Raw genomic sequence first — 144,179 nt, forward strand, 5'->3', positions numbered from 1 at the left:
ATGTCCTGGTTGACTTAGCCAAGACTTCAAGGTTAGGACCCACAGAAAGGTACAAATAGAACATAGACTTGACAAACATGTTGCTCCATATTAATTCTTTTAATAGATTTTATTTTTAGAGCAGAAAGTACAGAGAGTTCCCACACGTCCCCTTGGCCCCCTGCACAGTTTTGTATCGCACATTCATGTGCTACATTTTTTACAATTGAGGAGTCATATTGACACATTATTATTAATGAAGGTCCATTTTTTTTTTTTTTATAGATTACATGAGGGTTTTCTCTTTGTGTTCTACAGTCCCATGGGCTTTGACAAATGCATGCTGTCACGTGCCCACCATTACAATATCATCCCAAATTGTTTCACTGCCCTAAATCCATATGAATTTTGAAAATGATTTCTGATGGCAAAGTTATCCCTTTTATCTAGATAGTGCCTTAGAGTTTCCAGTTTACACCATCATGTCATTAAGCCAAACCAAACCCATTGCCATCGAGTCAATTCCAACTCATAGTGACCCTACAGGACAGAGTAGAACTGCCCCATAGGGTTTCTAAGCAGTGGCTGGTAGATTTGAACTATCAACCTTTTGGTTAGCAGCCAAGCTCTTAACTGCTGAGCCACCAGAGTTTCCTCTGAGGTTGGTCCAGCTGGTATGATGAGAATAATGTAGCAGAGGCTACCACCCGTCTGTCAGCCTGTCACAGTGTGGTGGTTTGCGAGTTGCTGTGATGCTGAGAGCTATGCCACTGGTGGGACTTCAAATACCAGCAAGATCACCCAGGGTGAAGAAATTTCAGCAGCACTTCCAGACTAAGACCAGAAAGAAAAGCCTGGTGAGCTACATCGGAAAATTAGCCAATGAAAACCTTATATATCACAACAGAGTATTGTCTGGTATAGTGCTGGAAGGTGAACCCCCTAGGCTGGAAGTCACTCAAAATACACAGGGGCCACAACAACGGACTCGAGCATTCCAGCAGTCAGGACGATGATGCAGATCCAGGCAGTGTTTTGTTCTGTTGTGCATGAGGTTACCCTGAGTCAGAGCTGACTCGACAGCAACGAACAACAACAGAGCAGAAGAAAAGGAGGCTGAGAAAGTATGAGCTCCTCCTTTGGAGTCCCACTTGGTAGCCACACACACGGCGTCTCTGAGTTTCCTGTAAGCTTAAACTGGGAGGATGGGTGAATGGATGGTGAGTAGACAAGTATATGGGTGGTGAGTGGGTATGTACTCATAAACAGTACCTAAATGAAGGAATAAGTATGAATCAATGAATCGATTAATGAAAATGAAATACTAATGGCCAAGCTTCAGGCGGGGAGTGAGGCAAGTGGGGAACATAGCTGAGGCAGGATTTCACACAGGTGCCCATAAGTCAGACAAAACAGCCAAACTGGGCCCCTCCTTGGGGGATGCTCCTGAAGGAAAATTAGTTAATGTTCCTAAAGTGCTTTCAAAGAGTCTATTTACTACATAATTGCAACAGTAACAATCGTAATAATTTCTTGTACTTAAGAGCACACTGGCATCAGAGACAGTAACAATTATAATCACAATGTAACTGGCCTAATATAATCACAATGTAACTGACAGAAGACTTTTGCTTGGATGATACTGGACACAGACTTGTTTTTTGCTTCCGCTGTTGTTTCTTGATCCTTGACTTTCTAAAGAGGTCTCCATCACAGTTTTCCCAAGGGCCATATTCAAGAGAGAAGGCCAGGAGTGGATCTATACTTACCATCATGTTTGCACATGGTTGGTGTCTGCTTACGTCTCCTCGTGGCTGGCGTACACGTTCTGGCATGTCTGCTGTTACCTCAGTGGTTGGCATTTCACATTTTCCCTCTTTTCAATGTAAACACCTAGCGTTCCTGTAAGTTTTTACAGTTTGCAAAGCATTGTGCTTTTATATGTCGCCCTGGTGGGTGCAGTAGCTAGGAGCTCAGCTGCTAACCAAAAGGTCGGCAGTTCAAATCCACCAGCTGCTCCTTGGAAACCCCATGGGACAGTTCTACTCTGTTCTCTAGGGTCGCTATGAGTCAGAATCAATTTGACGGCAATGGGTTTGGTTTGGTTGGTCCCTTTATGGATGCTCATGTGATTCTCTCAGCAACTCTGGGAGGTAGTCACATGTAGGAGAGGTTACAGTAAAAGCCTGTAATATGGACTAAATGGGACTCCAAAAATTCAATTGCATAAAACACAGATTGCATTAGTGGGAAGTTAATGCATGTGTAATTGTTTAGTTGGTCTTGCACTTACCTTGTGGAAGAAAAAAAGGATGTTCTCATTTATTAAATGTATAGGAAATATGCTGTTCATTATAAACAATATGCGCTGAACACTGGATTGAAAAAAACCCTCCACCTGCAGAGGACGGGTCCCAAACTCTGGCTGTGTCACACCTAGAGTAACCAGAGAAGTTCTAGCATCATCCCCTTTACTCTCAAAAATGTCCCAGTAAGGATAATGAATTTTATAGTCATTCTAGCTGTAGCTCATTTTGCATTATTACAATTAACTTTGCTGTACCGTTTCCATTTTGCAGATGAGAAAACTGAGGCTCTGAGAAGTTAAATGATGTACCCGAGATGACCGCACTAGTATTTGCTCATGGCTAGAACTAGAAGCCAGCACTAGCTTCTTGCCTGGCCTTATGGATTACCTATCCCCTGGTACGCTGCCTTTCCATCTAGGCTAACTATAATTATTCATCACTCAGTAAACATTTTCTCTCTCCCATAATCAAGTCAGTGTTGCTGTTTGGCTTAATTACCTTCTATTTTTATTTTTACAGGCATTCTAAAATACTTACAGTAATAGCATCAAAAAAAAAAAAAAAAACCTGTTACTGTCGAATTGATTCCAACTCTTAGTGACCCTATAGTACAGAGTAGAACTGTCCCATAGGGTTTCCAAGGAGCGGGTGGTGGATTTGAACTGCTGACCTTTTAGTTAGCAGCTGTAGCTCTTAACCACTGTAACACCAGGGCTCCAGTGATAGCATAGATAGATGTCATAGTCTACATTCTCATACAACATTATACTAAGCTATTTATTTATTTATTTATTTATTTATTATCATTTAGGATTAGGAATGGCCTAAATGTGTTAGAAGCTTCTTCTCTCCCAAATAAGAGAAGTCCAGAGGTAGGCAATTCACACTGTTACAGTGGTTTCACAGTTACCAGGGACCCTTTCTCCTTGGCCATTCTGGAATTTGGCTTCTATCATGAAGGTACCTCGTGATCCAAAGATGGCTGCTGAGCTCAGGTTTCTACACCTGTGATGATGCAAACAGGAAGACGAAAGGAGGGAAAGTCCAAAGAGGAGTTTCTTTCAGTTGAGCAAGTTCCTTTGGATTAGCACTTTATCTCGTTGGCCAGAACTTAGTGACACGGCGTATCTAGCTGCTAAGAAACCTTCAAAATGTATTCTTTGAGTTGAGTTCATTGCTGCCCCAATAAAACTTGGATTTTGCTTTTATGGAATAAGGGGAGAATCAATCAGTTGTTTTCACAACAATGCTGCATAATAAACTACCCCAAAATGTGAGCACGAATTTCTCACTCACGTGTCTTGGGTCAACCACGTTTCACAGGTTGAAGCTGGTTTCAGCTGGGCTTTATTTCAAGCATGGCTTCAATTCAGCTCCACTCCTCTTGACTCTCATTCTTCTGGGACTAGAGGACTACCTGGGGTGGATTCTTCTCAGATGAGTATGCCTACATGCAGAAGTACAACCAAGCAAGCTGGAGTCGCACTAGAATACTTCAAACGTTTAGTTGCTTCATTTCTACTAATATCTCATTGGCCAAAGTCAAGAAGCAGAAATATGTACTTTGTTCACCATAAGACCACACCAAAGGTGTTGATGTATGTTATTTCCCCTTTAGGGGGTTCAGTCTGCATAGTAAGCAATGCATAATTTTCTATTTTACTGCAGTCTTTCTCCCCCTACCCCACTACTCTTGCCAATCTTTTCCCCTCCTATCTACTGGCATCTTAGCCCCCAGATGGAAACTTGCCGAACTGTAGAAACTTATAGGTCCACCCAAAACTTCACCCATAACACGCATGAGAGTATTCTTGGAAAATCTGTCGTGATCCAGATTTGGGGATGGGGGCAGGAGGTCAGATACAGAGTAGTGCCTAACTCTGCTGGGAGAGGTCAGAAGGAAGAAACCTCGCTGAGGAATCCCACCCTGGCAAGGTGAGAAGAGAGCCCGTGGTGGTAGAGTGAACACACTGCTGAGTTTAGTGGGGAAGGAAGTCTGTACATCTCCCATGGTCCTACTAGTTGCCCTGGAATGAAGTCAGCCTGGAGCTGACTTGAAAGCCCAACTGAGGGCTAGCTGAGAAAACAGAACCCCAGAGGTGTACCAAAAGAAGAAAGGAGATGAGGAGAACTCATAAGAGGTTAGTAGAGTATGTCAGTGAATGGGGAGTACAGTACACAGGGCCACTGCATTGCCTAACTCCAGCTATGCCAATCATATCACAGCCCATGGAGGTAGCAGTACGTAACCTAAATGGCCTTATGCATAAGTCTGCAGGGTGTATAGCATTTACATTTCTCTGAAACGTGCACTCTCCCAGGGCAACAAAGACATCTTTCCGTATCTATAGCTATAGACCTAATTATTTCCTTTCATGAGTTGCATAATATCATATATTATTATTTACCAATATTGAATATACCATGGACTTCCAGAAAAATGAACGAATCAGTCTTAGAAGAAACATAGCTGGAATGTTCCTTAGAAGCAAGGATGACCAGACTTTGGTTTGCTTACTTTGGACACATCATCAGGAAAGATCAATTGCTAGAAAAGGATGTCATGTTTGGTAAAGTAGAGATTTGGTGAAAATGAGGGGAACCCTCAATGAGATGGATTGACACAAAAGCCACAATAATGTACTCAAGTGTACCAACAGTCATAAAGGTGGCACAGGACTGGGTACGGTTTCGTTGGGTTATACATAAGGTTGCCCTGAGTCGGAGCCAACTCGACACTAACAACGACATCGTGCAGTGTGGATGTACCACGATGTATTTCATTATTTCCCTAGTGATGGACATTTAGGTTGTTTCCAGTTTTTTGCTGCTACAAACAATATTCCAAGAAGCATTCTTTTACATATACTTTTCCAACCTTATATCTTACATAAAAGAAAATCCTAAATGGATAAAAACAAACAAATAAACCTAAATGTAAAAGGAAATAGAAAGTATAAGAAAAAAAAAGGAAGAGGATTGCTTTAATGCCTTGGGGTATGGATAGCCTTTATAAATGTGATGCAAAGCTATTCCATGGATAGTTTCATTTCATAGAATTTCTATGTGGATAACCATAATACACACTTAAAAGACAAATAACACTTGAAGCTAATATTTGCAATGGGTCTTACAGACTAATGGTCGAAATGAATTTTATTTAAATATCTCCTACAAATTGACTTTTAAAATGAATAATTCAATAGAAAAATGGGCAAAGAATATGAATTGATAATGTGCAAAAGTAGAAATACAAATGGGAAATAAGATACTTGGTCTTCCCCCTATAGCTGGTGCTTACTGAATAAGAAATGAAAGTTAAAGCAATGTTCAAATATAATTTTAATACATTTTCAAGACTTAAAAGTATTGGTAACATTTACAGTTGGTGAGAATTTTTAAACATAAGCACTCCCATACTGGTGGGAGAAGGGGCCTTCATACGATTTATTTTGCAGGATAATTGAGAACTATTTTCGGGTGTGAAGATATTGTTTAACAACCAACAATTTCAGCCCTAGGATTGCATCCTACAGAAATACTCCTCCGTTTGCACAGAAATACACACACACACTCACAGGATGTTTATTAGAGCACTATTTGTAGAAGAAAAAAGAGAAATAAATGGAAGGACTTCAATGTCCTTTAAGAAAACAATATTATGGAATCTTCTGCAGCCATTACAATGAATGGTACCGGCTTCTATGATCTAACGCAGACAAATGTCCATATTTTTATTTTTAGAGGAAAAAAAAAAGATGTAAAATTTATGCTTTTTTTTCAAATTTAAACGCTAGGTCCCTGAGTCGCGCAAATGGTTTCAGCTCAACTACTAAGCTAAAACTGGCAGTTCAAAACAACCCAGTGGTACTGCCAAAGATAAGCCTTGAAACCTGCTTCTGTTAAAATTACAACCGAGAAAGCTCTATGGAGCAGTTCCATTCTATAACCCGTGGGGTCACCGTGAGTCGGAATCAGCTCCAAAACAACAACAGCAAAAATTGGTGCAGTTTGATTCCATTTCTCTAAAAGTAATAATAACAATAATGGTACATGTGTTTGTGTAACTGTAGAAAAATTCTAGAAGGCTCTATTCCAAAGTTGACTTCTGTAAGAGAGGGGATGTTGGATTGGAAGATAGAAGACAGCTGTTCTTTTATATTTCATAATTCTTTTTTTTTAATTTATTGCAACAGCATGTATACGCTTATGCTTTAAAAAGATTTGAAGAAGAGAAATGATTTCTTCTTGTGTCTGACTCCTGCACTCCTGTGTAGAAGGAGACTTTCTTTAGTGATGTGCTGGTGAACCAGTTGGTGGGGGGGAGGGGTGTTATGGATTGAATTGTGTCCCCCAACCATATGTGTGGAAACCCTGGTGGCGTAGTGGCTAAGTGCTACAGCTGCTAACTAAGAGGTCGGCAGTTCTAATCCACCAGGCGCTCCTTGGAAACTCTATGGTGTAGTTCTATTCTGTCCTATAGGGTTGCTATGAGTTGGAATCAACTCCACAGCAGTGGTTTTGGTTTGGTTTGGACCATATGTGTTGGACTCCTAACCCCTATATATGTGGCCGTAATCCCTTTTGGGAATAGGATTTTCTTTGTTTTGTTAACGAGGCCCTATCAGTGTAGGGTGTGTTCTAAACCAATGACTTCTGGGTTATAAAGAGCAGATTAGACACAGAAGTGAACACAGGGCAAAGACAGGCTGCCTGATGATGGAGGCAGATGATTCTACAAGCCAGGAACTCCAAGGATTGCTGGCTAATGGAAAATAAAATAGATAAATGACTTCCCCCTATATCCCATCCATTGCCATTGAGGCCATTCTGATTCATAGAAGCCCTATAGGACAAAGTAGAACTACCCCACAGGGTTTCCAAGACTGTAATCTTCACGGAAGCAGACTGCCACTTCTTTCTCCCTCAGAGCAGCTAGTGGGTTTGAACAACCAACCTTTCAGTTAGCAGCCCTTAGCCATGGCACCACCAGGGCTCTTCACTTAACATAACAGGTGTTCAAAAAATCACTTTTAAAAATCAGGTGTTGAAGAGAACTGAGCTGCCGTGGTCCCGAATAAATAAGTCAGAGATTCCACTCTGGTAGAATGGAAACACCCCTACTGGCTGGGGCGAGCCTCAGCCCAGTTTATTCGAGGCATATCCGTCTGTCCCTGGCTCACTGCCGAGCATTTCACAGTTCAGGGCTTCTCAGGCTGGTGTGGTCGCATCACACTTTGGCAACGTCAATTCACTTCACCAGCTCTCAAAGAGGTGCTTCACCATTTAGAAGTAGGTCAGATGGTGGAAGGTAAGTCTGCCAGAAAGGGTTCCTTGTTCATTTCAAGCCCAGGCAGCCTCCAGGCAACTGGATTCTGCAGCTGGTGCACAGAGGGAGAGAATCTGGGTGAACTTTCAGCCTCTACAGAAACATTTCTCCAGATGGCAAGGTGTGAGAGCCATAGTATCATCCTGCTTTCATGTGCCTTTCTGCACTGCTGCAATGAACAAGGAGCCTGGAAATCTGCCCGGCTAACCCCAAAACCCTCGCCATCAAGTCAATTCTGACTCATGGCAACCCCATGTGTGCAGAGTAGAATTGTGCTCCATAGGGTTTTCAAGGTTGTGGCCTTTCAGAAGCAGATCGCCAGGCCTGCCTTCCAAGGCATCTCTGGATGAGTCTGAACCTCCAACTTTTAAGTTAGCAGTCGAGTGCTTAACCATTCGTACCACCCAATTTGGAAAAAATGCTTGCCCTCAAGTTGTTCACAGTTAGGGCGATATTGTAAGGTAAGCTGATGATGGCCAATCCTACCTCGAACATTTGCAGGGCCAAGGAAACCTGCCCCTTTCTCTTTCCACCCCGGTCTCCATCCTACATGTCACAGGTTCTCATGTACCACAGAAATATGTCCAAACTTTACCCACTATCACCTCTTCCCACAAGCACGTGCCCCTTGCCCATCCTTCAAGACCAGGGGTGCACACCAGCTAAGCCATCACCCTCCATAAAAAGATTCAAGGGAAGAAAGCCCTGCAGGCACTTGGAAGCAGGCTAAGCCTGTCTGGGCTGGGAATTTCAAGGTCCTAGCTTCTCAGAGCATGATCTGCAAGCAGGGGCAGGGTTCCTTGCCCACGGGGAGGAGTGCAGCCCATGAAGGACCTGAGAGGAGTCTTCAAAAGCATAGAATCCACGACAAGGTCTCCAGTTGCTTGAGCAGTATTGATGTTGTGAGGTGCCGTCAAATCTATTTTGACTCACAGTGACCCTATGTGACCAAGTAGAACTGCCCCGTAGGGCTTCAGAGCTATAATCTTTATGGGAGTACATCTCCACGTCTTTCTCCCGTGGAGCCACTTGATGGGTTTGAAACATCAACCTTTTGATTAGCAGCCAAGTGCTTAACCGTTGAGCCACGCAGGCACTCCGTGAAAGAACTTGCAGAGTTGAGAATTGTCACAAAAGCTGAAGCCATATCATTTATGAGAGTCTGTTTCTGTTTGTCTCTCCAAATCAGAGAGATGCTGCCCCTTCGCATCCACAAACCCTAAGAGCAGCTTTAGCAATTCAGTTGAATCTACTCACAGAGGAGTGATTATGAGTTGTCCTAAACGGCTAGATGGAGCCCAAATTCTGCAACAAGTGATGGTGATTCTTCATTTCCATGCTGACCAGTGAGTGGTTTGACAGTAGTCTCATGCCTTGGTCCTAACCCATCCCAAACTCTTTCATCTCCTCCCTCCCCACCCTCCACATTTCACTGCTGTCTCAGGAGACATGCTGGAGACAGAAGATTCTGGAAAAGGAATTAATGCCAAGGTGTTAATTGGGGTAATGAGTTAGCAGATAATCCATTTGCATTTTTATGGAGCTCCTTCAGGCTTTAATTTAACTCGGAAGTGTGATTAAGGAGGGAATTTTTGGTTTCTAAGCCAGGCCCCTTGGGAAGATCTGGGAGGTCTTTCAGGGTTCCCAAGGACAAGCCCTGAACCTACTGGCCATATTTCAAAACTTCTAGGTCAGGGGCTGACAAGCTTTGTATAAGGAATCAGAGAGGAAATATTTCAGGCTTCATGGACCTCGTAGTCTCTGTCACAACTGCCCAGCTCTGCTGTTGTTGCTCAAATCAGCCATGTTGTTGTTGTTAGGTGCTGCTGAGTTGATTTGTACTCATAGCAATGCCAAGTGACAGAGTAGAACTGCCCCATAGGGTTTTCTTGGTTATAATCTTTATGGAAGCAGGTCAATAGGTCTTTCTCCTGTGGAGCCACTGGAGCAGGTTCAAATAGTCAACCTTTTGGTTAGTTAACTGCGCCACCATAGACAATACCTACTTAAATGAGAGAACGAGGGAATGAGCGCGGATTTTTCCTGACAAAACTTTATTTACAAAACCAGGCAGCAGTTGAGATTTGGTGGGCAGGCTACAGGTAGTTTGCTCATGCCTCTTCCAGATTTTAACCTGCTCTTCTTCTCTCTTCCTACTACTTCTAAGAAACACAGCCTGATTCTCAGGTGAAATTTTACAAACATTCCCTGAAATTCTGCCAAGGGGAATCATCATTGACTGACATAGCTGACCTCAGTGAATTCAGTACTTGTGGTCAGATGGGACCTATCAGGTACCTGGATATCTTAGATCCATGTTACACTTTCCTGAGTTTGAAAGGTAATCACATATTACTTCGTACTTAGGTCCTCACTGCTAGCCCTATCACTTGGGGAAGATAGTATAGGATAGTGGTTAGAAAGATCATGCACTTGGGAGTCAGACTACCAAGAGGTTTTGTTAGTTCAGTTAAACCAAACCAAACCCATTGCCTTTGAGTTGATTCTGACTCATAACGACCCTATAAGACAGAGTAGAACTGCCTCATAGGTTTTCCAAGGAGTGGCTGGTGGATTCGAACTGCCAATCTTTCAGTTAGCAGCCAGGCTCTTAATCACTGAGGCACCAGGGCTCTGCTATGTTAGGATAGGCTAATTATACTACGGTAACAAATTAACCTCCTAATCTCAAGGTAACGAAGCTTGATTTCTTATGTTATCATCCAACACTGTCAACAGGGTGGGTGGCTCCGCTCCGCACAGTGATTCAGGGATCCAGACTGATGGAGGCTCTACCATACGGAACATCTCCAGACACTGCAGAAGGAGAAGGAAAGATGTGGAAACTTCACATATACTCTATTGCACTTCAGCCCAAAAGTGACGCACATTACGGTCTGTTGACCATAGGTAGCCACATGACCATGACCGTACCACAAAGGACTCTGGGAGACATCAGAGAGAAGATGGAATATTTGATGTGCACCACACTCCCTGCCAGTCCACTGCCTCTTGCCACTTAGTAGCTTTATGACTGTGGACAAGATTCCCAAGGCAATTTTCTCCATCGTAAAGCAGGAATAATAATAGCCTCTGCCTCAAATATTATGGTCGTAAGGATTGATAATATGATGCTTCTAAATCATAGTACCAGGCACATAGTAAAATCAACCACTATGTTTTTTACTACTTACTAACTTATATGGGATGGAGCCCTCATGGCCCAATGGTTAAGATTCTTGGTCTTCCCCCTATAGTTAGTGCCTAGTGAATAAGGAAATGCAAGTAAAAAGAACAATAAAAAATAACTTTAATAAATTTTCAAAACTTAAAAGTATTGGTAACATTTATGGTTGGTGAGACCTCTGCTGATAACCAAAAGGCTGGCAGTTTGAACCCATCCAGCTCTTTGGGAGGAAGACCTGGCAATCTGCTCCTGTAAAGCTTATAGCCTTGGAAATCCTCTTGGGCAGTTCTACTCCGTCATATCGGGTCACTATGAGTTAGAATTGACTCAACAGCACACAACAACTATTATGGGGGTCCCTAAGTGATGGAAACATTCTCAGCGGCTAACCAAAATGTTGGTGGTCTAAGTCCACCCAGAGGTTCCTTGGAAGACGGACGTGGCCATCTATTCCCAAAAAATCAATCATCGAAGACCCTACGGTGCACAGTTCTACTTTGACGTAATGAGGTTGCCATGAGTTGGAGTCAACTCAATGGCAACTGGTTTGTTATTAGCCTTGTTTTTCAGAGAATGCTGAGGCTGAGGAAGGCAACCAACTTGCATAAAATCAACCAGTTAACTGGTGATGCAGCCAAGACTCACCCACATCTCTAGACTCCCAGTCTCTGGCTCTTTTAACTGATACCCTATTATGCCTCTTTGGCAGAGCTCACTAACACTGCATATTGGGTATTGGCTGCCCAAAATCTCAGAAATAAGAATCCTCTTGCCTTGTATCTCCTGGCCTAGATGGTGCAACTTCTCCAGCTTCCTACAGCCTTCTCTGGGAATGCCAGGTGCCAGACTAGTTGCAGACATGTGTTGCTAACACACCCCACCCCTCCAAAAAAAACCAAGGCAAACCCATTGCCATCGAGTCAATTCCAACTCATAATTGACCCTATAGGACAGAGTAGAACTACTCATACAGTTTCCAAGCAGTGCCTGGTGGACTCAAACTGCTGACCTTTTGGTTAGCAGCTGTAGCTCTTACACACTACGCCACCAGGGTTTCCAACATACCCCCAGGCAACAGCAGTTGAAGGGCCCATAATCCTTTCACCATCATTGCACTCTGATTTCCCTCCTGGCTTACCCATTGTGGTAGGCAGGTGGAAGGAAGGATTGCTCTAAGAACAAATTCATTCTTCTTTTTGGAAATCTGTCATGCTTGAGTGGAGGATATGTCGAAGAAAATAATCAGCTCAGAAAAGTTATAGATTTTGTCATAAGAAGCAGTCACTTTCTGTTCTTGGAACAACTTGTATTCCTTTTGGACCTCTCCATGTGTAAGCACTTGGCCTGGCTTGTACTTATAGGTGTAAGGGCAATTCCATTTTGCTCTTGTGATATGCCAGTTATTTCCTATGAATAAACTTCCTAACCACAAAATGTCTAATTAATAAAGACGTGTTGGTCTCACAGCATGTTACCTCAAGTTCTACAGTATATATTGTTGTTGTTAAGTGCCGTCGAGTCGGTTCCAACTCAGTGACCCCATGTACTTGAATGAAACACTGCCCAGTCCTGCACCACCCTCACAATTGTTGCTATGTTTGAGCCCACTGTTGCAGCCACTGTGTCAATCCATCTCGTCAAGGATCTTCCTCTTTTTCGGTGACCCTACACTTTACCAAGCATGATGTCCTTCTCCAGGGACTGGTCCCTCCTAATAACATGTCCAAAGCACATGAGATGAAGTCTCAGCATCCTTGCTTCTAAGGAGCATTCTGGCTGTACTTCTTCCCAGATAGATTTGTTTGTTCTTCTGTGAGTCCATGGTATATTTAATCTTCTTCCTTAACACCATAATTCAAGGGCATCAATTCTTCTTTGCCCTCTCTTATTCATTGCCCAGCTTTTGAATGCATATGGGGTGACTGAAAACACCATGGCTTGGGTCAGGTGCACCTTAGTCCTCAAAGTAACATCTTTGCTTTTGAACATTTTAAAGAGGTCTTTTGCAGATTTGCCCAGTGCAATAAGTCATTTGATTTCTTGACTGCTGCTTCCATGGGCATTGATTGTGGATCTGAGTGAAATAGAGTCCTTGACAACTTCACTATTTGGAGACGTTTTAGATTTCTATCTCCTTAATTTGCTAGGGGACCAACAAATCTTTTCTTTTTCCTTTCTAATTATAGGTATAATACAGAGTCGGTTGATACGCAACTACTTCCTAAATTAAAAAAAAAAAAAAAACCTCACTGCTGACAATTCTGAGTCATAGCGACCCTATGAAACAGGGCGGAACTGCCCCATAGAGTTTCCAAGGCTGTAAAATCTTCACGGAAGTAGACTGCCACATCTGTCACCTGTGGAGTGGCTGGTGAATTTGAATCGCCGACCTTCCAGTTAGCAGCTGAGGGCTTTAACCACTGTGCAGGAGGTGAAGGAGTTTACACCACTCCTTATGTGGTCGAAACTCATTGCTGTGGAGTTGATTCTGACTCCTAGCAACCCTATAGGCTGGAGTAGAACTGCCCCATGGGGTTCCCAAGGGGTACCTGGTAGATTCAAACTGCCAACCTTTTGGTTAGCAGCCGTAGCTCTTAACCACTATGCCGGTAGTGACAGATAAAGAAATCATACACTTAAAATGGAAGTTCCCCCAATCTCATGCCCTAGAGATAACCCTGCTAACGGTGATAACACAGCATGTGTGTTCAGTTTTGTTTTTTCCACACATATGCTAAGATATTTTATTTTTGTTTTCATCTTTAAAAATAATGGGTGTCATATTATGCATACTGTTTTCCTGTATGTTTTTTCACTTAGCAATGTTTCTTGGCCATCTTTCTACATTGTTATATACAGATTCTCACTCTTTTGAACACTTATGGATATACCATAATACGTTCAATTATTCCCGTATTGAAGGACATTTGGGTTCCTTCTTTTCTGAGTGACAATGCTTCTTTTTGAATGACCATTCTTGTACATATGGCTCACATATTCATAGGAGTATTTCTGGAGGATAAATTCCTCTAAGGGAGAATTTTAAGAAAGGATTTGCTGGTTATACCAGCTTACACTGCCACCAACAGTGTTTGAAGCTGCCTGTTCTTCTCTGCCTGGACCAACATTGGATATTATCTTTTCTTCTTTCATCTTTGTGCTAGGCCTAACTCTTATGATAATTGAGAATAACAATAGATTCTTTCCTTCCTCTACAGGTGGATTGAAAAGGAAACTCCATAAGAGGTAAATAGGAGATTCTGTTTGCCCAGGAGTAATTGACATTTATAATGCTCCTAGTTCTCAGAGCTAATTCAGTGTTAACCAGCTCAAAATTACACACAAACAGAAACCTGACATGGGAGAGAATTCTCCAAGCCCTTCTTTCAGTTCCTGGTAGTTTGTGTTCTGTTGTTCTTGGTTTGGAAATCCTGGTGGTGTAGTAGTTAAGTGCTATGGCTGCTAGCCAAAAGGCGGACAGTTTGAATCCACCAGTCACTCCTTGGAAACCCTGTGGCGCAGTTCTACCCTGTCCTATCGGGTTGCTATGAGTCTTTGACGGCAATGGGTTTGGTTCTGGTGGTTCTTAGTTTAGCTTGGAGACTTAGAACCAGGTGGTCCCACTTAAGACCAATTCCCAAATCTCGGGTGTTAAGAATCAATTGAAGGGGTTTAGTTAAAATGGAGATTTTTCACCCCTTCTGTGATGGTTAAAGGAAACCTGGTGGTACAGTGGTTAATTACTCGGCTGCTAACTGCAGGAGGAAGATGTGGCAGTCTGCTTCTGTAAAAATTGACAGCCTTGGAAACCCTATGGGGCAGTTCTACTCTGTCCTATAGGGTCACTAAGGGTTGCTATGAGTCGGGATCAACTCGAGGGCAGTGGATTTGGTTTTGGGGTGATGGTTAAGGTTATGTGTCAACTTGGCTAGGTCATGATTTTCAGTGGTCTGGCAGATATTATGTAATCATCCTCCATTTTGTGATCTGATATGAGCAGCCGATCACTTGAGAGCCAATTTCCTTGGGGGTATAGGCTACATCCAATATATACGGATACTTGGGAAAAACATCTTCTAGATCCTGCATCTAACTCGTCATCCTCTGACCTCCAGTTCTTGGGACATGAGCCTGCTACCTGACCAGGGATGGCTTACCCAATAAGCAAGGTATGCATGGGCTTACTTCTGAAACTGCACTACAGATTAGAAAGTAAACACAAGTAAGCCTGTACGTGCCTTGCTTAATGTAAGCCTGTGAGTATGTTGCTTACTCGTTAATCTGCCCCTGCACTTGACCTGCAGACTTTGGAATTTGCTGGCTCCTGCAACACTGTGAGCCAGCAACCATCTGCCCGTCCTGCCGATTTTGGGTTCGTCAGCCCCTGCAATCACTTGAGTCAGGAGAAGCCTCCAGCCTGAGGCCTGGCCCACGTATTTGGGACTTGCCAGCCTCCACAACTGTCTGAGCCATTTCCTTGAGATAAATCTCTCTGTGTATTTATATATATTTAAATATATATATATACTTCATTGGTTTTGCTCCTCTGGAGAACCCAGCCTCAGACACATTCTATTTCCCATTTTGATTCAGAAGGTTCTGGGTGGGAATTTTTTTGGGTGTCTTTCGGACTTCAGGTGGGGAAAGTTGAGGTAACCATACTCCCAGATTTAGCAGACTAACATTGTTGCTCCGTGTGAAGCTTTTAATCAGTGATTCCTTTTCCCATTGCCATCTGCAACTACCCCTCCCCCATAAGCACCAAATTAATGCATTGAATATATTTTCCACAATTTTAAGTATCTTTGGAAAATATGTAATATGTTCTGTGTGTAACAAACACACACACATTGTCAAAAAAAAAAAATGCACCAGGCAATGTTAAAACAAAGACAACTTTTATTCAAAAAAGGATTAAGACAAGTTTTACTAAAAGGATTGTAGTAAGAAGGGGGAGGAATAAGAATGGAGGTAAGAGTAGGACCTCATTTTGAGAAACATTGCCCTAAGAGAAGGCACAGCCCCAGAGTTGGAGGACAATTACAAACTTGGACTTGGTCAATTGTTGTTGGCTAAACACGAGTGTTGCTAAAACACTGTCATCTGAGGAATGCTAGAAAAATGAAGATGAAGATCAAAGTCCACAGCCTTCAATATGGATTACACCTCGACATAAAGAAAATAAAAATGTTCACAACTGGACCAGTAAGCAACATTATGATAAATGGAGAAAAGCCTGAAGTTGTCAAGGATTTCATTTTACTGGGATTCACAATCAACACCCGTGGAAGCAGCAGTTGAGAAATCGAACCAGGCATTGCATTGGGCAAATCTGCTGCAAAAGACCTCTTTGAAGTATTAAAAAGCAAGAATGCCACTTTGAGAACTAAGGTGCACCTGACCCAAGCCATGGTATTTTCAATCGCCTCATATGTGTGCAAAACCTGGACTATAATAAGGAAGACTGAAGAAGACACCTTTGAGTTATGGAGTGAGTGGAGAATATTGAATATCCCATGGACTGCCAGAAGAACGAACAAGTCTGTCTTGGAAGAAGTACGGCCAGAGTCTTACTCCTTGGAAGCAAGGATGACGAGACTTGTCTCATATACTTTGGACATATTATCAGGAGGGACCAGTCCCTGGAGAAGGACATGATGCTTGGTAAAGTAGAGGGTCAGCAAAAAAGTGGAAGACCCTCAAGGAGATGGATTGACACAGTGGCTGGAATAATGAGCTCAAGCATAACAACGATTGTGAGGATGGCACAGGACCATGCAGTGTTTCATTTTGTTGTACATACGGTCGTTAAGAGTCGGAACTGACTCAGTGGCACCTAGCAACAACAACAGGAAGGTGCTAAGGAGCCCTGAGGGTGCAATGGTTAAGCACTCAGCTGCTAACCAAAAGATCAGCAGTTTAAACACACCAGCTGCTCTGCAGGAGTAAAGACCCAGTGAACTGCTCTAGGAAAGATTACAGCCTTGAAACCCTATGCGGCAGTTTTACTCTGTCCTATAGGGTCACTATGAGTGGGAAGAGACTCGATGGCAGACAACAACAAGAAAGAAAGCTGGTTAGTCCCAAAACTTATTCTCGATGTTCTTACTAGTTGTCACTTCTTTCCGTTACATCACCCATCACATCTGGTAAAACACAGATGTTTCTTGAAGGAGGTAACCATTTGGACTCAAACTCTAACTTTTCAGTTAGCAGCAGAATGTGTTAACCGTTTGCGCTATCCATGGACTCCCAAATAACATCTTATTTAAGCAAGAGGAGAACTGGTGGCACAGGGTTTACTCAACTGCCAACCAACGGGTTGGTGGTTTGAACCCACCAGTTGCTCTGTGGGAGAAAGATATGACAGTTCGCTTCCGTAAAGATTTACAGCCTTGGGAACCATATGGGGCAGTTCTACTCTGTCCTACATGGTCGCTATGAGTTGAAATTAACTCAACAGTGGTGGGTTTGTTTTGGTTTTTGGTTTTTAAGCAAGAGTAGTCAGCCCCTGCCAGCCGCTGAGAACAGTGAAATGAAATTCTATAGCTGGGCTTCTCTTAGCCCAAAAAACCCATTGTGGTCAAGTCGATTCCAGCTCACATCAGCCCTATAGAACAGAGTCGAACTGTCCCATAGGGTTTCCAAGGAACGGCTGATGGGTTCGAACTGCTGGTCTTTTGGTCAGCAGCCTGAGCTTTTAACCACTGTGCCCCCGGGACTCAGGCTCCAAAGCAAGGTCTATTTTTTGATACAGACTAGAGGATAGTGAGCATGAACACAGTATATCAGCACCTGCCCTGGCTTGTGGGCATGACATGGAGGTCAGGGTGAGGGAGAAGCTGGTATGTGAACACATATGTGAGCACTAGTCCTAAGGACGTTCTTTGTTGTGGTGGCCCTGTAATGTGATAACTCTATAATGAAGAGACCTTGTCCCCTATGGCCAGATACACAATGTGTCACATGCTATAACAGATAGCATCTCAAAGAGCAGAGCAGAGTTACGGGCAGGCATGGTGCACTTCTGCTTTCTCCTTTGCAAGACGGCAGGACTGAACTTCCGGTGTCTGTCTTAGTTATCTAGGGCTGCTATAATAGAAATACCGCAAGTGGGTGGCTTTAACAAACAGAAGTTTGTTTTCTCACAGTTTGGAAGGCTAGAAGCCAGAATTCAGAGTGCTGGCTCTAAAGGAAGGCTTTCTCTCTCTGTGGGTTCTGGCTGGTGAAGGCCCTTGTTCCTCGGTTCCTTGTTGATCTTCTTGTGGCGTGGCATCTCTCTTCCTCCACCTCTGCTTTCTTCCCGCTTGCTTACATCTGCTCTCTCAGATCTCAAAAGAGACTAACTTAAGACACTCTACACTAATCCTGCCTCATTAACATTAACAAAGAAAATCCTATTCCCAAATGGGATTATAACCACAGGTATAAACCAAAAAAACCAAACCCAGTGCCGTCGAGTCGATTCCGACTCATAGCGACCCTATAGGACAGAGTAGAACTGCCCCATAGAGTTTCCAAGGAGCACCTGGCAGATTCGAACTGCTAACCTCTTGGTTAGCAGCTGTAGTGCTTAACCACTACACCACCAGGGTTTCCACCACAGGTATAAAAAAAAAGAAAGTAGGATTTACGACATATATACTGGGGAACGCAATTCAATCCATAACAGAGTCCTCAGACTTATCTTAAGGGTGAGATTTCAGAGGAAAAAAAAAGGGATGGGCTTTTCTGAATCAGCTGAACCAGTTCTGTGGCATTAGATTGGAATATTTAAAGAAATATGACCCATTTATACATTCTCTAAAAATCAAGTGCAAGGATGGTCATAGTAGCACTATTCAAATAACCCCAAACTGAAAAGAGTAGAATAGACAAATGAATGGTGAAATAGTCACACGATGGAATTCTCTACATCAATGTAATGAGCAATCTACAGCTATACGCAGCAATATGGATGAACCTCACAAATACAGTGCTGAGTGAAAGAAATCATACAAAAGAGCACTTGGTATAAGATTTGATTTATATGATATTAAACAACAGGAAAAACTAATCTATGCTGTTAGAAGTCAGTTGTAGTTACTCTTGGCGTGGGGTGCTGAGTGGAGGAGGACTAAGAAGGGCTTTGGGGGCCCTGGTAAATATGTCTTATTTCTTGATTTTGGTGCTGATTAAAAGGATATGCTCAGTTTGTGACACTTCATCAAGATGTACACTTGCCACATGTCCAACTTTCTGGTATGTCAATTATAATTTCAACAAGAGCCTTTTAAGAAAAGTGGTTTTATTCTGCACCCCAAACTGGTAAAGTGAAAACACCTGAAAATTGTTCAAGGCTTTATCAGTCACAGTCCCTGGTCTTTGGGTGAAAACTCACGATGCACCTTCATTACTCTGCCTAACGCAGCTCACTCTCCCGACCTGACCATCTTCTCTTGGAGAAAATATTCCGCTTCCTCACCCCCTCTTCTGGCCTCCTCTGCAATTTTCTGAGAAAAACACTAGAAATCTGTTACGCAAGATGAGCAAGTACGTATGTTGCCACGTCTGTCTGTGGGGAAGGAAGATGCCCTCCGTCCCCAGGATATGACTCTGGGGGTCAGTTGATAGATCTGACAGCAGGTGGTGCCCACCACCCAAACCTTCCCCAGGGGAGATGCAGCCAAGCCTTTGGCCCTGTGCCATCTATATTTAACAGCCTGAGGTTTCACTCCACCCCTCCATTTGCTTGCCTCATCCAGGTCTGGATGCACATTTCATGAAGCCTCTTGTTGCTGTTTATATAAGAAAAGTATCAAACAGAACCCTCCTTTCAGCACGATGGCCCTGTTTTCCATTGGACACTGTATGCTCCTATTGTGTTTGACCCTAGCTCCTGCCTCATGACCAGTCCCTTCCTATGTAGTATCTTAGGCAGACCATTTAGATCACTTAACGCAGTTCCACGTGCCTCTATCCGGCCAGCAACCCCAAATTTGCCCATTTGTTCCCTGCTGGCTAAACCCTTTTTGCGTCAAATCCCTAACACAAAGATTCCAGAACAAGTTGAAAGAGTTCCTTTGAGTGTGTAGGGAAGTATTTCCTTCCCCAGTGAAACAAGGGCCAAAGGCAATGCCCACTGCCTCTGTCGGTGGTGGTGTGTGGACCCTGGAGCATTCTAAAGTGTACCGAGATACAAAGCTTACTATGTCCTACTGAGAAAATCAAACCCTAGTGATTTTCTTTATTCTTTGTATGGCACCTAAATTGCTGCCTTGCTCCCACAAGCCATGTAATATGTGCCCCATACATGAGGAAGAAGGATCAGGGAAAGGAAGGAAGGAAGAGGAATATGAGATGAATTATCTAATCGTAGTCCAGGGGTCTCTTTTACATTCTTCAAATCAGCTTGTTGGGCAAGGTGCTCTGTAAAATAATTATCCAGAGATTAAAAAAAAAAGGAAATTTCCACATACTGTAGACTCTTTTTGGATATTCATAATACATGTGAGTATTCTAAAGGTTCTGAGAAGTCCTGCATCAGAGAAGCGTGATTGGTTTTGGTTTTCTCGGTGCATTCCATTCAATCCTTTCAGACCAGTATCCTCTAGTAACATCCTACAAGACCAGTGTTCTTCAGAGCCTACTTTGGCAAACTCAACCAGACACGATTCAGAGACTGCTAATATGAATTATTCCCACACACGGAGCTTCTGAAACCACTGTTAGCAGCTACATGAACGCCTTTGAGACTAAGATCATCCTGGCTAAAATACTTGCTCGTGTGAACCCAAGAGCATATGCTTCTATTCTACTACACACAATGAGTATTCTAAACTTACTCTGAGCCTGTGTTGGGGAGACTCCTTTGAGCCCCAGTGGCTTACAGCTACAGTAACTCTAGGCAGTATGGCCGTAGTAATTGGGTGTATCATGGTCCATTCTGGGCATCATTACGTACAAGCCAAATGACTGACAGACATGTTTATTTGTGTGTCATTTGAACCTGCCACCCAGTTCCATTCTGTCTCATTAATTTAACACAGTGAAACAAAGTATTGATTACCCTCTGCTAACTGGAGCCCGCCACGTTTAATGAGGGGGAAGCAAATGATTATTGAAACCGGAGACTGCAGATGTCAATCAGCCAATGACAAAAGCAATCTGAGCTTGTCGTGTGTGAAAGTGACAGAGAGTGGGCTGGTCGTGGCTCCTTCCACACCAGTGGGGGGAGGCAGGTAGTGACCACCTCTCACTCCGGCAGATTTTTTAACCACCAGATGGATACCCCACCAGTTCCTGCACTGTGGGCATGCACTGACATCTAGTGGACAACGAAGTGATTGATATCTGGGCCACAAGTGCATTGTAGGTACAGGCAGTCCCTGGGTTAGAACGTTTGCCTCTTGGACAGCTCCTACTGGCTCTTTAATGTTATGTAAATTTACCCTCACTTTGAACAGACCGAACCAACCACTACTTGCACCAATCTCTTCATCACAATCACCTTCACTTGCTGCAGATACAGCTTTTAAATCACTGAAAAGGCTTCAAGGCTTTTCTCGCACTGAAAAACCAAAAACTGGTTATCGTCTGGTCGATTCCCACGGATAGCAACCCTACAGGACAGAGTAGAGCTGCCCCACAGAGTTTCCAAGGAGCAGCTGGTGGATTGGAACTGCCAAGCTTTTGGTTAGCAGCCATAGCTTTTAACCACTGTGCCACCAGGGCCCCACTCTACCGACTTACAAATTCGACGTAGAGGCACAGTTAGGAATGGGTCTGCTTTGTAACCCAGGGGCTGCCTGTATTAGTAAGGTACATAATAACGGAATTCGGTAAAACTCAGTTCATATAAAATTTAAACTATAAATATACATTTTCTCTTTTCTTATACTTGAAACCAGTTAATTAAATTCATGTTTAATATTATATTTTGGAGACATTTCCCCATAAGCGATACCACCACACTGTCTTGCAAAATACTGATCCATAATTAGATGCCTACTAAAATTAACACTTCATATTTAGATAAGGGCAGGTCATCCAAAAGGTGGCACAGAACACTGTCCATTCCATATGTTTATTGGTAAGAAATGTTTTGCTTAAAATCAAGCACACATGAATTAGAGACCCTGGTGACACAGTGGTTAAACATTTGTCTGCTAACCAAAATGTTGCTGGTTCAAACCCACCAGCCGCTGTGTAGGAGAAAGATGTGGCAGTCTGCTTCCGTAAAGATTTACAGCCTTGGAAACCCCATGGGGCAGTTCTAATCTGTCCTATAATGTCAATATGTATATTGACTCAATGGCAACATGTTTTCGTTAAGCTACTAATCTGAGAATTTTGAGAAATTTGGTCAAAAAATTGCAAAGTTGAGCACAATTGTCCCAGATTCCACTCTAAGAGGGGGAAAAGGGCATTTCAAGTCAAAGGAGGAGGTTTGTGTGTCTAGTGGCCCTTGCTTCATTGATTGGGAGAGTCTGTGGTACAGATCTTATTTATCTGGTTGATTGAATGATATGTTGTAGGAAGTAATTTAGTGTTAAGATGTGAGAAGAACAATAGACAACAGCTGTCTCTTCAAGTCTTAAATTGTGAACCAACAGAGGACTAAATCAGATAAAGACGTAAAGTTTTATGCTTCATAAGCAGATGTGAAAACACTCCTCAATCCATGGCCAAAAGAGCTTTCTAATACTGTCTTCTCCTCCTGAATTAAATTTATGCTGATGTAATTACAGTACTGCCATCCAGTTCTTACAGGGTTTCTACTTTTTCCATAATTGTATGGATTACTCACAATTTCCGGCATCTGTCTTTCCCTGACAGCGTTAAGAAAAATTTATCCAAAACTTGGAAGTGAAGGGGGAGTGGAATGTCTTCGTCATACTAAAATTTTGTTTAACAAAGGATTAGTTAATTCTCTAGGACAATAGACTTGTGTTTGACTTGCTATTTAGTATTTGCATAGAGCCCAAACACTGTGGAGTTACATGTTGATGTATAGAGTTCTGTCCAGTAGGAAAGAGAACGCCAAAGGTCAATGTTTTCTTCCCTTGTAGGACATTAACCAATTTTGTATATAGCCTAGAAATACCATGTTCTTCATATGCTCTTAGAATCAGTTTACCATCACACTTGTTTCCTCCTTAGTGAATTTGAAAACCCCAATCAACACCCCTTCCCCCCGGCCTTTGTCTTGCTAATGGCAAGATTGTTTTGAGCAACATTTTTCAGGAAGTCAGGGCAGGTAGTGGCTCCATCCACTGAACTGGCCCAAGCCACACCTTGAAGCATGTGCAGATTGAAGAGATCACGTCCTTCAACCAACCCTGGACCAGACTGTCACTGGAAAGAACGGTATTTCCCAGCCCATGATTTCACCTGATTCCATTTTAGAAGCGAGGGGTCCTACCACATGGACATCTGATGGAAGATGATTTAACATCTGGATGTCCAAATACGGGCATGGGAGGGCTACGGGCGGAGAGTTCCGGGTACCAAACCCAACCCCCAATGCCGTTGAAAACAAAAAGCTCCCCAAACCCCTCAGACGGTGAGTACGTGGTCTTATGATGCTAGACCCTGTGTCGCCCCATGTGTGTGCAGACAATGAACTTGCCACTCTCTGTTTCCCTTAATTAGTGTCTGTCTTATTTCAATTGGCTAATAGGACAGGACAAGAACCCGAGTGGCGTTGGTTACATATTCACTACATTGTTGACATATATTTAGTCTATATTTGAATGGGAATCATATTTTTTGACTTTTAAAAAATAACACGTTGACGGGAGATAAGAGAGATACAGATATTTCTACAGACCAATCTGTTTTCTAAAAGAAATATGCTTTCTGTAAACATCTAAGAGGGAATTCAAATTCTTATTTCGTTAAAAGCTATATTAATGCAGGAAAGAGCATGCTCATTGGATCTATAACCAAAAAAACCAAGCTTGTTGCTGTGGAGTCGATTCCGACTCAGTGATTCCATAGGACAGGGTACAACTGCCCCATTGGGTTTCCAAGGAGTGGATGATGGATTTGAACTGTTGATCTTCGGGTTAGAGGCTGAATGTTTAACCACTGCCCCACCAGGGCTCCCATTGGGTCTATAAGGTGTCTTATATTTATTTTAATATTGTAAGATTGCTATGTCATAAGTTTTTGTTGAAGAGATTTAACAAAATGGTGCTTCCTCTAACCATGGACTATTTGGAATTACATAGCTCTGAATGAACCAATTTGAAATTTATGTCAGTCAGTTTTTGCTGTATAACAACTTGAAAATCCTATTTTTAACAATTTTTTTTTTTTCACTCGAAGGTATGCAGCTCAGCCACCCCAGGGTGGCTCTGCTTTAGATTGGGTAGAGATCACCTTTGGACCAGAGGATGCCTGGAGCATAGGTTTCTCATGGTGAGTATGCAAGAGCAAGAGAACAAGCCCAACCATGCAAACAAACCACAGCACACTTGCTAACATCCTCTTGTCCAAAGCTAATCACCAAGACAAGCCCCAAGTCCGTGGGGGCAGGGAAGTATACTCCGCCTATAGTGGGAAGCAGTGCAAAGTCACATGGCGAAGACTGTGAATGCATATACTTGTAATCGGGAGGGAGTAACCTACACTAATTTACAGCAAAGGTGCACAGCAAGAAAGATTGCCATTGGCCAGTCTTCAGAAGTGCTGGCATTTGGTCACAGACCTGACATGATGACAATGGCAGATGGCAAGTGGAGAGTGTGCTCATTTCCCAGCCTGAAGGGCCTGAGCTGATGTGTATCACAGACCTTTAACATCTTCCATGCTGTTTGGCAGAGTAAAGGTCACAATTTCAGAAGAGGTGCACAGGTAAGTATGAACCAAGCTTTAAGCCTGCTGCAGCCTCTGTAACGCGAATCTCATGGTGTGTCAGAACCATTAGCTATTTGCCCTGTTTTGCTCCAGTTCCCAGGCACTGATTGAGCTGCAAGTTAAGCAAGCCTAACGATCAGAACCTGAGCTCCTGGGATTAGGAGACAATTATATTCTGCATATGCAAAATAATATACCAAATAAAATTTCAGAACATGTTATTATATGACCAAGTTCTGAGTTTGGGATGCTTCTCACTTTCGTAAAACTAATGAAAATGACAGCTGAAGTTCAACATCATTGATACCCCTCTGTATATTCCACAGTTTCAATAATACCCATCTATTAAAATATCAATAGCTCATTGATTGTGATAGATGACTTATTAGGATTAAATTGCATTTTTTATGTGAATAAACTTGACCAAACTTTGAGAATGCTCTTACATAACTGATAAAATCCATATATTTACTATCAAGACGGTTATGATCACCACTTTTTTCCATACAACCTACCAAATATCAGTTTCCAATTACATGGCCAACTGTTAAAAACGTTAGATGGCCTAGTAGAAAAAGAGTGCAGTTCGTTACCCCAGATTGCTTTTTTCACTCAATGTTATGTTTATGGTGCAGTGGTTAAGAGCTCAGCTGCTAACCAAAAGGCTGGCAGTTGGAATTCACCAATGGCTCCTTGGAAACCCTATGGGGCAGTTCTTCTCTGTCCTATAGGGTCGATATGAGTTGGAATCGACTGGACGGCAATGAGTATTATGTTTGTGAGATTTTCCATGTTATGTATAGTTTTAGGTCCCTCATTTTCACTGCTATATTGCATTCTGTTGTAAGTATATTCCATCTCTAAAATTCATTCTTCTATTGATAATTCTCTTTAGATATTTCTTCAGTTTGCTATCCCAAAATATTCTTTTTTTCTTATTTTGTCATTTACCCTTACATGCATTCCAATGTCACTAATACTTACAGCCTAATAGGTCTACCACTTGTCTGTCAGTTTGTTGTACTGTGGTGGCTTGTGTGTTGTTATGATGCTGAAAGCTATGCCACCAGTATTTCAAATACCAGCCAGCAGGGTCACCCATGGTGGACAGATTTCAACAGAGCTTCCAGACTAAGACAGGCTAGGAAGAAAGGCCTGGTGATTTACTTCTGAAAATCAGCCGATAAAAACCCTGTGGGTCACAACAAAACATTTTCTGACTCTTGATTTGGGTACATCATTTGGAGGGATCGGTCACTGGAAGACATCTTGTTTGGCGAAGCAGAGGGCCAGGCCGGACAAGGGAGGCCCTTAGTGAGATGGGTTGGCACAACAGCCACAATAATGAACTTGAACAGGCCAATGATAGTGAGGATGACGCAGGACCAGGCATCATTCTGTTGTACATGAGGTCACCACGAGTTGACTCGACAGCAGCTATCTACCTACCTTTATAAGAGGAAGGCATCATGATTGGAGTTCAGCCCTATATACAGAGAGGGACCTACTAGTAGGTTCTGCTGCCTCTCCATAACATCCCGTTAATGATAGAGGCCAAGACGACTATTCATTCTAGTAGGAAAAACCTTGAAGAAGCTCCAGTCTGGGCCAACCTTGGTGAGTCTCAACTGTCTTCCTTACACATCTGTGTTTAGTTGAGGAGAGCCTACATGGTCTAGGATGGCCTCATTTATATCTCTGGAGGTAGGCTGGCTGTTGGTGGGTTACAGCTGGGACATATATCTCTCACCCTCCAGCAGGCTCCAAAGACAAAGTACCCAGAAAGAAGTTCCCAAGGCCTTCCAAGTGTAGGCCCTGAACTGGCACATCACTTCTTCCATATTCTGTTGGTCAAAGCAAAACACAAAGCCAGCTCAGATCCAAGGGCAGTACTCCAGTTATCAACCTCTACATAACAAACCACCTCAAAACTTAGTAGCTTAAAACAACAATCCTTTATTTTGTTCACAAATCAGCAGTTAGGTCAGAGCTTGATCCATTAGATGCCAGCTGGGGCAACTCCACTAGGGCTAGAAGATCCACTTCCAAGATGGTGTACTCACATGGCTGGCAAATTCCTCTGTGAGACTCTACACGAGGCAGATGAGCTTCCGTACGGCACAGAGGCTGGCTTCCAAGGGCGAAGATCCCAAGAGAGAGGAAATGGCAGCTGCTATCTTTGAAGGCCTGGCCCAGAAATTGGTGTGATGCCCCCTCCCACTGTATTTACTCTTGTCAAACAGTCACAATGCCAATTCAAGGGGAGGGAACATAGGCCTTCTCTCTCAGTGTGTAAAAGAATTAAATCCGTTGCCCCCAACTCGATTCTGACTCATAGAGACCCTATAGGACAGAGTAGAACTGCCCCATAGGGTTTCCAAGGCTTTTACAGAAGCAGGCTGCCATACCTTCTCCTACAGAGCAGCTGGTGGGTTCTAACCACCAAACTTTCAGTTAGTAGCCAAGCGCTTTTATCACTGTGCCATCAGGGCACCTTGTCAAAGAATTCAACCCAGAAAACCATACCCATTGCTGTTGAGTCAATTCCAACTCATAGCAACCCTATAGGTCAGGATAGAACTGCCCCATAGGGTTTCCAAGGAGCTGCTGGTGGAGTCAAACTACTGACCTTTTGGAGCCATACTTTGGGAAACTTTAACAGGTAGGCTCTAGATTCCACTCTTTGAATTAAAATGTCACCTTGTAAAGGGTGTAGGTACTGGGAGGAGTAAAGAGTTACAGCCTGAGGGCTGTGGAGACCATGGTCTTGGGGACCATCTAGCTCAACCGGCAAAACATAGTTTACAAAGAAAATGTTTTACGTTCTGCTTTCGTGAGTAGTGGCTGGGGTCTTAAAAGCCTGTGAGCGGAGCGGCCATCTAAGATACTCCACTGGTCTCAACCCATCTGGAGCAAGAGAGAATGAAGAAAACCAAAGACAAAGGGAACGATTAGTCCAAAGGATGAATGGACCACAACTAATACAGCCTCCACCAGACTGAGCCCAGCACAACTAGATGGTGCCCAGCTACCACCAGCAACTGCTCTGATAGGGATCAAAATAGAGGGTCCCAGACAGAGCTGGAAAAACATGTAGAACAAAATTCTAACTTACAAAAAAAAAAAAAAGAAAAGAAATTAAGACCAGACTTACTGGTCTGACAGTGACTGGAGAAACTCCCAGAGTATGACCCTCAGACACCCTTATAGCTCAGGAATGAAGTCGCTCCTGAGGTTCACCCTTCAACCAACGATTAGACAGGCCCATAAAACAAAATGAGACTAAAGGGGCACACCAGCCCTGGGGCAAGAACCAGAAGGCAGGAGGGGACAGGAAAGCTGGTAATAGGGAACCCAAGGTCAAGAAGAGGAGAGTGTTCACATGTAGTGGGGTTAGCAACCAGTGTCACAAAACAATATGTGTATTAACTGTTTAATGAGAAACTAGTTTGCTCTGTAAACCTTCATTTAAGATATAATTAAAAAAAAAATGAGTTGCAGCCATTTTCACAATCATGAAAGGGAGAGGGAGGGAGTTTTCTGTTCAGTATTGCTTCTGCTGCTTTTAACTAAGCTGGTATTTACTTAGGGAGCCCTGGTGGTGCCGTGGTTAAGTGCTGGGCTTTTAACCGAAAGGTCAGTGGTTCAAACTCTTAGGCCCTCCGTAGGAGAAAGACGTGGCAGTCTGCTTCTGTAAAAGGTTTACAGCCTTGGAAACCCTATGGGGCAGTTCTACTCTGTCCTATAGGGTCTCTGTGAGTCAGAATCAACTCAATGGCAGTGGTTTTTTTTTTTTTTTAATTATTATTGTTATCATTTATATGGGTCAGCCTTATGTTAGCTACAACTTATCAAAGAGTAAGTCTAGAAATGCACTCATTATTTAAATGGCTTAGAGGATTTTATACAGAAAGCCTTTATGAATGCCTCCCTTTGATTTAGAAATACATGTTAGTACTTTAGCTCCCCTTGAAAGACGAGCAATCATGTTTTATTGATGTGACAACTATTATGCAATGACAGTGCAGGCAATCATCTTATTCCACTTGATGGGATGAACATAGCCATTTTTGCCCAGAAAAGACAGTGAAGTACTCAATTACAGCTGTGTGATCAGATAAAATCTGTTATTCACGTGAACTGCAGTCATTGATTAGACATGGGCAGGAAGCTGTAAGCTGTGCCCACCTTGAGTTTTCTTTAGGCTGTGTTCTCTGTGCCTATGGACCACAACTGAAATGACCTAGAGGCCAACCAGACAGAATTACCTGTCCATATTCCCCCAATTCCACTCCTTTGGGGAGGGAATTCAGAACCACATCCCAAGTCCTGGTTTTTCTTTCTCAGGCAGCAACCTGATTTCAGGAAAGGGATGTGATCTCCTGTCAGTCCTAAAAATAAAATATCTACTATAGTATCTACCTGGTATGGTTTGGTAAGCCTATTCTATATTCTCCAAGCAAACACAGCCTCCTAGGGAACATTGAAGTGGTAATAGCTGTGATCCACTGAGCATTTAGTCGGGTAGCCTCTGTGTTATGTGCTTTCCAAATGCTCTCAGTTAGAGCTGTATTTGGCAATAAGTAACAGAAAATCTTACATATAGTAGCTTTTAAGAAGTGAGTGTTTACACTTTTGTTATGCACCAAGAAGCACAAGGATATGGTGGCTCCACTATACAATCAGGAACCTGTGTTTCTTCTTTCTATTTGGATATTCTTATGTTTTTGGTTTTATCTCATGTTTGTCACCATGATATTGCAAGTTGTTTATTCTACATCTGGGTTGAAGTTACTCTGATGATCTTTTTTTTTGTGGGGGGATGGAGGTGGGCAGGGATCTGTTTAGACTGCAGACAACATAAAGGAATCAGAGCCAAGAAGTGGTGACTTTGTTTGATAACACTGATGAAGCCAATCCTGAAGACACACTTAAAATATATCTATCCTTGGCCTTTTAAGTTACATGAGCCAGTAAATTCCCTTTTTGTTAAATAGATTTGAATTGAGTTTCCTGTCTTTTGGAACTGAAAGAGCCTTAAGTGATCCAAATCCCATTTCACAAGTCAGGAAACATGAAGGACTGCAGATCTATCTTTAAAAAAAAAAAAAATGTATCTGGATATACTTGCTTTTTGCAAGAATTCACACAGTGAGAGATTGGAATGTAAGGAACGCCTGTACTGAATTTGTGAAATATTGCAGAATGGAATATAGAAAGAAATATAGCTTTGAATGCTTATAATAGAAACAGAGACTGAAAATTATTTAGTTAATCATCCAGTCAAAAAGAACTTAGAAAGAAAACGACAGAAGGGACCCAAATAAAGGAGGATAATGATGAAGAAAAGAGTAGAAGTTAATGAAACATAAATCAAAATAAAATACAGAGGATTAAAATACCATAATGGAAACGTAAAATACTTAGAACAAATTTATAATGAAAATGCTATCTATCAAAACCTGTGGGATGAAACAAAACAGATACTTGCAAGGAAATGTACAGCCCTAAATGCTTGCATCAGGAGGAAAAGGATGGAAATTAACTGGCTTGCCATCCAGCGTAAGAATTTAGAAAAGAACAGCAAAACAGATACAAAAAAAAAAAAAAAAAGCAAGAGCAGATTTTAAAAAGAGGATCAAAAAGCCAAAACTTGGTTTTTGAAAGGACTATCGGGATGAACAAAAGTCAGTAATACCAAGCAAGAAAAAAGCGGTTGTGGGAGAAAACACAAATAAACAATACTATGAAGAAAAAGAGGGACATATAGACAGATTCAGTAGAAATTAAAAAGAAAATAAAACACTACGAACAATTTTTATGCTAACGAATTGGGCAGCTTATACAAAAAGACAACTTCCTAGAAAAATATAATTGAACAAAACTGATTCAAGAAGAAATAGAGCCTTAAAAGCGCTATAACCATTAAGGAATCTGAGCCGGTAATTAAAAATCCTCCCACAGGCAAGGTCTTCATTCAGGCGAATTTTATGTAAAAAATACATTATTCCAAAATATACAAATTCCTCCAGATAACAGAAGATGCGCTATTATTCTCTCCCCCTTAAGAGCATCGTGTGGTTTCTTTCATTCGCCATTACACTCCTGGAATAACCTGTGTTGTTGCCTGTATCAGTAGCCCATTCCCTTTTGTTGGTGAATAGCGATCTGTTGTATGGATATACCACAGTCTGCTTATCCATTCTCCTATTGATGTGGACACTGGGCTGTTTCTAGTTTGGGGCTATTATGATTAAAAATAAATATTCTTATGTAAGTCTTCGTGTGAGCATATGTTTCATTACTCTAAGGGAAATACCTAGGAGTTAAATTGTTTGACCTAGAGTTAAGAGTATGGGCTTAGTTTTATAAGAAAATGTCAGAGCTTTTTCAATACGGATGTACCATTCTCTCTCATCAATAATTTGTGAGAATTCTGGTTGCCCTTCATCCTTACTAACACTTGTTAAAGTCAGTCATTTTAATTTTAGCCACTCTGGTGGGTGCATAATGGTGTCTCATTGTGTTTTTCATTTGCAACTCCCTGATAGGTAAATATGTTAAGCACTTTTCCATGTGCTTATTGAAGATCCAATATCTTTTTTGTGATGAGTCTCTTCAATAACTAATTGTAGGCATTTTTTATATACTCTGTGTACCAGTCCTTCAGTAGATATCTATTTTGTGAATATTTTCTCCCAGTCTATGGCTAACCTATTTATCTACTTATTGGTGTCTTTCATGATCAAAAATTTTATTGTGATTTTAGTTTTTACATTTTATTCTATGGTCCATTTTGAATTAATTTTTATACCCAGTAGAATTTTTGAGGGACCTCGGCAAACTGAGTATTAAATTTCTATGAAAGCAGATGACTCCACAAAAAGCTGAGACCATTTTAACAATTACATGAAAAGATGGGTGACTTAGCCTACCAGTAAACAAAACATATTACAAAACCATATCATTAGCCATTAAAACAATACCTTACTTGTTCAAGGAGAGAAAATAAATCAAAACATAACAGAAAAGCCAGACACAGAATCACAAACGCGTATGTGGATTTTCGTGTGTGAGTGTGTTCCAAGTATACTAGAAACTTTAATGGAAAAGTTAAAAATCATTAAACTAAGCGTAGAAAGTATATGAAAATATCTCTGAAGCCTTGACGTAGGAAAGGATTTCACATATAAGATCCAAAAAGCATAAACTATCAGGGAAAAATTGACTAATTCGACCATATTGAAATAAAAGAATTCTCTTTAACAAAGGACACAAAGTTGTCAGATAGGTGAGAGGCTGGGAGCAAATATTTGATCTATCCAAAACTTTCATGGGAGTAATATCTAGGAGTACTAAGACATTTCTGAAAATCAGAAGAAAAAAAAAAGGAAACAAAAATGGGCTAAGGATATGAATAGGAATTTCAAAAAATGGGAAACATGAACGGCTTAGAGAAATATGAAGAGATGCTCAATCTCACTATTAATTAGATATACTTTTAAAAAATGATAAGATACAAGTCTGTGCCCACCAAATTGGCAATAATAGAAAAGCTGGATTGTATCAAATGCTTAGAAGTTATGGGAAAAGGTAATACTCTGCTGATAGAAATATAAACTAGTTTGAACAATGCGATCAACAATTTTGCATTGTTAACTAGTGCATATATACCACCGAGAAACTCTTACACAGGCCCGTAAGGAGAGTATGTGCAAGGATGTTGATCGCAACATCGTTTGTGAAAGTATAATTCATTATTAAAAGAACAGAGAAGTAAAATGTGATAAGTGCCTGTGATACAATGCTATCGAAACTATGTAATAGTAGCAACAAACCAGATTGACCATGTATAAACAGTTCTTTGAAACATAACATTGAGTGGAAGAAAAAAAGAAAGAGTATTTGATTTATAGCTCAGTTACTGTCATGTAAATTTAAATAAACACACACACTCTCTCACGCACACAAAACACTGCACATTTTTCCAAGCTATATACCAGTATCTAAATAAACATATTCTAGGTTAGCAGGTTCACTCATTAAATACACGAGAGTGAGTGTCTAAGAAGTGAAACGGCACTAGAAGCAGGGATGAAAGGGAAAATAAAAATGAAATAAGATAAAAATAGAAGAATAACCTTGCGCAGACTGAAGTGGATAGCATCCTACCATCTAAGTGTCTCATCAAACACCTTTCTGGGTGGTGGGGCCTCTCTCTCTCAAACACAGGCGCACGCGTACGCACACACACAGCATCACTCCTTGGGTGCTGTGTTTACCTATAAATCTACTGAACCCTCTAATCTTACAATCTTCATTTTATCATCTTAGCCATAAAGCTATCAGAGGAGGCTGTCAAAGGCTTTGCTGAAATCAAGGAATAACGTGGGACACTTTTGAGCTGTCAAACCACTAACTATAGCCATATGAGGTTACTGTTGTTGCTAGGGGGCACTGAGCTTCTGCTAAGAGGGAGACGGAAAAACGTGGAAATGAAGAGCAGCGATGGCTGAGCAACATGGTGAACGTAATTAGTGTCACTAAATTGTACATGTAAAAAAGGTTGAAACGGCAAATGTTCTACATACAAACATACATATATAACACACATATGTATTTACATATATGTATAACACACACACATATATACTCTAAATGGTTTGTGATCAACTGGTAACCGAAAAGTTGGTGGTTCGAACACACCCAGTGGTGCCATGAAAGAAAAGTCTTGGTGATCAGCTTCCATAAAGATTACAGCCAAGAAAACCCTATGGAGCAGTTCTACTCTGTCACGTGGGGTCGCTATGAGTTGGGACTGACTCGACTGCACGAGACAACGAAAACAAAAGTTATTGTTACTGATATGACTAACTTGTTCTCGGCCATCAAATCAGCTTGACATGAGTTATACAAGGAATTCCTGAATCCACCAAATGACCATATGCTTGCTGAACACTTCTCCGTATCATCTAGGTTTTTAAAAAAGTTTTACATTAAACTTTAGGAACTCTCTATCCAGTGTCTCCCTTTTGAAAATCAGTTCATATTTTTTCCCAGCTGTATCTTTCTTGTGCCTCTGTCATTCTCTAGGAATTCTCACAGATAATAATAAAAATATTCTTAAAATAATAAACATAAGACATGCAAGTTCCTTCAGGACCCCAGATTATAATTCATCTGGGCTTGGATGGTCAAATGCTACTTAGATTAAAAAAATAAAAAAGTTCCTTTAAATAAAGTAGTTGTGTGATTTTCTTTTATTAGCTCATTAATATTTATGTATTTTTATACTTAAAGTATTGATTATTCACTATAGGCCAAGCCTTTGTAAAGGACTTTGGTGATTTAAAACAATGCATAAATTATAAACATAACATGCAGACAGAAGTAGTAGGAGAACATGGAAACTCCTAGTTCAATATTCAGCTGGCTGTGTTTAAAACGAATTTATGTGGGGATGTGATGGATAAGAATCCAAAATGTGAATTCCAGTTCCAAATTATCCACTAATGACTTTCATCTGTAAAATGGCATGTTATTTGTCAGAATCAAATGAGATAATGAATGTGGAATATCCCTGCAAACTGCAGAGTAAGAAAAAAATTGATATTTTAATTTTTATTTCTAAAATTGAATCCAAAAAAATGGAAGGCTATATTAGCATAAATGCTTTTGGTTAGATAGAAGAAGCAACCCAGTTCAGACCTGGCCTAAGTTATGAAAGCAATTTATTAGCTCAGTATCAAAAAAATTAAATAAAACCTAGAGGGAGACTGGATACATGGGCTCAGACAGTGTAGGCAGGACTGACTTTCTCTATTTTCAGTTCCAGTTTCTCAACGGATTATCCACCTTCATGGTCATAAAATGGCTGGCAATAGCATCTAGGGCTACGTGCTTCTTGGAACAAATATGGAAGAAATTAGGTCTGAAACCCTAACGGTTCAAATAAAGTCCCTGAAATTAAGTGTCTCTGGCTCTGATTAGCCAGACTTGGAACACGTTCCCGTCCGTTGACTCATCCCTGTGGCCAAGAACACGGGGACTGGCTTACGCGGATCTTGAATCGTGGCCGATGTGGTTGCCCAAGTGTAGGAGACAGTATTTACGGCTCTCCAAGAAATGGAGGCTAGAGAGCTGATCAGCGCACATGGAGTCTCTGGGAAAAAAGTTATTACATTTATACTTGGTAGTCCTTTGAACTGTTAATAGAGCAGCCAGCCTCAAAAGATCCTAAATTTCACTCATTAATAATTTTCCTTATTCCCAAATCTCCTCCTCCCCGAATTCTTCTATAGTCACTACCACCCCGTCTTGGTTTCTGAACTCAAAAAGTCTTCTACGCTTATGGCTGCTATTTCCTAGGCTCCTTCCCCTCATCAGTCTACTACCCTGAGGCTTTCCTCCAAAATTCTAGCAAAACTTTCCTGGCAAACGTCGCATATTTTTCAGTCCCAATCTCCCATGACCATTTAGTGTGACTTTACTGAATGCTCCCATTTTTCTCTCCCCATTTTGGAGTCTGTGATCCAAATTGTAATTCCCCTCCTCCCCTCTGGCTCATTTCAGACTCCTTTACTGATTCGTCTGCTTTGCCAGATACATGCTGATGTTTCCGGCCTCTCTTCATGCTCCTATTCTGTTACTACTCCAAGCTCTCACTCATTCCTAGGCCTTCAAGTGCCACCTCTGTGCCGATGACTCCCACACATAAACCCACCCCAAGCCCCCTTATAAATCCAAGTTCCTATCAGACATGTCTAAGTCAACATCCATAGATTTACTCAAACACAGAAAACTTTTTTTTTTATTGTTATTATATCCACCTCTGAATAAAAACATCCCCAAACCTGCTGTTATCTGGGTAAATGGTGCCATTAAGCTATGCTACTTCCATAAAGCTACTCTAGATAAAGTAGCTTTGTGATTTTTTTAATTAGCTGATTAATATTTGATGTATTTTAATACTTACGGTATTGATTATTCACGAGAGGCCAAGCCTTTGTAAAGGGCTTCATTGTTTCCAAACAATACATAAAGTTAACATAACACGGAGACAGAAGTAGCAGGGGAAAATGGAAATGAAGACAGAAAGTTTAGTATTGTCCTTAACGTCTCCCTCTCCTCTACCTCCTGCATCAATTAGCGAACTAGTTTTCTCATTAAAATTCTTGCCCACATCTTCTGGTGTGTCCCAGGTGTGAGCCCTAAGTATCCCCCTGGACTAGCGCACTCTTCCCCTAAGTGGCCTCCCTGCTTCCATTTTGTGCACTGTCCGCATAGCTGATGCAGAGGAAACGAAAATATGAAAAATCCAGTCCTATTACTCCCCTACTTAAAACTCTTCTGTGGTTCCCCATTACATATCTGATGAATTCCAAACTTATTCACCTACAAGGGACGCTACTTGATGTAGTAGACGGCATCTTCGACCACTTCCCTTAAATCCATGAGTGTGATAAAGTATTATAGTGGGCTTGATCACGATTCATTTCCTCCCTAAGCTTTGTAGCTGCCTCTCTATGGCAGGTGCTGTCATGTTGTATTCATTATCTCATTTATTGATCACAATAGGTTTCGGAAGTAGGTTCTCACATCATCCCCATTTTGTAGATAATGAAACTGAAGGACAGAGAGGTTCAGTAGCTTGCTGAAGATCACACAAGTAACGGAGCAGGCAAATAAATAATCTATGGTAACCTAACTCAGTCATCCACTTCTTAAACCATCTATCCAAGGGGCTATACTTCTTAATCTGGACTCCATTGTCTGCCCAGGAATAAGCCAAAGACTACATTGAAACTGTTGTATGTATTTTTCTAGGGAGAACCACAGGTTTCATAAGACTGGGAAAGGAATCCATGACACAAATAAGATGGACAAAAAGAAAACAGACAAAACAAAACAAGAGCCTGCTACATGATTAGAATTTCCAGAAGCTGGAAAGTGACTTTGAGAAATTTTTTGTGGGAGGCTTTGAAGGTTGTAGGACTTTGGAGCCTTTTCTGTTACCATCATTAGCTTGTTTAGGAACCCATCACTTCTATGAGTTTTTCCCTGTATTAATTAAACTTCCTCTCAATAGGGCATGGACATGGTACCGCCAAGGCAAGTGTAGCGGTCTGTCCAGAGAGTTGGGAGCATCAAAAGAATGCTTTCGGCACAAAGGTGAGGTGTGCCTTTGGATGTAACGATTGAGGGTCAACTAGCTCACCTTCGACAAAAACAAAAAAACCCATTGCCATAGAGTCGATTCTAATTCATAGCGACTCTATAGGACAGAGTAGAACTGCCCCATAAGGTTTCCAAGGAGTGCCTGGTGGATTCGAACCACCGACCTTTTGGTCTGCAGCCAAATTCTTAACCACTATGCCACCAGGGTTTCCATTTCCTTTGACAAAGCACCCGAATAAATACAAGTCCCAACCATTCAGAAGTCCTTCAGGTAATGCTGTTGCCCAAGTCCAGTAATGCACATGGAAGGCTGAGTCACATACAGATTCTGCCTGGTACAAGCTTCCTCAGTTGAGGTGGGTGTCTTCTCCAGGCCTGGATATTTGCAAAGTGCCTCGCTTGCCTTGATTAATGACTCTCTCTATAAAGCCAGTTTTGGTGATGACATGACAAAACTCCTCTGTCGCCCTGTGTTAACAGTACAGCGGGACCATTAGCTACTGGCATTTATCCCAAAGTTGCTCTGAAGACTTAAGAGGAATTCTGATGAAATGTAAAACATTCATCAAAAAAGGAACACAACAGATTTGTCAAAGCCCATGCCCAGAACTTCCAGGTAACATATACTGTCCCTCACTAGGAAAGATAACATTTTGCATGCTTAGGAACAAAATCCTTTTGGATTATCATTTTTTTTTTTTATCTTTCCTGTGTTTTACAATTTTTAAGTTATGAACATGTACTATTGTAAGAAGGGAAAAGAATTCATAAGCATTTTTCTTTTTGATTTTTCTAAAGTCATGGATTAGTGCGAGTCCCAAAGGTGGTTCATTATCATAATCAACAGGGGAATTTATTAAAATACAGACCAGACCTACTGAATCAGAATCCCTCGTGCCACTGGGTCTGAAATCTGGGGAACTGGCATCCAAAAGTTCAGAAGTTTATGTCAAGACCTCTTACTCATAATGGACACAGTTGATAACCCAACCAGTATATTTCCCATCTTTCTATTCTTAATAGCACTCAGATTTTATTTGGTTAGTCCCTCCTCCCCCATGCAGCGCATATTTTTTTTTCAGAAGTTTAACCTCCCTCTTGCCCCAGTTTGGTCCTTGGTTGGTTTAAGCCAAGCATAGGCTCAATGGTAGACTCATGGCCTGGGCAATTGGGGTTCATCTCAGGACTCCTGCTCAGAACGCTGAAACAGAAACTCTTTGTGTCTCACCAGGATTGCACAAGGAAGCCCACAGTTACAACGATTACGGCAGCCTTCTTAAAACCATGAGGGGAACCGGCCTTGGGAGAAAACAACACCATGGAAACCAGAGTGGAGAGATGGAAAGAAACTGAGCCCTTGATGATACCACCATGCTGCTGGATCAACCAACCATGGAGGCTTTATTGCCTCTTGATGCTCAGGTACACGAAACAATAAATCCTCTTCATTGAAAAGGTCAATTGTAATTAGATTGTCTTGTTTTTGCAACATATAATCTTAACTGATGCACAATCTCTTAAACAGTTCTTCATTCCAGCTGCAACACAGTGTATCAACTGCTTTAATTTAATCTAGCACTTGATTGGAACACCCAGGATCAACTCTAATTACCTTCACAGACATCAAATAACATTTACTTAAAAAAACAAAAACCTGATGCAGTACACTTAATGTCTTTCTCTTCATCAACAGTCATGACCATTGTCCCTCCATAACAACACCTTGGCTTTAGTGTTGTGCACCTTGAAACGGTCTCTTGACTCTATCTCAGCTCCTCTCTCACATCTACTAGTCCTACCTGGTTGTTACTAGTTCTGTCCTGTTGTCTCTGACCTGGACTTTGTCTCCTTCACAACCATTTTGGGTCAATCCTCTATTGAGATAGTCTGTAATTTTTTGGTTCACTTTTACCCCAGACGATGGCTTTCAGATATGTTCATTTTCTCTTCCATCTACCATGAGCTAGTTCCACTTCTCAGATTGCTAGGATGCATGAATCCTGGGGTGCACTCACTACTCTGGTAGGAAGATGGACTGGTCTGGTCTGTAGATGCTGGAACTACAATAAATTATAAGTGTCAGTGTCTATTTATAAATAAAAAGAGATCATTGGGTTGGAGATTACTCAGATCTTTTCCAATTTTAAGATTTAAGAGGCTAGAAGACATAGCCCTTACTCTTTAGGTACTTAAAAGCCCAGTACTGAGAAGGATTCTGGAGATTACAGGACTCAGTAATCAACATTTTCACATAGCACTTTTCTGTTCAACGGTTGAACATTATCAAGCCCACTCAGTGTTCCTTAGAAATAGGACACACATTACTTAGCATTCTCAGCTTTATTTTTCAGAATGTAGGGCACATTCTTTTTGCTGATACAAAAATGGTCTAAGATATAATATCCTATAATATCACTCTCCAAGATAGCTCCATCAGTAGTCCCATCATCAACAGGAGAATTTTTTCCGTGTCATAAAAAGCCACCAGGAATTTATTCATTCCCTGACTCTGCAGTCCCACTACTTGTGTCTGTCCCATATCCTACATTCTGAACTATTCAAACAACAGCAGCTCCTGGATGTCACTATTTTAATTTGCCTTCTTCTTTTCTGTTTTCTCTAACTAGCATACCCTTACCATTGTTCATCCGATGGACAAAAACTGGAAATAATCCAATTGTCCATCAATGATAGAGTGAATAAATAATAATATCAGTAGCAGAATACTACTCATCAATAAAAAGAGCAATCTCTTACTACACAGAATAACATATACGAACCTTACAGACATGATAAAGAGCAAAAGAAGCCAAACATCAAAGAGTAGATACTGTATGCTTGCATTTATATGAAGTTCAAAAACCGGTAAAAATGAATCTATGGGGACAGAAATCAGAATTGTAGTTTCTTCACTTTTCCTAGTCTTCTTTCTACCCTTTGCTTCCATTATCTATCCAGCCAAGCACAACTATATCATAAAAAAAACCCAGTGCTGTCGTCATAGTGGATTTCAAAGTAGTCCCCAAATAATAGAAGTCAAAAAAGGAGGGAAATGTAACACATTTCTTTAAAAATAATTAGTACAGCCACATATTTATTTACATTACACCTCATTTTCAAAAAGAATTCTAGTCAGCTTACAAAAATGCAAGATTAAACAAAAGTTGAGGAAATTGTTGAGGAGGGAAATTGAGGACTGGAAGAATAAGACGATACTAGAGAATGGGTCCCACCATGTGTCTGTCAGTGAGTGTGTCGTACTGTGGTGGCTTGGGTGCTGCTGTGATACTGGAAGCTTTGCCACTGGTATCTCAAATACCAACAGGGTCACCCTTGGTGGACAGGTTTCAGTGCAACTTCCAAACTAAGACAGACTAGGAAGAAGGATCTGGCAGTCTATATCTGAAAAAAAAAAAAATGGCCAGTGAAAACATTATGAATACCAGTGGAATCTTGTCTGATACAGTGCCAAAGATGAGCCCCTGAAGTTGGAAGGCACTCAAAAGGCAACTGGGGAAGAGCTACCTCCTCGAAGTAGAGTTGACCTTAATGATGGGAATGGAACCAAACTTTCAGGACCTTCATTTGCTGATGTGGCATGACTCAAAATGAGAAGAAATACCTGCAAACATCCACTAATAATCAGAATGTGGAATGTACGAAGGTATGAATCTAGGAAAATTGGAATTCATCACAAATGAAGTGGAACACATAAACATAGATATCCTAGATGTTAATAAGCTGAAATGGACTGGTATTGGCCATTTTGAACCAGACAATCATATGGTTCACTATTCTGGGAAGACAAAGTGAAGAGGAATGATGTCACGTTCATCGTCAAAAAGAACATTTCGGGGGCCAAGATGGCGGACTAGGTGGAAGCTACTGCGGATCTCTCTTGCAACAAAGACTCGGAAAAACAAGTGAATCGATCACATACATAACAATCTACGAACCCTGAACAACAAACACAGATTTAGAGACGGAGAACGAACAAATACGGGGAGGAAGCGATTGTTTTCAGAGCCTGGAGCCAGCGTACCAGTCAGGTGACCTTCGGCGCCTGATTTGGGGCAGAGCCCAGGGGGGCAGACGGCAGAAACAAGGGGCCCAGCCCTGGCCCCCGAACTCATTCCGGGAGGGGGCCCAGCCGGTTCACGCAGGCGGCGTGGCGGCGCAGCCGGTGGAAGAAGTCCCCGGGAGGCAGTGACTGGTCTTGGAGCGGGGAGAGCAGTGTCCCAGCCGGGGAACCGTCCCGCCGGGATTTTGTCGGGGCGCGGGCACGGCATAAGCGTGGAGAGCTGCTCCACCGCCCCTGAACTAGCCCCGGCGGGGGGCCCAGCTGGTGCGCAGGTGGCGTGGCGACGCGGCTGGCGGGACGGGGAGTCCCCGGGAGGCAGCGACTGATTTTGGAGTCGGGAGTGCACCGTCCCAGTAGGGGAAACGACGTAGGGTGTGGGGCTGGCAGCGGAGGATCTGACCGTGACTCCAGAGGGCCAGACCCCCCGGGGGCAATCTCCACACAGCCAGCACACATAGGCGACATGCCCCGCGGAAATCTCAGATATAATAGTCATTCCAAGCAAGACAAGCAACTCTGGCTATATTCTGAGGTGCTACTCTCCTATCTCTCTCTTCCCTCCCCCACCCTCCCCAGGCGGCTTCATTAACATCCGAATAGCCTGAGCCAGAGGGAGAACTCTGATAGGGATCTGACTGCATTCTTTTTTTAGCGGATTTTCTGGAAAAACTAGTTTCCCAGTGATGGCTCGGAGACAGCAGTCCATATCAAACCACATAAAGAAGCAGACCATGACAGCTTCTCCAACCCCCCAAACAAAAGAATCAAAATCTTTCCCAAATGAAGATACAATCCTGGAATTATCAGATACAGAATATAAAAAACTAATTTACAGAATGCTTCAAGACATCACAAATGAAATAAGGCAAACTGCAGAAAAAGCCAAGGAACACACCAATAAAACTGTTGAAGAACTCAAAAAGATTATTCAAGAACATAGTGGAAAAATTAATAAGTTGCAAGAATCCATAGAGAGACAGCATGTAGACATCCAAAAGATTAACAACAAAATTACAGAATTAGACAACGCAATAGGAAGTCAGAGGAGCAGACTCGAGCAATTAGAATGCAGACTGGGACATCTGGAGGACCAGGGAATCAACACCAACATAGCTGAAAAAAAATCAGATAAAAGAATTTTAAAAAATGAAGAAACCCTAAGAATCATGTGGGACTCTATCAAGAAGGATAACTTGCGAGTGATTGGAGTCCCAGAACAGGGAGGGGGGACAGAAAACACAGAGAAAATAGTTGAAGACCTCCTGACACAAAACTTTCCTGACATCATGAAAGACGAAAGGATATCTATCCAAGAAGCTCATCGAACCCCATTTAAGATTGATCCAAAAAGAAAAACACCAAGACATATTATCATCAAACTTGCCAAAACCAAAGATAAACAGAAAATTTTAAAAGCAGCCAGGGAGAAAAGAAAGGTTTCCTTCAAGGGAGAATCAATAAGAATAAGTTCAGACTACTCAGCAGAAACCATGCAGGCAAGAAGGGAATGGGACGACATATACAGAGCACTGAAGGAGAAAAACTGCCAGCCAAGGATCATATATCAAGCAAAACTCTCTCTGAAATATGAAGGAGAAATTAAGATATTTACAGATAAACACAAGTTTAGAGAATTTGCAAAAACCAAACCAAAGCTACAAGAAATACTAAAGGATATTGTTTGCTCAGAAAACCAATAATATCAGATACCAGCACAATACAAGGTCACAAAACAGAACGTCCTGATATCAACTCAAATAGGGAAATCACAAAAACAAACAAATTAAGATTAATTAAAAAAAAATAATAATACACATAACAGGGAATCATGGAAGTCAATAGGTAAAAGATCACAATAATCAAAAAGAGGGACTAAATACAGGAGGCATTGAACTGCCAATGGAGAGTGATACAAGGCGATATAGAACAATACAAGTTAGGTTTTTACTTAGAAAAATAGAGGTAAATAATAAGGTAACCACAAAAAGGTATAACAACTCCATAACTCAAGATAAAAGCCAAGAAAAACGTAACGACTCAACTAACATAAAGTCAAACACTATGAAAATGAGGATCTCACAATTTACTAAGAAAAACGCCTCAGCACAAAAAAGTATGTGGGAAAATGAAATTGCCAACAACACACATGAAAAGGCATCAAAATGACAGCACTAAAAACTTATTGATCTATAATTACCCTGAATGTAAATGGACTAAATGCACCAATAAAGAGACAGAGAGTCACGGACTGGATAAAGAAACACGATCCATCTATATGCTGCCTACAAGAGACACACCTTAGACTTAGAGACACAAACAAACTAAAACTCAAAGGATGGAAAAAAATATATCAAGCAAACAATAAGCAAAAAAGAAGAGGAGTAGCAATATTAATTTCTGACAAAATAGACTTTAGACTTAAATCCACCACAAAGGATAAAGAAGGACACTATATAATGAAAAAAGGGACAATTGATCAGGAAGACATAACCATATTAAATATTTATGCACCCAGTGACAGGGCTGCAAGATACATAAATCAAATTTTAACAGAATTGAAAAGTGAGATAGACACCTCCACAATTATAGTAGGAGACTTCAACACACCACTTTCGGAGAAGGACAGGACATCCAGTGAGAAGCTCAGTAGAGACGCGGAAGACCTACTTGCAACAATCAACCAACTTGACCTCATTGACTTATACAGAACTCTCCACCCAACAGCTGCGAAGTATACTTTTTTTTCTAGCTCACATGGAACATTCTCTAGAATAGACCACATATTAGGTCATAAAACAAACCTTTGCAGAGTCCAAAACATCGAAATATTACAAAGCATATTCTCAGACCACAAGGCAATAAAACTAGAAATCAATAACAGAAAAACTAGGGAAAAGAAATCAAATACTTGGAAAATGAACAATACTCTCCTGAAAAAAGACTGGGTTATAGAAGACATCAAGGAGGGAATAAGGAAATTCATAGAATGCAACGAGAATGAAAATACTTCCTATCAAAACCTCTGGGACACAGCAAAAGCAGTGCTCAGAGGCCAATTTATATCGATAAATGCACACATACAAAAAGAAGAAAGAGCCAAAATCAGAGAACTGTCCCTACAACTTGAACAAATAGAAAGTGAGCAACAAAAGAACCCGTCAGGCACCAGAAGAAAACAAATAATAAAAATTAGAGCTGAACTAAATGAATTAGAGAACAGAAAAACAATTGAAAGAATTAACAAAGCCAAAAGCTGGTTCTTCGAAAAAATTAACAAAATTGATAAACCATTGGCTAGACTGACTAAAGAAATACAGGAAAGGAAACAAATAACCCGAATAAGAAATGAGAAGGAACCACATCCCAACAGAACCAAATGAAATTAAAAGAATCATTTCAGATTACTATGAAAAATTGTACTCTAACAAATTTGAAAACCTAGAAGAAATGGATGAATTCTTGGAAAAACACTACCTACCTAAACTAACACATTCAGAAGTAGAACAACTAAATAGACCCATAACAAAAAAAGAGATTGAAACGGTAATCAAAAAACTTCCAACAAAAAAAAGCCCCGGCCTGGACGGCTTCACTGCAGAGTTCTACCAAACTTTCAGAGAAGAGTTAACACCACTACTTCTGAAGGTATTTCAAAGCATAGAAAAGGACGGAATACTACCCAACTCATTCTATGAAGCCACCATCTCCCTGATACCAAAACCAGGTAAAGACATTACAAAAAAAGAAAATTCCAGACCTATATCCCTCATGAACATAGATGCAAAAATCCTCAACAAAATTCTAGCCAATAGAATCCAACAACACATCAAAAAAATAATTCACCCTGATCAAGTGGGATTTATACCAGGTATGCAAGGCTGGTTTAATATCAGAAAAACCATTAATGTAATCCATCACATAAATAAAACAAAAGATAAAAACCACATGATCTTATCAATTGATGCAGAAAAGGCATTTGACAAAGTCCAACACCCATTTATGATAAAAACTCTTACCAGAATAGGAATTGAAGGAAAATTCCTCAACATAATAAAGGGCATCTATGCAAAGCCAACAGCCAATATCACTCTAAATGGAGAGAACCTGAAAGCATTTCCCTTGAGAACGAGAACCAGACAAGGATGCCCTTTATCACCGCTCTTATTCAACATCGTACTTGAAGTCCTAGCCAGGGCAATTAGGCTAGACAAAGAAATAAAGGGTATCCGGATTGGCAAGGAGGAAGTAAAGTTATCACTACTTGCAGATGACATGATCTTATACACAGAAAACCCTAAGGAATCCTCCAGAAAACTACTGAAACTAATAGAAGAGTTTGGCAGAGTCTCAGGTTATAAACTAAACATACAAAAATCACTTGGATTCCTCTACATCAACAAAAAGAACACCGAAGAGGAAATAACCAAATCAATACCATTCACAGTAGCCCCCAAGAAGATAAAATACTTAGGAATAAATCTTACCAAGGATGTAAAAGACCTATACAAAGAAAACTACAAAGCTCTACTACAATAAATTCAAAAGGACATACTTAAGTGCAAAAACATACCTTGCTCATGGATAGGAAGACTTAACATAGTAAAAATGTCTATTCTACCAAAAGCCATCTATATATTTAACGCACTTCCGATCCAAATTCCAATGTCATATTTTAAGGGGATAGAGAAACAAATCACCAATTTCATATGGAAGGGAAAGAAGCCCCGGATAAGCAAAGCATTACTGAAAAAGAAGAAGAAAGTGGGAGGCCTCACTCTACCTGGTTTCAGAACCTATTATACAGCCACAGTAGTCAAAACAGCCTGGTACTGGTACAACAACAGGCACATAGACCCATGGAACAGAATTGAGAACCCAGATATAAATCCATCCACGTATGAGCAGCTGATATTTGACAAAGGACCAGTGTCAGTTAATTGGGGAAAAGATAGTCTTTTTAACAAATGGTGTTGGCATAATCGGATATCCATTTGCAAAAGAATGAAACAGGACCCATACCTCACACCATGCACAAAAACTAACTCCAAGTGGATCAAAGACCTAAACATAAAGACTAAAACGATAAAGATCGTGGAAGAAAAAATAGGGACAACCCTAGGAGCCCTAATACAAGGCATAAACAGAATACAAAACATTACCAAAAATGATGAAGAGAAACCAGATAACTGGGAGCTCCTAAAAATCAAACACCTATGCTCATCTAAAGACTTCACCAAAAGAGTAAAAAGACCACCTACAGACTGGGAAAGAATTTTCAGCTATGACATCTCAGACCAGTGCCTGATCTCTAAAACCTACATGATTCTGTCAAAACTCAACCACAAAAAGACAAACAACCCAATCAAGAAGTGGGCAAAGGATATGAACACACATTTCACTAAAGAAGATATTCAGGCAGCCAACAGATACATGAGAAAATGCTCTCGATCATTAGCCATTAGAGAAATGCAAATTAAAACTACGATGAGATTGTATCTCACACCAACAAGGCTGGCATTAATCCAAAAAACACAAAATAATAAATGTTGGAGAGGCTGCGGAGAGATCGGAACTCTTATACACTGCTGGTGGGAATGTAAAATGGTACAACCACTTTGGAAATCTATCTGGCGTTATCTTAAACAGTTAGAAATAGAACTACCATACAACCCAGAAATCCCACTCCTCGGAATATACCCTAGGGATACAAGAGCCTTCACACAAACAGATATATGCACACCCATGTTTATTGCAGCTATGTTTACAGTAGCAAAAAGCTGGAAGCAACCAAGGTGTCCATCAACAAATGAATGGGTAAATAAATTGTGGTATATTCACACAATGGAATACTACACATCGATAAAGAACAGCGACAAATCTGTGAAACATTTCATAACATGGAGGAACCTGGAAGGCATTATGCTGAGCAAAATTAGTCAGAGGCAAAAGGACAAATACTGTATAAGACCACTATTATAAGATCTTAAGAAATAGTAAAAACTGAGAAGAACACATACTTTTGTGGTTACGAGGAGGGGAGGGAGGGAGGGAGGGAGAGGGTTTTTTATTGATTAATCAGTAGCTAAGAATTGCTTTAGGTGAAGGGAAGGACAACACTCAATACATGGAAGGTCAGCTCAATTGGACTGGACCAAAAGCAAAGAAGTTTCCGGGATAAAATGAATGCTTCAAAGGTCAGCGGAGCAAGGGCGGGGGTCTGGGGAACATGGTTTGAGGGGACTTCTAAGTCAATTGGCAAAATAATTCTATTATGAAATCATTCTGCATCCCAGTTTGAAATGTGGCGTCTGGGGTCTTAAATGCTAACAAGCGGCCATCTAAGATGCATCAATTGGTCTCAACCCACCTGGAGCAAAGGAAAATGAAGAACACCAAGGTCACACGACAACTAAGAGCCCAAGAGACAGAAAGGGCCACATGAACAAGAGACCTACATCATCCTGAGACCAGAAGAACTAGTTGGTGCCCGGTCACAATCGATGACTGCCCTGACAGGGAGCACAACAGAGAACTCCTGAGGGAGCAGGAGATCAGTGGGATACAGACCCCAAATTCTCCTAAGAAGATCATACTTAATGGTCTGACTGAGACTAGAGGAATCCCAGCGGCCATGGTCCCCAGACCTTCTGTTGGCACAGGACAGGAACCATCCCCGAAGACAACTCATCAGACATGAAAGGGACTGGTCAGTGGGTGGGAGAGAGATGCTGATGAAGAGTGAGCTAATTATATCAGGTCGACACTCGAGATTGTGTTGGCATCTCTTGTCTGGAGGGGGGATGGGAGGATAGAGAGAGAGGGAAGCCGGCAAAATTATCACGAAAGGAGAGACTGAAAGGGCTGACTCAATAGGGGGAGAGCAAGTGGGAGTACGGAGTAAGATGTATGTAAACTCATATGTGACAGACTGATTGGATTTGTAAACGTTCACTTGAAGCTTAATAAAAGTTAATAAAAAAAAAAAAGAACATTTCAAGATCTACCTGGAAGTACAACACTGCCAGTGATAGAATAATATCCATACACCTATAAGGACAACCAGTTAATATGACTATTATTCAAATTTATGCACCAACCACCAAGGCCACAGATGAAGAAATTGAAGATTTTCCAACATCCACAGTATGAAATTGATTAAACATAAAGTCGAGATGCATTGATAATTACTGGTGATTGGAATGCAGAAGTTGGGAATAAAGAAGGATAGGTAGTTGAAAATTATGACCTTGGTGATAGAGACGACACTGAAGATTGTATGATAGAATTTTGCAAGACCAATGACTTCTTCATTGCAAATAACTTTTTTCATCAACATAAACGGTGACTATATACATGGACCTTGCCAGACAGAATACACAGGAATCTGATTGACTACATCTGTGGAAAGAGACAATGGAAAAACTCAATATAATCAGTCAAAACAAGGCCAGGGTTTGACTGTGGAACAGACCATCAATTGCTCACATGCAAGTTCAAGTTGAAGTTGAAGAAAATTAGAACAAGTCCACAAGAGCCAAAATACAACCTCGGGTATCTCCCAGCTGAATTTAGAGACCATCTCAAAAACAGATTTGATGCATTAAACATTAATAACTGAAGACCAGACAAGTTTTGGAATGACATCAAGGACATCATATATGAAGAAACCAAGAGGTCATTAAAAAGACAAGAAAGAAAAGACCAAAATGGATGTCAGAAGTGATTCTGAAAGTTGCTCTTGAACTCAGAGTAGCTAAAGTAAATAGAAGACATGACGAAATAAAAGAGCTGAACAGAAGATTTCAAAGGGCAGCTGAAGAAGACAAAGGAAGGTATTATAATGAAATGTGCAAAGACCTGGAGGTAGAAAACCAAAAGGGAAGAACATGCTCAGTGTTTCTCAAGCTGAAAGAACTGAAGAAAAAATTCAAACCTCAAGTTGCAATGCTGAAGGATTCTATAGGGAAAATATTAAACAACATACGAAGCATCAAAAGAAGACGGAAGGAATACACAAAGCCACTGTACCAAAAAGAAATGGTGGACATTCAACCATTTCAGGAGGTAGCATATGGTCAAGAACCAATGGTACTGAAGGAAGAAGTTCAAGCTGCACTGGAGGCATCGATGAAAAACAAGGCTCCAGGAACTGACAGAATACCAACTGAGATGTTTCAACTAACAGATTCAGCGCTGAAACACTCACTTGTATATGCCTAGAAATCTGGAAGACAGCTACCCCACCAGCCAACGACAAGAGATCCATATTTGTACCCATTCCAAAGAAAGATGATCCAACAGAATGTGGAAATTATCGAACAATATCATTAATATCACACACAAATAAAATTTTGCTGGAGATCATCTGAAAGCAGTTGTAGCAGTATGTTGACAGGGAACGATCAGAAATTCAAGCCAGATTCAGAAGGGGATATGGAACCAGGGATATCATTGCTGATGTCAGATGGAATATGACTGAAAGCAGAGAACACGAGAAAGATGTTTACCTGTGTTTTATCGACTATGCAAAGTCATTTGGCTGTGTGGATCATATCAAATTATAGACAACATGGCAAAGAATGGGAATTCTAGAACACTTAATTGTGCTCATGCAAAACCTGTACATAGACCAAGGGGCAGTTGTTCCAACAGAACAAGAGGATATTGCATGGTTTAAAGTTAAGAAAGGTTTGTGTCAGGGTTGTATCCTTTCACCATACTTGTTCAACCTGTATGCTGAGCAAATAATCCAAGAAGCTGGACTCTATGAGGAAGAATGGGTCATCAGGATTGGAGGAAGATTCGTTAACAACCTTCAAAATGCAGATGACACAACCTTGCTTGCTGAAAGTGAAGGGGATTTGAAGCACTTATTGATGAAGATCAAAGACTACAGCCTTCAGTATGGATTACACCTCAACATAAAGAAAACAAAAATCCTCACAACTGGACCAATAAGCAACATCATGATAAACGGAGAAAATACTGCTGTTGTAAAGGATTTCATTTTACTTAAACCCACAATCAACACCCATGGAAGCAGCAGTCAAAAAATCAAAAGACACATTGTATTGGGCAAATCTTCTGCAAAAGAATTCTTTAAAGTGTTAAAAAGCAAAGGTGTCACTTTGAGGACTAAGGTGCACTTAATCCAAGCCATGGTGGTTTCAATCGCCTTGTAGGCATGTAAAAGCCGGGCAATGAATAAGGAAGACCAAAGAAGAATCGATGCCTTTGAATTAGAGTGTTGATGAAGAATATTGAATATACCCTGGACTGCCAAAAGAAGGAACAAATCTGTCTTGGAAGAAATACAAACAGAATGCTCATTAGAAGCAAGGATGGCAAGACTGTGTCTCACTTGCTTTGGATGTGTTATCAGGAAGGACCAGTCCCTGGAAAAGGACATCATGCTTGGGAAAGTGGAGGGTCAGCAAAAAAGAGGAAGACCCTCAAAGAGATGGATTGACACGGTGGCTGCAACCATGGGCTCAGGCATGACAACGATTTTGAGGATGGCGCAGGAACAGGCAGTGTTTTGTTCTGTTGTACACAGGGTCACCATGATTTGGAACCAACTGGACAGCACCTAACAACAACAATAGGGAAGAACAGTGCCTTAGAATGGGGAGATATTTTCATCACTGATGAAACTTTCTAAAACTTTAATATTAGTTTCAAGTTGCTGTTATAACTACCTTCCCAGTGGAAACTCCATTATGGAAGGAAACTGCAAAGGAAGGGATGAATTCGAAGACCTATTCGTTTGACATGAGACAAAGGGAAAGTGGGACCTTCTTATATTTTTATTAGTTGGCCCTGAATATAAACTTAAGAAAGAGGGAACCATATCCCCAATCTAAACAACACAGTAGCTTCCAGGGCACAGTTGACCAACAGACAAAGAGAAAACACGATCTGCTCAGAGACAGAGTGGAAAGCACTCCTCCTCCACACCGGCTCAGAGGCCGTGGTAGATTTTACCACGTCAGTCTTGCTGCCACAGGTTGGGCCTCTTCTGTGTTTATGAACTAATGCACAAAATACAAAATATGCCAAAATTAGCTGGTGGGAAAAAAAATCATTACAAATGTTGACAACACAGGAGCCAGGAAATGCACATTTTAAAAGATCTCATTTTATTGCTTATTCACATACTCACAGCATCCTAGAAACCACCAAGGTACTAAAAGTGTTACTTGCTGCTAGTGCAATATTTAGAGCCATAGAAAACAGAGTGGGATCATTAAGTGGTGTCTATGGTCTTTTTTTATGGTCTACTACTGTTGTCTGAGTAACCTCACGTTGTTGTTGTGTGCCACTGAGTCAATTCTGACTCACAGTGATCCCATAGGACAGAGTTGAATTGCCCCATAGGGTGTCCTAGGCTGTAGTCTTCACGGGGCAGGAGAAAGATGTGGCAGTCTGCTTCCCTAAAGATTTACAGCCTTGGAAAACCTATGGGGCAGTTCTTCTCTGTCCTATAGGGTCACTATAAGTCTGAATCAACTCAATGGCAGTGGGTTGGGTTAAAATCTTTATGGGGGCAGATCTCCAGGTCTTTTCTCCTATGGAGTGGCTGGTGGGTTCGAACCTCTGATCTTTTGGTCAGCAACCAAGTGCTTTAACCATTGTGCCACCAGGGATCCTCAATCTCACATCCAAAACACCAAACCTGTTACTGTCAAATTGATTTCGTCTCACAGCGACCCTACAGGACAGAGTAGACCTGCCCCTTAGGATTTCCGAGGCCGTAATCTTTAGAGAAGCAGTCTGCCACATCTGTCTTCCACGGAGCAGCTGGTGGGTTCAAGCTGCCGACCTTCTGGTTAGCAGCGGAGCTCTTAACCACTGAACCGCCAGAGCTCCTTCAACCTTACATACAAAAAACCCACTGCGGTGGAGTCAGTTCCGACTCACAGTGACCCTAGAGGGCAGAGTGGAACTGCCCCACAGGGTTTCCAAGTAGCAGCTGTGGCTTCAAACTGCCAACCTGTTGATAAGGAGCCCCAGCTCTTAACCACTGCACCACCAGGGCTCCAACCTCACATAGAGCACGTTAGTTTAGTTTAATAAACATTAAGACCTGGGTGTTTTGTTCTTTTTTCATTATAGAAAATAGAGTGGAGAACAAAAACTATGCGAAGATTATGAAAGCCTTGGATCTTACAAATAGTCAAGAATTTGAGAAGTCATTAAAGAATGCATGCATGGCCTGGTTGGGGAGTGAGAGGGTGACAGTGTGAACCACAGAAATCCTTAGAGCTCTTTCCAGCCAGTGGCCACTTCCAGGCAATTACAACTTGCCCATTAGACTATGGCCCAACCTTATAGCTTAGAACATCTGATCTCCGAATTTGAGATTATGCTTGTAAAAGTTTAATTTCCATTACCTCAACGGTTAAAATTTGGTCCTCTATAGACAGTCCCAGCTTCAAAACATACTAATGATGTGATCTTGGGCAAGTTGCTTAAATTCTCTTAGCCTCAATCACCTTGCATGGAAAGGAAACACAACAATACTACCCTCTTCACAGGGTTGTTGTGAGGATTAAGTGATGTAAAGTCACGGCCCTGTTAACATCAACATCATAATCTACATTGTCATGTGGACTTCCACCATCACTAATGAATTATTGGGAAAACACAGAAAGAAAAATCTTCACTTTCTTAGAAACAAAGTATCTCACCTCCAAGGAAACAGACTAGGGCCATTTGTATAAACGATTAGTAAAGCAGTTAAGGCCAATGTTTTGCTGGGACCCAGGACCAGGATGTACCCAAGGAGGACCCAAATATCCATAGATACTTGATGGAGAAGACAGTGTTGAAAAGTCCAGGAATTTCCTGTAAATCGTAAAAGACTCAGACAAAAGGAAGTGGCATGCCAGCAGAGGAGGCTCTGGGCTTTCTGAGGACAGCTGGCAGAACGTGGACAGTATAACAGGAAGGATCTCAGTCAAAACAGAATAAAGGCCACTTTCCTGGCTAACTGTCTCAAAGTCATCATCTCCTCATCAGAGTGAAGGGACTTCAAGTTTCTATCAGAACTTACGACACAGCTTTTGTAGTGTGTTGTTACAGTGCTTTAAAACTTACATATAAGTCAATGTAATATAGTTCTAATTTTAGAGTGTGGACTAGGTCATTCTTAGCTTATCTTTTTATTCTTGTAAGAATATTCCAGGACAAAGAATCTCGCTGAGTATTGTTTCATACATACACAATCTGGACCTGATGAATGAGTGGTCTTTTATAGACCCAGCATAGGGAAAACCAGGTAAACTACCCATTGTTCGTGCTTTCAGACAATACATTACAACATGAAACGCTTTGTCCACCTCTGAAATAAGGTGAATCCTATTGGTGACAATTACAGCCGTTCCTATAACACATACTATTTAAGGCAGCCTTATGCATCGTTTCCTGGAAGCCCCCCAAATGCGTGGAAATCTTCTAGCAAGCAGAAGTCTTATCTATTTAAGCAGCAATGAGATGTACCAACAAATTTTCCAAAAATAACAAAAAAGCAGAATAGCTTCTTCCTGGAGCTACAGAGAATCCTCTTTATCATCTTCACTGAATAATCAACCAAGAGTGGACTTCCTGGAGAAACATTAGCCCTAACTCACAGCTCATAGAAATCAACATCATGCGGAGTTATTATGGTCCACGGAGCAGACAGTCTCTCTACCCTGCGGAGATTAAGGGAAAGAAAACACTTTTTTCCTAAGGGTCCGTAAGCCGCGCACATCCCAGGACTTCTTATTCAAACTCCTCTTACGGCGCTGCTGCAGATAAAAAAAAAAAAAAAAAAATTTCCACTGTTTAAATCAATCCCTCACTAATCAGCTCCTTAAAAGCAAGGAGGGAACAATGATGACAATAATACTAGCTGCCACTCATAAATGCTTATTGTGTGCCAAGCACTATTATAAGCACTTTATTCTACACTGAAACATCTAATTTTTCTGAAACCCTATGAAGTAGCTACTGTTATCATATGCATCTTGGAGACGTGGTAGCCAAGGCATGTTGTTTGCTACCATTGAGTTGGCCCCTGACTTTTGGGGACCCCATGCATGTTGTTGTTAGCTGCCATCAAGTTGGCCCCTGACTTATGGGGACCCCATGCATGTTGTTGTTAGCTACCATCGAGTTGGTCCCTGACTTTTGGGGACCCCATGCATGTTGTTGTTAGCTACCATGCAGTTGGCCCCTGATTTATGGCAATCTCACGCATGACAGAAAGAAATGCTGCCTGTTCCTGTGCTCGACTCGTTTGAGATTGGACCGTTGTGATCCATAGGGTTTTCACTGGCTGATTTTCACAAGTAGATCACCTGTGTTAGCCTGGAAGCTCCACTGAAAACTGTTCAGCATCATAGCAACATGCAAGCCTCCGTTGACAAACAGATGGTGGCTGCATTTCAGGTGCATTGGCCAGGAATTGAACCTGGGTCTCCCATATGGACGGTAAGACTTCTACCACTAAACCACCATTGCACTCATAGCTGAGGCAAAAAAAAAAAATTGCTATCAAGTCGATTCGGACTCATAGCAAGCCTACAGGACAGAGGAGAACTGCCCCATAGGGTTTTCAAGGAGCAGTTGGTGAATTCAAACTGCTGACCTTTTGGTTAGCAGCCAAGCTCTTACCCACTGCAAGAGTTAAATAATAAATCCAAGACCACTCAGCTACTAAGGGACAAAGCGAGGATTTAAAACTGAGCTGTTGGGCTCTAGACCCACGTTCTCAACCAACACTTTTTACTGCCTCTTGAAAAAGTGAGGTGTCCTGCTTGATGTCCGTTTTCCCCAGTGCTCATAGCCCTCTTCGGGTTCTAAACTAGCCCAGCATGAAAAAGAGGGGATGGTAGGAAACAGGACAAAAAAAAAAAAAAGCAGCAGAGAAAAGTAGAATTAACAACCATTCTTTTAGTTTAGTTTCTATACTTTTTTCTAAGAGAACAGAAAAAAATGTTAATGGAAAAGACAAGAGAGCAAGTAAATTGTTGTCTGTAGATCATTGTAGAATTGTAAGGTATTCTTTACGGCATTTGAAGCTGTAAGAAATTCAATGAATGCAATTCTGTAAAGAGACTAATTCACTTGGCCAAGGTGTTAACTCTTCACAGCTTCTTGTAGTCTTCCCGAAGTGAGAGCATTGAACCTTCATTTGCCCCTATTTTTTTTAATTTTTATTGTGCTTTAAGTGAAAGTTTACAAATCAAGTCAGTCTCTCATACAAAATTTTTTTTTATGTACTCCTAGTTGCTCTCCCCCTAATGAGACAGCACATTCTTTCTGTCCACCCTCTATTTCCGTGTCCATTTGGGCAGCTTCTGTCTTCCTCTGCCTTCTCATCTCCTCTCTAGACTCTGCCCATAGAGTCTCATGTGTCTACTAGATCCAAGAAGCTCACTCCTCAACCAGTATCATTTTCTATCTTATTGTCCAGTCGAATCCCTGTCTGAAGAGTTGGCTTTGGGAATGGTCCCTGTCTTGGGGTAACGGAAGGTCTGGGGACTTTCTAGTCTCAGTCAGACCATTAAGTCTAATCTTTTTTCACGAGAATTTGAAGTCTGCATCCTACTGCTCTCCTGCTCCTTTAGAGGTTCTCTATTATGTTCCCTGTCAGTCGCCCCTGTTATTAAGGGTCTACTTGAAAAATGAAGGGAAGAGCAATGGTCCAGAAGGCAGGTGGGGTGAGTGCACTCAGGGTGAAAGAATAACAGTACTTACTTGTTCATTCAGCAAATATTTATGAAGCATTTCCCGTATATACCAGGACCAAGTGCTGAGAACACAAGGAGAACTGAAATAGATACCTTAACCTTAAGCTCAGTCTACGGCAGTAATCAATCAACTTTTCCTGTAAACGGCTGGATAATCAATATTTTGGACTATGTAGGTCATCCAGTCTCTGTCACAACTTTGCAATTGTAGCACAGATGCAGCCATAGACAATATATAAACAACAGGACATAGCCATGTTCCAACAAAAGTTTATTTTAAAAAAAACAAGCAGCTGGATTTGGCCAGCAAGCCATTGTTTGTAACCCTTGTTCTAGTAGACACCTCGAGCAAGGCTTACAGGAAAAACAATTTCTGTGTTGTTTCGTGTTAAGATCTGTTATTCTGTCATCTGTATCCATGAACAACTTTTGTCAGGGTATCAGATCTTTCCATCCCATTTAGCTCCTTGAGGATTTTGTAGGTGCCGCTTGACTGTCTTCCAGCTGTCTTTGCTGAGGAAAAGTCTGTAGCCAGTTGATTTTTCTCCTAAATGGTGAATAGCCAGAGGATTCTTTATCTTCAAAGTTCAGAAAACTTATTTGGACATGTTTCAGTGATCCCAATTAGAAAGGCTTTTTCTTTCAATAGAGATTTTAATTCATTTATAATTGTTGATAGGTTTATCACACTATTTTATATATTGCTTTTTTTCTAGTGTTAAAGCTTTCTTCACCATCTCATCTTTTTGCTTTATGTTGTTTCTTTTCATCTTTTTTTTATTTTTTTTAATTTTATTATGGTAAAAAATACATCTAACAAAGTTTGCCATTTTAAACATTTTTTAAGTGTACAATTTACTGATGTTAATTACATTCAGTTATGTCGAGCTACCATCACCAGTATCTGTTTCCAAAAGTTTTACATCATTCCAAACAAAAATTCAAAACCACTTCAGCAATAACTCCCATTCCCTCCTCCCCCAGCCCCTGGTAATCACAAATATACTTTTGTCTCTATGTATTTGCCTATTCTAGATATTTCATATAAATTGGATTATTGCAATATTTGTGGTGTTTTGTGTCTGACTTATTTCACTCAGGGTAATAATGTTTTCAAGCTTCATCAATGTCATAGCATATGTCAAAATTTCATTTCTATTCATGGCTGAATAATAGTCCATTGTATGCATATACCACAATTTATTTATCTATTCATCTGTTGATGGACACTTGGATTGGTTCTACCTTTGGCCTGTTGGAGCTCTGGTGGCACAGTGGTTAAGAACTCAGATGCTAATTAAAACGTTGGCAGTTAGAATCCATCAGCCATTCCTTGACAACAGGTTTGGGTTTGTGGTGTAAATTATAGTCATAAAAGGACACACTAGGACAAAAGCTGAGCTCTCAACCACCGTTCCGTACAGTGCTCGTTTCTCCTTTACTATAAACAATGATGAATTTAATATACTTTTCCTTCTCCTCCACCCTCACCTCCACCATCCAATTTTAGTCAATTATTTTATTTTACTTTACAGATACCTTTGTAATTTCCATTTATGTAGTGGTTTCATATTTCTTTTCTTTCTTTTTTTTTTTTGCTGAGATCATATTTGATCTCTTCCTGTATTCTTACTATTTTTTTCTCTGAGCTCCTGCATTTCTGCTTTATGCTCTTGTTCCATAAAGGTGATAGTATACTTAAGCTTATTTAATTTACAGTGAAAGAAATTGGTCGTGACTTTTATCTGGTTTGATAGTAATATTTTTTCCTGGTCGGTTGTGTTTCTCTGCCATTATTTTCTGTTGTTTTCCAGAATTTTTTTTTTTTTTTTCTGGAATAGTTTTACATGTTTTGCTGCTTACCAGTGAAGTTGTTGAGTGTTTTCTGTAACAAGTATTTATAGGAAGTTGGTGCTCTGTAGATTTCCTACTGCAGGTGTACTTGAATATTGTCTGCTTGGTTTTTGTACGTTTATTTAGCCTTTCCCTCTTCTCACCTAATGAAGATAGGCACACAACTATAGAGTTTTTTGCAATAGAAAGACCTTTTCCTCCTCCACTGCCACAGAAACAGGCCACTTGTTGCAAATGTAGCTTACCTGTGTGATTCTTTAATTAGCCCCATCTCCTTTATTTCTTGAAATGAATCCAGGTTTGGGGGGGTTCCTGCAACCATTGAGGTTTCAATTTTTCACCTCAGGGTATGCTCTCGCCTTCCAGAAGTGTCTTGTTTCTGGAAGTTTCTGAGATCTTTAGCTGAGGTGTTTCTTTCTGCTTCATGTGCCCTGCTTTGTTGGCACCTCACTTGCTGAAAATGGAATTTTCACCCTCAGTTTTGCTTTTTGGAGAGTTTCTAGGAAGCAAAGATGGGAATGTTGGCTTTACCATGTTCAAAGCAGACATCTGCATGTAAGCATCAATCACTCAGAAATGTGAATATGTATGAAATTGAAAGTGACCTAGGACAGCCAGAGCAGGGACATGAAAACAAGAAAAATAATACCACATCTTCAGGTTAATAACTGCAGAATGCCTGATTGTCTAAGGGTTAGCAACAAGCCACTGGTAAGAGGAACAAATATATAGTAGGTCAGCCAACCTACTGAGAGAAAAGTGATACCAAGCCTGTAGTTGTTTGGCAAAGATGAGGAAGAAAAATGGTGTTATCACAAGTCCAGATGCTATGAAAAACTGGTCAAAACAGGAATTTTCTGTGGAAAAAGATACCCCCCATCATCAGTGTTAGGTATAGGTTCTGATCTCTCTTGTTCGTAGGTATAGTGTTAGGATGAGTTTGCGGAACACACTGGGATTAAAATGGGGTTTTTGTCACTATTTTATTACTTAATTTTGTTATTTCTGATTTCATTTACTTATACACATACCCGGACCCGTGGTGGCACAATGGTTAAGCTCTCGGCTGCTAACCAAAAGGTCAGCAGTTCAAAACCACCAGCTGCTCCTTGGAAACCCTACAGGGCAGTTCTACTCTGTCCTATACGATCTCTATGAGTCAGAATCGACTTGATGGCAACGGTATTTTTTTTTTTATACACATACCTGTTGCTGTCAAGCTGATTCCGACTCATAGCAACCTTATACGACAGCGTAGAATTGCCCTGTAATGTTTCCAAGGCTGTAATCTTTACAGAAGCAGGCTACCACACCTTTCTCCCTCCTGAGTGGCTGGTGAGTTCCAGTCACCAACCCTTTGGTTAGCAGCTGAGCACTTAACCACTGTGCCACCAGAGCTCCTTACTTACATACATACCCACACACATACCTAATGTTGCCTAGATGCAGCCATATAATGGTTTCCTTTACTACAACGCCCATTTTCCCTTTTTCTCAATAGCTTGGGTCCCTCTCTCTCCAAAGTGGCACTTCCCCCCAGCCCTGCCCCCTCCCCCAGGTAACCCATGCTAACGTTTTTTAACTTTCATATTTTTCTCCTTACTTACATAATTGTTTACACTCACACACCCCACTTCTTTTTCATTATTTATTTTATGAAAATAAAATATATTAAACATACTTTTCCTCATCTAGTATTTCTCACTCAACAGTACCTTGCGCTAATTCCTCAAACTCACCTTGAATAGCTCTAATTTGTCTTTTTTATTGTCTGCGTAAGATTTTGTGGTGTAATTATATGCCATAATTTATTCAGCCATCCTCCTATTGGTGGACATTCATTTGTTTCCCAGCTTTTCACTGCCACAAACAATGCTGCAATAAACATTTTACATATGTTTTATGTATCGCTGCTTTTGTTTCAATAGGATGGATTCTGCCAACTTGTAATTGCTAGGTCTGCAGAAATATGTATTTTTTCATTTTAATAAAAACTGCCAAATTGCTTTCGGAAAAGGCAGAAACACCTCATATTTCCACCAGCAAGGAATGAAAATCCCTTTTCCTCTACATGCCCTCAATAAATATTTAAAGCAGTTAGTTCTGATTTATATTATTTTCCTTATCAGTCAGGATAATCTCCTTCTTTTTAGTAAAGCAGTATAATGGAAGACATGGGCGGAAAGAGGCTCCAAAAGTCATGGCGTCAGATGGTCTCCCATAAGGAACCTTGGGAGCATTTACTCAGCAAATACTTTCAGGCACTTAATATACATGCAAAACTCTACAGGCACTGATCAAATTTAAAAATATATAAATATGCGTTTTAACAGCATGGAGTCCAGATAGGAATAAGTAGTAGCATAGTTTCTCTATTCAGAAAGGCCTGGAATCTGCTTTGTTTTAATGTGTGCCTTCTTGAAACCTATTTCCTCATCTGTAAAATGGTTTCGATGGTTCTGCCCACCCTTTGGAATTACTCTGGAAATTATATGAGATGAGGCATGTAAAACTCTTTTCACAGTGCCTGGCACATGGCAAGTACTCGATAAATGGCAGGTGCTACTATTTTTACTAATATTAAATGTTTATGTGCATGAGAGTAGTGGATGATAAGATTAGACAGGTAGGTTGGGCCCAGAATGGGGAGGACTTTGAATACCAGGCTAAGACATTTCATTTTTAGACTGTGATTAAAGATGAAGAAAGAAAGAAAGTGATCTGATTAAAGTCATGTTCTAGGGAGATTTCCCAATCAGTCATTGGTCTTTGCATGAATTAGGGAAGGGAGAAGCTAGCAACAAGGAGACCAAGTGGGAGAACTATCAGTGAGATGTTTCATCTATAAACAAGGGTGGGTGATATTGGAAATGTTTTTTCATTGACACAGCTAAGGGCACTGACCAATAAAAACATAATGAATGTTGACTGGAAAGAGCCTATACTGCTATGCCAGTGCATACAAGCCAAATAGCAGCCCTGTTTCTAAGTGAGGGAGACCCTGGGTGGTGTAAACAGTTAATGCACTTGGCTGCTAATCTAAAGGTTGGAGGTTTGAGTTCACCCAGAGATGCCTTGGAAGAAAGGTCTAGCAATCTACTTCTGAAAAAATCAGCCATGTAAAACCCTATGGAGCACAGTTCTACTCTGACACACACGGGGTCACCAAGAGTTGGGGTCAACTCTACAGCAATTGGTACTGGTCCTAGGTGAGAGAATACCTTCGTGAAAGTGGCTTAAATCATAGGGGTTTATTTACTCACATAACAAAAAAATCTGAAGGAATATGGTTGCAGAGTTGGTTAATTGTGCAACTTAGTAAATGCTACCGGGGCCCACCCATATCCCTCAGAATTCACCCTTTCCGTGCACACTGATCAAAGGCTTCCTACACCCAGCATCTACAACCCTATGCCTTTGTGCTCTCTCTGGCCACGAAACTGTTCTCAGGCTATGTTTAGGGCAGGCTGGAAATGCTGCGGAAGTAACACCTTGGGAGCAGTGCTCAAACAATGCTGATGGGAATTGGTGGATCAAAACCCCACTTCCTCACCCCTTCAGTAGGACAGCTCTGAAGTGTGTGCTGCAAATTCTCCCAGAGGCCCCCAGTTGCCCACAGCAATAACCTGCTCATTATTATACACACTGCTGGCTTCCTTCCTTTTCCTATCATTTCCCCCACTTCCCTGTTAGTGCTTCCTGAGATCGCATTCCAAAGAAAATTCTTGCGCTTAAGTATTTTTCTCAGGGTTGGCTTCTTAGAGAGCCCAACCTAAGACAAAGTATGTATGTTTTCAGCATGCGGTTTGTCTCACAAGATGGAGGCTCTAGACATTCTTCTCATTTTATCAGGAGGAAAATATTCCCCAGAAGGCCCATATCCTTACATATCATTGGCCATATTGGGTTACATGTCCATGCTTAGCCAAAGACCAATCACAAGAGCAATGGGATTACTACAATGCACTTGGCTCCATCATGGCTCATACCCCAGGGCACATTCACAGCAGATACTTGAACAAAACTGGAATTATGTTAGCAAGGAAGAAAGGAGACTGGCTGCTGGGTAGGATCCAACCGTCTTTTCCAGAAAAGGCTTCTGTAATAATTTGGGCATGAAGCAATGAGAACATTACCATACTGTTGGCAGTGAAAATCTTCATCTAAACCCTGGACAAGATTCATTATCCAATGAATTCTGAGTCTTTCATCTTTCTTCAGAAAAAAATGAGAAGTTTTAGCATTCAACTCTGTGATTAACCTACCATGAATCTGATCTGCATATTTCTTACATGAGATGGGCTTAATGCGTCTTAATTGCCCACAATAGGAATAACATTTTTCATAATGATTGGGTGTTCACATTGCCCTTTCCCTCCATTTATCTGAGCTCTCAGACATACATAAGAGTAAGCTGGAAGTAGATGTGCTGCACACAGCCCTTGATTACATGGCTGAACCATCCATCTGTCCATCCACGTTAAGACACCCAACGCAGGCAACACAGGCTGCTCAGCAAACGTTTCTAAATATCCAGACAGTCTGCATGGCCAAGACAGGTAATGATTGATAACTCAGGCCGCCGAGAGTCTTTGGAGCTAGAGAGAGAATCTACAGGATATCCGTATTTTGTATTAATGTCTAATGAAAAGACCAAAGTTTCCTTGTCAGCCCTCTCTTGACAGATAGCAGCCAACACCAGGCAGGCCTCTGACTCAGCATGGGACCTAAGCTGCCATCTTGCTTACTTAACTTTGCCCAAGTTTACTGGGATTATCTCCCAAAGGCAAGACCCCTCTGAGGAGGTCACAATGAGAGAATTCCCCCTGGGCTGAACTTGTCAAACTTATCACTGCTGACAGAACAGGGGAGAAGAGTGTGTGCTTGGTTACAGGCTGTCAGCACATGGAGCCGTGTCACAAAGCATATACCTGGGCCCAGCTGCTAATGCTGCCAGTCGCCTGTGCAAGACATGGGGTGATGGAGTTTGCCTTCAGCCAGTGCTCTTTTATCTTTGTTGACATGGAAATAAATTGGTTTCACTTTTTATTTCCTTCTTTAAATGTTTTCTGAATTCTACCGACTTAAAGGAGTTGACTCCCTTTCCCACCCCTATCCAAGCCCATTAAGGCCCACCTGCATTTGACTGTAACTCTCCGTTCCCCTTTTGAAGCCATGTAATCACTCATGTTCAGCTTGTCCTGTAGGAGGAAAAGCCCAAAGGTGTCTGATACTTTCTGGCTGCAGCAGAGATTGACCGAGAGGATGCCAGCCAATCCAGAGCCCTTTAGAGATTGTCAGCGTGTCAATTTCAGCCCTTCATGCTGTGTCTTTGGGCCGACAGCCAGGAAGATAGGCCATCAGTAGGAAGACAGCCTTTGGCCTTCACTAATGGTTGGAGCTGTTGGACTGCGGAGGGGCGGGGGGTGGATGCTTGGTGAACCCCAATCTTAAAAGCAAATGCCAAAGGCCCTCTTCAGAAAAACAAAAGGCAGCTGAAGCTTCCGGCTTCCATCTCACGGAATCAGGCGTTGCATAGCTAGACCAGGGGAAGATTTGAAGGATTCTGAAGCTTTCTCTCAATGTTGTATTTTTCCTACGTTTGCTTTTTTTTAATCTTCCTGTTTTCACATGGTATTAACAGAAAAGCCTGTTAGGGAGGAAGACTATGGCCCCAAATTAGGGAAAAGGGGGAAGGCAGAGTGCAAGGGCTGGGTTCCCCTCACAGCTGACTTCAGAAGGGAACAGAGACCAAGGAACGGAGCAGTAGTGACAGCTAAAAGGAGAGAGGAAGACCTCCCCCCACCCCCGAGGCTCTGAAGTGCTGCCGGGAAGAAAGGACAAGTTGAAGGAGATGTTCTTGGCCTCAGAAAATTCTATGGAAGTCAGATCAAAGCCAGGACTCTGGGAAGCACCATGTCAACAAGAGCTGCATCTCGTTTTTGGTCAAGACCTTTACTGTCCAATATGGCACCCATTAGCCACATGTGGCCATCAAACACTAGAAATGGGGCTAGTTGGAATTGAGGTGCATTCCAGGTTTTGAAGACTTCATAGAAAAAAAGGATATAAAATGCTTATTTTTTTTTTTACATTCCATGTTGAAATGATAATATTTTCAATATTTGGGGTTCAATAAAACATTAAAATTAATTTTACCTGATTCTTTTTACTAATTTTACCATGTTGTTTTGAGTCAGTTCTGACTCATAGAGACCCTACGTACAACGGAACTAAACACTGCCCAGTCCTGCACCATCCTCACAATTTTACTATGGCTACCTAAAATTTTTAATTACCTTTGTGGCATACATTATCTACCTATTGAAAACCACTGGTCCAGACAAAAAGATATAGAATCTTTAACCTCTGGGTAGATAATTTCACCATATAGAAATTTTGCCCTTCTCTTCAGAACCCCTGAACTCCCTGTGTCCCTGAGAGGCGCTGACATCAGCCTCCACAGAGTAGTGGAGCTCTGCTGGCACAATCATTTAACAGAAAGGTTGGTGGTTCAAACCCACGCAGCAGCTCTGCAGGAGACAGACCTGGCAATCACTGCCTGTAAAGATTACAGCCTAGAAAACCCTATGGGACAGTTCTACTTTGTCACTTGGGGTCGCTTTGAGTCCGAATCGACTCAACAGCACCGAACAGCACAACAACAACTGACAATCAGTCTAGAGAATGAGTATGGCTTCCATTTAACATTAACTCTTTCTCTTGCCTCCATCAAGGAGCCAACTGTGAGGGAAGCTAAGGGCACAAGAAGTAGGAAGCTGGAACCTGAAAACCAAAAAACCTGTTGCCATTGAGTCAATTCTGACTCATAGCAACCTTATAGGCTAGAGCAGAACTGCCCCAGTGGGTTTCCAAGGAGCACCTGGTGGATTTGAACTGCTGACCTCTTGGTTAGCAGGTGTAGCTCTTAACCACTACGCCACCAGGGTTTCCAGGAAGCTGGAAAGAGGTGTTAATTCCCTTTTCTGGCCCAATGATTGTTTTGCTTTAATTTTAGCTCTGCTTTGTCTTTTTTTTTTTTTTGTCATAGGCATTTGCATCTTCTTCTCTGGACCCTGACACAGACCAGGCAGTTGCTTTAAATAAGCATGCCATCCGATGACGCCTAGTGGCCTCCCTTTTTGTGTCCCAGGCACCAAGCTCAGAATCCCTTTATGACTCATTGTCAGGAGGCAATCTGAATGTTCTGGAAACCAACTATGTTATATTTGCTCAAGTGCTGAGGCTCTTCTTTATACTACTGACTTGTTATTGAACTTGCGGTACTTTTTGTGAATTCTAGTTGATTGGTAGGTTTGCTTTTCAAAAAACCTTTTTTTTGTTTTGTTTTGAGTTTTTCTTTTTTAAGGAAATCCGATTATCCGGTTAACAAAGACGAATGAATCATACAGTGTACAGGCACTTTGTCAGGTACTCTGACCTCCATGAACTCCCAGACTAGTTGAGGGAAACAAATGTGTAAACAAAAATATCAAAGATTTACCAACATAACACAATGCAAATCTGTATGGAATACAGAGGCGTGTGGAGGTGGAACTCATCAATTTTCCCTTTGGAAAGATCAGGAAAGGCTCTAGATGATTGCAGCTTTCAGACTGTCTCCTCCACTCCCACACCGACTCTGAGCTCCAAGCTAGCAGGTTCAGATGCCTCTTGGACATCCTCACTTAGATGTCTCAGAGATATCGCAAACCTGTTGTCGTTGTTAGTTCCTTGTTGGAACTGAGATATATACCAGGTTTTGAAGCCTTTATAAAATACATGTGCTTCTCAAATACATGTGCTCCGACTCATGGCAAGCCCAGTACAAAAAGAATGAAATCTTGCCTGGCCCTGCATCATCTTTACCATCATGGTATGTGCTAGAATATTTTTGCAGCCTTTGTGTATTTTGAGTGCCTTCCAACCCAGGGAGTTCATCTTCCAGCACTATGTCAAACAATATTCTGTTGTGATCCATAGTGTTTTCATTGGTTAATTTTCAGAAATAGATCACCAGGCCTTTCTTCCCAGTGTCTTAGTCTGGAAGCTCTGCTGGAACCTGTCCACTATGGGTGACCCTGCTGGTATTTGAAATACCGGTGGCATAGCTTCCAACATCACAGCAACATGCAAGCTACCAGGGTACGAAAAACAGAGAGGGTGTGGTGAATCTCAAACCTAACACATACAAAATACAACTCTTGCTTTAAAAAAACCAACCAAAAAACCATGCTCTTTCCCTATCACCCTGATTTGCCCTCGGTTCCCACATCTCAGTAAGTGGCTTCAACACCCACTCAGTTCTCAGCTAAAGCCTGAAGGTCACCCTTGGTTCCTCCCTTTTCCTCCACGTCACCCCCTAATCCACCTGTGAATCTTGTCAATTCTCTGCCCCGTCACTTCTTACCTTGATCAACACAGCTGGCCCCTTATGCAGACTCACTTCCTCTTCCAACCCCTCTTCCACTTTCAGGTAGGTGAAAATATGAATATTTAAAAACGTAAACCAGATCATGCCCCCTTCCTGCCCATCCTTTTCAATGGATCCTCATTGCACATAAAATAAAAAAATGAATACTGTTCGAAGTCTGCTTAGGGTTTACCCTTGGCAGGGTAGGGCCACAGTGAAGGGGAACAAGGGGAGCTTCTGAGACGCTGGCTGTGCTACTTCCTGATTGTCCTGTTAGCTACACAGGTATGTTCAGTGTGAGAAAATTTATTCAAGTATATATATGGTTGAGGAGTCCTGCTGGCACAACAATTGAGCGCTGAGCTGCAAACCAAAAGGTCAACGGTTTGAACACATCCAGTGACTTCGTGGGAGAAAGACCTGGCAATGTGCTCTGGTAAAGAGTTGTTAGGTGCCACTGAGTCAGTTCCAACTCATAGCTACCCCATGTACAACACAATGAAGCACTGCCCGTTCCTGCCTGCGCCATCCTCACAATCCTTGTTATGCTTGATCCCATTTTTGCAGCTACTATGTCAATCCACCTGATTGAGGGTCTTTCTCTTTTTCAATGACCCTCGAGCTTACTGTGCATGATGTCCTTCTCCAGGGACTGGTCTCTCCTATAACATGTCCAAAGCACGTAAGATGTAGTCTATCTTTGCTTCTGAAAAGCATTCTGGTTGTACTTCTTCCAAGACAAGTTTGTTCCTCCTTTTGACAGTCCATAGGGTATTCAATATTCTTTGCCAAGGCCACAATTCAAAGGAGTCAATTCTTTGGTCTTCCTTATTCATCATGCAGCTTTCACATGCGTATGAGGCTATTGAAAACACTATGGCTTGGATCAGGTGCACCTTAGTCTTCAGGGTGACATCTTTGCTTTTCAACAACTTAAAGAGGTCTTTTGCAGAAGATTTGCAATGCGTTGTTTGATTTCTTGACTGTTGCTTCCAAGGGTGAAGAGTACAGCCTAGCAAACCTTATGGGGCATTTCTATTCTGTCCTATAGGATGGTACCTAACAACAACATACATGTGGTTTGTGTACTTTTTTGTATGTATCTTAAACTTCAATAAAAGTTTAAAAAACAAAAAACTCTCAACCAAGGCTTCTAAGGCCCTGCCCTCTCTTTAACCTCACAGTGAACTACGTTTCCCCTGGCCTTCCCTACTCCAGCCCAGTGCCTTCTAAGCTTTTCAGATTTACCCAGCTTATTGCCCTCTGAGGACTCTTGCTTATTTTGCAGGATTTTGAACTGTTCATTCTGGTTTGAGCCACTGCTGATAATTTGCATTTTTAACAAGTTCCCGGGAAGATATATGTAAGAGTCACCGGGAAATCTTGTTTAAATGTGGATTCTAATTCATTATGTCTGGGGTGGAATGAACTGGTTCAAAGCCCTGTTATTTTGTTCCCTCATCCTGAATACTCTCTCCTCCACTCTTCACTTGGCAGTTCCAATTTTCCTTTAGGCCTAAGCTTAGATGTCTCCCTCCTTGGCTAAGACATACAGGTTCCATCTGTTCTTCTCTACCTGAAGCCCTTGTTTGCTTCCTTCATAGCACTTATCGCAGCTTGAATTATTTTATTTGTCTGTGTAATTTTGGGAGGTGGTCTTTCTGGTTAGAATGTAGTTTCACGGGGGTGGAGACTGTCTGCTTTGTTGACCATAGTATCTCAGAACCCACGTGACTCTGTTTGCCAGGGACCATCCAAGTTTTGGAGCCCTGGTGGTGCAGTGGTTAAGAGCTCAGCTGCTAACCAAAAGGTTGACAGTTTGTATCCACCAGCCACTCCTTATAAACCCTATGGGGCAGTTCTACTCTGTCCTATAGGATCATTATGAGTTGGAATCGATTCCAACTCAATGGCAATGGGTTTGGTTTTCTGGTCCCAATTTAAAAAACAAAAGATCCATGTCCTGGGACACTCCTCGGTCCTGGGCAAACCAAGATGGTTGGTCACCCTAATCAGAACACGGCCCGCTGCCACTACATAGTAAACACTCAATAAATGTTGAATAAAAAAGAAGTGTTGTCAAGGTAGCCTCAAAAGAGGGGGGGGGACAGAAATATAACGTTTACTTTCCAGAACTTACATAGAAAGAGAAGAAAAGGTGTTAAGATCAGGGGCCATTGGCCCCAGCAGGGCTCTTGTAATGCATTTACTATATTTGATAACACATTTTGTGATTTTGTGAGGTATCTCAGAGTTTCAAAGTTGCTTTTGAGATTGCTTGGTAACTCTTCCCCCAAGCTTTATTGTATTTCTTGGAAAGGAACCTGCTGAAAAATGAAGTAATAGGCACTGCCTGAAAACACGCTCGTCAAAACATCTCATTTAAATGATTGGATTACATCGTAGTCCTGGCCAATGAAACCCTGTTGGGTAAGATTATGTCCCGCTAAAAAATTTCCAGAGTTTTGTATTGGCAAATCAGAGACTCAATAAAGAGGCCACAGGCATACAGAGAGAGAGACAGAGAGAGAGAGAGGAGAGAGAAGGAGAAGAAAACAGGTAAAATCAAGGTCAAAATAGTCCGGAAAAAGCACATCACCCAAGGTCAGGGAAATATGTGATGAACACAGTTTTTCCATGAAGTAATGACGACTCGTGATGATATAATGGCAAAGAATTTGAGCTCACCGCTGACCAGTGTGGTAAGGGAAATGGGAGGTGGAGAAAACCTCTGTTCTCACTTCAGTCAGTGTTATCCCTATTCCCTGTAGGTGCCAGCCTCCCTGGGTCTGATTGCTGGAGAAAGTAAAGCTATAAATTGTGTGTACTTTTCTTATGTTACTTCTGTATTTATTGAAGACTGTAAAATTCAACTCGGAAAGTCACAACTTCTAAATAGATATGTTATGGATTGAATTGTGTACTCCCAAAATATGTGTTGTAAATCCTAACCTTTATGCTCCTGGTTAAAATTCCATTTGGGAATGGGTTGTCTTTATTATGTAAATGGGGCAGAATTAGTGTAGGGTGTATCTTGAGGCAATCTCTTTTGAGATACAAAAGAGATTAAACAAAAGCCAGCAAGCAGCGATGGGGGAAGAGAGATGCCAAGCCACATGAAGATTGCCCAGGAGGATGGGGGAAGAGAGATGCCAAGCCACATGAAGATTGCCCAGGAGCAGAAGCTCAAAGAGACAAGGACCTTCCTCCAAAACTGACAGAGAGAGAAAGCCTTCCCCTAGAGCCAGCACTCTGAATTTGGGGTTCTAGCCTCCTAAACTGTGAGAAAATAAATTTGTTTGTTAAAGCCACCCATTTATGGTATTTCTATTATAGCAGTCCTTGATAACTTAGATACCAGTAGAACAGGGTCAATTGATTCCAACATGTTTGCTTGGTAAATCTTTAAACATTTCAAACAAACAACCCAAGAAAGACAATATGAAAAAATATTTTTTGTATACTTGCTTAGTATTTCCATTAGTGAGACTGAATCACCAAATTAGCTCATGATTTAACGGGGTTTTGATGCATCTATTTTTGTGAAATCATGGGGAGGACAACTTAAGCACTATATAGAATAGAACTAAGTGTATAATCAGCCTAGAGAATTGTCCAACTTGCTTGGGAAGCGTGAACAATCCCATGGACCAGCTGTGCTCCCAAGCTAGAAACCACATTTGATACTGCCACCTCTAGCTTCATGCCCAAAGGACGCATTTGAATTTGCATGGCTATTTCTGATTCCATGCTAAAAGGCACTATCCATCTCGCAGTAGCACACTGAGGCCACCTAGGACACCATGATGGTCAGCTGAGAGACAATGCCACACTAAACATCTCCACACAAAGAGACTGCAATTGTGTCTTTTAATTCTATAAGCCATGCCAAGGGGAAGAGATCTGGCAGTGCTTTGGCAGCGAGTTTGAGTCGCAAACAGTCTGGAGAAAGAGAAAGCAAGGTTTAAATTAAACAGAATAGAACTGAACAGAGAAAAGGGGAAGGCAGAGCTTTTAACTGTAATAAATCCTGCCAATTCAAAGCTGGGAAATGATGGATAGGAGAACAGGATGGGAAAATAACAAAACTCCAACTGAATCCACCATGCTTATCTGGTAGAAAACAGTGTTAGGCACAACACAAAGAGCGTCTAAGGGTCCTGTTGTTGTTGTTGTTAGGTGCCATTCAGTCATTTCCAACTTATAGTGACCCTATGTGCAACAGAACAAAACACTGCCCGACCCTGCGTCATTCTCACAATCACTGTTATGCTTGAGCCCATTGTTGTAGCCACTGTGTCAATCCATCTTATCGAAGGTCTGCCTCCTTTTTGCTGACGCTCTATTTTACCAAGCATAATGTTCTTCTCTAGGGACTGGGACCTCCTGAGAACATGTCCAAAGAATGTGAGATGAAGTCTTGGCATCCTCGCTTCCACGGAGCACTCTGGCTGCGTTTCTTCTAAGAGACATTTTCATTCTTCTGGAAGTCCATGGTATAGTCAATATTCTTCGCCAACACCGTAATTCAAAGGCATCAATTCTTCTTTGGTCTTCCTTAATCCTAAGGGTCCTAGAGTCACTTATCTCTCTACTCTCATTGCCTCGGGCAGTAAGGCTTTTAGGTAAAGCAAGGGCCACATGAATTACCCCATATTACAAAAACAATGTGGACCTCTTATGGAGAGAGTTGAGTTAATCACATTCTTTTGTCCGTGAGAAATTATCATTATTGGTTTGTACAAGGCCCTTTTCCTGTTTTATTTCTTTATTCACTTATTCCCTTTTATTGTCTTTCTTGCTCGTGCATCAGCAACCATTTTAATGCATTTAAAGTCCATGTACTGTTGTTTGTTCTGCAAGTATTTTTATTATATATACAGAGATTATGTTTATATAGTTCATTCTATTTCTTCCCATTTCTACTTAGCACTAGCCACAGGCTATGTGCACCTCAAGTCCATTTCTTCTAACTAATTCATGTGTGCAAACCGTATTTTGCCTCTGTATCCCCCTGGTGGTAGAATTACTTTCAGTTCCCCACACCAAGGACATTGCTGAGATAACCATACCTCTATGCAGCCCCTTCTGTGAGAATTCCTGCACTCATGTGAGAATAGCCATATACTCAGGAGTAGAACTGCTGGGACACAGAGTCTGCATAGACTTCATATGGCCAAGAACACCAGATTACTCTCCAGAATGGCTGTACCAGTCCACATTCCCACCAACAGTGCATGAGCTCTCCCTGCCTCCCCTTGTCCAGATATCTTGCCAGTCTCACAGCTGTCAAACGATAACTCATTATCATTTTACTTTCTTTGGTTACTAATGAGCTAAGGTATTCTTCATATGCTTCTTTAGCCTTTTGGCTTTCCCTTTTGTATAAATTGCCTGCTCATATCTTTCGCTTATTTTTCTATTAGAGTGTTGATTTTTTTTCTCATTGACTTGTAATCCTTACATATTCTAGAAATAAGCCCCTATCAGTTTAGACTTTGCAAATATTTTCTTTCAATATGATAAATATATAATTAGCTGTTTGTTAATTTTGTACATGATATCCTTAAAAAACAAAAATACTGAATTCATAAATTCAATGTAAGCACGTGGAGACTGTAAGGCGAGATTGGGAAAGTGGGGTGTTACCTGTTCAGATACTTTTATCAATAAGTAACAGAAGGTGTCTCAAACTAGCATAAGCACCACCCCTCCCCCCCCCAAAAAAAAGGAGGAGGAAGAGAATGGGATATATTAGGAGTTGAAAAAATTCAAGAATCATGGGGCCAGGAGGGCTGGAACCAAGAACTAGAGAGCAATCAGGAACTGAGACACCCCCTCCCCGGTCTCTCTCTCTCAATGGCATTATCCTTCCTTTCCACCTTCCTCTGCATCTGCCTCACCCATCTTTCCACACTTGCTTTCTTCTCTTCTCCATGCATATCACTGTATCATTGTCCTACCACTTCTGAGCTTCCTAGTCCTTAGTAAGTAACTACGCATCTCAAATTCCCAAACTCTGGGAAAGGGATTGATAGGTCGCCCTGTCTAATCAACAATGGCCAGAAAGGTGGGGTCAGGTCAACAGAGACAGGGCTTCTAGAGCACATTAACTTGGTGGCAGCTCTCAAAGAAAGAGAATCAGGGCTGTGCCAGGCTGAGGAGAGACACAAAAAACTACAAATGAGTGGATGTGAGATTTATGTGGGGTTTGTCTCTTCTCCTGAGACCACTCCATGCCTTGTTCTCTCTGCTGAAACCAGGGGATGCCCTGGACTTCAGTTCTTATTCCTGGACCAGCCATGGGTTCTTGCTCTGCCAAGAGTCACCTTCCGTCCTGTTGGTGCCCCTGAGAGTTGATGAATGGTCCTAATATGTCTCATTAGGATGTCCTAATATGTCCCATGTCCTGATGAATGGTTTCTGCATCCTGATTCCAGAGAACATGGTCAAAACCCTTGGTTTCTGGTTCTTCATAAAGCCTAAACAGGAAATGGATTCAGTTTTTCCCATGAAAAGGATCCTCTCTAGGGAATTCTCTGGTTGCTAGGGCTCAACTTTGACTACGTTTGCCCCCTCCCCAAAAAAGACTCAGTCCCCAAACCCACACTCTTCTTTTATAAATCAAATCTCACATCAGAAGACTGTATGTTAGGTAGCTTATGTGATAGTACAAATATTTTACTTTCTTTGACATATAAAATCAGAAAAACAACCCTGTTCCATTGAGTCTATTCTGACTCACGGCAACCCCACACATAGCAGAGTGGAACTGCTCTATGGGGTTTTCAATAGCTGTAGTCTTACGGAAGTAGACTGCCAGGTCTTTTTTCTGTGGTGTGCCGGATGAACTCAAACCCCCAACCTTTCAGTCACCAGCCAAGCACATCAACCACCTGTGCCACTGGGGTAGGTGCTCAACTACCAACTAAAGAGTTGGCAGTTCAAATCCACCATAGGCACCTCAGAAGATAGGCCTGGCAATCTGTATCCAAAGGGTCACAGCAATGAAAACCCTACAGTGTACAGTTCTACTCTGCACATATGGGGTCACCAGAAGTCATAATCAACACAAAGGCCATTGGTTTTTGGTTAGTAATCGAGCACAAACCATTTGCACCACCTAGAAACTCTTACATACTCATACACTTAAAAAAAAAAAAAAAACAGCTAATATTGTTGAGCTCTCTTTATGAGTCAGGCACTGTGCTAAGTGCTTAACATTTATGATTGCCACTCAACATTTATAATCCTCCCACCTAATATCTACAATCCCCACAGCAACCCTATGAGAGATTATTATCCTCCCCATTTTTTAGATGAGAAACCAGAGGGGTAGATGATTAAGTAACTTTCCCAGAGTTACGAAGTAATAGATGTTAAGTTCACATCCAAGTACCTACGTTGCCTAGTCTTCGGTGATAATCACAACACAGCAGTCCATCCTTACATATGTGTATGTTTGTTTTGTGTTTGTTATCCAGGGTTCCACTGAGATTATTATCTACTTCAGAATACAAGGGCTCAAAAGGCAGTAACTACTTCACTTTACATTGTACTCATGTCTCAGTTTAGATATAAACCTGTAAAAAGAGTAATAAATCCAGTAGGTAACGTTAACCAGGAGCATATGATGCCTGAGCTGAACCCTGAAGGAAATTGTGTGGATAGAGGCAGTCCCCAGATTACGAACAAGCTCTGTTTTAAGTCTGTGTTTAAGTCAAATTTGTATATAAGTTGGAGAAGTTAGGTACGGTTCATATCTAACGTCAGTTAGTTAAATGTTTGTCTTAGAATATAGTACATAGTGTACCTTTCTATGCATAAAAAACATTAAAGAAACACTTCCAGATACACTGAAACATCTTTAACATAATAATACAGTAATAATAACAACGTTTTGATGCACATCACAAAGTAGCGGCCGTCTGTTATTAGGAATCATCGTATGTACCTTGAGTTTTTAATACAAAAGGCTTTACGGGGGTGTCGGGTTGTATATAACTCGGATGTTTGTAACCTGGGGACTGCCTGTACAACAAGTGAGGAGGTTTAACTGCAGCACCGGCGGAAATGTAGCACACGTGAAACCACTCAAAGGTTTCTGCAGTTGCCTGCAGAGTCTTCTGAAGAACAGAGCAGCACAAGAGAAGGAGAATCCCAGCTCTCATGGAGGCCAAGGGGCCACGGCTATTGAAAATTCCTGGTGGCAGAGAATCTTTCATGATTTCTTCTGGCTGGTATTGTGGCAGAGTTGAGAGGGCACAAGCTCTGGATCCAGAAAGACCCATGTTTGACCCCTCCTTTGTCTCTCTCTTGGCCTATCGTTAGTTCTTTGACCTTGGAAGTGTTACCTTACCTCCCCGAGCTTTTGTCTCATCATCTGTAAAGTAAGGCAATAACCTTTCCTTTGCAGGGCTGTTGCTAGAATTAGAAGTGATTGATCACCCTCCGGACGGTACCCAGCAGGCCTTTGGTAATTACCACCACCATCATCATCATCATGTTGGAAGGAAGAGGGTGAACATTAAGGACCTCATTTCTCCCCAGTAATATTCCGGGGCTATGGACACACAGCTGGGACTTCTGGGTTCTTGTGAGTCTGCTCAGAGGTGACCGATGGCCAATAAATCTCTATCCCTTCTCTTTTCCCTTTAACCACAAACAGAAAGAAGGGAAAGGAAAGAGTTCCCCTGGCTCCATGGCTCTGTTTGGATATTTTTCAGATAAAAATGACAGAAAATCCAATTTAAACTGGCTTAAGCAAGAAGGGGCCTTTGTTGGCCCACATAACTGGAAAGGCCACAAAAATGCTGTTTTAGGAACAGCTGGATTAGAGGCTTAACTTCAGACCTCAGGGGTCTTGCTCCTTCCCTTGACTCTTCTTCCCATCGTCCGGGCTGGCTCTCCAGTGTGGATACAACTTTAAAAGACAAAAAAAAAAAAAAGGAAAAGAAGGACTGCCTGTAACTTCAGCATCACATGCCTTGTTCTCAGCCACCCAAAGAAAACATTCCCTCCCTGCTCACTCCAGGAAAAGTCAGGGGATTTTTGATGCTTGGGCCAACATGGCTCATATGCCCATCCTTGGACCAATCCCTGTGACCAAAGCTAGGAAATGATATTGGTGGGTCTCAGTGTGTGTTCCACATCTAGGAGCTGGAGTGGATTCGGCCCCACCTAAACCATACAGAGAGTGAGGTGGAGAAATTTCTCCAAGAAAAATGAAGGTGCTTTTATTAGCGTAAGAAGGAAGGAATAGATACTGGCAGACAAAAGCCATAGATATGTAGTATAGGTCCTAAATAAATAGCATCAGTGAAAGCAAGAGTAACCAATGTTCACTCAATGTTTAACGTGTTCTGGGATAAGCACTGTTCATTAATTATCTCATTTAATCTTCACAATAATGATCCAACATAAATATTACTATTATTCTCATTTAACAGATGATGAAACGGAGGCACAGACAGGTTAACTTGTCTGAGGTCATGCCACTAGTAAATAGCAGGGTTGAGTATGAATGCAAACCAGAGTCCACACCTACTGTGGTAAGCAGAATAATGCCTCTCAAAGATATCTGGGTCCTAATCCCTTTAACCTTTTAATGTTACCTTATGTCAAAAGAGACTTCACATGTGTGGTTAAGTTACGGATCTAGAGATGGGGAGTTTATCCTGGATGATCTACGTGGGCCCAATGCAATCACAAACTCCTCTCTACAAGCCAGAGAGAATTTTGACTATGGAGAGCAGAAGGTAATATGATCATGGAAGCAAAGATTGGAGTGATGCCCTTTGAAGATGGAGCAAAAGACCATGAGCCAAAGAATACAGGCAGCCCCTTGACACTGAAAAAGGCAAAGAAAAAGACTGTCCTCTCAGAGTCTCTGGAAGGAACCAGACCTGCTGATAGCTTGACGTTAGCCCAGTGAAACTTACTTCAGTTTTCTTGCCTCCAGAATTGTAAAGGAATATATTTGTGTTGTTTTAAGACATACGTTTGCTCTGGGGCCCTGGTGGCACAATGGTTAAGAGATGGGCTGCTAACCAAAAGGTTGAACCCACCAGCTGCTCCTTGGAAACCCTATGGGGCCAGTTCTACTCTGTCCTATATTTTCACCATAGGGTCACTATGAGTCAGAATCAACTCAGCGGCAACGGGTTTGGTCTGAAGTTCGTTATAATTTGTCAGTGTATACTATGAGTTTATACTCTGCCTTGCATTATGCCAATTTTCTCTTGCCTATCTGGTGAGCTCACGAAAGGCACAGAGGCAGCATGGTGCATTAAACAAACACTAACCTATGGGACACAAAGACCTGGATGCAAGTCCCTGTATTCCACTTACTTGCTTGGTGTGTGAGCTTGGGCATGTCACTCTGCCTCTCACTCTCCTCATCTGTGAAATGGGAATAACATACTGTCTTAGTCATCTAGTGCTGCTATAACAGAAATACCACAAGTGGATGGCTTTAACAAAGAGAAGTTTATTTTCTCACAGTAAAGTAGGCTAAAAGTCCAAATTCAGGGTGTCAGCTCCAGGGGAAGGCTTTTTCTCTCTCTCTGCCAGCCTTCTCATCAACTTCATCAACCTTCCCTTACTGCACAGGGACCCCAGGTCCAAAGGATGTGCGCTGCTCCTGGCACTGCTTTCTTGGTGGTATGAGGCCCCCCTATCTCTCTGCTTCCCTTTCCTTTTATCTCTTGAGAGGTAAAAGGTGATGCAGGCCACACCCCAGGGAAACTTCCTTTACATTGGATCAGGGAGGTGACCTGAGTAAGGGCGGTGTTAAAATCCCACCCTAATCCTCTCAATATAAAATTACAATCACAAAATGGAAGACAACCACAGAACACTGGGAACCATGGCCTAACCAAGTTAATACACACATTTTGGGGGGATATAATTCAATCCATGACACATGCCTAACATGCAAGGTTGCTGTAAGAATTCAATGAGGTGAAATAGATAAGACCCTCTGTGGGTCCTCAATAACTATCAATTCCCTTCCATCATCTTTTATCCATTTTCTATCTCCACCTTAGCAGGTAGCACAACAGTATGAGTTCATTGCTACATCAAACCAAACAAAAAAATCCACACACTGGTTTCCTGATTGATGGAAAGAAGCACGGCAGCCAATGCCATGGAAATAACCCAATTATCGTGGGTGGCAATGGTGTCAGCAGAAGAGAGAACCTGGAACACATCACCTGGATGTAAGTGATCCAGGAGTGCAATAATGAGTAGCATCATAATAGCACCTAGCATGAATTGAAAGCACCCTGTACAGTGTACCAGGTGCTGTATTGAGGGCCCCCTTGATGTATCTCATTTAACACTTAACAAAGACCTTGCATAACTACCATCGTTACCCCATTTTATACATAAGGAATATAGAGGCCCATAGGAACGAAGTGACTTACTCCAGCTAGACAATGGCAGAGTCAGAATCCAACCCTGGTCTATATGGACTCCAAAGTCCAAAGGTTTTACCCACTGTGCTTCACATTGCCATGAACGTGGCATCCCTCTCTGGGAAACAGGTTTCCAGCTTCTGGAAACACTTGTGGTGCCCATGGAGCCTGAAACTGAATGATAAGATATAATCCCTTTCATTGACTGATGGGCTCTTTTCAAATCTTTAAATTTCCTAGAATTTCTTATCACAGGGCAATAAAAATATCCAAGAAAGGGATAATGGGCATATGTCTGCCAAACCGAAAGTAGCTATTCAAAAGAGAGCCCAAAGCAACTCCATTTCCTTGCCTAGAGGAGCACTCCTTCCCATGAAGTCTTCCAAACAATTTCTGCTGGATTTTCAGTTATTCAGAAAATCAAGACAAACTGAGAAGACTATTGTTTTCTCTCCTTAGAAGCCAAGAGTTTAATTTTTTTTAGCAGGACTGAGACCTCGCCTGTGGTTAAAAATTCCCTGCACTGCTTGGGGTATCAGAGAAATCCCCGTGACACCCTCGACAAACATTATTGCTCTTGGAAACCGGACATCCGTATCTTTATTCTGCACCCAGACAGGAGGCAGGGGCCTGGACTCTCCACCATTTGAGTTTTACAGGTCAGGCGAGCCAGCACAGGCTGTTACAAATAACCCAGGGCTCTTTGTGATAGTTTTAATAACCTTGCCTGTTCCCCACTTAAGAGTCAGCCATTATTGCTCCAGCCTTTTCAAGGCCACTGGAAATTCACCTTGGCAAGGATTCTATCCTTGTTGGACACTTCCCCCTAGCTTTTCAAACTCAGTAAAATGAATTGAGACCCAATGGGAAATGCCCGCCTGTCATGGTGCTCCTTCTAGGCTCTGTGAGAGATCTCCCACAGGGCTGTCCTGGCACTGGCTTAATTGGGCTGTTTTATTATACAACAGTATCAGGAAAAACGAAGGCTGATTCTTTACGCTGGCCTCCAGGCCCCAGTCCTCAGAGTTTGCAAGCATCTGTGGAAACCAGAGAACAACAGCTGAGGCCCAAAATAGTATTTGCTTACATAGCTGCCTGGGGTGTACTTTGGAACTTTACTTCAAACTTAAATAAAGTGCTTTGTATTCATAATATATATTGACAAGTAGAAAAAAAAATACGAATGACAAAAAAACTACGGAAAGTTATACACCTCCTTCATCTTCTTTCCTTGTCTAGTGGCAAACTCTTACTCAACGTTCAAACCTTAAAATGTCACCCCTCCTCCAGGAAGCCTTCACTGAACCAGACTTAGCAACGATACTAATCACTGCATTGGATTATTAGAGTTTATGCGTGGGTCAGCAGCCCTCAGTAACCCAGCCTTCTTCCTGTGGACACCTCCTTTAACATCAACTCATTATTACCGGTGCCAAGTGAATGGGAGACTGAGTGCCAAACGAATGAATATTTCCAACCTGCATAGTTTTTCAAGATGTGGGAGAGCCCTCCAACTAGCCCTACCTTGTGAAAAAGAGGTCTTCAAATTTACCTTCCCAAATAAATATATTTTTAAGCAACCTATAACATCTTGGGTTATAACATCACTCGCAGGCTCCTGGCTAAGAAAGTGGCCCTTACACAGATCCTTAACTACGAGAAAGGAGTAAAGGGTTGCTTCTAAAGCTAAAACACAATTATTCAAGGAAATAACATTAGTTCCTGAAAACTGGTCTTTTTTTCTACTTTTCTCCTCCAGCAACTCAGCTAGTAGAAAGACTATGAGCACTGGAAACAGACAGACAAGGATTCAAATCCCACTCCTGCTACTTGCTGGCTATTCACTTCATGTATCTAAGCCTCACTTTCTGGATTTGTAAAATACAAATAATACATCTGACCTTGATACATTCTCAGTGATCCCGGAGATGATACAGCACAGACTGTGAAAGTCCCTCTGTAAAGAGAAGCTTTAATCCCGCCCCCAAACACAGGCTCTTAATCATGGGAGGAACTGTTTGCCCACAGAAGCCTAAGTGCTTCAAACGTAGTAACCAAACCAACCCAAACCCAGTGCCGTCAAGTCGGTTCCGACTCATAGCCACCCTATAGGACAGAGTAGAACCCCATAGGATAGAGTTTCCAAGGAGCGCCTGGAGGATTCAAACTGCCCTCCCTTTGGTTAGCAGCGTGATACTTAACCACTACACCACCAGGGTTTCCGATTCAAACATACCAAAAAACCCAATGCAGTCAAGTCAATTCCAACTCGTAGTGACCCTACAGGACAGAGTAGAACTGCCCCATAGAGTTTCCAAGAAGCGCCTGGTGGATTTGAACTGCCGACCTTTAGGTTAGCAGTCATAGCACTTAACCACTATGCCACCAGGGTTTCCGATTCAAACATAGTAGGCACTTAATAAGTATCTGTTGAATAAATAAGATGGAAGGGTGTTCAAACTGTCAAAGAAAAAAAAGAATCAGATCCTGAAACTTGTCTTGGCATTCCCAGAACTTTAAGTCATGACATTAGTCCTAATTCTCAAGGACTCAGCAAGAAACTAGGACAGTTTAGTCTAAAAATCTTGTCCATCTTTCAGCTTCTCCCAACTTGGTTAAGGAGTCCATTACCTGCAGCCAATTGTGAGTGGCAACATGGCCCGTTAGGCGTTAGATTGAAGGCACCCAAAGTAATCAAAATGACTCTCTTTTCCTGGGCACAGGAGCAGACCTTCAGGGAAGGAAGGTTCGAGGGAGCCACCCTCAAAGCCATTTGGCCGGAATTTAGAAATGCATTTCATTCAAATCAAGGCCACTCACTCCACCTGGATTTTCTGTTGGGCCCCAATCCTTCCTGTCAAGAGAATGACGTATGAGATGCCATCCAGAAATTAGATAAGAACAGAAAGAAGGAGAGACAGGCAGAGATTGAGGGGCCTGAGAGGAACCCCCATGCTGGGGTTTGCAAAGCTACACAGGAGCTCAGATGCAACACTTAGCGGGAGAGATAGAGTTGTCTGCCACACATCAAGCCTAGTTTGCAAAACTGCCAATCACCACGGTGAACTAGAAAGTTACCCCGTGAACTGGCCAGGCCCCAGGAGGATTTCCACAAAGTGAAAATCCAGTTAAAGACACACCAGCGGGCTAGGAGAACCTTGGAATTCTTCATAGCCCTGAGGTCCAGGACTCCAGAGACGCAGCATGTCCCCTGTCTCCTCGTCTCTCCTCTTCTCCTCCCCGTCTCTTCCTCCTCGATCCTCTTGGCTCCCCCTCCTTTTTCTTCTCTTCTTGTCTCCTTCCCTCAGCGTTGCCAGACTTGGAGGACTGAAGGAGCGAAGGAAAGTCGTACAGAACAGAAGCTCATGGGAGAGAGCTTCTATTTATCTGGCATCTAAAATCCCACAAAACTCACATACATGAACTTATTTCTCTTTTTTTTGAGGAAAGGACTAACAATTAGCTGATGTGGTAGATTTAATTTCAAAAACAGACGAATTTCAGGAGAAGATACAAGGTCAATATAAATTTAACATCACCTACCTCCCTACCTACCTCCCTCCCTACCTACCGGTTGCCGTGGAGTCGGTTCTGACTCCTGGTGACTCCACAGGGGCCAGAGTAGAACTGTGCTCCACATGGCTTTTAATGGATGGTTTTTTGAAAGCAGATCACCAGGCCTTTCTCCAAGGCACCTCTGAGTGGACTTGAACCACCATTTTGGTTACCATCTAAATGTATTTATAGTTACCTTATCCATATTATAGTTTTGTATGATTGAATAAAAACTTCTAAAACACAGATCACAGACGACACCTTTCTCACCTCTCTGCCACAGATTAGTCTCATAACAAATTCTTGTTCTCCAGCCTCCACTCAGCTTTCAAGGCTGCCCGGAGCCTTTCTACACTTATCTGGTCGGCACCCACTCCCATTCTCCATACTGGCAGATTTAAGTCTTCATACTCATCAAAACTTCTACCTTATCACCACCCTCCTGACTCAGAAAAGCTCTTCATCTCCTCCTTCACGAAGACAATAGAAGCCATCAGGCAAGGACAGCCCAACCATCTACTTCCAGACTCACCTGTGGGATCACCACTCGAGAGAGTGAGAATAGAACACACCGGATCCCATCCCATCCGATGCCACCTTCTGAAGAGACCAGTCCTGTAGATCAACCCTTCTCTCCCCACATCTTCAGCTTCTTTCTTTCTACTGGTTCCTTCTAGGTTAATATTTAAACATGCTTGAGGCTATTCCATCTTAAACAAACAGACACGCAAAGCCTCTCTTCTCCAAGGACTGGCCCTTCCAGCTCTGTCTTCCTTTTCCGTCCCCATCATACCCCAGCTTGTGAAAGCAGGGCCAGCATTCATTGTCCTCGCTCTCTCTTCTCCAATAAGGTTAGCAGTTTTGGATTAAGGCAGACTGGAGTCAGACCTGTTCTTCCCCTAAACGACTTGTGTGACTGTGGACACAGCATTTAATTTCTCTACTCCTCAACTCTCTCAAGTAAAATGGGTTAATATTAGTTCTACCCATCGGGTTGTTGAGAATACAAAACATGGCAATATTTGTAAAGAACGTAGGACAATGTCTGGTACCTACCAAGCTCTCAAAAGTGTAGCTGCTATTATCATATTATTACTATTATTATTATATCCTTAAAATTTTGTAATCTGGCTTTTTTCCCTTGTAATTCCACTGACATTATTCTTCCCTAGCAACCCTATTGCTGAATCCAAACAATGATGAATTTTTAGAATTACCTTCTTGTCACAGTTGACAACTCTTTTCTTCACAAAACAAGTTCTCAGTCTGCTTCTTCTTAGTCTCTTTCCTCTAACCGTCCAATACATGTAGATGTTCCTCAGAGCTTCATCCTCATCCCTGCTTGGTTTTCACTGTTTTCACACTCCCTGAGTGTTCTCATGCACTCCTATAGCTTCTACAGGCTCAGAAGGCTTCAATCCATGTCGGCAGAACTTTCTCCTGAGCTCCCGGCTCAGAAATCCCACTGCCCATAAGACCTCTCTTCTAAGACGGTCCACAGGCAATTCAAGTTGTCCAAGAGGATATAATCATCTTCCCTCTGTCTTCCTATGTGGGTCATTATTCACCCAGGTGATGCTTCTAGAAACCTTAATGACATCATGTCCTTCTCTGCCCTCTACATCCATTCACGAAGCCATCCCATTCTACCTCCTCATACCCTTCAGTTCATTTCTGTATCTCCATCCCTACTGGGGGCACTGCCAGAGTTAGTGCACCATCATCTCCTGTCTAGATCACAGTCACAAATTTCCAACTGATATACCCATTGCATCCCCTCTAGTCCATTATCTACCCTATACCCAGAGTGAGATTTATTTATCTTTTTACTTCCCGGAATTAATACACAGTGGTGTTTCTAACATAAAAATCTTACCACATTATTCATCTGTAAAACATTCAATGGCTCCTCCTTGCCCTTAGGATCAAGTTCAAATTCAGTTGCAAGGTTGACATGACTCTCCATGATTTCCAGCCTCTTCGCACCCATGTCCCCCCACTCAGCAATCTGAAATCCAGAGCATATCAAACATTTTTTGTTCCTCCCAAAATGCCCAGCTCCAGGCTGTTCCACCTGTGAGGAGGAGGGCATTGGAGGGATGAGAAACTGCCTGAAGTAAGCAACAGAGGCGGAAATACATGCTGGAAGGCAGCTGGCAGTCAGCCCACAGACGTGATGTTCAGAGCAATACTTCAGATGGTGGAAGTGACAGCATCACAGAATCTTGGAATTGCTCAGAAATGTATTTAAACCCAGCCTTCCCCGCCATCCACCCCTAAACTTACTCATCATGCCTTCAAAGAACTTATATTTGAAAAGTAGTGAAACACATGTACTATAGGTTTTGCGTATTATGGCTTTTTAATTACATACTCAGTGGAGAGTATGTAATACAGAGAGACAGGTGGTTAATGCTCTATGGCTCCTGGAGGGCAGAAATCTTTCCCCTGATGTCTGTCCCCGAGGGTAGAGGTGATCGTTGAATGGGAAGGAAAAGAAGGTCAGTAACTTCATTTTTCATGAAGACAAAGGAAGCATCCAAAGGTTTCTGTCAATTCTTTTGTTTTATGGAGATAGTTAAATGGGAAACCAAGAAGGAAGAGAAATCTTTCCACTTCTTCTGACAGGCCTCACAAATTGTCTGATATTAAAAGAACACTGGTACTCCTTTTCTACCCAGTTACAGTGGTGCCGCAGTGGTTAACGCTCGGCTCCTAACCTAAAGGTCGGAGGTTTGAACCCACCAGCTTCTCCATGGGAGAAAGATGTGACAGCCTGCTTTTGTAAATATTACAACATTGGAAATCCTGCGGAACAGTTCTACTCTGTCCTATACAGTCGTTATGAGTTGGGATCAACTAGATGCAGTGGGGTTGTTTATTTGTTTGTTTGATTGTACCCAGTCACAGAAAATAGCACAGCCCTTGGAAACCAGAATTCTCTTATTTTAGCCTGTACTGAAGTCATCCTTCAAATACACCTACATCATTAAATGCCTGACACCGTTTGGCTTGGTAGGAAAATTAGTGAAGTAGCGGTATATCACGCAAGTACAAAACCAGAGTTATTTATGTAAATAGACAGTGTGGAGAAAAATGGATTGTTCAAATAAGCCGCCTAATCCACAGGGTTGTAATGGAAATTGCTCCAATTTCTAGGGGTGATTTAGGATGAAAGCTTTGTTATTTTGTCTTCAGGATGCAATGGTTGTTAACTGACCATTCTTCTGCTTCTACAGTGATCTTTTAAAATATGAGAAGAAAACCAAAGGGACTCGTTGCTGATATTTTATAAAATAGTAATGGAAAGAAAAAGAAAGAAAAGCTGTGGGTGAACCCTGCATATATTGTCTAGGGACTTTTTGTTTAGAGATTTATTTTTCCTCATTACTTAGGAGAACCTACCCCCCACCCACTCCATGGAGTAAATTTATTCTGGAACATAGCTGACGTTCCAGTAAAGGGAGATATTTTCAGGTTTGCCATTTAGATTATGTAAAAAGTACACTGTCCTTTAGAACAGGTGTTTTTGGAAAAATTAAATTTGTGTAAAGATGGATATTTTCATTTGTAATGGGATATTAACATAGACAGCTGAAATGAGAGCTCTAAACAGACTTTCAACTTATTATTTAGAACTTTATGTTATTATGCACACACCTCAAAACTTTCAACTTGCCAAGCTCCAAACCAAAAAAACAAAACAAAACCTGTTCTCGAGTCGATTCCAACTCACAGCAAACCTCTAGGACACAGTAGAACTGCCCTATAGGGTTTCCAGGGAGTGGCAGGTGGATTCCAACTGCCAACCTTTTGGTTAGCAGCCAAGCTCTTAACCACTGTGCCACCAGGGCTCTGAGCAAATGTGCTCAAAGTTATCAGGAATGCCTAAGTGATACTTTGAACTGCGTGGTAAGGTTACTTGAAGATTGATGATGCAAATTACAAGGGAAAACATTTTGGAAAACTCAGACCTCTGCATGATATAAAATCCATCCAGCGAGGGCATGTGTGTGAGCATGTACACACACACACACACACACATATGCACGTACACGCGTGCACACACACAGAGGGATATTTCATGAGCACGGTAAAGGAGCCAGGGCATTGTGACCTTGTGCTTCTCTAGACAAACATCACCCATGGGAAAGGCTCAAGTCGGTCCCTTAGAGATGATCATTTTAATAAATATAGTGGCCACTATTTATTTAGTGCTAACTATGGGCCGAAGCCCTGGTGGTGCAGTGGTTAAGAACTTGGCTAGCCAAAATTTTGACAGTTCAAATCCACCAGCTGCTGTTTTGAAACCTTAGTGGGCAGTTCTACTCTGTCCTATAAGGTCGCTATGAGTTGAAATCGACTCAACGGCAATGAGTTTGGTTGTTTTTTGTTTGTTTTGGGAACTATGGGCCAGGTGCCACGGCTAGTCTTTTATAATCATCTCATTTTACCCTCCCAATAACCGCACTTAGTAAATTATAATACCCCCATTTTACAGATAAGAAAACAGAGGTGTGTTTCACCACCAAACCACCATAAAAAAAACCAACCCAGTGCCACCATATGACCTTGGAAAAAGCAGCAAGGTCACTCATTTCCAAGCTGTACTTGTTTCATGAGGAGTAGAAGTAAAATTTTGTTTTTTGCTAAGTCTTTTAGTTAATTTCAAGGAATTTATAATTGAGATACAGAGAAGAGCAGGCTTCTCATTTAACCTTCATAACCAAACCAAAAACCAAACCCACTGCCATCAAGTCAATTCCAATTCACAGCAACCCCACAGGGTTTCCAAAGCTGTAAATCTCTATGCAAGCAGACTGCCACATTTTTCTCCTGCAGAGCCCATGGTGGTTTTGAGTGGCTGACCTTTCAGTTTGCAGTCAATTGCTTTAACACCACCAGGTCTTCTTTCCTTCATAACAGCATGCTTTATGTTAAAGGCTAAGGATAAATATTGTCTAGTATTTGCATAAAACTATTTGAGTAAGATGTACACATAAAACAAGTTTTGAAGAAATACAAATGTTTCCGTACAATTCAGCACCTTTCTCTCAAATGATCATCAGTCCAACAATTCAATCTGACTGACAAATGTTATTCTAGCACCTGTTACATGCCAGACACAGTAAATAAATAACAAGTCAGCAGACACCACCCCTGGCCTCACAGAACCTTCCATGTTGTCGGAGACAGATGATTACGTAAGTGATTTTACTGCAGTGTTTTAGGTGCTATAAAAACAAACAAACAAAAAAGTTGTCGTCGATTCCAACTCACAGCGATCCTATAGACCACAGTAGAACTGCCCCATAGGGTTTCCAAGGAGTGGCTGGTGCATTCCAACCGCCGACGTTTTGGTTAGCAGCCGAGCTCTTAACCACTGCGTCACCAGATTAGATAGGAACCTTAGAGGGCAGTGAGTTTATGTGAGTGGGGAAGGAACAACTCAGACAAGGAGGGTGAGAATGGCTGCACAACTCAAAGGATATAATCAGTGTCACTGAACTGTACATGTAGAATCTATTGAACTGGTCTATAGCTTGCTGTGTATACTCTCAACAATAGCAGCGAAATAAAAAAAAAATAAATAAATACATAAGGAGCTCTTCTGGTCCATGCAGAAGGACATCATGTTTGGGAAAGCAGGTCATCAAAAACGAGGGGAACCCTCAACGAGATGAATGGACACGATAGCTGAAAAAATCTGCTCAAATATGCCAACGATTGTGAGGATGGCACAGGACCAGGCAATATTTCTTTCTGTTATACGTAAGCTTGCCCTGAGTCAGAGCAAAGTCAAGGGCAACTAACAACCACAACAAAGTACATGCAGAAGGAGAAGGAAAAGACGATTATCACTCAGCCCCGGTAACATGAACCCATATGATGAACACGCCTCTATAATGCTTTTCTCCCCTCAGGCACCCCTATTTACATTTGGCAAAAGCCAGATGATGAATAAGAAAAATCGCTGAAGAATTGATACCTTTGAATTGTGGTGTTGGTGAAGAATATTGAGTATACCATGGTCTGCCAAAGAACAAACGAATCTGTCTTGGAAGAAGTACAACCAGAATGCTCGTTAGAAGCAAGGATGGCGAGACCAAGTTTCACATACTTTGGACATGTTGTCAGGAGGGCTCAGTCCCTGGAGAAGGACATCATGCTTGGTAAAGTAGAGGGTCAGCGAAAGAGAGGAAGACCCTCAATGAGATGGACTGACACGGTGGCTGCAACAATGGGCTCAAGCATAACAACGACTGTGAGGATGGAGCAGGACTGGGTAGCATTTTGTTCTGTTGTCGCTACGAGTCGGAGCCTACTTGGCAGAACCTAACAACAACATTTTTCCTTTGAAACCCGAGCTTTTACAGAACTTGGAGTTATTAAATGGGATGTTCCCTTGGCAGGCATGACTAAAATACTGGGGTAAATTCAAAACTCTTCCCTTTTTAAAAGTTTAAATTTGCAAATACATTGTGCTGGACACAACCTTTAAAGCACACTTAAAGAAGTCATTTAAAAAAAAAAAAAAAAAACTTATATATTAAGTGTGTTCCCCGGGAGTTTTTTCTCCTTCTGGACAAAGAGAAAGTTTCCAGTGAGGAACTAGAAAATGCTTTCGGTATAAGACAATCCAAAACAAGCAAACAAACAAATGCACACACGTGCACACACACACACACACACATTTCTGGGTTTGATAATGGAGAAAGAATTGTTTGAAAGGGGCAGTGGAATGCCTAAACAAATACTATTCCAAGTATTTCAAGTACCACCCAGGGGGCGACTTCCCTTGCAGATGCCGTAATTGGCCACAGGCAGATGAGAACCTGTATTTCAGAACATAAGCCTACCCGCCGGCGCCCCCCCATAAAGAATTCTACAAGCAATAGCAAGCCCCGGCTAGAGTAGCGATTCATGACTTGTGGCTGAAAACATTCTGCCACTTGACAGATGACTTTCTTCTGGGGTTTAAGACAGGCAGGCACCAGGCAGTATCTTGACAACAATGAATACTGACCCAAGGAGAAGAAAGGCAGAGGTCCAGGGTTCAGCAGCCCAGAGAGATGGCGTACCTTCTGGGAAGAATGCCTGTAGTAAGTCCCCCCCAGCCCCCAACAGGGTAACCACTGACGGGCCAGCAATTGCTTCCTTACAGAAGCACGTCAGGAATTCATCAAACAAGAAAGTGGAATTCCATGACTTCTTTTTATTACGCTGAGTGATTTAGATTTCATTTGTCTGCTTGCTCCCAGAGACTAAATCTTCTCACCTTACATTTAGATTCTAACTCGAGGTTTATCCCTCTGGCATATCTCAGCCCCAGTTCTTTGTTTTCCCAATGCAGATCCCCATACCGGGTAGAACATAAGCCATGGCCGTTACCTGATAATGACCTTGATCTTGTGACTAGCCTTACCCACCCACCCAGACAGGCCTGGCTTAGAGCGAAAGCGGGACTTCCTCCATCCCATCCTTCCCCAACCCCAGACCCGTCCAAAACCGAGCCCCTTGTCCTCCCTCCAAAACCCAACTCTCCTCCTAGCTCACCAAACTGGCAAGTGGCTCCACCATCCAACCTCCAATGGCTGATCCAGAAACCAAAAAGCCACCTTTGCCTCTTCCCTCAGGTCAATAACCAAACCCTGTCACTTCGACAATCCAACCCTCTCTCTAATCTGTTTCTCTTAGTCTCACTGCCATCATCCAGGTCCAGCTCACCGGCCATTTCAGCCCTGAATTATACAACCTGCAGCCAAAGTGGTCTTGCCCGACCCAGCTTATACAGACTTTCTCTTGCTTAGAGCCTTTGCAGCAGCTCTCCATGGCTTTTAGCATACAATCCAAAGTCCTTCACGTGGCTTAAGGAGTCCTTCAGTTTCTTGCCCTTGCTTTTATCTGGATCACCATCCCTTACCATGCCCCACCACTCTCCTGAATTCTGTGTGGGCCCCCCAAAGCCCTGGGCTCTCTCTTGTCACCCAGCCTTTGCATACACTGCTGTTCCCTTTGCCTGAAACAGGCATCCTCACCCAAATCCTATTTGTCTTTCTGGTCTCCGCTCAGCTCTTTCTGCCAACAGGAAGGCTCCCCTGCTCTCCCTACATGCTCCATAACCCTCTTTCATGTCACTGCACTTATCACATCACTTTGGGGTCTCGATTGCACCCAGACAGCATTGTACCCCAAGATTTAGATACAGAACCTGGTATATATTAGGCACTTAAATTTTTGTTGAATGAATGAATGAACACTTCTAGAGTTATTGAGCGACCTACTGAATTAACAAATTCATTAATTAATTACACTCTTGATTATTTTAGCAATTGAAAGCATATCCTTTGCCTCCTACCACACTCATTCCCCTCCTTAATGACTTTTGTACTGATCCACTCCTTCTGTGGTTCCTAACCTACCTAGTCCCTTCTCTGATTCTCTGGGCTTGGTGTATATCATTGATATCCTTGCTGTCTGACTCTTGGCTTTCCCACGGCAGCTCTGGTTTGGATTGCCCTCTTGCTCCCCATCCTTCTTTGGGTAGGTTGAGCCTCATGGATTCTAACTTTTGGTCCCAGTCATTCAGTTGCTCAGTTGTTCCATGCAGGGGCTGGCCACCCCTGCCCCTCACCCCATCCTACCCACTAAGTGAGGAGTAAGGCATTTTAATACAAGTCCACGCTACCTAGAGTTCTTCCTCAAGACTCAAGCAAAATGCCACCACCTCTATCTCCTTAAACTGTGGCTTGAATATTTGGGCAGGACATACACAGCTTTGTGGGCAGATGTGAACTGTGTCAAGGAAAGAAGTAATGAAGCTCAATGCAGAGGTACTCACTCTCCCTATCACCACAAGTGCCTCCAAGCACCACTGACACAGCACCATCAGCCCATTCCTTGATCTTCCTGTTGAAGATTCATGCAGATTTATCACAGAGCTGTAGTTGTCCATGGGCTCAAGGATCTTGGGTGTGTTCTCTTATAAACCACCTGTTGGGGAACAATGCAAAAAAGAGTCATTCTATCCCTACAGAAAAACTGTCAAGTTCTCTGCTACTCTGCAGGGTATGCTCAAAGTCCCATCCACCAGCCTGTCTGTGGTCAGGATTTACAGGTTAAGTGAAAAAGGAAGACTGCTCGGATTTGGCCAAGTTCAAGTGAATCCTGGATGTGTTACCCACCTCTAAGTCCATGCCATTCAGGGCCACCTGTCAGTATTGTGTACCAGGCTGTGACCCCAAAGTCTGGTTGAACATGTGACTCAGCCTGACTCCACCTGCAATGGGCTCACCAGTCTAGGGGATTCTGTCATGTGAAAAATCTCCCTCATCTAGCTGAGTTTTTAAAGGATCTTCCTAAAGCAATAGGGCTCTGTACCAGCCAGTGCCAAGCTTCCCTTCCCATTCTCTCTCCTCTAGGTAGAAGTCCCTGCTCGTACCACTGCTTTTCATAGCTGCCCACCACCATCTTTCAGCCCTAACTAGACAAAATATGTGCTGCTTTTTCCTAGTCTCTTCTAAATATCTGCACAATTCCTGGCTGCTGACTTTAGGAGAGCCGGCTGGAATGCGAGGAAGTGATGTTTTTGCAGAGATATCCATCAACCCTCTCTGATTTATACTGAAAAATTCATCATTCACAAAGAGTAGTTTAGCTATTTTTGGCCACAAATTACCTATACTTGCCACATATCTCACAACTGATAGCCATACATGACTCTGTTAGTGTGCTGCAGCTAAGCACCACCGGCCTAGAATGTTCTTACCCCACCTGTAAACTCTGAGTCCGAACACCAGCTTCCTGAGACCTCTCCCACCCCACCTCTCCAGGCACCTTCCTTGGCCACTTCCCTGTTCACAGGTGCAGACTGAGACCCAAGTCTAGTGTCGGGGGTCTGCTGGTTTGTAACTGATTGATACAATGGATGCTCAAAAATATTCTCTGTCCCATTTGTGACACCTTCAGATAACCTGCCATCCTTCTTTAAGGCATTTTTAATCTCCAAAGCGCAAAATTCAAATGCCTCTTAAAATATACAAGGTTGAACTGAAGATAGCACAGCAGGCAGCACAGAAGCGTGGGTCGGCCTTTAAGTAGGAAGTTGGGACCTTGATCTCAAACGCTATTAAAAGCCATTCTTCTTCCAATCCCTTCACCTGCCCACCTGATTGTTTTTAAATGAAGATGCAAGATCTCAAGGAGGAGAGGGTGCAGAAATAGAATGCCTTTTTTTTTCTTTCTCTCGGCTATCTCACAGATAATGCTGTGGAAGCATCTGATCGCTGGTATAGACAACCAGTGCAAATTAAAAGCTTCACTGAAAGCGTATAAAAGACCATCTCCACTCCCTCGTCTACTCCTGTTCTCACACAACGTGCAACACAACTCAGGAGGAGGCCAGGAAAAGATGATCTCTAGAAAACTCAATTGCTATACCAATTATTCAGTGAAATATCCTTTGTTAAGCCTCGAGCCTTTGATTAGCGAGTTTAATTTAAAAGGACTCCTCCCATTTAAAGCTCAGCTTCATCAAGTGCTGCCTTTGTTTGGCGTGGTGATATGGGCGACTGACAGGCCAAAAGGGGTCTTGGATGTGAGATGGTGTTGCTGTTAAATCAGATCTGCTTTGGAAGAGACTAGGAGGCAACCAGAATGGCTGTCTGTGGTTAGTTTAAGGCACCACCTGGAAGTCCTTCCTCCCCAAATCACCCTGATATCAGTGACGCTGTCCCATCTGGCTGGGACAAAACCAACTCAGTTGCCATTGAGTCAATTCGGATTCATGGCAGCCCCCTGTGTTGTAGAGTTTTCTTGGCTCTGAACTTTCAGAAGCAGAGTGCCAAGCCTTTCTCCCAAGGCAACTCTGGGTGGGTTCGAATAGCCAACCTTTCAGTTAGAAGTTGAACACCTAATTGACTGCACCACCCAGGTGTTTCTTCTGGCTGGGACAAGGAGGTCTTAAGCAGAAAATGTGTATCGCCTTCCTTCCATGCCTTCAGGAAGTGGACAGCTAAAGCCAACTCAGTCTGCAGTCTAAGTGGAACAAATGAACTTGAAATGTAAAATAGACTTAAGAAGTTTTCTAAATGATCTTAGAGACCATAGTTCCACCCCAGTACTGTCCAGTCATCATTAGCTTCTGGGGAAATCTAAACCACAAAATCCATAATTCAAGGCCAAATATTCCGAAGATTTACTCACTGTATTAAAAACTTGACAAAAAATACAAGCATATAAAAATCAGTCCACAATATCAGACCCTTTTTCAGGTTAGGAGTAACTGGAGGAAAACATCCATATCATAATGTCATTAGAGTTGCTGCTCTGTCCCAATTAATGCCTACAGCACTGCTAAGGAGACAGGCATCCATGGGACCTTTTCCCCACCCAGTGACAGACATCTGATTAAAGGGAGGCACTCAGAGTCTGCCTCACAGAAAGGTGAACTTGAACACCAACATTCTAGTTATTTAGCCACAAGTGCAGACCTTAGAAGGTCATGTAAACAAACTAAGGTGCTGACTTCATTTTGGAATGGATGCAGTAACACCAGGTGTGTGTGTGTGTATGTGTGTGTGTGTGTGTGCACCCATGTGTGTGTCTACGAGAAAGAGACCGAGAAAGAGAGAAACTTCTCTTTCTCTTGGAAGTACCTAAAGCTTTCCTGCTGCAACAGGAAAAGTATCATTAGAGTTCTCTGAAATAAACCCCTTTTCCCCTGAGTTTTCTTAAAGGGTTTCTGTTGCTTGCCACTAAGAGATGTCTGTCCAAGTGGTCTATTCTCCATGTGTCCTTTTATTGGAACCACCACGCCTTTGGTATCATGAGATAAAGGGCTAGAAATCACACTCCCAGTTTGCAAGAGGTTGTAACAAAACAGAGCTGAAGTCCAACCTCTCTAAAAAAAAAAAAAAAATAGCAGAAAAGACCTCTTATGAACCCATGGGGAAAATGAAATGGATGTCAAAGGCCCCTCACCACTATTCTTTAAACCCTCTCCCACACACCTTTCTCAAGCTTCTGGACTCTCTGATGATTTTGTTTTGTTTTGCCAGCCAAATGGGAAGTTATGAAGCTTTTGCTGGATGTTGCAGATAGGAAATAGCAATCAACTGGAATCTTTGACGCCAAAACAATAAAATTGTGAAGAACTCACTTCCCTTCGCCTCTTTCCTCTGGAAATGAAAACAGTACACAATTAAGTACATCAATTGCAGAGGACAAATAACAATGACCAGAATAAGCAAATGTAGCAGGGATTATTCTTTACCATGCTTAGTTCTCTGTGTTTTTTAAAAAAAAAAAAAAAATCCAATAGAACCCTTATTAGAACTCAGTAAAAGTATAGGGCTCTTCTTTGTTAGGATAGTTGCTGAAACAAGACATTTTCTTGTATGATATTTAACTGTTGTGGTCTGGAAGCCCTTTTTCAGGTACTTACCACACACACTTACTCAAGTGGAACAATGCTGGCCATGTCAGCTGCTGAACGTTCAGCATGGTGTGATCCCCTTGTACTTACTTTGCCATAGGAAGGGGGCCCTTAAAACTGTAACAGGGTGTTAAGTAGTACTTTTACTAGGGCTGCTAGACAAAATACAGAATGCCCAGTTAACATCAATTTCCTATAAACAATGAATATTGCACAATACATACATACATACGTACATACATATATATATATATATGTTTCATTTGCTAAGCCTGGTAACCTTAATATCTTCTCTTGTCTCAAAATTTCAGTTGAAGTCCCAAAGCTGAAAACACTGGGTTACAAACACCCAAAAGGAGTCCCTGAGTAGTCCAAATGGCTAATGTGATAGGCTGCTAACCAAAAGTTGAAATTTGACATCAAGGACATAAAAGGTTAGAGGTTCGAGTCCACCCAGAGGGGCCTCAGAAGAAAAGCCTGGAGATCTCTTTCCAAAAACTCAGACATTGAAAACCCTGTGGAGAACGATGGTTCTACTCTGACACACATGGGGTTGCCATGAGTCAGAATCAACTCGACAGCAACTGGTTTAACACCAAACACACTTGTTAGACGCTGCCTTGACTTTAGTTTGGATTCTGGCTCAGGCTTTGTGCATGGAGCTCCTTCACTCTCCATCTGTTCTGTGTAGCCTTACCACGCTAGTCTTTCTAAGACTCCAATACCATGACATCCGTCATCTGCTATCACCTAAAATCTCTTTCAGGGTGGAGCCATGTGTTACTCATCCCTGTTTCTGCAGAACCGAAGAACACACAGAAGATGTTCAACAAATGTTCACTGAAATAAAATCATCGCCCTTGGCCTTTCCCATCAATTCCATTCTTCGCTTCCTGGCTTTTGAGAGCCTTCATATTCTAGCCTCAGATGGATCACCTTATTTTTCATATCCTCTCAACATTTATTCCTCTTCTCATTTATGAAGCTTTGTTCTTGCTTGTTTCCCACATGTGCTTTATTCCTCTCCTGCCTCTCTGCTCGTGTTAATGTAGACACCCATCTCAGCTCCCTGAAATTGTACTCAGACTTTACTTAAGACCCAGTCCGAGTCCCATGTCCTTCAAGAAGACTTCTTTGATTATGTCAGCTAATGCCATCTCTGTTCCATGAAACTTCAGTTTTAGAAGTTAGAGCTTAACACAAAACGCCATTCTCAATGGTTTGCTGTCAAATCTGTTAGTTCAGTCATCCCAGCTCTGAGGTCCTTAAAAGCAAGGACTGTGTCATAAATGTCTCTCATCTGCTCCTCTAGCACAATGCTTGCCCAGGGGACAGACACCCACAGAAAGGCATTAGACGTTACTTCCCACCCCTTTAGGACCTCCTATCAAATCACTACTGTCCAATTCATGGCTGAAAACCTCCAAGAGCAATTAAAGAACAAGGTAGTGAAGGCTTTCATTGCTCAACTTGTCAATTCCTATCCGTTCCAAGACTCAAATGCTCTAATTAGCACAGGCTACTAGGAGTCGGGGACTTGGGTTGGCTTAGCTGATGGTTTTCCAGAGGCTGAACCCTATGGCAAAAAAGAAATTTAAAAAACTCCACCTTAGATTAAAAAACAAAGCTTAGACGATCGGTTTAGGGAAAGGATTAGGATCGAGGGGATTTAATCGTGGTCCTTCCACTAATTTTCATCAGTCCAGTAATTTTTTTAATTACATCTCATTTTGATGTGTGCTCCTCTGACTACTTTGATGTGTATTTCTCTGACTACAACAGGTTGGACATCTTTGTGTTTATTAGACATTTGCATTTCTTCTCTCAATGATCAGTTCATATATAGTACATTTAGCTGCTGTAACAACAGCATGGAGGCAGCATCTGACCTCCTTTAACTTCTCAAGGGGGAGGGAGAATCAAGACCAACAGCCCAAGGCTGATTCCCATGAGACTGAGGTCAGACATGCCTCCTCTCTCTGCCATCTTTACGAGTTCTGACACCAATTGACCTTCCATGGCACTCTCTTACTTCTCCGCTGGGTTTGGTAATTCATCGCAATGACCACACAGGACTCACAGACCATACTCACAATTATAGGGTTTATTAGGGAAGTTAACAGGTTACAATTCAGGCTCAGGAACACTCAAGGATATAGCTCTTCCATCAGGACAGCCTCTTCTCAGCCATGCTCGAAGGCATGCCTCTTCCTGGCCCTAGGCCTCTGCCCAAAGGCACATAGCTTTCTCACTCCTTGGGCCAGGAAGCCTACAATGCCATCTCCTGCTGCCAGGTCTCTCTTGCCACAGCTTCTCGCCATCTTCAGGGTTACCGCTTTCACTCTCTTTCTTGGTCTCCTGCTTCCAGGAGCTTCTCAGAGCTGGGATCCTGGGTCCAAAGGACATGCCAGTTCCTGGCTGTTCTTCCTTGGTGGTGATGGGATTCTCTCTTTCCCACCTCTGGGGTCACTCATTTCAAGCCCAGCGGGATGGCAAAACTGTCTAATCCCTTTGGTGGGCTACGAATACCCTATCTGCATAGTCCTGCCTAATCACCTGGGTGAGAGTTGTAAGACCATGGCTAGACAGGCCACACAAACGTGATCTGTCACACTGCAACTGTGTATTCTGGTTTGGGTTCATTTTAAAATATGATCTGGACATAAAGTTTTGTGAGTAAATAGCCTAGGGGTGGTCACTGAAGTAACGGTTTTGGATAAGGCAGGCCGGGAAGTGTGACAAGTAAAGCTACCCAACTGGGGATGTCAAAAAATACAGATATCTCAAGGGAATTTTCCAGAATTTTCCAGAATTATCCATTTAACAATGACCAAGTGAACCTGAAATGAGCAATTTAAAACCTAATCCTAAGCCCTCTGCTCACATTTGATGTTAAAGGATTTTGTGGGGATAAACTTAATCATGTTTCCAAGAATCAAACATACTGGTAAGAGGGAAATCTCCAGAAGGCAGTGTCAATAAAGCTGTGTCTGCCATCCAATTCCAATTTGACATTGTGAGATAGAGACCTATCTGGCAAGGGATAGTGGCTATATTGGGTTCTGGGTAGAGCTGATATCAGTCCAAAATAAGGAAATCCTAGCATCTGCTCTGACTGGGTACATATTGTTTAGAGCAAATTTGCTGGCTACTGGGTAAAACTCAGCATTATCCATTGCAGACTAGAGAGCCAAAAATGCTGACATAGAGTTCAATATTAGGGAAAACAAGCCACGTTGTTGGAAGTCAAACAGCCATCATATTAGCTGTGTAAGGAAATAATTTTTAGAGATGCCAGGGTAGACCACTTGCCACTCTTCTACAGCGGAATATACCAAGGACATTAGTAGAGGCAGGCGTGCTTCACTGACACAGGCAGACACCACCACCACCGTCGGCTGCCATTGAGTTGACTCAGACTTACGGCAACCCCATGTCTGTCAGAGTAAAACTGTACTCCACATGGTTTTCAGTGGCTGATTTCTCAGAATTACCAGTCCTTTCTTCTGAGGTGCCTCTGGGTGGACTCAAACCCCCAACCTATTGGTTAGCACTACCCTTGGCCTCCACAGGAGTTCCTAACGTAACTAAGAGCTGCTGAGCACTCAGAACTGATAATGCTTCATCTGCCTCTGGTTTGGGGATTGTGAGAGCCTTGTTTATTCCTCCACATATCAAGAGAAAGATCAGTGAACAATAATAAAACTCCATCATTGTGAGATTTCATTCCAGCTCCAACATCCTGGAACCAAAATAAGTAGGGAGACTATGAGGCTACCCAGTGACGCTTTCCTAACTGTCCAACTTTGATTGTCAAAATAATAATGGTAACAATGACAACAACAACAGAAGTTAACAATTAACAAGTTCCTTCTCTATGCCAAGTACTGTTTTTTATTTAATCCTCAAGGGAACCCTAGGAGGTAGGGTGGATCTTTTAGGAAGTAACTCATGGTTTGTCCTAATTTTCCCAGAGATCTTTCTTATCTCCAGAACTTCCTCAGGATGCAGGTTAAAGGCAGCCTTATATGCGATATACAGTGTTCATTCTTTGGTTTCATTTTGTCTTTATTATTTCTTCTTCTCTGGTCCTGGTTGTATATCTGTGTAGCTAAGTAAGAGAGTAGATTAACACCATGAGTCAACTCACTAAGTGTCCAACAGGAACACTTCCAAACTCAGTGTTCTTGCCAGATTTAAGGAGGGAAGGTTGTGGCAGAAGAAACCGACTTGTTCCTTTCGATGTCTGGTAAGAAAATCTGGCCTATTACCTAGGGACCACTCTAACATCGTGGAAGGACACTGAAGAATCCTTGTTTGTATTGTACTGTTCTCAAATAGTTATTTTTATGATTAACTTCTATTCTGAGTGACAAATGGGAAAAGAAATCCTTGAACTTCAATATCAAACAATTGCCAAGTTTTCTTTCACTGTAGTGACTCAGAGAATTACAGTTATATAGTCCTGACCTCAGAAGTCTTCATTCTTGTTTTGAAAAGTAAACAAACTAAGGCAATTTTTTTTTGCCCTTCTCCACTAAAGAGCAGTCAGTATTCTGTTCTGGGACTTGGTCAATCCCTTTTGCATGGTAATTACTTTCTTCACCATTTTTCTTGTCTATACTGTTAACTTTAAGTCTGAGGTCTTTAAAACAAACAAACAAACCCGTTGCCATCGAGTTGATTCCAACTCACAGAGACCCTAAAGAACAGAGCAGACCTGCCCCATAGGGTTTCCAAGGAGCATCTGCTGGATTCAAACTGCTGACAGCAACCCCAGTGAATAGGTAGTTGTTAAAAGATCCACTCTACTTCATCAGGTTGTGCTGAGGATTAACTAAAGCACACTACTTGGCACAGAGAATCAAAATCAAACCAAACCTGTTGCCATGGAGTTGATTCCAAATCATAGCCACTCTATTGGACAGAGTAGAACTGCCCCATAGGGTTTCCAAGGAGCAGCTGATGGATTCGAACTGCTGACCTTTTGGTTAGCAGCCTGAGCTCTCAACCACTTCACCACCAGGTCCCCGCTGGCATAGAGAAGGCACTTATTAACTTATTGGCAAGTTGTGCTCCTCTTTCTTCCCTCTTCATGATCTGGGTTTGTTGCTTAGTCATGGAATAAAGTTAAAATAATAGTGATAATAAAATAATAGCTGTGAAAATGACTTGTAACAGGAATGTCAGAGAGACTTCAGTAGAAAGTGGATGCCAGGAAAACATCTGATGCATTTGGGAAGCTTTTAGTGATGCCACGTGCAGGCACGGTGAAGCACAGCCCTTAAGACGGAGAAAGTGGAGGTTAGCTGGAGGCAGCATCATATGGAGAGAATTGGGCTTTGAAGGCAGGCCTGCCTGGGAAGTAGCTGAAAGCTGCCTTTACCACCAGCTACTGACTTGGATCCTCTCTGGACCATAGAGGTTATCCACTTTGTTTTTTAAAGTTTATATTTTGAGATAATCGTAAATTCATCTATGTTAGGTGCCGCTGAGTCGTTTCCAACTCTTAGTAACCCACATACCACACAACGTAACGCTGCTCAGTGCTGTGCCATTCTCACAATAGTAGGTACGTTTGAGCCCATTGCTGCAGCCATTGTGTCAACCCATCTCATTGAGGGTTTTCCTTTTTTTTTTTTTTTGAGACAAAGTCTAGCCATCCTCGCTTCTAAGGAGCATTCTTGCTGTACGTCTTCCAAGAACGATCTGTTCATTCTTCTGGCAGTTCATGACCAATATTCTTGGCCAACACCATAATTCAAATGCGTCAATTCTTCTCTGGTCTTCCTTATTCATTGTCCAGATTTTGCATGCATATGAGGCAACTGAAAAGGCCATGGCTTGGTTCAGGCGCACCTTAGTCCTTAAAGTAACATCTGTGTTTTTCAACACTTCAAAGAGGTCTTTTGCAGCAGATTTGCCCAATGCAATACATCGTTTCATTTCTGACTGCTGCTTCCATGGATGTTGATTGTGGATGCAAGTAAAATGAAATCCTTGACAACTTCATTATTTTCTCCACTTATCATAATGTTGCTCAGTGGTCCAGTTGAGAGGATTTTTATTTTCTTTATACTGAGGTGTAACCCATACTGAAGGCTGTAGTCTTTTATTTAGTAACTGCTTCAAGTCCTCTTCCAATTGGCAAGCAAGGTTGTGTCATTTGCAGGTTTTTAATGAGTCTCCCTCCAATGCTGATGCCCTGTTCTTAGTACAGTTTCTTGGATTATTTGCTCAGCATACAGATTGAATAAAAAAAAAGAAAACCAAACCCAGTGCCGATGAGTCAATTCCGACTCATAGCGACCCTAAAGGCCAGAGTAGAACTGCCCCGTAGAGTTTCCAAGGAGCACCTGGCAGATTTGAACTGCCAACCCTTTGGTTAGCAGCTGTAGCACCTAACCACTACGCCACCAGAGTTTCCACAGATTGGATAAGTATAATGAAAGGATACAACCCTTACGCACACCTTTCCTGATTTTAAACCACAGGGTATCCCCTTGTTCTGTTCAAACAACTGCTTCTTGGTCTACTGACAGATTCCACATTAGCACAATTAAGTGTTCTGGAATTCCTGTTCTTCACAATGTTATCCATAATTTGTTATGATTTGCACAGTCAATAAAACACAGGTAAACATTTTTTTTTTATATATTCTCTGCTTTTAGCCAAGATTCATCTGACAGTAGCAATGATATCCCTCATTCCACATTTTTCTTCTGACTTCAGCTTGTATTTCTGGCAGTTCTCTGTTAATGTATGGCTGCAGTCATTTTTTAATTATCTTCAGCAAAATATTTGCCTGCATGTGCTATTAATGAAATTGATAATTTCCTCAATCCCTTAACACAGTTTTTACCCAATGGTAACATCTTGAGTAACTATCAATCTCATATCATACAATATCATAACCAAGAAATTGGTAATGATACAATCCACCGTTACTCCAGTTTCACCAGTTTCACACATCCTCGTGCGTGTGTGTGTGTATGTGCACGCACATGTGTGTATTTGGTTCTATGAAATTTTATCACATACGTAGATTTATGTGGCCACTACCAGTCAAAATATTTAGCAGGTCTATTTTGGGGTTATCACAAGGATCCCTCATGCTACCCTTTTATAGCCACAGCCAACTATCTCCCTGTCTAACCCCTGTTGTTGTTGTTAGGTGCCATCTAGTCAGTTCTGACTCATAGCAACCCTATGCACAACAGAACGAAACACTGCCCGGTCCTGCGCCATCCTTGCAATCATTGTTATGCTTGAGCTCATTGTTGCAGCCACTGTGTCAATCCACCTCATTGAGGGTCTTCCTCTTTTCCGCTGACCCTGTACTCTGACAAGCATGATGTCCTTCCCCAGGGACTGATCCCTCCTGACAATACGTCCAAAGTACACAAGACGCAGTCTCACCATCCTTGCTTCTAAGGAGCATTCTGGCTGTACTTCTTCCAAGACAGATCTGTTCGTTCTTTTGGCAGTCCGTGGTATGTTCAATGTTCTTCACCGACACCACAATTCAAAGGCTCTAACCCCTGGCAATCACTAATCAATTCTCTATCTCTATGAGTTTTTCATTTCAACAATGCTATATAAATAGAATGCTATATAAAAAGAATCACACAGTATGTAGCCTTTCGAGGTTGGCATTTTTTTCAGAATAATTACCTTGAGATCCATCCAAGTTGTTGCATGTATCAATAGTTCCTTCATTTTTATTGCTGAGTAGTATTCCATGCTGTGAATGTACCACAATTCGTTTAACCATTCAATTCACTCCTTGAAGCACATCTGGGTGATTTCCAGTTTGGGACTATTACAAGTAAAGCTGCTGTGAACATTTGCGTACAGGGTTTTTGTGAACATAAGTTTTCACTTCTATGGAATAGATGCCCAAAAGTGTGATTGCTGGGTTGTATGGTAAGTACATATTCAGTCTTATGAGAAACTGTCAAACTATTGTCTAGAGCAATTGTATCATTTTATATTCCCCAAGCAATAAATGAGTGATCCAGCTTCTCATCATCCTTGCCAGCATTTGGTGATATTATTTTTTTTTGGCCATTTTGCATAAATATGTAGTTGTATCTCATTATGAGTTAGTTTGCATTTCCCTGGTGGCAACTGGTGTTACACATCTTTTTTCATGCTTATTTTCCATCTGTATATCCTCTTCAGTGAAATGTCTTTTCATGTATTTTGCCATTTTTCAATTGGATTTTTTTGTTTTTTTACTCTTGAATTTTGAGCACTTTTAATATATTTTAAATACAAGCCCTTTGTCAAAGATGTGGTTGGCAGATATTTCCTCCCAGACTGTAGCTTATCTTTCCATCCTCCTGACAGAGTCTTTTGCAAAGCAAAAGTTTAAAAAAAGTTGCTAATATCCTTTTTTCTTTCTTTTTTAATGAAGCATGCTTTTGGTGTCAACTCTAAGAACTTTTTGCCAGCCCTAGGTCCTATTTATTTTCTTCTCTGATTTTTTTGTTTGTCTGTTTCATAATTTTACATTTAAGTCTGTGATCCATTGTGAGCTAATCTTCATAAAAGTTGTGAGCTTTAGGTTATTTTTTTTTTTTTCCTATGAATATCCAACTGCTCCAACACCATTTGTTGAAAGGCTATGTCATGGATTGAGTTGTGTCCTCCAAAAAAATCTGCCAGCTTGGGTAGGTCATGATTCCCAGTATTGTATGATTGTCTAACATTTTGTCATCTGATGTGATTTCCATATGTGTCGTAAATTCTATCATGATGTAATGAGATGGATTAGTGGCAGTTAAATTGATGAGATCTACAAGATTAGGTAGTGTCTTAAGCCAATCTCTTTTGAGGTATAAAAGAGAGAAGCAGTGGAAAGACATGGGGACCTCATAACACCAGGAAAACAGTGCTGGGAGCAGAGTGTGCCCTTTGGACCTGAGGTTCCTGCTCAGAGAAGCTCCTAGACCAACGGAAGACTGATGACCAGACCTTCCTCCAGAGCTGACAGAGAAAGCCTTCTCCTGGAGCTGGTGCCCTGAATTTGGACTTCTAGCCTACTAGACTGAGAGAAAATAAATTTCTCTTTGTTAAAGCCATCCACTTGTGGTATTTCTGTTATAGCAGAACCAGATAACTAAGACAGGCTGCCTTTCCCCCACTGAATTGCTTTTTCACCTTTGTCAAAAATCCGTTAGGCCTTTCTGTGTCGGTCTATTTCCGGGTTCTCTATTCTGTTTCATTGATCTCCCCCTCTCCCACCAACACCACGCTTTCTTGATTACTATAGTATAGCTATATAGTAAACCTTAACATTAGTAAACCTTAACATTACTATAGCTATATAGTAAACCATAACTCCTACTTTATTCTTCTTTTCCAAAATTATTTTAGCTATTTAGGCCATGCATCTTTCCACATAAATTTTAGAATAAACTTTTCTATGTCTATACAAAATTTGGTAGGTGTTTTGATAAGAACTGCATTAGATATTTAGATCAACTTAGGGAGAGCGGACATCTTCACTATGTTGAATCTTCCAGTGCAGGAAAACTGTCAAAATCAAGTGCCCCCTGAAGAGTGCTTTGCCTCAGCTGCTGGTTGCTTTGCCCAAGGGTCCTCACCTGCTGAACCCACACTTGAGTTTGTCACAGCCTTTGGACACAGAACTGCTTTCATTGGGGTTGGTCTGTGACTGCAACCCTCTATGATCATAGCTTTGCTACTACCTATAGCATTATGGAAAAATCCAGAACTTGGGTTTGAATCCCATTACCCAGCAGGTATTAGCTGAGTCAACTGGAGCCTCGATTTTCTCATCTGTGCAATGGGATAATAACGTCTTCTTTGTAACATGGGGCCTATTATTGTTACAGCACAGACTTCTCTATCTCGGAGTGCAGTCGGATTTGAGTTTCTAAAATGCTGAGCTGCACTCATCCTTATTTGTAATATTTTACCAATTTTAATCCATCATTCCCATTTACTGTAATTGTTCTGAACCCTGATCAATCTACATATTTATCCCAGACATTGAAAAACAGTAACAAACAAGGCAAAGATCTACAGACAAAGTGTGATGTGCTACTAGAGAGGTCTGTTCTCATCAAGGTCTTTTGGTTGCAGTAAACAGAACACATTCTTGGGAAGTTAGGCAAAGTATGTCGTCTTAGGCTGGGCTCTCTAGAGAAGCAAAACCAGCAAAGCATATAAATATATACAGAGAGAGATTTATGTCAAGGAAATGTCTTACGTGATTGTAGAGGCTGAAATGGCTCAAGTCCATGGGTCAGGACAGAGGCTTCTCCTGATTCACAAAGCCACAGGGGCCGGCAAACCCAAGATCAGCAGGTCAGAGAGCAGGGCTCTTGTCACAGGCTGCTAAGGCTGATAGGCAAGACAGCAGGTAAGCTGTTCGCTCAAGTCCCAAGAACCAGAGGTCAGACAAATAGGAGCCAGCTGCAGGATCCAGAGCCAGCAAAAACCCACAAGCCTTGCCAGAATGTCCACTCATACTTGATGCGGGCCACACACCCAAGGAAACTCCTTTGCAACTGATTGGCTACTCACAGCAGACCCCATCATGGAGGTGATCTCATTACATCAAATCTCATCATAGGAGTGATCACATCATCATACGACTGCCAAACTACACCATAACTGCTAAACTACTGAGAATCATGGCCCAGCCAAGTTGACACACAACCTTAATGATCACAGATATGAATTAAAAGAAGGCCAAAGAACCATGCCTAGGACAGAGAGAATCAGGACAAACTCAGGTACATGACAGTCTTGCCTAGGAGGTTGGTTCTGGAATGAATAAGCACTAACCATTCACTCCATTCAAGATGTGAAGACCCAGAAAAAGGTCCTCCTGGCTGGCTCCTAGCTATACTGGGGCAGTAAAAGCTACAGAAGGACTCCACCTGTATTTCCCACTCACCAAACGCCCCATAGTGGAGGACAAGCAATGCCCCTGAAGGAAGTCAGGGTGTTGTCAGGAAGGGAAGACGAATACTTGGCTGCCAGAAATGGCAAAAGACCATTCACCTAATAAGCACTTTCTGGGGATGACCATTCATCCAGAAACTGATCCACCTAGTTGTCCAGGAACATGGATCCAAGGAGGCATTGACAGGTGGATAAAAAATCTTGCTAAAAATACAATTATGTGAAGCCTATGGCATTTACTAAATCTACTGGAATCTAGCACAACTTCCATACTGGCATTTAAGCTGCCACTTGGTCACGTAGTGATCCTGGATTCCTCACTTAACCTCAGTACTCAAGTTTGGTCATTGACAAAAGGGAGGTAATGGCACTAATCTCACAAATTCGTAGGGTTTTTAAATTATAAAATACTACGTACCTTACTTAGTATCTATGTGCTGGTTATGATCCCAATTGCCTTCTTATAAGTATAGAGATTGTTAAGTGGGAATGCCCCCATTCTGTTTAGCTTTTGATAGGCTTAGGTGTTACAAAGGAGTCCCTAGGGGACAAAAATGGTTAAGAGTTCAACTACTAGCTGAAAGGTTGGCAGTTCAAATCCACCCTAAGGCACTTCAGAAGACAAGCCTGGTGATTGGCTTCTGAAAGGTCACAGCCTTGAAAACCCTCTGCACACATGGGGTCACCATGAGTGGGAATCAACCCAACAAATAACAAAAACAACAACAGATGTTGCAAACTAGGGAGAAGAAATCTGGGGAGGGCATTGAAGAAAGAGAAATGGAAGACCTTGGGCATCTGGAGAAACCTGAGAGGGAGGGTGAGTAGCAGGGCTGGGAGAGAGGGAGAAGAGGCCAGGAGACAGCAAAGACTTTACATTATACAACGAGGCTCCTTGAGATGGCCCCTTGGGAAACCTTCCCCCAAAGAGGCAGTTTTATATTAGAATGGACCTGTTAAAGACAAAGTCAGATTCAAGGCAGTCGAACCCAAGTAGCAGAGAAAGTCAATAGGACACAAGTGCCCACCCCACTCACATCCCTACCTTAGAAAGCAGCAGAAATCTTAGATCTAAGGCTCCCCATGGACCATGGAATTTGGGGGCTCACATCAAATTTTCCTAGGTCTCAAGGGGCAAGTAAGCCTCTAGCTGCCTTTTGGATTATATTCTGCATTCATAGATGAGAAACAATGTTGAAATCTCTAGCCCTTGGGTGAATTTTCTCAAACAGAAAAAGTGAAAAAAAAAAATGGGGGGGTTCTTTGTTCTGTTATTCCAACTTTGATCTTTTATTCATTCCCGAAGGGCATAAAATGATTGTGTATTCATATTTCCATGAGTTCAATCACTCTTAAGTGTTTTTTCTTTGTTGTTATTTTTTCCTCCTGTGGGTTTTTGCACAGAAGCCTTTCCTTTTGAACCAAAAGTATCAACAATCAGCATCCTGTAACTGCCATGTGCTATACATGCCATGGCTTGGTTTGTGTGCTCTTTTGCACTTGGAGTACACAGTGAATTACAAACCTGAGTTGTGTGATTGCTGCGTAGGAGAAATTGAGGTGAGATTGGCTGGTGCCCATCATTCCCCCAAATGTTCCCTACTCACAGCCCCTGTACAGCACGCAGCCCCGGAGGATGCGTTTTATACCGCCTGACCCTGCCATTCTGGCCACAGCCAGGGTACAAATCTAAGGCAACAGCAGCCAAGCCACAGTCTGTCGGCGGCCTCTAGGGTGGCCACAGATGGAAGGTCAAGCTACACGCATCAGATTCTCTTTCTCAAGTATTTGAAATAGGAACTGGGAGAGAGACAATGATGAAGAACGTTAGAAAGATCCAGAGGCATCAGGAGTCCTGAGCCAGCCAGAATTTGGAGGAAGCAAGAGAAGCATGAGGGAGGAGTGTTCTCGGTTTCTTGTTATTGTTTTCCGCTATGGAGTCCATTTTGATTCAGAGAGGCCCCATAGGACACGTTAGAACCGCACCGGCTCTTGGGGAAGGCCTCTCTCTCTGTCAGCTCTGGAGGAAAACCTCTGTCTCTTTCAACAACTGTTCCTTGGTTCCTTGGTGTTCTTCATGTAGCTTCTATCCTCCCCCATTGGTCCTCGCTTGTCTCAGTGTCTAATCTGTGCTTTTTTTATATCTCAAAAGTGTTTGGCTTAAAACATACCCTATACTGATATGGTCTCATTAACATAACAAAGAGAACCCTATTTCCAAATGGGATTACATCCACAGGCACGTAGGGGTTAGGACTGTGGTGGACACAATCCAGTCCATAGCAAGGAGTGTGAAGCAGACATAAGAAACTTGGTTGCATCATACCAGCCTCAACCTGTTCTGCCCCAGGTATGAGCAAGTGCAAGCCACTGCCTTTCCTTTGCTTCTCAAATGCCTTCTTCTTCCTCTTTTTATCTCCTTCCAGTTAGAGCAGACCAGTTAGAGCTGATGGAAACAAGCCATTCCAGCTCCCTGGTGTTTCCAAATCCAAGTTCAGGTTTACAAAGGGCACATTCTTCACGTCATCAGATTCAGACAGAATGACACCAAGGTCTTTGTCTTCTCAAAATGTCCAGATAATGTCTGTGAATTTAAGGCTTCCGCACCACAACCCTCTTCTTTCTTGTTGGACCTAATTGCAGTTCTGGAAAAAGAGAGATTGGCTCTTGCAAACCTCTCGGTGACATGTCGACTGTAACACACTATTAGCTAAATAAGAAATGGCCAGATCAGCATGGTTCGGGGAAGTGACGATGTTATCTTTTTATGTGGAAGTCGTATCACTACAGGCCACGATATATAGGTGTGCGGGGGAAAATACAGTCGAACATATTTTCAGGATGTGGCAAGTAGATGTGGTTCAGCCAGAGGAATTTATAGCTGCCACTGGCATCCCTAGCACAATAAAACTGTGCGCGGAAGTTACTTTTAGGCTTTGAAGATCAAATAGCTAGATTCAAAACATAGATAACAGAATAACAACCGCTGCTTAACAGGGAGCAGGAGATAAAAATAATTTGCTATACTTCGCTGGATTCCTATCCCTCTTACACAGCAATCCTGAGCAGCTAATTTATTAGAGTATGTTTGGTTGCCACAGATGAGGGAAAACGCTATCAGTGATGGAAGAGCCGGGAGACAGAAGATCCTTAGCCAGCAGTTAAAAAAGAGTAAGATTTCAGAAGCTGAAGAAGGTACAGTAGCAAGGAACTTAGTGCGAAAGAATTCCTAGCGAAAGGAGATATCTTTGTGCTAGATAAGTGAAAAGAATCTGCTTAAAGGAACCCACAGTTAATTAAAAAAAAAGAAAAAAGAACTATTTCGAACGAGGCCATTGTTTTAATTTTTAAAATTGAATGAATTTTCTGAAATTACGATATTTTATGCAAATAACACGAGCCTTTTACTTTTGCCAATCGCTCCCTCCACCCTACGAGGTATTTTCTTAACTGAGCTATGCTAGTTTTTTTATAGCACCATGTAAAAAATTAGCATAGCAGCACTTACAAAAATGGGGGCAAGGGGAGAGGAGGAATTGGCAAACAGATGTAGAAGGCGCTCATTATTTGCGTAAAAATACAAAGCCCTGTTTTCTATCTTTGGCATCAGCCATGACTATCACAGACCAAGAATCACACCTAAGCACACTCCCTCATCCAAACAATCTCTTTAACAAAACAGCAGCTCCCTCCAGCAATGCTTACAAAGAGTTCGAGAGCTATAAAATCATGAGGATGAGATTTCAGAGCTGGCGGGAGACAAGCTGGCCGAAGATGACATTTCTAAGTATCTCTCCTTGTCAACTCAGAAGAAGGCTGGATGTAGGAGACAAATTTGTTGAGAGGCTCATAGACAGGTATATGTGGCGCCTTAGTGAAGAAATAAAAGAGGATTTGGATTTTCCATGTACGTTCTCCCACTACCATCACTTCCTACATTTCCTATTCTTGCTCCCCACTCACACAGGAGCACAGCAGCCAGGGACAAACAGGGTGAGAACGCAGAAGATAGATGATAAAAGCTCCTGCTCTCAAGAGCCACTGGGACCTTTTGATCCAAAGTCCTAATACTGTTTCAAGCCCAAGCAAAACAATAATAACAATGTCAACAACAATAATTTAAAATACCCTCTCCTTTTCTCCTAAACGCTGGTGGTGCAGTGGTTAAGAGCTACAGCTGCTAACCAAAAGGTTGGCAGTTCAAATCCACCAGGTACTCCTTGGAGGCCCTATGGGGTAGTTCTATTCTGTCCTATAGGGTTGCTATGAGTCAGAATTGACTCGACGGCAACAGGTTTGGTTTCTCCTAAAATATTCTTCCTTATTCAGGCAAGTAACACTGAACTAAAATTTTCATCCATGTGTCCAAATACGATATTCAAAATAGCATTTTATATGAGATAGCCCCAGGGAACTTTCTGGAAGAAAAAGGCAGCCCTAAAATTGGATGCACAAACTCCTTAAGGTTTTAAGATTTGGCAAAGTACACTGGGCCTTCACTGCACACCAAGCCAGAAATGAAGAAGAGTTCAGCTTTCCAGGCACTGCAAAATGACTTTCCTCATATTTCAATAGGTTTACAAGAACGCAGCAAGCAGGAGGAGCAGTGCCCCCAACACCAAGTGAGCCAGGCCCCTCTGCTTCTAGCTGGCAGGTTGCCCAGCAGAGAAAATAGGATGCTATTGAATTTGTGCACATCTCAGTCAGTGATGGGGGTGGAGGGATTTGCTAAAGAATAACAGGAGGAAGAAGGGTTGGGAAAGCAGGGATGGAGGAGCAGGTGGATTCTGGGAGTGGAAAATTATTTCTCCAGCATAGAAAAACAACTTGAAAAAAGCTAACTTTTTGTTAGCTGCCATCAGGTCAGCTGGGACTCATGGCGACCCACAGAACAAAATGCTGCCCAGTCCTGCACCATTCCCATGATCAATTTCGGTTCAGGCTGGTGTGAACCATGGGGTTTTCATTGGATGATTTTCCTAGGTAGATTGCCAGGCCTTTCTTCCTGAAAAAACATGACTGGGGAATTAATGCATAAAAAGTATCTTCAGCAGGAGGAGGTATAAAGGGTCTTAGTCTTTACATGGGTCATGAATTACACTCTGTGCCCCACACTTCCTGACTACTAAGGCCATGGTTAAGTAAACACAAAGCTCCAATCAGACAGAGGGATGGCAGTCTCCAGGTATCCAGCCACTTCACTGCATATTTACACTCCAGTCCCAGGCCGAGATTTATAATAAGAGTAAACATGTACATAAACATACACATATATGCAAATATACACACACCATATTCCTCCCTCACTCACATCACTCTGAGAGACAGACCGTCCCAAGGTCTGAGCACAGGAGGCATGGCAAACCCATTCCCAAGGACTTTTTAATTGCTTTGTGCTTGTTTTTCATCTTATCATCCATTTCTTCTGATGGTGATTATGATTGTATTTTGAAATCATGATCCACCGCTGCAGCACTGTAATTACATAAAGATGGCATTATAAATGAAGGTTAGTACCAGAAATAGCAAACCAGAGAGGGCTGCAATTTGTCTTTGTGCATGCATGTGTGTGTGTATATATTTATAAATATCTCCCATTTACATGGATTATGGAAATCCTCTGCTAATCCAAGCAATGGGGTTTTAGGAAATAGAACAAGATCCTCAGTCCCGTTTTCAACTGAGGAAGATGAACGTGAGAAAAAGGCAGGTTCTTCTGATGGTGATGAATGGGGATAAGAGGGTAAAAGCAGGGCTTCAAACAGGTTCATTCCAGTTCAAACCCCTGCTATGAATTTGCATTTCTAACAGTTTCCCAGGTGACACCAATGCTGCTGGTTAGGAACCAATTCTGAGAGCCACTGGTAGAGCAGTGGTTCTCAAAGTTTTATACATAAAAATCACCTGGTGAATCTTGTTTAAAATCTAGATTCTGAGTCAGTATATGCAAATTCTCAGCTGGGGTTTGAACCAAAGTGCACCAGTTTGAAGCCTGGGGTAGGAGCTAGGCTTAAACTGAGCTCAGATACCTCAACTGGCCTGCAGTTGAGTGGGCACTAATGGCCCTGTTGTGGGCAGGAAAAGTCCAGCCTGAGGCAGCACAATTTGTCATCTGTGCTCTTTAGCACCTTCTAGAACCTCAGGGAGTATCTCTCAAGCAACATTCAGGACAGAAGAACCACCTCCCTCCCCTCATTGACTCATTCTTGTCTCTGGATGCCACCCAGAATTCTCAACCAATAATGATGGGAGTCAGTTGATAAATAACTCAGCTTCTTCCACTCTCCAGAAAAAGAAAAGTTCTGAAGTGTATTCCACAAGTGTCACACACGGTATGTGGCTGGCTATTTTCTAAAATGTCAACAAATTCTTTGAAATTCTCCCTTCAAAAGGTGGAGCTGAATGCCCCTCCCCTCATATATGGTCTGTACTAAATGACTCCCTTCTAATGGCTAGAAACCCTGGTGGTGTAGTGGTTAAGTGCTACGGCTGCTAACCAAAGGGTCGGCAGTTCGAACCTGCCAGGTGCTCCTTGGAAACTCTATGGGGCAGTTCTACTCTGTCCTATAGGGTTGCTATGAGTCGGAATTGACTAGCCAGCACTGGGTTTGGGTTTTTTTTTTGGTTTTCTAATGGCTAGAATTCAAGGAAAGTGATACTCTGTAACTCCCACGCCTAGCTCATATAAAGGCTGTTTCTCTTTTGAATAGCTTACTCTTGGAAATGCCCGCTGCCATGTCATGAGAACAGTCAGGCAGCCTGTGGAAAGGTCACACAGCAAGGAAGTGAGGTCTCCTATTGTTACAGATTAAATTGTGTCCCTCAAAATTGTGCGTCAACTTGGGTAGGCCATGATTCCCAGTATTGTATGGTTGTCCTCCATTTCGTGATCTGATATATTTTCCTATGTGTTGTCAATCCTAATCTCTGCCTGTGGTTAATGAGGCAAGATTGGGTTATGTTAATGAAGATTAGGGTGGGATGCAACACCCTTACTCAGGCCCCAGCCCTGATCCAAGGGGAGTTTCCTGGGGGTTGGCCTGCATCACCCTCTATCTTACAAGAGTTAAAAGAAGAGAAAGAGAGCAGAAAGAGGAGGACCTCATGCCACTAAGAAAGGATAGCCTTTGGACCCAGGGTCCCTGCACTGAGAAGCTTCTAGACCAGGGGAAGATTGATGACAAGTACCTTCCCCCAGAACCGACAGAGAAAGAAAGCCTTCCCCAGGAGCTGGCACCCTGAATTGGGACTTCTAGCCTCCTGGACTGTGAAAGAATAAATTTCTGTTTGTTAAAGCCATCTGCTTGTGGCATTTCTGTTATAGCAGCACTAGATAACTTAAGATACCTATCAACAACCCACCAGCCATATGGCTGAGTCACCTGGGAAATAGGTTCTCCATCCCCACTCAAACCCTCAGATGACTGCGGCCCCAACCAACAAGTTGGCTATAATTTTATGAGGGACCCTGGGCCAGAACTACCCAGGTAAGCCTCTTCTGAATTCTTCATCTACAGAAAATGTAAGTATAATAAATATGTATTGTTGTTCTAAGTCACTAAATTTTGGGGCAATTTGTCATACAGCAGTAGATAATACAGAGGTCCAGTAGGATTGAGTCCCGTTGTCCATAGCTGTAGCCTGCTCATCTAAAATAAACGACTTGCACTCAAAATTCTTGTCCCAGGGTTTGCTTTTGGGGGCTAAGACATGCCATATAAGGTGAATATTATTTTTATCCTCATTTTAGGAGTGAGAAAAATGAGACACACAGGTTAGCATTACCCAGAAAACAATGACAGAGCCAGGTTTCCTGGATCTTCACCCACTACATTCTCCTACAACACAGCTGGATCTTCCCCACCCTCCCTCATCCTCTGCAATTTTAAGCAGCCTCCCTTCTCTCACCAGAAAAAACAAATCAGGTAATTTGCTCATTCACTGTAGACCTAGACACTTACCATAATCACAAATTTTAAAAACCCATCTAAGCAAATTCAATAACAAGAGCAGGAGCTTTGAGTCACTTAAATCTAAGTGTAATTTGTTTTGCCTAATGATACCTGAACACAGCAGGGAGGAATAATTAGCAAATTCATAGATTATTCTTTTGTTTGTATTAATGCAAAGCCTAGATGTGACTCTACCTTGTTTTATGTCTAGACTACAGGTGCTGGTCTGGAACTGCTGACCAGCATCGCTGGTGATTTATTGACATTAGGAACAAATGACCATGATGCGTGGGCAAGAAATGATGGAGATGAAGCCTGTATGTGCTGTGCTTTCTGTTCTGATCAAATAAAATGTACAGCCAACTTCATCTGTCAGATATTTAATCATCATCATTATTGTGCTACATGGTAATTAGGCATAAATGAGACATAAATGACTCCTCCTGGCATCACTTTATATTTCAAACATCAATTTTTGTGCTTTTCTTCTCCCTTTGATAATTTGCCAGTATGTATATATGCTCAAAGTTACTATGCTTAATTTCCCTTGAGCAGAAGAGAAAGAATATGGGTTCTGGAACCCAACAAAACAGTCAAGCCATATGATCTTGATCAAGTCACTTTACATCTCTGTGCCTTTTGTATAAAATAGAAGCAGTGCGGCTCCAGCAGGATTGCTAAGAGAATCAAATAAGTGCAATAGCTAGCGCTGTGGTTGTATACAATAAGTGCTCAATAAAGACTCCTTTCTGTTTTATAATTTAGTCACCTTCAACATTACTCACACACATTAAATGTCAGAGGTTCTTGATCATCTTCCCACCAGTTATCAGTCCTTGTCCCGGATCCCATTTTCAAAAGCACTTCCACGAGCATTCTCCAAATCGCACTGCTCCACACACTACACTCCCAGACCTCTGCGTACTTTTATAAAGATATTTCCTATCAGATCACAATTGGTCCTGGACAGAGCTGGAGAAAAATGTAGAACAAAATTCTAACTCACAAAAAAGAAGACCAGACTTACTGCTGTGATAAAGACTGGAGAAACCTCAAGAGTATGGCCCCTGGACATCCTTTTAGCTCAGTACTGAAGTCACTCCTGAGGTTCACCCCTCAGCCAAAGATTAGACAGGCCCATAAAAGAAAACAAGACTAAAGGGATACACCAGCCCGGGGGCAAGGACGAGAAGGCAGGAGGGGACATGAAAGCCGGTAACAGGGAACCCAAGGTCGATAAGTGGAGAGTGTTGACATGTCATGGGGTTGGCAACCAATGTCACAAAACAATATGTATATTAATTGTTAAGAGAAACTAGTTTGCTGCATAAACCTTCATCTAAAGTACAACAAAAAAGATATTTCCTATCAAATGAAGAAAATTTACACTAACCATTTGTTTTTAATATAACAAGACAAATGACTTTTTTGAGTCCACCAGTAGAAATAAGCTGTTTTAAATGCAACTGCGTGTAAGAGCGTTGACACCTTAGCACGAATGATTTCTGGTCGTGGGGCCCATGATGATGGCAATTTCATGTTGTTTTATGTGGATGTGATGGCTAATGTTGGTCCACTTAGCTAGGCTATGATTCTCAGTGGTTTGGCAGACACTGGACTGGGTGCTCTTCCATAACGTAGTCACCTTCCATGATGCGATCTGATGTCATCAGCCAATCAGTTGAAAGGGGAGTTTCCTTAGGGGTGTGACCTGCCTCGAGTATATAAATGGATGTAATGACAAAGCTTAACTCTCTCCTGACCCTGCACTATTCTTGTTGCCTGGCCTCTGGTTCTTGGGATGTAAGCCAGTAGACATCTCCTGTCTGCCACCTGACCTGCAGATTTTGGGTTTGCACCCCCTACAGCCCCATGAGCCAACAGAGGTCTCCAGCCTGCTCTTGGACCCACAGATATGGGACTTGCCAGTGCCCACGACTGCATGAGCCATTTCCTTGAGTTAAATCCCTCCCTCGATATTTATCTATCTGTACGTGTGTGTGTGTGTGTATATGTATATATATATATCACTGGTTTTTCTCCTCTAGAAACCCCAGACTCAGACAGGGGATATGGCTCTTTTAGAAAACTGGAAGGTACCGGTAATCAGGAAGTTCTAGAGGAAGAAAACATTTCTATAATTTCCAGTCAGGGTCATCCAGTGGAAGGCCGGCCATATTTGGAATAACTTGGCATACCTATTCAGATAGAAAGGGTGCGTAAAAATATTTCACATCCTACATGGCAGTGTACTCACCTGGGCCTTGACAGACACTGTGAGGGTGAAGAATTTGCCACTCTGATGTGGATTTGTGAAAGCTGTGTACTGGGTCCTTTCTGATAAACGCAGCAGCTCGTAACAACAATAGCAGCAGTAATAACTACCACTTCTTTGGGGCTAAGCATTTATTTGCATGCCAAGGTTAACAAATCACTTTTGTTCTCTTATGTCATTTGATCCTCCTGTGGCCTTGAGTGATGGCTATTATTATTAACTCCATTTTACAGATAAGCAAACTGAGATCCAGTGAGATTAGAAGCCATGCCCCAGCAGGCCCTTAAATGGTAGGTACAAGAACCAGGTCTGGAATCTCAATCCCACAGTATTTTCTCTTATCAGGCTTCCCTTAGTAATAAATAGCTTATTTGTTTAGAGGATAAATGGAAGCTAATTTATAAATTCTCCAGTTAGCCTTTCTTGCCCTGTGGTGGTTTTTAGTCCCACAAAGCCACACATCCACACCATACAGAGTGTTGTGGAAATAATTTTTAAAATAATTGTTTAGTGCTCTTTGAGAAGAATTTTTTGCCATGTACAGACAGTCCATTTCCTTGGGTCCAGGGTCATTGTAAGTATCTGTGTTAAGTCCACAGTGGAAGGTCCAGTGATAAAAGGCTCATTCTTTTGTGCAGCTGTACCAGCAAACTTCTTCAATTGGAGCCTGTAACATCTGCAGAAGAAGGCATTCAGATCTTGCCACAAAAGAGCAGAACCTTTACTGGGTCAGCTGTGAAGTAAACTGACAGGCAGCAGGTTTTTGTGTTTTTTTTTTTTTTTTTACTTCTCCACCACAACATGGAAACTTTTGGCCACAGATGTCAGATTTATCTATGAAACTCTCAAGCTTAGCAGACAAGAATCACTTTCAAAATAAGAAAATGAGACATGGAGTGGACACATACAAATTAAGGCAAACACTATACCAGCACTGGGGTCCCTGCCCTGGAGGAACACACAGAGCAGCTGCCCTCAACTCTGGCTGTTCATTAGAGCCTCCTGGAAGCTTTATAAAATCCCAACACCCAGCTCTCACCCTAGACCAATTAAATCAGAAATGCTGGGGGTAGGACCAGGCACTGGTATATTTTAAAATCTCTCCAGGTGATTCCATTGTGCCGCCAGAGAAACACTGGTATAGTGGAAATCCAGAGTTTTCTATACTTGCTTGATTTTGAGAATCACTTGAAGTCCTCATTAAAAATACAGATTCACAGGCCCTGATCATTATCTCCTGAATCAGGATTTCCAGGGGGAAAACTGGGAATATATATTTGAACAAGAACTCAAAAATTCTTACGATTAAGGAAGTTGGGCAAAACCTGGTACTATCGAAAGCTTTAACAGCTTCCTCCTTACCACTGGTCTTTCTCACAACCCTAGAGAGCAAAGAACTCAGGATGTCTCAGGTCTCTCTTTGGAAAAAACAAAAAACAACAGCACTTCCCCAAAAAGGTCAGCTATTAAAAAAAATTTTTTTTTTTATTAACAATAACAACAACAAAACAAACCTGTTGCCATGGAGTCAATTCCAACTCATGGCACGCAACCCTATATGATGGAGTAGAACTGCCCCCACAAGGTTTCTAAGGAGCAGCTGGTGGATTCGAACTGCCAACCTTTGGTTAGCAGCCGTAGCACTTAACCACTGTGCCAGCAGGGCTCCAGGTCAGATATTAGCTGAATATAAATGTGGACAAGTTGGGACAGGCAGATTGCTTGCTTAAGAGAGGAGTGAGGGTTTTATAGGTATGTGGGATGCTGTGGTTAATTTTATACGTCAACTTGGCTAGACTCTCATTCCCAGTGGTTTGGCCAAACACTAGTCTTCTTGCTCTTCCACAATGTCATTGAATGTAATGTGATCATTTTCCACGATGTAATCATGTTATCAATCAGTCGAAAAGGGGGTTTCCTTGAGGTGTCTTCTGCCTCAGACTATAAATAGAGGATCTTGGGACATAAGTCTACAGAAGTCTCGAGCCTGTCCACCTGACCTACAGATTTTGGACTTGCCAGCCCTCACAACTGTGTGAGTCAATCTATTGAAGTAAATCATATGTCTGTATCTACAAAATCTTATTGGTTTTGTTTCCCTAGATAACCCCAAGACAGGAGAGAAGATCATAAATTAAGAAAAACAACTGCTGGGAGCCTAGACTCTGATTGGAACAGGAGTGAAGGACTGTCCCAGATCATCTATGGGTCCCAAGACAATTGAGTAGTGTCTTAGTCATCTAGTACGCTATAACAGAAATATCACAAGTGGATTGCTTTAACAAAGAGAAATTTATTTTCTCACAGTCTAGGAGGCTAGAAGTCCAAATTCAGGGTGCCAGCTGCAGGGGAAGGCTTTCTCTATTGGGCCTGGGGGAAGGTCCTTGTCATCAAACTTCCCCTGGACTAGTAGTTTCTCAGCTCAGGGACCCCAGGTCCAAAGGACACACTCTTGTCCTGGCTCTTATTTCTTGGTGGTATAAGATCCCCCGTCTCTCTGCTCACTTCTCTCATTTGTATCTCCAAAAGAGATTGACTTAAAACCCAACCTAACCTTGTAGATTGAGTCCTGCCTCATAAACATAACGGACTGTAATCTCACCTCATTAACATCATAGAGGTAGGATTTACAACACACAGGAAAATCACATCAGATGAGAAAATGGTGGACAATCACACAATCCTGGCCTAGCCAAGTTGACACACATTTTGGGGGACATGATTCAATCCATATAGGAGGTGACATGCTCTTTGGGAAGAGATGTCACCACACTGTATGTCATGGAGTATGTGATGAAGATCCCACCTCTGCCCCCCTGTGATGTCTTCAGTAAAATTCACTTGCTCACTAATCTTTTTGGTGTGGCTGGATATTTCTGTGAAAAGTGAAGAACTCCACACACTAGAAAGAAAGGGGCCAAGGCAGAGACACAGTGCAGACAAGGGAAAAGCAGACGTTGTTAGGGATATCTGGATATTTCAATGCCGCCCATCCAGTCTGCATTTTTGTGCTGGGCTCTGTGGCCCAGAAGCTGGCCTCCCTGGAACAGCATTGCTTGGGGCCTGGGCTGCTTGCCTTCTAGCTTCTGTTAGAGTCCATTCAGTAAGAGCTACTAGAAGGAACGTGAGTGTTGGAGAAGGGGGTGAGGTCTCGGCATCCTCTCTGCTTTAGTACCAGATCCCGGTGGTGGCTATATCCCACCCTGATGACAAATTCTGCTGAGCAGCCCCTCCTCTGTGGCTTCAGCGCTCACAGATGTACCCGTTGCCATTGAGTCAACTGAGACTCATAGCGACCCCCTGTGTGTCAGAGTAGAGCTGTGCTCTATAGGGTTTTCAGTAACTGATTTTTTTTTTTTTAAGTAAATTGCCAGGCCTTTCTTCCAGGGTGACTCTGGGTGGACTCAAACCTCCAACCTTTTGTCTAACGGTAGAGCACACTAACCATTTGTACCACCCAGAGACTCCCCGTTCAGGTCCAGGGACGATATACTCTCTGCCTGATGCTAGTCTCTGGGCATCTCAGCATCTCCTGTGGGTTCCCTGAATCCTCTGCATACCTCTGTAGATAGTCACTTTATTAAGGCATCTTCATTTAGGTTTGAGTGAAATTAAACTTACCTCCAAGACCCTGAATGATAGATACATTTGGCTTCTGCTTTGCAGAATGCAGATTGGGAGGCAAAAAGTAAAATCAATAAGGAATGAAAACTAGTCAAGTCACCATGAGCTTTCAAAGAGCATGGCCATAATTGGAGCCTAATACTACCATGTGTGCAACAACAGGAAATGCTTGAATTATGTAACCCCACCCCTAGAAAGGAGCCCTGATGGCACAGTGGTTAAGAGCTCAGCTGCTAACCAGAAGGTCGGCAGTTCAAATCCACCAGCTGCTCCCTGGAAACCCTATAGGGGCAATTCTACTCTGTCCCATAGGGTTACAATGAGTTGGAATTGACTGGATAGCAATGGGTTTTTTGTTTGTTTTGCTTTTTGTTTTTGGTATCCCCAGAAAAGGCCCAAACTACTGCCTGTCTTGGGGCTCCCTACGATTGAAACACAGAGACAAAAACATCCAAACCACTAGAGCAGGCTACCAGTGTTCCTCAAGGCTCAGTGAGACCTTGGAGAGAAGCTTCTGGCAGGACCACATGTTAGCAATAATACTCTCTTTGACCCATCAGGAGGAAGACAGCCCTCTGGAGCTAGTGGAGGGAGAGAAGTAAAGAGTGAATTGGCAGCTTGAGTGGGAGGAAGGCAGCTCTTTGCAACAACAGTGGGAAAGAAAGCTCAACATTTTCAATCACAGGGTAACCCATCAGAAACTGATTTAAACTCCTGAGTTTTCAGGCTGGGCTTGGAACTAGTTATATTCTCAGGGATAAGTTCTTGGCAAAGTCATGGGGAAACTTGACAAAAATGTCTTCTCACGGTTCTGGTAGAGTCAAGGGGGTCTCTGGGCAACAAGTAGGGAGTTAAAACAACAACCAACTCTTCTTCCCACTCCCAGCCCAGTTCCAGCAGCCTCCATTTTCTCAAGCCCCATCAAAGATTTGGAGAGGTCCTGAGAAAGACAAGAAAATGTCAGTGGGCTCCTGTTACAAAAAAAGGCAATTTCAGAACACGGAGAGAAAGAGATTGTTTGACCTGAAAAGAAAACCTGAGAAAGGAAACCAAATGGTGGGAAGAAATCCAAATGAGAGGCTAGAAACTAGAGATGGGCAGAAGGAAGATGCATAGTGTTAAAATCGCCCCCAAATGGCACGTCTGCGCTGTCTCTGGAGGCACTTCCCTAGTCCCCATTTTAGGCAAAGACTTTGGAATTAAAACAGCATCCGCAGTGTTATTAGCTGGACCAACACGTGCAGAAGCTATCAATCTTTCTGCTTTGGGGAATAATTGATTGTCAAAGGGTCCCAGACAATCTGTTTCTCTCTCCCCAAGGTCTGGCCCTGAGTTCAGCACAATCAGCTAAGTGTTTCTGTGCTGGAGAAGGCTGGGAGCACAAGGTGCTTAATGAAGACAAAGAGAAGCTTCAGGAGCTCCGCTTTCTACCTGTCCCCAAACAGGTCCAGTGCCATCTACCAACGTCTCCTGGGAGCTGAAGCCATGACTGAGGTGGGGATGGGTCCTGGTTTAGGCTCTAGCAGTCTGGTGAAGCCTACAAACCCCTTCTCCAAAGAATGCCTTTAAGGGCATGAAATAAAATATGCAGAAAGCAATTATACTGAAATGCGGAAGAAGACAATTATATTGAAATACACTTATCAAAATATTTTTTACAAAACAAATTGGCGATGTAGTAATATCTATGTATCTTTATTAAACATTAAGTAATAAGCTCTAGTGGTGGGTATAATAAGAGTTAGGAAAGTAATGAATATTTCAAGATATCTATAACATTAGTGATGTGATATGAAAATATCTGTGATGTCTATTGGTTTTGTTAATTCCACCGTGAGTTTCTTGCCCACATTTATTTATCACTGAAGGCAGTGCTAACTTTCATTTAGATGTTGTTGTTGTTGTTAGGTGCCATCGAGTCATTTCTGACTAATAGTGACCCTATGGGACAGAGTAGAACTGTCCCATATGGTTTCCTAGGAAAGGCTAGTAGATTTGAACTGCTGACCTTTTGGTTAGCAGCTGATCTCTTAACCACTACACCACCAAGGCTCCATTCAGATGTTAGTGAAAATAAATAATGGATTTTTCCATCAAGTTTATAGATTCCTGAATTCTCTCCACGTGCCCATGGTTAAGAATTCCTGCTGTAAATGGTTATTTAAAATGACAATGACTCTCTAGTCGCTGTGAGTGCTATCAGAAAGCACCCACTCACCTTCTAAATTAACTGTGCTAGGTGTTTGTTTTTTTTTTTTTAGGTGTAGATTCCTCAGACTCTGACTCTGAGGGCACTAGAGACTGGAATGAATGGATAGGGGAAGCACCACATAGGGACAATAACTCCTGTCAACTGCAAATCAGTCCAAACTAATTGTTGTTCACCCCCTTTCCCTGCTGCCACACAGAAACACAGACCACACCACTCCCTCCTCCTTCTCCTGGCCTTTCCCCCTTCCCGTCGGTGTCTCCACTGGGGTTTGGAATAGGTGGCTACTGAGTCCCTGGTGCTCACCAACTGGACTCCGGATGATCTGTGACTTTGGGATGGCCTTTCTCAGTGACATGATTGGATTTGTATTTCAGGTAAGTCACTCTGGCTTCAAGATTGAGAATATTCTCCAGTCCAACTACAGTGCTTCATCTCCGTGGCTGCCATCTTAGTCCCAGTCACCAGCCACTCCTGCCTGGGTTGTTACAGTAGCTTTTTAACTGGTTTTCTCATATTTTTTCTTGCTTTCCTACAGTTATTCTCACCATGACAGCCAGGGTGATTTTCTTAACAGTTGTTGAATTGTATCACGCCCTTCCTTAAAAATTACTCAGTGGTTTTCCACACCACTTAAATTCCAATCTCATTGCCACACTTCAAGGGTTGATGGCAACCTACAACCTGCTGGCTAAATCTGGCCTGCTGCCTGCTCTTGTGTGGCCTGTAAACGAAAATAATTTATGGAAATTTGTTTTCCCTCTTGCAATAAAAGATATCTACATAATAAAAACCAAAAAAAAAACCCCATTGCCGTCAATTGAATTCCGACTCATTGAGACCCTACAGGACAGAGTAGAACTGCCCCATAGGGTTTCCAAAGAGCGGCTGGTAAACTAGAACCGCCAGGCTTTTGCTTAGCAGCCTGAGCTCTTAACCACTGCACCACCATAAAACCCCAAAACCAAACCCTGTTGCCATCGAGTCAATTACAACTCATAGCAACACTATAGGACAGAGTAGAACTGCCCCAAAGGGATTCCAAAGAGTGGCTGATGGATTTAACCTTCCAAACTTTTGCTTAGCAGCTGAATACCACCAGGGCAATAAGTACCTCAAATTTGCCTGTTGGTCCACAAAGCCTAAAATATTTACTACCCAGCCATATATAGAAAAAGTTTCCTGGCCTCTGTCTGCCACAGCGTATCAATCAGGTCCAGCCAAGAAACTAGAAACCAGTCTAGGTAATTCAAACAGGGAGTGATTAATCCAGAGAAATGGTTACCTGGGAGGAGCCCTGGTGGTGCAGTGGTTAAACACTGGGCTGCTAACTGTAAAGGTCAGTGGTTCAAGCCTACCGGCCACTTCACAGAAGAAAGATGTGAGAGCCTACTTCTGTAAAGATTTACAGCCTTGGAAACCCAATGGGACAGTTCTACTCTCTCCTATAGGGTCGCCGTGAGTTGGAGTCAAGTGGACGGCAGTGGGTTTGGTGTTTTGGTTTGGTTACCTGGGAGTTGGAAGAGCTGAGAAAACAAACAGTAACTCAGAGATTAACAACAGGAAGCTGAACCACCCTGCAGCTGGAGGCCTAAGGTGGGGAGTGGTGTAACTAACCAAGGCCAAGGAGCCAGAGGCACCCAGCAGAGCTGAGGGAGCAACAGCTATGCAAGAGCTGCTGCCCAGGGCAGGGGGAGAGGCCAGGGTCAGAAAACCCTCGATTCTCACTTCCTCCCTAACTCAGTTTCACACCAGTACCTCCTATTGGCTAAAGCTACCTGGAAGGTAGTAGGCAAGGGGGGCTAGGTAATGAGTTTACTGCAATACAGCGCATAGTGAGAGGAGAAAGGGACAAGAAATGGACATTAAAGCCAACAAGTAAACCACCAGCTCACGTATAACACCTATCTTGCAAATTTGTTGTAAGAGCTAGAGATAATACAAGAGTTCTGTATTGTGTCTGGAATAGGCTAGCTAATATTATCATTATCATTGTTGATACCCAGTGCAACCAGGAGCTGCTCAGTCATTATCAAAGCCTCAAGTGATAGCACTGGGTGTGGCTCAATTTGCAGCTGCTCAGACCAAGGGGAACCTGCCCCCTTCCGTTCATTGTCCTCATAGTGCTACTTGTGGCTCAGGCTAGTCAAAACCAGTGGACTAGCCTACATGTCAAAGGAAAAAAAAAATGCCATTTGTCTTGCCACTCGTGCGCGCCAGGATAACCTATGTAGTCCATAATGTATGTACTTCCTTGTGAGAGATGGTATAAAAGGTTCTGCCTCTCTTTGTTTGGGGAGTTTGATTTGATGTATATACCTTGCTCCTTGTCTGAGCCCTTGCAATAAATGCTCTTCCATCCTCCTCACCTCGCCTTGTCCTTGTTGATAAGAAGTCCCACCAAGCAGGACCTGCTTTGGGTAACATTATTACTGTCATCAACTTCTACCTATATCGGGTTGCCCAAGGTAAGCATGAAATTGTAGACAGAAAATGGGAGCTGACTTACTCGGAAGTTGTGAGGAATCAGATGATACTGGACCACATCTATGGTTCTCAAACATACCGTCGGGTAGGCCCAGGAGGTTGTACCAAGCCCCTCCTCCCAGGCAAAGGAGTCATTTCACACCACCCACTGCAGAGGGTTGGTGAGATCAGAAGTTTGCTCCTGCAAAATGTGCTCAGAGATGCCTTGTGCTTGTGAGAATTTTTCTTTTCCTAGAAGTGTGCACGTTGTGAGAAGAAATGCATTTTTGTCCACTCAAGCTCATTTCTTCTTTGCGTAGAAACTGTCTGCTGTGCCAGCCTCTAAAACCACAAGCGTAACAGCTTAGTTTAACAAGCTTCCTCTTTTAAATGCCAGCCAATGAAATCAATGATGGATGTAATAAGATGAATAATGTAGCCAGTAGGGAAAGTTTTGCCACTGTAAATGTCATAAACAGGCATGAAAAGGTACACAGACTGAATACGTATCACCAGATCAGGACAGCCAGCCAAACAGAACCTTGGAGAACTGGCTACCGGGAAACTGACCCCCTGCCCCCACCCCCCCACCCCCGCCAGCCACCCATGGCCCTATTCGTTGCCAGCTGAGCAAGACAAGCCCAGGCCTAAGAGACTTGAAGGGCTCCAGGTCTAGGTTTATAGAGGAAGATGTACCTTCTTCCTTCAGTCATTTCTGGAGGGCTGTATCAACCTCACCCCTTCTCTCTCCACTAATTTGTCACAGTTCAGGTATGGTGTGGGTTGTAGCAATAAATAAATGCACGATTTGATCTTGCACTTGGCCTTTCTTGGATTCTGCTCCTCCTATGCTAGTTTCTGGGTTAAACTTGCAAGTATTACAATCAGGGTTTTTTAAATCAAATCAAAGGCCTTAAGTTGGAGTAATATTAGCTCCTATCCAGTTCTCATTTCTGTTCCCAGAACTTCGGTTCCCAGGACTTGACTGGAGTCCCCAAGGGCAGGCTGGGCTTGGAGTCGACTTTTGAGGAGCTGAAGGTAGAAGGAAGAATATTTTCATCCTCAGTTAGTGTTTCCCAAACTTTAATTATCCTGACAAATCTTAAAAATTGCTATATATCCATGTGTCACCTCTATGCTTATTTACTTAACATCTTGCTTTTAATTGACTGACAATTTTTATTTAAATTCATTTGTAAAAGAAATTTTATATTAAAACTTCCATAATGGAAAATGAGTGTCACTCACCATAAATAGAAGGTAACCATGAAAACAAAATGATGTTATTATGTGGTCTCCTGCAAGCCCGGAATCTGAGGCCCACTCTATGTTAAAAAGGAGGGAATTCATAAGTGTCAGGGGAGCTGTTAAGGGTATACTGGCACCAAACTAAAACCCTTTCCTTGAAATAGTCAGGATTGAAAAAGAACAGAAAAGAAAGTCATTTTTTTTCTCTGCATGAGTCAGTGTCTTTCATTGCCATTTCTCCGCACTGCCTAAATCATCTATGTATTACGGCGCACAGGAACAGCTACTTAACTTGTGAGACCCGGTGCAAAATGAAAATGTGGGGTCTTTGTTCACAAATGATTAATAATAATTAAGATGGAGACAGCAGAGCACGAAAGCAGGGGCCCTGCTAAGTGTGGGTCTGTACACAGGTCACAGGCCCATGAAGCTGGCCTTGACGGTACAAGTCCCACACTTTCTATATTACAGAGAATGCAAAAGTACAAGAGAATGCAGTGATGGGAAACCCCTGTAGGAATTTTGAAGTCTGAGAATCCCAAAGGGAATCCAGAGGTCATCAGTGTTGTCTGAGGCAAGAAACAAAGCCAAGTTATAGAACCAATAATTCTACATCATACCACAAGAGTCAAGTCAAAAGCAATAGTGAGAAATGTGGCCAGAGCCACTGCCTGGAATGGTTTGTGGCTACATTTTAGAAAACCAGCTCCTTCTTTGTTGAATAGTCACTGATGGGTTTGAGAAATATAAAGGAGATAGCAATGATGTGACCTGGTGTATCTGTCGGGATCCGAACAAGAAACATCTAGGGCACTTAAAGATGTATCTGGTGAGAGTTTGACAAAGGGACCATGTATGGAGAGGTGTGGGTGTGGTTACAGGTACCAAAAGGAACAATGAAACTCCAGGACTATCAACAGCAGGAAGCTGTGAAAAGGCAGGAGCAGGGAGTGGTTATCAGAACTTGGAAAGAACTGAACCCACGGGAGAAGACTCGTCCAACAGGAGCCAAAGCCTTAGATGGAGGAAGGCACCCCCTGCTAAGCCAGGGCCCAGCAGGGAAGGAGCAAGAAGAAAAAACGCATCCACTTCCTCCTCCCAGGACCTCCCCATGGCTGAACCCAACCCAGAGACAGAGGGCAAAGGATCCTGGGTAACACACTCTCCAGAGGTCATCTTCCGGGGCACAGAGCAGGGAGGACAAGGAAGGAATGGATCTGGAGGCAAATGGAAATTAATCAGGAGAGTGTGTGTGTCTGAGAGAGGGGCTGATGAGACAAAGAGAGCACCCTGCTTTTTGGCTAGGGCAAACTGGGTAAAAGACGATGTCATTCACCAAGCTAGGGAATTCGGAAGAAGGGACAACTTGGGAGGAGTTTGTGCGTTCTGTTTAGGCCAAGTTTGGAGGTATAAAGGACATAGAGGGGGAAAAGAAACCAAACTGGCATTATAAATCTGGAGGGCATAGATCTGTACAACCAAAAAACCTGCTGCCATCAAGGGGATTCTGACTCATAGTGACCATATAGGACACAGTAAAACTTCCCTATAAGGTTTCCAAGGAGTGGCTGGTGGGTTCAAACTGCCAAGCTCTTGGTTAGCAGCCAAGCTCTCAACCACTGCGCCACCAGGGCTCCAATTTGTACCCAAAACCAAAGCAGGTGAAATAAATGAGAAGGAAAGAAGGCCAAGAACAAAGACTCAGCAACACCAACATTCAAAAGGGGCTGGAAAGGTGCACCTAAAAATGAAACAAAATTAACTGAAAAGAGGCCAGAAAGTAAGAAGAGACCCAAGGGGGAGCTTAGTTTTAGAAGGTTTTTTGTTTGTTTTGGAAGGGGTTGGAAGGTAGTGTGGAGGGAGTGAGCCTCTGTTCACTGTTCAAGAAGCCATTAAGTGGAATCCTGCTTTGCATAGCCATTTGGATGAGATGACCCCTTAGCTACATTCCACCCCTTAATGTCCATCGTGTTCAGGAGCACAGTAGCTGCAGCAGTTCTCAGCTACTCACCCACTAAAGCTTCCAGTCTGCCCCAAAGATGGACCAATAAGCATCATCATGATAAATGGAGAAAATAATGAAGTTGTCAAGGATTTCATTTTACGTGGATCCACAATCAACACCTGTGGAAGCAGCAGCCAAGAAGTCAAATGATATATTGCATTGGGCAAATGTGCTGCAAAAAAAAGCCCTCTTTAAGAGTGTTAAATACAAAGATGTCACTTGAGGACTAAGGTACGCCTAGCCCAAGCCATGGTATTTTGAAGAGCCTCATAAGCATGTGAAAGCTGGACATTTGAATAAGGAAGACCCAAGAAGAACTGATGCCTTTGAGTTATGGTGTTGGTGAAGAGTATCGAATACACCATGGACTGCCAGAGGAATGAACACATCTGTCTTGGAAGAAGTACAGCCAGAATGCTCCTTAGAAGCAAGGATGTGAGACTTCGTCTCACATACTTTGGACATGTTACTATGTATTTTGGTGGGACCAGTTCCTGGAGAAGGACATTACGCTTGGTAAAGTAGAGGGTCTACAAAAAGGAGGATGACCCTTAACAAGATGGATTGACACAGTGGCTGCAATAATGGGCTCAAGCATTAACAACAATTGTGAGTATGGCACCAGACCCTCCACCAACCACACACTCACAGTCAGGATGGCCCCATCCTCAGGTGTCACAAAGGGGCCTTCCACTCCCCTGCATATGGAATCTCTCCTTCAGAGAAGCCACGGCTGGGATGGTGATCTGAAAAGCCTTAACGTGCCTCTCCGAAAAAGCACCTGAGTTTCACCAAAACTGGTGGATGAAGACACCCCAATTCCACGATTCAATGCCATTGCCCTCTCCGAGAAAAGCTGCTTTAATCTAGAGGCTCTTCCGGCAACTGGTCAAATGAGATCAGCTTCTGCTCTGTTTCTCAGTTATCTTTCCTGCCTTCTCTGTCAATAGCATTCACCAGTGAACGTTCTTCTACTTAATGTCTATTGAACTCAGAAACCACAGTTTCCTTGTCCAGTGAGGTAGCTGAATTTGATGGCTTTAGGAAGGTCTTCGGGCTCTCTCGTGCAACTCTCCCTGGTCATCTTGTCTACATGTGAAGGTACGCTATCAGATGGATCAGGGAAAAATGACTTACAACCCTTCCCTTAAGAAGCATATGGTCTTGGGGAGACAGGAAATGGACAAATAACTCTATTAGGAAGCAAATAAGGAAGTATCTAAGAAATGCAGAAGAGGAAGTGATTAAATCCAGAGACCAGGAAGATTTCAATACCAGAATAACAGCTGCATTTTACTAAGTACTGTTATGAGCCAGGCTAGGTATTAGCTACTTAGACAATTATCTCTTTTAATTCTTACAACCCTATGGTGTAGCTAGTCTTATTTTTTTTTTTAATTCTACTTTAGTTGAAGGTTTACAGAGCAAACTAGTTTCTCATTATAGTACACATTGTTTTATGACATTGGTTAACAACTCCACAACATGTCAACACTCTTCCTTCTCAAACTTGAGTTTCCTATTATCAGCTTTCCTGTCCCCTTCTGCCTTCTAGTCCTTTCCCCAGGGCTTGTGTGTCCCTTTAGTCTCATTTTGTTTTATGAGCCTGTCCAATCTTTGGCTGAAGGGTAAACCTCAGGAGTGACTTCATTATTGAGCTGAAACGGTGTCCAGGGGCCATACTCTCAGGATTTCTCCAGCCTCTGTCAGGCTAGCAAATATGGTCTTTCTTTTTGAGTTAGACTTTTGCTCTACATTTTTCTCCAGCTCTATGCAGGACCCTCTATTGTGATCTCTGTCAGAGCACTCAGTGGTTATAGCTGGGCACCATCTAGTTGTACTGGCCTCAGTCTGGTGGAGGCCATGGTAGATGTGGTCCATTAGTCCTTTGGACTAATCTTTCCCTTGTATCTTTGGTTTTCTTCATTCTTCCTTGCTTCCGAAGGGGTGAGACCAGTGGAGTATCTTAGATGGCCACTCACAGGCTTTTAAAACCCCAGACACTACTCACCAAAGTAGAATGTAGAACATTTTTTTTATAAACCATGTCATGCTAATTGAGCTAGATGTTCCCCGAGACCATTGTCCCCACAGCCCTCAGCCCAGCAATCTGGTCCCTCAGGGAGTTTGGATGCATCTATGGAGCTTCCATGGCCTTGCCTTGTACAAGTTGTGCTGGCTTCCCCCGTATTGTGTACTACCTTACCCTTCACCTAACTTACCATTTACCTATTGTCAGTTTAGTGCTTTTCCATCCCAGCCCTCCCCTCCCTTGTAATCATCAAAGATTGTTTCTTTTTATGTGTAAAACTTTTCAGTACAGTAGTGGTCTCATACAATATTTGACCTTTTGTGATTGATGTATTTCACTCAGCATAATGCCCTCCAGATTAATCCAGATTAATGTTAGGAGATGCTTCACAGATTCATCATATTCTTTATCATTGTGTAATACTGCATTGTGTATATGTACCACAGTTTGTTTATCCATTCATCTGTTGATGGGCATCTAGGTTGTTTCCACCTTTTTGCTATTGTGAACAACGCTGCAATGAACATGCGTTGTGCATATGTCTATTCGTGTGATGACTTATTTCTCTTTTTTTTTTTATATTCCTAGGAGTGGGGTTGCTGGATCATATGGTATTTCTATTTCTAGTTTTCTAAGGAAGCACCATATCATTTTCCAAAATGGTTGTATCATTTTGCATTCCCACCAGCCGTGCATAAGAGTTCCGATCTCCCCGCAGCCCCTCCAACATTTGTTATTTCCTGTTTTTTTTTTTTTGATTTGTGCTAGTAATGCTGGGGGTGAAATGGTATCTCACTGTGGTTTTGATTTGCATTTCTCTAATGGCTAATGATCACGAGTATTTCCTCATGTGTCTGTTGGGTTTTTTTTTTTTTTTTTTTTTACTGTTGGCCGCTTGAATGTTTTCTTTGGTGAACCGTCTTTTCATTTCCTTTGCCCATTTTTTAATTGGATTATTTGTCTTTTTGTTGTAGAGGTGTTGGATTTTCTTGTAGATTTTACAGATTAGAACTTTGTCTGATTTGTAATAGCCAAAATTTTTTTCCAGTCTTCAACTCTTTTGTTGAAGTCTTTTGATGAGCTTAAGTGTTTAATTTTTAAGGAGATCCCAGTTATCTAGCTTACTTTCTGGAGTTTGTGTGTTGTTGGTTGTGGTTTGTATCCTCTTAATGCCATGTATTAGGGCCTATAGTAGCTAGTCTTATTATCTTTGTTATAGATAAGGAAACCAAGGCTCATCAAAGTTAAGAAACTTGTCAAAGGTCACACAGCTGTGAGTGAAAAAGAGTTTGGATGTGGACTAATCTTTCCCGCTCCAAAACCTATCATAACCAGCATAGTATAGAGTAGCTGGACCAACAGTAGACAAGTGGGCACAATCATTGCTGAATGTTAGACATTGTCTCAAGCATTTAATACATACACACACAAAATAATACCCCAGGAGGAAAAGATTATTTCAATTTTCCTTTTACAAATGAGGAAACTGAGGCTCAGAGGTTATGTAACTTGCCCAAGGTCACACAGGAGCTGGAATTCAAATTTAGGTACCTCATTACCATACAGTCCTGCTTCCAAGGTTAGCAGAAGAGGTATGTGAATGAAGCTCCAGTACTTGGAACCAGTTGTCATCGAGTTGATTCTGACTCATAGCGACCCTATAGGACAGAGCAGAACTGCCCCATAGGATTTCCAGGGAGTGCCTGGTGGAATCAAACTGCCGACCTTTGGCTTAGCAGCTGTAGCTCTTAACCACTAGGCCACCAGGGTTTCTCTAGTATGTGAAGGGGGTCCTAAAGGCTGTTAGAAAGGAAACATGTTTTCTTAGTTTAGGTTCCCCCAAAAGCAAAGCCTGAAACAAAGATTTGGGTACAGGGGGTACAGGTGACTTATTTGGGAGATGATCCCAGGGAAAGGTGGAGGTGAAACAGGGCAGGGCAGGAAGAAAACGCAAAATAAGAGCTCATGATTGGAGTCGCCACTGCAGACAGCAAGGACTGAGTTCCACGGGACTTCCAGGGAATATGCAGTTGCCTCTGAGAACTGTGCTTCCAGAGGAAGGGTTGTCAGAACATTCCCCCGTGGTCCCTCCACGAAGATGTGCAGCCCTGCTCAACTCCCTCAGGCACCCCTGGGCAAAAAGCAAAGGCTTAGGAAAGCCAAGACATGGGGCATGTGCTCAAAGACAGACATTGTGGGCAGGCAGTGAAACAGGAAGCTGGCTCTGAACTGCCCACCCAGCCGCGGCTGAAACCAGCAGTGACATCTTGAGGATGTGAGTCCAGACCCCAGGTGTGTCTGACTCACAGGTGGAGATGGGGTCAGGGGGGACACTGCAGAAATAGTAGGCGGCAGGACCAAGATAGGAGCCTGAGAGCCTGAACTTCAGATGTTCTACCGTACACTTGTGAAATTTTCTTTTGCTCCTCTACCAAGATTCCCAGCAACCTCAACCCCTCATGCTGTTGTTGGCGGCCCACTGAGCCGGCTTTGACCCTGTGTTCAACTGAATGAAACATTACCCAGTCCTGCACCATCTTAATGATTGTTGGAATGCTCAAGTCTCTTGTAGCCACAGTTTTGTTTTGTTTTGTTTTGTTTTTTGCCACTGTGTATTTTGAGTACCTTCCAACCTAGGGGGCTCATCTTCCAGCACTATATTGGACAATATTCTGTTGTGCTCCATAGGGTTTTCATTGGCTAATTTTTGAAGGTATATTTCCAGACCTTTCTTCCTAGTCCACTTAGTCTGGAAGCTCCACTGAAACCTGCCCACCACAGGTGACCCTGTTAGTATCTGAAATACCTAGGGCACAGCTTCCAGCATCGGACGACAGGCAAGCTACCACAGAACAACACACTGACAAACAGGTAGTAGGGTTCCCCTGATAAAACTATAGAAATAAATTATCAGTGAACTGGAACAATCCTGTATGCTAGAGGCCAAAGGCAGCTTCTCCTTTTTCCATCCATGAAAAGTAGTTCTCTGCCCCATACCGTGGTATCACTGGGCTCTCAGCAGCTGGCATTCTCTCAGTTAGCAGGGTAGAATTGGGCTTGAATGCTTGGACTATCTGTGTGTCCTTGGGCAAGTTGTTAACCTGACCTTCAGTTTGTTGATCTCTGAAGCACCACAAGATACCTACCTCATAGAGTGAGGATGAAGTGATATCCCACCTGTAAAGCGTTTAGTACAGTATGTGGCGTATCAAACCAATCCCACTGCTGTCAAGCCGATTCCGACTCATAGCAACCTTGTGGGACGGAGCAGAACTGCCCCCATAGAGTTTCCAAAGCTGTACATCTTTACAGAAGCAGATTGCCACATCCTTCTCCCATGGAGCAGGTAAAGGGTTCAAACTGCTGACTTTCTGGTTAGCACCCAAGTGCTTTAACCGCTGCCTCACCAGGGCTCCTTCATGTGCCATATCGTGAGCGTTTAACCAAGGATAGACGTGAATATTATTTTACACTTCTGAGTCGATTCAATTTGATGTCAAAGGAGAGAACTAGAGACAGTTATTTAAGAGAGTGATATAATACAATGAGTTCTGCGCTCGCCAGGCAAAAGATTTCAGATTCTAGCTGTATAATCACAGACTGGTCCAGCAAACCCATCGTCATTGAGTTGATTCTGGCTCATGGTGACCCCACACGTTCCAGAGTAGAACTGTGCTCCAGACGGTTTTCTTGGCTGTAATCTTTATGGGAACAGGTTGTCAGGACTTTGTTCCATGGTGCCACTGGGTAGGTTTGAACCGCCAACCTTTCAGTTAGTAGCTGAGAGCAAACCCAGGGACCCTGCTAGTCCAGTAACCTCTCTGGATTTGGGTTTCCCTCTTATTATTTAAAACAAACAAACCAGTTGCTGTTGACTTGATTCTGACTCATGGCGACTCCTTGTATTTCAGAGTAGTACAGCACACCATAGGATTTTCAGGGCTCAGAAGCAGATCACCAGGCCCTTCTTCCTAGGCACCTGTGGATGGGTTCCAAACCACCACCCTTCTGGCTACTAGCGAGTGCTTAACCTTATCTGCCACCTAGGGACTCCTTTCCCTCCGGTCAGCAGGGATAATCATTTTGCCTGCCTTCCAGCACTGCTGAGGCTCAACGGACATCACAAATGCAAAATGCTTTGTAACCCCTCATGGGATATTAGAGTGTTATTTTTGTGATTATAATAATGAGGAGAATCAAAGCTTCTCCCTCCCCAGCACACACACGTACACACTCCATGGCATTAACTAGTCCTCAGTAGCTGAACGAGGACAAGGCATTCTTACCTTAAGTTCAGCCCCATTGAAGGGAGTGTGTGATTAATATCAGAGACGTTGGTAACAGCTGTTCAGGATGAGCCATTCATACCATCAGTGTCCAGGACTGGGCTCTCGTTTATTTATGTATGAGGATGACAACCTCAATTAGGACTCGAGCATCTGTGCTTTTGTGATCCCTGATCACTGGGCCTGTGTCAGTGGGGCGCCATGGAACCCTTAATGGCAGTTGCTAACTGCTAACTACCTTCCTTCATAATTGGCTCAGGCTTGCTGTCTCTTTATATGCCAGGCAAGTCATGTTTGTGTCCCAGTCTCTCCTCTGTTCCTTTCAGCACGCCAACCCAAATTACACAAGTGACAGGAGTGCTGTAGGGAAAGCAGGCTCCCAGACAAAGGTTTGGGGGAGTTCTAAAGCATTTCCAGAGATCTCTGTAGCTATCAATTAATGAACCCCTGCAACAACCTGGGAAAGTAGGTCAATATTATTATCCTTGCTTCACGGATGAGGAAACAGGCCTAAGAAGAATGGCTTGCCCAAGGCTAAGTAACCCATCAGAAGAGCTGAAGCAGAATTAGACAGAAGAATTCCTGACTTGGGATCCTCGGCCAAGTTACGTGCTTCCTTAGCATGCAGAAGGTGATCAATAAATGAGACAAACTCACTGACTGAGTCCTTAAAGGATCTATTCACCCCTTTCTGGGCATAGAGGCAGATACCAGGTCCAGTCACACTCCAAAAGCCAGAAGAGCTTTTAAGCACAAAGACACCCAAATAACCCAAGAAAATATCTTTGGATGCACCCCAATTGTAAGAAAGATGAAGAGGTGGGTTGGTCTTTGTAGCGGCCATTGCTTTGGCTGCCTACCCATTGCTGTCGAGTGGATTCCGACTCATAGCAACCCTGAAGGACAGAGCAGAACTGCCCCATAGAGTTTCCAAAGAGCAGCTGGTGGATTCGAATCTGAAAAATCCTTCCTGCTTGCCAGAAACCCCAAAAGAGGTTTACAGAACCTGCTTCCCCTCTCCTCCTCCCTTACAATCCCATGGAAGTCAAATTAGGTCCAAATTTCACCACCCATGGTGGACATGAGACCAAGGCATAAGGTTACTTAGAGATTGTACGCAGTGTAAGGACGGCAAAGTTGGGGGTCAGGGTCCTCTGGCACCATAGAGATAGCCAGTGTTGTTAGCTGCCAGTGAGTTGGCTCCTGACTCGTGGGTATCCCGTGTATAATGGAACAAACACTGCCAGTGCTGCACCGTCTCCATGACTGGTTGCCGATTGAATTGCTGTGCTCCATAGGGCTGTCATTGGCTAATTTTCAGAAGTAGAGCACCAGGCCTTTCTTCCAAGGTGCCTCTGGGTAGACTCAAACCTCCAACCTTCTGGTTAGCAGCTGAGTACGTGCTGGCTGCCCATGAGGTGCATGCAACCAAGGTCACGTGGAGGCTGCATGCAGTGCAAGGTGGGCGAAGTTGGGGATCAGGGTCCTCTGGCACCACGGAGACACCCCGTGCTCATAGGTAAAGAGAGAGTCCTTAAGACACTGTTCCCCTGGCAAACCTTTGACTGTTCTCTGTTTTCCTTGTCTCCCCAAAGGCTGTGTTCCAGTTTCCAGTTGATTCCAATAAACTCTTTCTGGCTTAAGTTAATTGGGCTCCCTTCCTGTTGTTTGCAGCCCTGACTAGTACAGTCTCTGACCTAGAAATGTAAGCACTTGCCAAGGGGGATTAAAGCTGCCAGCTTCAGCTTCCCAAGCATTGCTGGTGGGAGGGTAACTAGGCGAAACACCGATGGAGGGCAACTTGGCATCAACTATATACACGCTTTGACCCAGCTTTCCACTTGGGGGAATTTGTCCTACATGCATACTTGCACAATCCCAAAATGACTCGTGTGCAAAGCCATTTTGCACTTGTGCACTGATGTGCAGGGTTATTCGCTGGGGTGGTGTCTGTAACAGCAAAATATTTGAAAGGATCCAAACGCCCACCAATCTCACATGATGGAATGCTATCTAGCTCTTTAAAAAAAAAAAAAAAATGAGGATAATCTGTATGTACTGATGTGGAAAAATCCCCCAAATATGCCAATCAGTAAATTAAAAAAAAAAGTATAGAACAGTGTGTACAGTATGCTACCTTTTTTAAAAATACAATAAGAACCTATATTTCTTTTTGCGTAAATATATATAATGCAGCTATTAGAAACAAACAAAACAAACTCGTTGCCGTTGAGTCAATTCCAACTCATAGCAACTGTATGGGACAGAGTAGAACTACCCCATAGGGTTTCCAAGGGGCGCCTGCTAGATTCCAACTGCCGACCTTTTGGTTAGCAGCTGAGCTCTTAATAACTGTAGCAGGATACAAAAGAAATGAAAAGCAGTGGTTTTCTGTTGGGACCGAGGCAAATGAGAGAAATGGAAGAAAGGGGTGAGGAATTTTCATTGGGTACCTCTTTATAATTATAGGTTTTTGAATCATATCAAAAGGCACCTTTTCAAAAAAGTTAAATTTAAAAAGTGGCACCTCAGAAAGTGAAAAACAGCTCACGTTTAATTCATTTGATGGTTCCTACCTTTACACCAATCCACCCGTCACCCTCTCACCCTCAGCGTGCGGAGGGGCAAACTGCTTAAAGCTCACCATTGGCTTCTAAGATTCAGCATATGCAGAAGGCTGTTAGAAACTTCTTTGGAGGATCGCTTTCATCTTGTAAGAATAGAATCTGAACAAGACTATTGAGGGAAAAAAGACAGAAGAGGTTTCTGAAAACTGAGAGAGATGGTTTCTAGCACAGGAGAAAAAGAAGGTTCATTGCTTCTTTTGATTTGTGAAATACAAGGAAATTATATTTCAGAGAAATGCATGCTCTTAAAGAGGGGCCCCCTGAGTCAGACAATTCAAACTCCCCTGCCATCAAGACGCCCTCCTCAGAAACAGGAGCAGCGCCCGTTCAACCCGAGCTACTGGGGAATACCGGGTCCTGGCAAACGATCTGCATCGGGAGTATGTCCAGGATGGCTATTCCACAAACACTGCCTAATGAAGAGATTTTTAGCTTTTTCCCCTACAGGTCTGCTGATCAAACTCAAGCCATGGTCCCCAAGACAAAATGTACTTATTTATCCTCTAAGCCATCTACTCACAGATCGATAATATTTCAAATTTAATGAGTTGGAAGACAAGTAAATTAGAGTTTGGAGTAAGCAATATTGATTAGATTATCCTGTCAACTGGAACCCATAACTTTCCTCTGTAATTAAGTATTCCATGTAGGGTACAATGCGCTCAGCACCAGTTGCTTTCTTGGGGCTATCAGAGGTCCCCCCTTTCCTGTAATGACAGTCTTTCCACATGCTAGCTGGCAGTCCGTGCCCTGCCATGTGTGGGTGCCCCTGCCCTTTTTCTCCACAGTAGCAGGCTTCAGTGATAAAAGCCTTTCTCCAAACACTAGTCATCCCTTGCTCTAGTCAGAGCTTCAGCAAATTTGAACATCAAAATGAAGAACTCCAACTTAAAAAAAAATCATTGTGGAAGAAATTGCCTTCAGTAAAAGCGCTTCCCTGGAAATGATATGCAACTGTTGGGAGCTGTCTTCAAATTCCCCTTGCAGTTGGTATTTCAGAGAAGCTTGGGGATGGCTGTCTTAGTTATCTACTGCTGCTATAACAGAAACACCACAAGTGGATGGCTTTAACAAACAGAAGTTTACTCCCTCACAGTTTAGGAGATCAGAAGTCCGAATTCAGGGTGCCATTCTCTCTCTGTCTGGTCTGGGGGAAGGTCATTGTTATCAATCTTCTCCTGGTCTAGGAGCTTCTCAGAGATGGGACCCTGGGTCCAAAGGATGCGCTCCACTCCCGGTGCTGCTTCTTTCTTGGTGGTAGGAGATCCCCCTCTCTCTGCTCGCTTCTCAATCCTTTGATCTCTTGTAAGGTAAAAGGTGATGCAGGCCACACCCCAGGGAAACTCCCCTTGCATCAGGGCTATGACCTGAGTAAAGGTATTGCATCCCACCCTAATCCTCTTTAATATAATCTAATCTTGCCTCATTAACCACAGGCAGAGATGAGGATTTACAACACATAGGAAAATCACAAAAGAGTGGACAACCACGCAGTTCTGGCAATCATGGCCTAGCCTAGTTGATACACATTTTGGAGGGGACACAATTCAATCCATAACATAGGCCAAAGTAGATTTCTCCTTAAATTGACTAAAACCCATTGCCATCAAGTGGATTCCGACTCATAGTGACCCTATAAGACAGAATAGAACTGCTCCATAGAGCTTCCAAGGAGTGCCTGGTGGACTCGAACTGCCAACCTTTTGGTTAGCAGCTGTAGCGCTTAACCACTACACCACCAGGATTTCCATAGAAATTGACTAAAGGTGGGGCAAAAGGGCAGACTTTGAAGCAGCAACAGCCACAATCCAACATCCAGCATCCTACCTGTCTCAACACTAAATCATCTACCTCTGTAAATCTTTTCTGTCCTTTCCTAGAGGAAGTTTTTTTTTTTAATCTGAGTAATGGTTGCTTTTTAATTAATTAATTTAATTAATGTTAAATGGAATCCCTGGCCTTTTAGTAGTCCTGGATCTTTGGACCCAAGCCCCCCCCCCGCCCATTTTGCTCTGGAAAAAGAAATTCCAGGATTGCATGAGAAACATTAGCCCCTTTGCAAAGCCCCCAGATGGCTGAAATAGGAAAAACAGGAAGGCAAGATGCATTTCTCGGTTTGTGGAACAGACGAGGCACCACCTGGTAGACTGTCAGAAATGTGAGCTCTCGGGGTGCACCCAAGACCTGCTGAATCGGAACCTGCATTTTAACTAGAGCCCCAGGTGATTTTTCTGCTCAGTAGAGTTTGAGAAGCGAGCCTGGGTTTGAACCTGGCTTTGCTCTTACTGACTGTATGACCTTGGCCAAGTTACATAACCTCTGTGTGCCTCAACCTGCCTGGCACATAGTAAGCACTCAATAAAAGTTAACTATTGGGAAACGATACATGTTTGGTGAAAAGAACAATATGGGCCTGATATTAGTAGACAAAGATTTTTCTAGAGCTGGAGAACCAGGAATTTTCTCCCCCTAGCTGATGCTACAGTTTCTCTAAGGCTGGTCAAATATCTGAAGACATGGGTTAGATTTATAGTGATCCTCAAATGTGGCTGCATATTTTAAAACACCTGGGGGTGACTTTTTGAAAAGGTCTATGTCTGGGCCCCACTCCAAACCAATTAAATTAGAAGCTTTAGGATTGTGCCTCGACCAAAAAAAAAAAAAAAAAACCCATTGCCATCAAGTTGATTCTGACTCATAACGATCCTACAGGGCTGTGTCTAGGCCTTAGTATTTTCAGACGTGCAGCTCAAAGTTAAGACCTACTATGTTGGCAGGAAACAATAAAGATAGAGCAAAATGACTCTGCACAAACAATGAACAGCAATCTCAGAGTGGGAAAAGCAGATGAGACAGGAAAGACGACTGAAGAGAGATGGAAAGAAAGAAGAGCGTCTGGTGTAGTGTGGTGTCTGGAACCCCAACGGGAGAAATAGTTCAGGGTCTAGTTTAAGAATAGAGAAATGCAATATTATATTTCCAGTATTTTGGCTATAACACGTCAAATCTACAGTGAAAGCAATCACACACAGTTAATGTGTGGAATATTTGGAAGGAAACAGACAGGAAGACGCTCAAGGAGAAATGACCACTGACCCTCACCTGGGTTGACACCAGGGCTGATGCAGAACAAGAGGACAAACAGAGAATGAGGACTCAGTGAAAGCAAGGAATAGGAGTCAGAGGTGCCCGGGAGAAAGACAAAGCCATAGGAAGTTACAGAAATCTTGTGGGGAGCATCGGACCTCCTGTACAATGAGGAAAGTGGAGCGAGTCCATCTTCTCTAGAACCCAAGAGAAAAGGTGAACCCATCTGATTTCCGGGTTACACATGGCCACACCTCACTCTAAGCAGATTCTCAGTGCATGTGGTAGCTGTAATTAAGCCTGCTGTGCTGAAATCTCAACTACTCCCGCACTTGATATTCCCTCACATTAAAGCCATTGTTACAGAAACCCTGTTAACCAATGTAGAAGTTCCAGAGAAGTTACTGTTTGGTCTGATACTCATCAGGTTTGTAAATACACAGACTTTTTGACTTTACAGTTTTCTAGTTTTTGTGTTAGGAAATAAGTCTTGGCACATGGATCTTGATGGCCATTTTTGAAATTTGCAAGGAACAGACGTGGCCTCTATCTAATATACATCCATGAAACCCATTGCCGTAGAGACGATTCTGACTCACAGTGACCCTATAGGATAGAGTTGAACTGCCCCATAGGGTTTCCAAGGAGCAGCTGGTGGATTCTAACTGCCAACCTTTTCTGGACAGCAGCCGAGCTCTTAACCACTGTGCCACCAGGGCTTCCCAACTTTCAGGATCCTAATTATTTGTGACCCAAGCAACAAGGGCACTGAGAGCAATACAGGCTGAGAGGGAAGGAACCTTGATGTGTGAGCAAGGGGCTCAGATATTTAGATTCATATGCTTTCCTTCAGCTTCCTTCAGGGTCCCCACCATGCTGGGGGTAGGGAGAAACAGCCCAAGACTCAAATCAAATCAAGTGCCTGTGTAATACGCAACGGCGAGGACTGCACAATTTTTTTTTTTTTATAGATAGCCTCTTAGAAGCATGATTGCAATTTAACACGTAGTGAAATCACTTACAAAGAACCAACGTTATCAGCATCCAATGTGAGGCTTTCTTGCCCCAGAGAAATACCTTTTAAGTTCTCGAGGTTTAAAATGAAGGAAAGCTTCTTTGTGAGAGCCCTCACTTAAGAATCATAAAAGTCCATCTGTTCCATTAAATGTCCTTGATTCTCTTGACATGCTGACTCTTTATTTACAGAAAAGACTTGAGGTTTAAGATTTAAGACTTCTGATTCATCCTCCTTTTTTCTTTTTCTTTTTTAATAAGAGGGAAATTCTATTTATCTGGCCGACACATTCTACCTTCTAGTTTCAGTTCAGGGCTCTTCTCCTTCAAGAAGCTTCCCTTCTGCCCCAGGCCATGGGAAGTCGTGCCATCTCTGAATTTCTTTAGTAGCCTCTTTATGTCTCTGCCACATAAAGTCTTGCCTTACGTTGAAGTTATCTTTAGGCGTCTGTCTCCCGTATGAGACTGTACACTGTTCACTCCTGTACTCCTGGAACCTGGCACTGAACCTGGCACAAGGTAGATAATTAGCCCTTGTTGAACTGCTGGAGTCAGCAGAAAATGAATGGAAGAAGATTCAAGATAGCCCAAAATCTGTTACCATAAATAGGGACATGTGTTACTTCCTTCCTCCCCTGAGTGATAACTGAGGGTATTAGTCTGTTCTCCCAACTTTGAGGTAAAGCTATCTATCTAAAGAAGACTGCGCCTATGAAATACGACAACTGGAAATTCTCAAAACCAGCCTAGATGCTCTCCCTATTTTCTCCGTATTAGCTGCACAGGAGGAGGGAATTTGTCTCCTCTGTTTAGCACTGCAGCTCTAGGGCTCAGTACTGGGCCTGGCCCATAGTAGCCACCAGTGGTAGACACACGGATGCACGGCACAGATATCCCCTTCAAGGAAGGATCTGCTGCCCTCTGCATAGAGTGGAGTCAGCACACAGCCTTCAGTCCCTGGCCTCAGCTGTGCCTTACCTTGTCTGAGGCCATGTCTTTCCAGAGCAGCCCGAATCCTGTGACTGAGCAAGGCGGGGGCATAAGGTCCAGACATTTCAGGCTGGTGTACCGCAGGACAACTCCAGCTGGCAATACCTACTCAGGTTTCTCCACCAGCTGCCCGTATCTTTGTCCTGCATCTCCGTTTGACTTTTCCCTCTGTACAATTCTGCTTCCTCCCCCTTACCTTCAAAGGTATTGGTCCCAAATAAACATTTTACTCCCCAACCTCCATCTCAGTGTCTGCTCTAGAGAACTCAACCTATGAACCACCAGTAAAGGTTTGTTGAATGAATGAATGAGTAAATAAATTAATGCATAAATTAATGTACAAAGGAGCAGAAGAGATGTGATTCGAAAATATTTCAGCTGTGCTAAAATGATTCCCAGTGAGGTGGAGCGATTAGGGAATCCCCAGAACAGTCCCGTATAGAATATTAGAATATAGCTCGTGCCTTCTAAGCGTGTCTTCTGTTAAATGCTGCGCACTCCCGGGTGATCCTGTCAGCTGCCCTGTAGGGTGGGAAGTCATTAGCCATATTTTATAAATCAAGGAATGAGGCTCGCAGTTGTGAAGAAACTTGCTCAAGATAATATGGCTAGAGAGCTGCAAAGTTGGGATGCAAATCCTTTCTGCCTAGCTCCAAACAAAATGATTCCACGGTTCGTATCATCCTCCAAGATCAATAGCAAATGTTTTAACTGGTAACCCCTTCTCAATATGGCCAAACAGACTGGCTGAAAGCAAACATTTGGCCTGACTATTTCCTTCTATCCAGCTGGCTGCTCCCAGAAGAAATGACTATCCTTGTTCCCAAAGCATCGGCTTATCCCTGTGTGGGCAAACAGACACTGTCTGGTCCATTCCAGGTTTATTTTTGCCTTTAGTGACATGTGCAATGCTGCTTTTTCCATGAGATAAATGACAACAATAATATTAGTAATGAAAAACTATCTTTACTAACTTAAAAATGACAAGAAAATGACTTACGACCTTTGTCTAGAAATGAGATTGGGATATTTTCTGTTATTTATGCAATGATGTGCAAAAGTAGTTTAAGGGGGACTTAAAAATGTATCTCTGGATAAACACGACAAGGGGCTTTCCGGTCATGACAGTACCTCCCTTCCCGATGATGCAAAGCTGATGTGTCACTAGATGTATTAGTACTTCTCCAAACTTTTGGAAGCATTCACTCTAGTCACAATATATTCACTATATATATATATACATTAAAAAAAAAAAAACTGTCCCGTAGGGTTTCCTAGGCTGTAATCATTATGGAAGGAGCCATGGTGAGGCAGTGGTTAAGCGCTCAGCTGCTAACCAGAAGGTCAGCGTTTGAACCCACCAGCCATTCTGCAGGAGAAAAATGTGGCAGTCTGCTTCCTTAAGGTTACAGCCTTGGAAACACCATGAGGGCAGTTCTACTCTGTCCTATAGGGTCACTCGGAGTTGGAATCAACTTGATGGCATCAGGTTTGTTTTGAAATCTTTACAGGAGCAGACTGCCAGTTCTTTCTCCTGTTGGAGCCACTGGATGGGTCTGAAGCACCAACCTACCAGTTAATAGCCAAGTGCCTAATGTTGCACCACCAGGGTTCCCATATATATTATATAATACATATATGCATGTATATATTTGTATATGAGCACTTGTGTGCATATATATGTATGTATGTGTGGTGTGTGTCACACAAATATTTTAAAGCTCTGCATCACTGGACAAGGAAAGTGTTGTCCTGACAATGCAATGAAATAGCATATATTTGAAAAAAGAGCTATTACAGGTAAGAGAAGAATATTATACGTTCAAAATAATTTAAGATGGTGTAGAACCCATGAAACAAGCATTGAAAGAAGACAGGAGGAAAAAAGAGGCTAAATTTTGGCCTCAGATAAAAAATGGAACTGATTGAAAAACAGGAAAGAGTTCAAGAACAAGAAATATACCGGGAAAGATTAAAAACATGAAGAAGAAATTGAAAAACAGGATGGAGATGAGAGATCCAAATTATAAATAACTGAGGATACCAAGAAAAAATCACAACCAACCAGAAATACAATCTTAGCACTAGAAGACAGTGGAGGAAGCAAATTGTATGACCCAATAATTCCCTCCCAAATAGGTTGTCAACAGAAATATATTCTTAGACAGTAAACCGTACCCGTTATTTATTGCCACAATAATGCTACAAAACAAATAATCACAAAACCTTAGTGAGCTATAACAATAAACATTTACTTTTGTTCCCAAGACTGTAGGTTTACTGGGCATTTCTGCAGATCTGAGACCACTCAGCTATCTCACGTTTGATGCCTTGGCTGGACAACTGCGTCAACTCGACTGATCTTCATGCATTTCACCTTCCATCATGCCAGCTTGTCCTCCTGGTGGTAGCAAGAATTTAAAGGAGAGTGAGGGCTCTAGCGTGTGCTTTCCAGCCTCTGCTTGCATCTTTTGCTTCTGTTCCACTGGTCACAGCAAACCACATGGCTAAGCCAGAGATGGGCAGGGACTACCAAGTTCCTGGGCAATGGAAATGGATACAAGGAGGCCAGGAATTGGGACCATGAAGGCATTCTACCTGTCAATGCCCTCCAATCTTACACCACTAGGAACATCCCTGTTGTTGAACAAGTTGAGTTTATTACTCAGTTCAGTGAGGGAGAACCCACATTTTGGAAAACCACGTGACATCTCAGTAAGAGGGTATTTAGAAAAATCAAACCACACCGGTTACCATCAAGTCGATTCCAACTGTGGTGACCCCATGTATGTCCGAGTAGAACTGACTCCATAGGGTTTTCAATGGCTGATTTTTCAGAAGTAGGTTACCAGTGCCTCTGGGTAAACTTGAACCTCTAACCCTTCAGTTAGCAGCCAAGCACTGGTAACTCTCTGTGCTACTCAGGGGCTTCAGTTGGGTGTTGTTTGTTGTTGTTAGGTGCTACCGAGTCAGTTCCAACTCATAGCAGCCCTATGTACAACAGAAGGAAACACTGCCTGGTCCTGCGCCATCCTCACAGCCATTGCTAAGTTTGAGTCTACTGTTGTAGCCACTGTGTCAGTCTATCGCAGTGAGAGTCTCCCTTTTTTTGCTCACTGTCTACTCTACCAAGCATGATGTCTTCCTCCAGCAACTGGTCTCCCCTGATGGCGTGTTCAAAGTCAGAGAGGTGAAGTCTCTCCATCCATGCTTCTAAGGAGTATTCTGGGTGTACTTCCTCCAAGACAGATTTGTTTTTCTTCTGGCAGTCCATGGTATATTCAATATCCTTCACCACTACCATAATTTGAATGTGTCAATTCTTCTTCAGTCTCTCTTTTTCATTGTCTAGCTTTTGCATGCATATGAGGTGACAAAAATACTATGTATGGCTTGGTCAGGTACACCTTAGTTATCAAGAAGCCATCTTTGCTTTTTAACACCTGAAAGAGAACTTTCACAACAGATGTGCCCAATGCAATATGTTGTTTGATATTGTGACTGCTGCTTCCATGGGCATTGATTATTGATCCAGGAACAATAAAATCCTTGAGAATTTCAATCTCTTCACCATTTATCATGATATCGTTTATTGGTCCAGTTGTAAAGATTTTTGTTTTCTTTGTGCTCAAGTGTAATCCATACTGAAGGGTATAGTCTTCCATCTTCATCAGTAAGTGCTTCAAGTTGTCTACATTTTCGGCAAAAAAAAATTGTGTGTCATCTGCGTATAACAGATTGTTAATGAGTCTTCCTCCAATCCTGATGCCATGTTCTTCTTCATACAGTCCAGTTTCTCAGATTATGTGTTCAGCATAGAGATTGAGTAAGTAAGGTGAAAGAGGGTACTAGAAATAACTTACTCAGGTAGTCCCCAGGTTACGAACGAGATCCGTTCCTGTCTTTAAGTCTTTAAGTGGAATTTGTAGGCAAGTTGGAACAGGTGCATAAGGTTCTTATTCAGCCTTCCTTTATTTTTTTAGTGCAAGAAAAGGCTCAAAGCCTTTTCAGGGATTTAAAAGCTGCATCTACAGCAAGCAAGGTGATTGTGATGAAGAATTCATAGCCAGTAGGGGCTGATACCATCATTTCAAAGTGAGGGC

At 42.3% G+C, this 144,179-nt stretch overlaps 1 long non-coding RNA gene across 1 annotated transcript; it reads right to left on the reverse strand.

The window, feature by feature from the left end:
- Nucleotides 1-34,116: 34,116 nt before the first annotated feature.
- Nucleotides 34,117-93,062, reverse strand: LOC111752159 (uncharacterized). Its single transcript, XR_002787158.2, has 3 exons — nt 92,896-93,062; nt 89,727-89,878; nt 34,117-34,808 (listed from the first exon to the last, which is right to left on the reverse strand). It is a non-coding gene; the product is annotated as an uncharacterized LOC111752159 (long non-coding RNA).
- Between the last annotated feature and the right edge of the window lie 51,117 nt (nt 93,063-144,179).

The sequence above is a fragment of the Loxodonta africana genome, chromosome 27 (genome assembly GCF_030014295.1).
Source record: "Loxodonta africana isolate mLoxAfr1 chromosome 27, mLoxAfr1.hap2, whole genome shotgun sequence".
NCBI classification, from domain to species: Eukaryota; Metazoa; Chordata; class Mammalia; order Proboscidea; family Elephantidae; genus Loxodonta; species Loxodonta africana.